The 109,812-nt window shown below is 45.8% G+C and overlaps 4 protein-coding genes and 1 non-coding gene across 8 annotated transcripts; 4 read left to right on the top strand and 1 right to left on the bottom strand.

The window, feature by feature from the left end:
• Positions 1-13,765: 13,765 nt before the first annotated feature.
• Positions 13,766-38,594, top strand: Mpp3 (MAGUK p55 scaffold protein 3). 4 transcript variants are annotated; one of them, XM_077801014.1, is made up of 18 exons: positions 13,766-13,790; positions 14,035-14,153; positions 14,390-14,467; positions 15,615-15,695; positions 15,902-16,039; positions 17,769-17,850; positions 19,263-19,348; positions 20,061-20,135; positions 23,357-23,553; positions 25,142-25,197; positions 26,544-26,564; positions 27,086-27,127; positions 28,193-28,357; positions 28,461-28,541; positions 30,969-31,062; positions 31,236-31,344; positions 32,997-33,119; positions 38,418-38,594. In XM_077801014.1, exons 1-18 carry the CDS (start codon positions 13,766-13,768, stop codon positions 38,592-38,594), a joined length of 1,749 nt encoding a protein of 582 aa, XP_077657140.1. The 4 variants fall into 4 exon arrangements, with proteins under 4 accessions (XP_077657140.1, XP_026268204.1, XP_026268203.1 ...); XM_026412419.2 differs by having other exon boundaries at positions 25,133-25,197; XM_026412418.2 differs by having other exon boundaries at positions 14,390-14,491; positions 25,133-25,197.
• Positions 38,595-50,561: 11,967 nt separating this feature from the next.
• On the bottom strand, positions 50,562-54,113 carry Cfap97d1 (CFAP97 domain containing 1). The gene is made up of 5 exons (XM_026412433.2): positions 53,990-54,113; positions 53,277-53,347; positions 52,903-53,021; positions 51,322-51,445; positions 50,562-50,618 (listed from the first exon to the last, which is right to left on the bottom strand). The coding sequence occupies exons 1-5, from the start codon at positions 54,111-54,113 to the stop codon at positions 50,562-50,564; spliced, it is 495 nt and encodes a 164-aa protein (XP_026268218.1).
• Positions 54,114-56,213: 2,100 nt separating this feature from the next.
• Positions 56,214-69,079, top strand: Dusp3 (dual specificity phosphatase 3). Its single transcript, XM_026412384.2, has 3 exons — positions 56,214-56,388; positions 59,094-59,320; positions 65,499-69,079. Exons 1-3 carry the CDS (start codon positions 56,264-56,266, stop codon positions 65,702-65,704), a joined length of 558 nt encoding a protein of 185 aa, XP_026268169.1. The 5' UTR covers positions 56,214-56,263; the 3' UTR covers positions 65,705-69,079.
• Trnaa-agc (transfer RNA alanine (anticodon AGC)) lies at positions 69,032-69,104 on the top strand. Its single transcript has one exon. It is a non-coding gene; the product is annotated as a tRNA-Ala (tRNA).
• Positions 69,105-76,496: 7,392 nt separating this feature from the next.
• On the top strand, positions 76,497-79,796 carry Sost (sclerostin). Its single transcript, XM_026412429.2, has 2 exons — positions 76,497-76,713; positions 79,375-79,796. Exons 1-2 carry the CDS (start codon positions 76,497-76,499, stop codon positions 79,794-79,796), a joined length of 639 nt encoding a protein of 212 aa, XP_026268214.2.
• Positions 79,797-109,812: the final 30,016 nt, after the last annotated feature.

Raw genomic sequence — 109,812 nt, 5'->3', positions numbered from 1 at the left:
GGACATCATGTCGTGAAAACCCTGTTAGAAGATCTCAGCTCAGAACTTGATTCCCTTTTACGTGTACAGATTTCAAAGAGTAATCAGGTTTTGAAGTTTAAAAAAATAACATGAATTAAAATAACATTTATTCTAGCGTCTCATAGTATATTTCTGCTCTTTATTTTGTCCTTATATAGAATAATTTCTTTTTAAAATTTTTTTTTAATATTTATTTTTCAGTTTGCGGCAGACACAACATCTTTGTTGGTATGTGGTGCTGAGGATCGAACCCGGGCCACACGCATGCCAGGCGAGCGCACTACCGCTTGAGCCACATCCCAGCCCCAGCCACATCCCCAGCCCCATATATAGAATACTTTCTAATCTACTTTTATTAAAGCCTAATTTATTCCTCACAAGCAGGGGCAAGCATCTGACACTTCATTATGTTTCCTAGTGTCACGGGGCCTGAACATTGACATTTTGAAATATGTGTTATTTGGTAATAAATTGTTTTCCTTTTATTTTTTTCTCCCTAGTACAATTTGGGCATATATTATGACTTTAAAAAAATTGTGTGAGAGGTATTTATTTATGATTGTCATTTCAAGAGGGGACAGGAAGTGTTACTAAATACTTACTTAAATAAAGAGGGAGTTGGGTCTGACCTGAGTTATCCTTGAAACTTCCCAGTATATTCAAACATCTTTCCCCTCCAATCTACCAGTCCCACACCTAGCCCAGGAGCTGGCTGGGGGGGTTCCATTTAAAAGAGCTCCTCCTGGCGGGGGGGGATGGATGGAGTGAGCATCGGGAGAAGGGTGTAAGTGGGGTGCTGTTGTAGGCACTGCACCTGGATCACACCCTGGGCTGATGGTAGCCAGAGGATGTACCCATGGTGGGTTTTGGGATCTGAGAGGAGAGGATGCTTATGTCCTGTGTCTCACCCTTGAGTGCTGGTAGGTGCTCTGCCATCACTGCTCATAGCAGCCTCTCTATGTCCTCACTGAGGGCTCTATGTACCCAAGAATGGCTCAGTGTGGCTGCAGGTGCAATGGCTGGGACGGGGAGACCAAACTCCTAGGTCTTCAATAGTCACCTCTAGGTTTGGACTTGCTAGGACTGAGTTGGTCTAAGATGGTATTTTGGTGCCCTTAGATTCATGTTTTCCGATCTCAGCACTAGTGACACTTTGGACAGATAATTCTTTGTGGTGGTGCAGTCCTATGCATTGTGGGATGTTGGATAGCCTCTTTGGCCTCTATTTACTAGATGTTAAGAGACCTCTTTCCCAATTTATTAAAAATTTCTCCAGACACTGTTGAAAGTCCCCATGGGAGGCAACATTGCTCTGCATTGAGAATCACTGCCCTGGGTGAGGAACAAATCTACAAAACAAATAAGTATGCTGTGAGGGGCTGGGATGTGGCTCAGGGGTAGAGTACTTGCCTGGCCCTGGGTTCAGTTTCGTATACTGAAAATTATTCAAAACACCATCAAACAAGTGTGCTTTTGTGTAAGTGGTATGTATAGTCCCAAGGTCTTAGGACAGTGGGCTTCTAATTCTGAACCCCAGAGTTAGGTAGACGCCACCCAGTCAGGTGGTGATGAGAACCTCTGCCCTGGACCCCACTAACATTCAAGGGGAGCCTTGGCGGGGCCATGCAGACACGCTGCAGGAGGCTGGCTCCCAGGGGACAGAGAAGGGAAAGGGCTTGGGAACACCTGCCTTGTTTTTCCTTCCCAGTTCGTCAATCAAATCAGTGAAGGATCACTGGCGAGAGACCAAGAGCATGACACTAGTAGGGCTCTGTCCTCGTGGGGGGGGGGGGAACATCAGTGTGGTGGTCACTTCATGGATCCTCAGCCTCCAGCACTCGTTGGAACATTGTTCACCTTTTGCATTTTGTTGAGGTACCATGGAGTTAGCCCAAGATGGTCGCATCTATACTGGACATGTACAGAATTTTTCTTATCATTATTCCCTAAACAATGTAGCACAACAACTATTTCATAGCACCTACCTAGTGTCAGGTATTAGAAGTAATCTAGATATGATTTAAAATATGCAGAAAAAGGAGAAAAAAATAAAGTGTGCAGGAGGATGTAGGTTATACACAAATACTATGCCATTTTGTATAAGGAACTTGAACAGGCACAGATTTGGGTATTCAAGGGGGATCCTAGAAACAATTCCCTGTGGATATTGGGAAATGACTATGTATATTTAAAACTCTGAGAAACACTGGAGGCTAGGTGCTATGTGGCATTTTGGATTGGATCCCAGAACGAAGAAAGAATATTAGTGGAGAGAAAGAATATTAGTGGAAAGACTACAGAAATACCAACAATGTCTGGTTAATAGTAATGCATCAATGTAACTTCTTAGTTTCCATAAATGTACATGGTTATGTAAGATGCTCACATTAGGGGAAGCCAAGTGAAGGTTATCTGGAAACTCTCTGTACTATCTTTGCAAACTTTCTGTAGATCTAAGATTATTATAAAATACAAAGTTCAAATAAATAAATAAAGTTTATTTTTTAAGAAAATAAAGCTGAAGGGAGCATGAGGGATAAGTAGACTGAGCTCTGCAAGAAGACAGAAACCCGGAAAGATGAGCTCAGCATGCCAGGTGCTTTTAGCCTCAGGAGCATTTACTGATTCAGATGATGCAGCAAAAGGGAGGAGCTAGGAGTCTAGAGTCTTCCAAGGATAAGGGGGAATCTGCTGTATTTTTATCACATTAAGCTAGGACCCCAAAGAGCTGTATTCTAGGAAAAGGGTGAATTGCAAATAAATAGGCCACTGTGGACTCTTATTCAACTTCCTGTCATAGAGGTGTCCTGGGAAAACTTCAAGCTTTGAACTTGAATTACAAGTGGTCCTAGTCTGGTAGCATCCTCCCCTCCTTAATTTCAGGTACCTGAAAGACACCAGTGGAAAATATTTTCAGAAGGAAATTAGCATCAGTTTAAGCCTCAAGTTCTGTTTGTAAATCATTTTTAAAAATACTACCGTGTATATAACCACAGATAACCAAATATATGAGGAGACCAAGTGCTAGAGCAAGAACATGAGAGAGAGTGGGTAATGATTCAGACCTGTGGGGACTCTAGATACTTAAAATAGCAGGAAGATGGGGTGGGGCTGTAGCTCAATGGTAGAATTCTTGCCCAGCATGTGCAAGGCCCTGAGTTCAATTCCCAGCCCCGGGGTGGGAGGGGAATCGGGATGAAGGAACCACAGCATGGCTGTTCTTACTGGGTTCAAAGCTTGAAAGCCTTGACAGGGGATTGGAAAGGCTAAAAGTGACAGCGGAACTGAAAAATAACTGGAAAAAAACCCCAATAATTAATAATCCAGTGGATGGATTTCAAACGGATTAGACACACCTGACAAGATAATGGGGCATAAAATGAGAATGTCCGTCATACATTTTATTGGAGACGCAGAATAAAAGAAGACAGAGGATGTGACACAAGCAATATGAAATAGTCATTTTGAGAGTGTTCCAAATCTGAAGAAGCCCACCTTGCACTCTTCTTCTTTTTCTTTATTTCTCTTTCTTTCTTTCTTTCTTTCTTTCTTTCTTTCTTTCTTTCTTTCTTTCTTTCTTTCTTTCTTTCTTTCTTTTTCTTTTTTCTTTTTTTTAACTGGAGATGGATCTCAGGGGCACTTACCACGGAGCCACATCTTCATCCCTTTTTGCATTTCATTTTGAGACAGGGTCTTGCTGAGTTGCTTAGGTCCTCACTAAGTTGTTGATGCTGACTTTGAACTTGCAATCCTCCTGTGTCAGCCTCCCAGGCTGCTGGGATTATAGGTATGCACCACCGTGTTCAATATATCTTGCACTCAATGAATTTATGTGTGAGTTTATAATATTCAAGGTGCTAAAACCTGTGCTCCAGCCCCTCTCGCCCTGGTCTAAGGGAGGTGGTAAGGATTAGGCATCTGATACAAGGCAACCATGGTACAGCAGAGTAGTGGGAGAAGGACTATATATAAGTCATGTTAGGACACTTAGTTATTCATGTAGGAAACATATGAGACTGGAGCCTTAGCTGGATTATTGAACTAAATGTAGAAGGCAAAATGATAAAAATTCTGCAATATAGTATAGAATATCTCCATCTTCATGGCCTTAGGGTAGGGAAAGAGTTTGTGTGTGTGTGTGTGTGTGTGTGTGTTACTGGGGATTGAGCCCAGCTGTACACTACCACTGAGCTCCGTTCCCAGTCCCTTTTATTTTTTATTTTGAGACAGGGTCTTGGTAAGTTGTTGAGGATCTCATGAATTTGCTGAGGCTGGCCTTGAACTTGTGATCCTCTTGACTTGCTGGGATTCCAGGCATTCACCACCATGCTCCAGCTCTTGATGCAGGTGCGGGACTGATGCCATCTCTTGTCTTGAAATGATTTTTGTGTTCCCTTTGGTGTCTGGACTAAATGCCAAACCAAGCCATGCACATCCATGACAGATTCTCTCTGTCACTTCTTCAAGGACTATTGGCATTTTATCTTTTGCAATGTATGCTTCCTAAACTCTTTTCCCTGTAAAGACTGACCTGGAGTCATCCATTCCTCTGGCATAGAGCTCAACTTCCTGTCGGCTCTGGTGCCATTTTAGATGGAGCACTCTGTCCAAGCCCTGGCTGGGTGATGTGACTCATGTCCTGGGCTCCCAGCCATCTAGGCCAACTCTGCTCTTCTCTCACTTGCCCAGCTGTGGAATTCTGTTCTCTCCCCTTTGCTACTGCTCCAAATTCTCATTCACCCAAATTTCTCTTTTCCTCTGCTTGTCCAAATGTCCCCTGAGCTAAAGAACAGGTATACATAAAATTTTAGCAAATCTTGCTGAATTTTCATCCAGAAAATTTGCACCACTAGCATTTCTTCCAATTTGTATAAATGTATTTATTTTCTCACAACCTTCACAGCATTGAATGCCTACAAAATTTAAATGCTTTTGTCTTAATAGGTGACTAAGGACCATTACTTTTTATTTTGGTTTAGAATTTTTATTTTATTTTTCAGTACTGGGGATTGAACCCAGAGCCTTGCATATGCTGGGCAAGTGCTCTACCACTGAGTTACGTCCCCAACCCTTTTTATTTTATTTTGAGACAGGGTCCTGCCATGTTTCTCAGGCTGGCCTCTAACTTGAGATCGTTCAATCTCAGTCTCCCAAGTAGGTGGGATTGCAGACTTGTGCCTCTGCTTCTAGGTCAGAATTATTTGATTATGAGTGAGATTGTGCATTTTTAAGGGGTGTATTTACTTGGCTGTATATTTTTATAGTAGACCATCAATTTTCTTTGACCATTTTTCTATTTTTTCATCTTATTGACTTGTATGAACTCTTTTAAATTAAGGAACTTATCATGTTGAATACAATATTATGTTGCAAAAATAAAAGCTTACATTTTATAATTTATATTGTAGTCACATACATTCTTTCTCTTTATTTGGGTTTGCTTAGAAAGGCTTCCCTCAAGAGCAGGGTTTGAGGATGGGGCAGTGGGAACAATGTCCGGTGGTGAAGGTGGCCAGAAGCCCCTGAAATGGTCCAACATGTAGGAAGGAGATGAATGAGGAAGAGAAGGCTCTCCAGCAGAGACCAAAAGAAGAGCAGAAGAAACTCCAGGAACTAAAAGCTAAGGCCATGGGAAATGGCTCCCTGGCTTCAGGTGGCCAAAAAATAAGCTGTGTGCCTGAGAAGAGATGACCCTGGATTCCATTCCTGTTAAAATTTCTGGATTCCCTGCTATAACATCTTTTGCCACCTATAGCCAGAATGAGAGTCTGTTGTAAATTTAGCATGAACTTTTGTTGGGGTGGGGGGGGGCAGAGAAACAAAAGAAAACAAAAAACAGCAGTTCACTATCTTTTTAGTTTTCATGTTGCCATTCCTCCCTCAGCTGTGAATTTAAAATAAACCCAGCCTAGTGGGATGTGGTGGTACACACCTGTAATGTTGGTGACTTGGGAGGCTGGGGCAGGAGGATCACACGTTCAAGGTCAGCCTTAGCAGTTTAGTGAAGTACTAAACAATTTGATTCAAAATAAAAAATAAAAAGGGCCGGGGATGTGGCTCAGTGGTTAAGTGACCCTGGGTTCAATCCCCAGTATCAAATAAAATAAAATAAACCCAGCCTAAATTCCACCAGAATCTGCTCTTTGGTTTTTGCCCTCCTCTGAGTTCTGTATCACATGGAATTAACCTAGCTCATTTGCAAGGCAAGAAAGAAAGAAGAAAAAGGAAGGCTTCCTTCACTGAAAGATCATAAAATAAATCCATCAGGAAGTATTTTAGTGTGAGGATAAAAGTGGGGATGTAGCTAGTTTGTTTCCTTTTTTTCTTTTGTCTTTCTCCCTGCTTTTGTCCATAAAGAGTCACTAGTAGTATACTTTCTCCATTTTTTTTTTTTTTTGTACCCAGGATTGAACCCAGGGTGCTTCACCACTGAGCCACATCCCCAGTCCTTTTTTTATATTTTATTTAGAGACAGGGTCTCACTGAGTTGCTTAGAGTCTCACTAAATTGCTGAGGCTGGCTTTGAACTCACCATCCTCCTTTCTCAGCCTCCCAAGCTGGTGGGAATATAGGCATGCGCCACCATGCCTGGTCTCAAACTTTTTTTCTTTCTTTTTTTTTTTTTAATTTTAGTAATTCCTTTCCTCCCATTAATTATGTTACCTTTCTAAAAAATTAAAAGAGCAGAGGGTGCTGCCTGTAATCCCATCTACTCAGGAGGCTAAGGCAGGAGGATCATAAATTTGAGTCAATCTTGGCAACTTAGATACTATCTCAAAATAAAAAAAAATAAATAAAGGGGGAATAGTTAAAGAGGCAGAGGGCCCCTGGGTTCGATCCCCAGGACCACAAAATAAGTAAATAAAAATAAAATAAAATACCATGTATATGAGTATTTCTGTACATTCACTTCTTTGTCTAGCTGTTGATTGACTCTTCAGTACAAAATATTTTGTTTTCATATCTGAAATGATTCATATTTGATAGGGCTAGTGCCACCTTCCATCTCACCTCCCCACAACTCTTGCCTTTCAGATTTTTTCTGCTGTTCACCAATGTTTGTTTTTTCCTGATGAGTTTTGGCATTTAATACATTCCCTCTGAAAATTATTTGTCTATTTTATTTGTAATTGCATTGCGCTTGGAGATTATTTTAGAATGAATTAACACATTTACAGAGTTGAACTGTCCTTTTCCCTATCTGTTTGAGATAGGTGTTGTCTTTCATGTTCTCTTGCTGGCATTTTAAGGATTTTTTTTCCTCCCATGTACCTCATGCGTGCTAGGCAAGTGCTCTACCACTGAGCCACAACCCCATCCCTGGTTTTTAATCTTTTGCTTTCTATTTTAGTTTGGATTTTTTTTCTTTCACCATAGTTTATTTACTTTTGTGCTGTCTCCTTCATTCTAGTATCTGTGTCAATTTTTTCTTTTTCTCATCTACTCTTATTGGCCAATAGCTCATCCTTTGTTGTTGGTAGATACCCTGATGTTTGAAGATTCATATATATTTAGTGTTTCCAGGGTAAATCTTTTTTTTTTTTCATTCACTTTTTTTTTAGCGTATCTGTGTTTTTAATTGTTAAAGTGAGGTCCTTCTAGAAAGTATATATATATATATATATATATATATATATATATATATATATATATATATCTTGCTTTTTTATTTGACAATCTCTGACTTTTAATTGGAGGGTTTTAACTATTTATTTATTTATTTAAGTACTAGGAATTGAACCCAGGGCCACATGCACAGAGCTTTTTATTTTTATTTTTTTATTGAAACGGTCTCCATAAATCACCCAGGCTGGCCTCCAGCTTTGGCTCCTCCTGCCTAGGCCTCTGCAGTAGCTGGGATTACAAATGTGCCCCAATGAACCAGGCTAGAACATTTATTTTAAGGGTTTTTTTTTTTTTTTTTTCTGAGAACTGAACCCAGGGGTACTTAGTCATTAAGCCATTTCCCAGCTCTTTTCATTTTTCATTTTTGAGACAGGGTCTTGCTAAATTGCTGAGACTGGCCTTGAACTTGCAATCCTTTGCCTCTGCCTCCTGAGTTGCTGAGATTACAGACATGTGCCACAGTGCCTGGCTAGACCTTTTATTTTTATATTTATTTAGTACCAAGGATTGAACCCAGGAGCACTTAACCACTGAGCCTCATCTCCAGCCTTTTCTATATTTTATTTCGAGACAAGAGTCTCGCTGAGCTGCATAGGACCTTGCTAAGTTGCTGAGGCTGGTTTTGAACTCTTAATCCTCCTGCCTCAGCCTCCTGAACTGCTGGAATTATGGATGTGGGCCACTGTGCCTGGCTAGACTACTTATTTATTTAATTAAATGGTTTTTTTTTTTTAGTTGTTGATGGACCTTTATTTTATTCATTTATATGCAGTGCTGAGGATCAAACCCAGTGCCTCACACATGCTAGACAAGCGCTCTACCACTGAGCCACAACTCCAGCCCTAGACCACTTACTTTTTTTGGTTTTAAATATTTATTTTTTAGTTATAAGTGGATACAATGTCTTTTTTTTTTTTTTTTACTTTATGTGGTGCTGAGGATGGAACCCAGTGCCCCATGCATGCTAGGCAAGCACTTTACCTCTGAGCCACAACCCCAGCCCTAGACCATTTATTTTTAATAACAACTTTATTGAGTATAATTTACATACTATAAAATCCATTCTTTAAAGGGTATAATTCAATTGTTTTTAGTATAGTCACATTTTTCAACTGTCACCAGAATCTAATTTTAGAACATTTTCATAATTTTGAAAAGAAACCTTGTAGCCTTTAGCAGTCTTTTCCCACCTCTACCCCCCTGCAGCATAGAACCTCTCAGATCCTTTCTGCTTCTATAGATTAGATTATTCTGAATTTTTTCATGTAAGTGGACTAATAGGGTATGTGGTCTGTGACTGGTGTCTTTCACTTAGCACAATGTTTTGAGGTCCCTTCATGCTGTGACATGTATCAGTACTTTATTTCTTTTCATTTCCAAATAATATTACATTGTTTGGATACGTCACATTTTATCCATTTATCCATTAATGAACATTTGTTTTCCCCCACTTTTTGGCTATTATGAATAATACAACTGTGAACATTTGTGTACAAGATTTTGCAGAGACAGATGGCTTAATTTCTCTTGGGTATGTACCCTAGAATGGAGTTGCTGTTTCAGATTGCAACTCTATGTTCAACTTCGTTTTTGAAAGATATTTTAGAAAATTATGTATGGATGATTTTCCAGCACCTATGGTTATAAGAATATAAAAATTTTACTTTTAATCCTATTGACAAATTGCCTTATATGGATTTACAGCTAAAATTTCCAAATAGAAAACAACTTAATTTCCAAACATTAAACAATTTTAGAATACACTATACTTAATCATCATGGATTATTCTTTCGATGTTCTAGCAAAACTGCTAGTTAGTATAGTTTTTAGGATCTTTATTTCAATATTCATAAGTGAGACTAGTTTGTAGGGTTTTTTTTCCTTTTTTTTTTTTTTTTGGACAACGTTCATTATCAATCCCTCTTACTCTATAAGAGAAAGAATTTTGAAGATTTCCTTTTATTTCTACATTCCAGAGAGTTTGAGATAAGTGCTCCTTAAATGTTTGGGAGATTTCTCTTGTAGAACTATCAGGGCCTGGTGCTTTTTTGAAGAGGCGATTCTTTGACAGCTCTACTCTTGAAATTGGTATGTTGATATTTCCGCTCTTCTGTGGCAATTTTGGTAATTTCTATGATGATGATGTTGATGATGATAAAAATACTAAAGTTGGTTCTGTAACAGTCAAATCAAAGCCTCTGACTGTAAAGATAGTATCAAGATCACAGGGTCCCATGAATCATACAATATAGATCAATTAGATGGCTCTTTTTTACATTTGCCTTCTTTGATTCCATCTAATGTATATTTGACATTCATTTATATTGTTGCCTAGTGGGGATAATCTTTGAATAATAGTTTGTTTCTTGTTACTGGGGAGTAAATAATTCGTTGTACATATGTACCACAATTTATTTACCCATTCACTTGTTGACGGACATCTGAATTGCATTAGTGGTCTTATAAAAGAGCTTGAGGAAAGAACCCTGGTCCTCTTGGGGCTTTCTACCATGGGAGGGTACAGAATTCATCCCTTTATGCCCTTCTATCTCTTTCATTATATGAGGACACCCATATAGCTCCATCTTAGAGAAACATGACCTCACCAGACACTGAACCTGCCAGCCCCTTGATGTTGGATTTTCAGTGTTTGGAACTGTAAGCAATAACTTTTTTTGGGTGCGGGGGGTGGGGGCCGTACTGGTGATTGAACTCAGGGGCACTCACCACTGAGCCACACCCCCCTCCTATTTTGTATTTTATTTAGAGACAGGGACTCACTGAATTGATTTGCCCTTTGCTGTTGCTGAGGCTGGCTTTGAACTCGCTAACCTTCTGCCTCAGCCTCCTAAGCCACTGGGATTACAGGTCTGTGCCACTGGCCTGGTTGTAAGCAATAACTTTCCATTATTTAAATAATACCCAGGGCAAGGTATTTTGTTTTGGCATTAGGAACTAAGACAGGTTTTAATTTGCATTTTCCTGATGACAGATGATTTTGGATGAGCATTTTCTCATATGATATTTGTATATCTTCTTTTGTGATATGTATATTCATATCTTTTGCCCATTTTTTGGTTGGGTTGTTTGTCTTTTTATTATTGAGTTGCAGGAATCTTTATTCAGAGTGCAAGTCCTTGTTTATATAAGATATGTGAGTGTGAGTGTGTGTGTGTGTGTATGAGAAAAATGAAACGTCTCTTCCTAGTCTGTGGCTTCCCTATTTTCTTGATATGTGTATTTTTTATGAACATAAGTTTTAAATTAAAAAAAATTAGTTGTAGATGGACACAATACCTTTATTTTATTTATTTATATGTGGTGCGGGGGATTGAACCCAGTGCCTCATGCATGTAGACATCGTTCCACCACGGAGCCACAAACTTGGCCCAAGTTTTACATTTTGATGAAGTCTATCTATCAATTGTTTTTAGGGTCCATGCTTTTTGTATCCTTTCTAATAAATCTGTGCTTATCCTAAGACTGAAAATATATTTTTTTCTAATAGTTTTATATCAATTTACTAAGGTCTCTGAACTGTCTCTTAAATTGAATTTTGAATGTGGTGTGAGGTAGGGATTTGATCCCTTCTCTGTCTCTCTCTCTCACACACACACAAATTCTGATACCATTTGTTGCGCCTTTGTCAAAAATCAATTAGATGGCTCTTGATACTTTTCCAAAATTGAATATCCCACGTAAAAATGTGCTTGCATTCTGTATAGTCTTTATCTTCTCAAAGTGGTATTCAGACCAACAGCATCGTTTGGGAGCTTGTCAGAAGAAATACAGGGTCGGGCTCTGCTCTGACCCCACATAAGCGCCCGGTGATTCACAGAAACATTTCATTTTGAGGAGCACTGGTGTAAGTATTTTTTTGAGGAACGACGGGAAATATCTTCATGACATTTGCTGCCTCTTCCAGACTCCCCATGCCCTGCAGGCTTCGAGGTCCTGTCGACTCATTTCCTCTCTGTGACATGCTCTACTTACTCCTAGATTGAATCTCTGGGTCCACCCCTCCCAATACGTGCGGCGTCGTTCTCTGTTCCTTGGGTTGAGGGAAGGGGACACACCCCCTAGCCCACTCCTCACTCTAATATCCTCGACCACCTGCTCATTCACCCAGCAGTTCCTGTTCTCTCCATACACATCCTTCCACCCCTGAGACTCAGTTTCCTCAGTTGTAGAGCCAAAATAATGATGGTCTCTATCTCTCAGATGCTAATGTGATGTGAACTGATCTGAAGAGCACCTGGGGCACCGAGTCAGCAGAGAAGTCGGGGGTCATCACTGCCATTTCAGAACTCACCCCAGGAGAAGCCCCTGGACTCTAGTCGCCTTTTCCACGCAGCCCCACCCCCTACACCCAGGCGGTATCCAACCCGCCTTCTTCCCAGCGCGGTTTCTCCCTCCCTTCTCCGCGCCCCCAGGGTAGCGAGCACCGATAAATCTTTCCCAGCACGTTGCATTGTTACAGCGAGTTGCCCTCGCGTCTGACCGGCCCCCCGCCCATGCTTGGGTGTTCTTCAAATCCAGCCTCTCTTGCCTTGATCGCCTTTGAAGCCCCAGCCCCTGGCACAGTGCCTGGCACTTGGAGGGCGCTCAATAAATGTTTGCAAAATCGGAATCTCTGTGGAGCAGGTGTCCACCCCTCCACTCGCAGGGAGCGGGGTGCGTGCTGGCGGTGCGGGCGGAAGGGAGGCTGGCTGCGTGCCCAGGCGGTGGCTCCTCGGGCTCGCGGAGGCGGAGGGGAGAGGGGAGGGGTCCGAGGCTGCGAGCGGCGCCTGGGCCGCGGGGCCGCGCTGCCACACGCCGGGGCCGTCCGCGCCCCGCCCCTCCCGGCCCCGCCACGCCTCCGCCGCTCTGCCGCCCCCGCCCTCGAGGCCAGCGAAGGGAGGGGCCCGCGAAGGCGGAGCCAGCGGCGGCCGAGGCTCGGGGCTCCCGCGCGGCTCTCGGTCACCGAGCCGAGATCCTGGCGCGACAAGGTAGGAGGCGGCGCGGGCAGCAGACAAGGGAGCGGGCGCGGCGGAGGGAGGGTGGGCACAGACCGTCCCTCGTGTGCCCCAGAGCCTAGCGGCCCACTGGGCCCCCAGCTGCGGGGCTCTGTCCCCGGCCCGCCGTCCCCAATCTGCCTTCTCCCGGCTCCCACACCCCGTGCGTCCTGTTCCATCTTCGCCGCTCCGCATCCTCCGAGCGACCCCCGGATTTCTCTCCGCTCCCTGTCCGTCCCACAGGTTCCTTTGGAAAGCGAGCTGGAGTCTGTGCTTAGCCCCCTGGGAGAGTAGGGGGGCCGCAGCGGGAAGCAGCCAGGGGGTGAGTCCGGAGTGGCGGGGAGGGGGCTGGAGGGCCTGGGTACCATTCTTCTGCCTCTTAGTGTCACTGGTGCTCAGCGCAGCGGGCTGGCTCCATGTTTGCAGAATGAATGAATCATGACTCTCCTTGTCCCCTTCTGAAAGGACTTTTTGAGGTCCACGTGCTGCAGAGTACCCTGGGGGGGCCTCCTGAGATAGAGCCCCCCCTTCCAGCGTAGTAGAAACCCGACTTTCATTTCTCCGCCTCCTCTCTGCGTTCCATTCTGGAGGCTCCCTCTGGGTTGGGGCTTGGGGGTGGGGAAGTTAAGAGGGGGGCGCTTGTAGGCCCAGCTCGGTACTTGTTGAAGAGGGTGTTGCTGCAGGGGACTTGAGAGAGGCCTCTGAGAAGGTAGCGGTGCAGAGGGAGCTGCTGCTGGGAAGAGCACCTGCTGTCAGGCCACCCCCAAAGCCAGCCTGGAAGAGCCAATCTGGGCCACAAGTTACTTTCGGAACCCCTCCGAGCTTCTATTTCTTGATCAGTAAAATGGGAACATTAGTATCCATTCCTGAGGGCTTTATGCAGATTCAGAAAAATGGATTTGCAATTACCCAGCAGAATGCTCAGCACTGGGAACATCCAACACATCTTAGTTTTCTTTCCTTCCTCTCTGAAAAAAAAGTGAGCAGAGTTTTTGATCCTTCTAACCCCAAATCGGTCATAACAGACCTAGATGATGTATAATCACTGGTAAGTGAATGTGCTACTCACCTGCAAACCCCCCTCCCCAATCTGCAGGGAGACCTGGACCTGCCAGGCACAGGCATGCCGGTGCTATCAGAGGACTCGGGTGAGTGCCCCCACCCGGCCTGGGCTGGCCACAGCCCTGGAGACAGGAGCCTTCCAGGCAGCCCGAACTGGAAAGAGACCAGGCTATGCTGGTGTGGCTTCTAGAAGCTGCCCTGCCTGCAAACCCAGGGAGGTCCTTAGGGCAGGGATGAAGTGCTGTCTGAGGGTCCAAAAACAGGGTCCTCAGGGGCAGGAAGTTCCCCCCCCCCATTTGTTATCCCTTCTTTTTCTTACTCCCTCCTCAGGTTTGCATGAAACCCTGGCACTCCTGACCTCTCAGCTCAGGCCTGACTCCAACCACAAGGAGGAGATGGGTTTCCTGAGGGACGTTTTCAGTGAGAAAAGCCTCAGTTACTTAATGAAGGTGAAGTTCTGTCTGGGCATGCCTTCCCTGAGGGAGGGTTTTCCTGGCTGCCTGCGGCCCTTGAGATCATTGGAGCTATGTCCTTGCTCCAGGAGCATCTTCACCAGCCCACTAAGCTACCCCTTCTTATATGCTACCCTGTTGGTGACCTAGACTGACCTAGTCCTTGGTGTCCTCACAGCCATGGGTGGGGAGTATGGTATCCAGGGTAAACTGGAAATCAGGTGTCTTTGCAGATTCATGAGAAGCTTCGCTATTATGAGAGGCAAAGTCCAACCCCAGTCCTGCACAGCGCAGTGGCCCTGGCAGAGGATGTAAGTCCCAAGTTTTTCCTTATGGTATCAGCTGCACTCCCCATCTTGTAGAGCTCTTTCCTCTTCCTTGGTCACCATTGCGTAGCCTAGGGACATGGGGGATCAGGAGCCCAAAGTTGAAGAGGCATCTCCCCACTTCCTCCTCTTCCTCTTCCATGGGCCTCCTGGCAGGTGGGGAGGAACTCATGAGCCTTGGACTGGGCCAGGAGACATGGTGACATGGTGACGCCTACTTACTGTGTGTCTGGAGCAAGCCTGTTTCTCAGCTGTTGGGTGACAGCATTGGAGCAGAGCAGCAGTTCCCCGCTGTTCTGAGAACTGGGGATATGAATATGTCAAATAAGCACCCTGTATTTGTGCTTCAGGAGGCCAACATGAAGTCCCAAGGTCAAGGGACTTGTAATGTGTCCCTACTAAACAGCTCAGGCTTCTTATGCTTCTCAATTTATTGCAGTCCTGGTCCTTGGGTTGCATGGGGAAAAACTGTCCTGGTTGATGACTAAGATCATCAGCTCTGAAATGACTCACCTGACCCCAGGAGCTGGCCCTGTGCAGCCTTCTGACTGTGTCAGGATCTATATCCCCCGTACCTGTCTCCTCTCTGGAGTGTGATTAATAGCATGTTAGATCACTCAGTGCTCAGGCTCAGCACTGCCTTTACCACTAGCTCTGTGACCTTAATTTAAATAAGTCAACCAACTTCTCTGAACCACATTTTCCTCATCCATAAAAGCATAGCAATGAAGGTACAGACAGTCAAGGCCAGGTTCAAATCCTGGGTGACATGTGAGGCTTGTGACCTTGGGCAAGATAATCTATCCAGGCCTCAAAGTCTCACCTGTTAAATGGCAAAAGTGTACCCACTGCATCTAGTTTGTTGCAAGGGTTAACTGGGGAGATGCACATAAAGCAATAGCATACAGTAGGGGCTTACTAAGTCAGCCCCTAGTAGGATTGCTTCTAGACCTGCTCAGGTTCTCCTGATCCCTGCGTGCCTCAGTCCTGGGCTGGTTGAAGGTCTGATGTGCTCCTGGGTGCTGCAGCTGTTTGGGGGTTGGGGGGGACTGGGTTTTCCCTGCGGGACTCCCCACAGCCTCAGGCAGGGGCACCCCAGCCTGCTGTGGTGTTCCCTCTCACTGTCTTACAGGTGATGGAGGAGCTGCAGGCTGCCTCTGTGCACAGCGATGAGCGGGAGCTGCTGCAGCTGCTGTCCACCCCCCACCTCAGGGTAGTCATGCCGCAGTCCCTGGCCACCCACGCATCTCCTGTCTCCTGGGATGGGGGCGGGAGGGAGCTCTGGGTCCTGAGGGGTCCTCAGCACTGGTGTCTGGGGTGAGAGGCTCTGTGGCCTGAGATCTGAGGCCCCCTCAGCCCCTTTCCCCTGACCCCTGTGAACTCTGGGGCCAGCCCTTCTTTTCTCTTGCTTCCCGACAGGCTGTGCTCATGGTCCATGACACAGTTGCCCAGAAGAATTTCGACCCTGTTCTTCCCCCTCTGCCTGATAATATTGATGAGGATTTTGATGAAGAATCAGTGAAGATTGTCCGTTTGGTGAAGAACAAGGAACCCCTGGTATGTGGTGTGCATCTCTCGTCCCTGCCCTTTCTCTGCACCTTATCCCCACCCAGAAAATTGTGAAGGGACCTTCCTGACATCCTCAGGGTTAGTGATGGCTGCTTCATCATGCAGGGTTACTGCCAGTGTCCAGGGCACCCCTTTTCTCTGAGTGGATACAGCTCCCCCCCAACAACTGTGGCCAGTCCACTTTGTGCAGTAAACAACCTACACATCTGTATGGCATGACCCTGATCATTATGCCCTGAACCAGAAGTTGTCAAACTCAGCCCAAGGGCCAAACCTAACTCATAGCTTATTTTTATACTTTTTAATTTTTCTTATCATGGTTGTGCTTATTCATACCAGTGGCAGAATTGAGTGGCTGCATCCAAGATTGTGTGGCCCCCAGAGCCTAAGATACTTATATTTGGTCCTTTACAGAAAAAGTTTGCAGTTCCCTGCTCTGAATTATGAGGTAGCCCAGGGCCCCATCCATTCCTCCAGCTGACAGTTATCTTGCTCCTGGTTCAGCACTGGTTCACCAGCAGAGGGACAGGGTTGTTTATCAGATGGAGGGAAGTGGAAGTCCACAGCATTGAGGACCTGCCCTACAGAATACCACAGCTTCCATGCTCAAGTTTCACTTTTCACCCACTGACCTGTGGCGAAACATATCTGCAACAGGCAAAGGTCTTTTCTTTGCCTCTATTTGCTCATCTGCACAATGGGGCCATCAGCATGGACTTGGTAAACATCCTGGGAGCCCTCCTATGCAGCCACTGTGCCGGGGGCTGGCAGTTCAGAGCTGAATAATTGATGGAGTGCTGGCAGGTCTAGGGACAAGAAGAGAGAGGTACTTACTTAATGGATGGCTTCTCTTGTCAGCAAGAATGATCTGCTGTAATTCAGATAGGTGACATGAATGAAATTGATACTAAGTGTACAAATGTGTCTATGGGTACAGCCGATAATAAGTGGTTAACATTTATTGAGCACTTACTATGCACTAAGTGTCTTGCATGCATTCCCTCCTGGAATTCTTGCAACAACCCTGTGAGTTAAATGCTCTCCCATATGACAGAGGCTCAGAGAGGATAAGGAACCTCCTTGCTAATGCCACATGCTTATTTTGGTCAGTGGCCAAGCTGTGTTCAAATCTAGTGTTCTCAACTCTCCACCTCACTCTTGCCCTGGCACAGTCCAGCTCACCTAGGCAGGAAATCAAGGCTCATTAGAGCCTTTCACATCCTAGATGTCATCTCTACTGAGCTTCATGGTCCAAGTCCTGGTCCTGAAGCTCTGGTGGAGGCCTGATTGGTTTCTCTTGGCAACAACAGAAGGAGGCCCAGGAACACTGTGATTTGTTTGAGGCAGGTTGAGAATTTGCTGGCACATGTTGTCCTCATTATAAAGTGTCTTTGCGAGTGGCAAGGGCCGCGATGTGATAGAGAAAGCTCTGGATTCAGTGTCAGAAAAAGCTTTCCATCTTTCTGTCTGTGTGACCTTGAGGATGCTTAACTTTTCTGAACCCCAGTCCTTCATCTAAAAATATCACAGGGTAATCGTGCTTTGTAAATTGGGAAGTGTGGTGCTATACTAATGGGAGATGTTGGTTTTATTGAATCCTAGCATTGGGAAGGTCCCAATGGCAGGTGGCAGGATAGAAGAGGCAGTGGGGCCCAGAGGGTTGAGGTTGAGGGTTGGGGCTCCCTCTTAGGAGCCTACCTGTCTGTCTCCAATGCAGGGTGCCACTATCCGGCGGGATGAGCACTCGGGGGCTGTCGTGGTGGCAAGGATCATGCGAGGGGGTGCAGCAGATCGGAGTGGTGAGTGCAGCAACATGCTGCCAGCCTGGCTGAGGTGGCGGCCATTGTCCCAGAGCCTGCCCCTTTGCTCCCCTGGCTCTCCCTACCTCAGGTCTTCTGTTTGGGGTGCGCTTTGCTTTGGGGAGTAGGGCTGAATTCCGTCTCCTTCCCAGGCCCAGTAGAAATTTTAATTGAAAACACAACCGGCCTGGGGTCCTCTGGGGCAATCAGGAAAAGTCTCATATGTTGGCTTAGTTAAGCCCACAGCATGGGCTTGCAGGGGGGTTCCTGAAAGGAGCCAGGCATGGCATTTCCTGCTACCTCCAGTTGCCTTGTCCAGCTGCTCTTACTCAGGGGAGAGTGTGCATGTCCACATTTGTTTGGGTGGAGAACAAATTGAGAATCACTGGTGTGTGGAAGAACTACTGAGCTAGGAGGTGAACCCTGGGGTAGGGGGATCATTGTGTTTAAACTCTGGGGGATCCTCACTGTGGAGAGTCCTGGACTAGTGCTTGCCATATGAACCCCCTGAGCATTGGGGTGACATGCAGACACTGAGTCAGGAGTGTGCACTTCTGACCCTTCCTAAGTGCTGCTGCTGGCCACTGCCCACTGGGAACAGCAAATAGGGTCTGAATATGCAGGGACACTTGTCATTAAAGAAGAGGCAAATAAATGGCTGTATCTAACATTCTGATGAGATCTTTGTTGTGTCCTTTAAGTTTCCTTGTTAAGATTTAAGAAGGCAGCTAGGCACGATGGCACATGCCTGTAATCCCAGTGGCTCAGGAGGCTGAGGCAGGAGGATGGAGAGTTCAAAGCCAGCCTCAGCAATTTAGTGAGACCCTAAGCAACTTAGCAAGACCCTGCCTCTAAATAAAACAAAAAAGGGTTGGAGATGTGGCTCAAGCGGTAGCGCGCTCGCCTGGCACGCGTGCGGCCCGGGTTCAATCCTCAGCACCACATACAAAGATGTTGTGTCCGCCGAAAACTAAAAAATAAATGTAAAAAAAAAGTAAAAAAAAAATAAAATTTAAGAAGGCAGTTCTTGGGGTGTGTCTATAGCTCAGGAAGTTGAAGAATTAATGATATCTTTAAAGAAGAAGAGGTGGCGGTAGAAGGAACACAGCTTTCAATACCAAAATAATAGTGTCTGCATACTGGCTCCATCGTTTCTTAGCAGGGTGGCCTTGGGTAAGCTGTTTTATCCTCCTGAGTCTTAGCTGCCCGCTTGTACATTGTGGATGTCACCCAGTGACCATGAGACTTTGATGCTGAGCGCCTAGCACTTAGCAGGATTCAGTGTGTCCCAACTCTGTGCACTGTCTGCAAACCTTGAGCCTGCCTTGCAGTACGTTCCTCAGTGCCCACAGCTCCAAACTCCTGGGCAGAGGCCCCTTCCTGTCCTGATGGTCAGTCCCTGTGTCTCCTAGGCCTGGTCCACGTTGGAGACGAGCTCCGAGAAGTGAATGGGATCGCAGTCCTACATAAGCGGCCTGACGAAATCAGCCAGATTCTGGTCTGTTTTGCTGCACTATGCTGCTGGGATATTGGGGGTGGTGGTGGCTTCAGAGACCTAGAACAGGTTGCTTCCCAGAGCCAGGGCAGATTCTAGCTCAGCCTCACTGTTTTCATGAGGAGGTAGCAGGCAATGTGGCCTTACAGTGTGCCCAGATGTTGAGGGGTGAGGTGGGGCTGGGAGACAGCCTGGCAGGCTGTGCCCTCATCTGACAGCATGCTTCCCTCTGGGTTTCTGGCTCTGGGGACAAGGTCTCTGTCTGGTGGGAGGGAAGGGGACCTCCCAGAAAGGTGGGAATGGCGGCAGAGACCTGTCTGGGGAGATGGAAGCAAAGAGGGAAGTACTAATTGGGGAACAGCCCTAAATCAGGCAGGAAAGAGGAAAATAAACCTAAAGTAGGTTATTAAAATGGCCCATGAGGAAAGCAAGATGGGGAGCTATTAGGGCCCAAGAGGCCACGAACGGGAAGATTGGGATTCAATGTATATCATGCCCTTGGGTTCTCATTTAAAATCTCCCTGTGTCCTGTGAAAATTTTTGAGTTTTGCCTTAGTTAATTTGGGGCACCAACCTAGAAGGGTGGGCTGCAGGGAAGAAGGTCATGAGTCTGACTTCCATTCTGTAAGTCAGTTCTTAGAACTGGGAAGGGAGACTGGAGCTCATGGGAGGTCAGACCTGCAAGGAAATCGGCCTCTGTTCCCTCTCCCTTCAGGCCCACTCCCAGGGATCCATTACCCTCAAAATCATCCCAGCCACCCAGGAAGAGGACCGCTTCAAGGAGAGCAAGGTAGGGGGAGGTGGGCTCCTGGAGCATGCTCTGCTAGGGGCAGGGTGGGTGTGCTGGACCCAGGCCAACGTTTTGACAGTCACTGGGAACAGATTGTGTGCCTAGTTGAGTAACCTGTGCCCAGCAGATGACTTTAATTCAGTTACAGGGTGATTCACTTGTTTGTACCCTGCCTCTTTTTCAACTGGATCTGTCGCAGGTTGGAAATAAAAGACAGGGTTACTTTAATTGAAATAGAAACTCAGGGCCATCAAGAGAAGGAGAAGGTACTAAATGTGCTGGATTCTGGACCAGTGAAGTAATTGCCATTTATTTGATTATTTGAGAGCCTACCTGTGGAGGTCACCTCCTCTTTGCAGGGCACTCTGCCAAATGCTGGGGAAAGGGACAATGAGTAGCTTTAAGGGTTCCTAGTGCAGAAAGGGAATCCGGGGAGTATATTTAATTGGCATGTGACAAGTGCTTTGGGAAGAGTCTGACAGAGTTAGAGGCACCTTGGAAAGGTCACAGTGTGGAGGTTCTGGGGGCGGGGCTGGAGGAGGGTGAAAATGACTAGGGCTTTGGAGGGAGGGTCAGGCAGAGGGGTCTGCTATACAGGAGCTCCATGATGTGGTGGCGGGGAGCATGTTTGGGGAATGATGGGGCTCAGGGGCAGGGTGGCAGTGGGTTTTGCTGGGAATGCAAGTTAAGCTTGTGTGAATGGCCTTGAATGCTTTGTGAATGGTTTTGGCATAATTCCTGCTTCATGTGAGCACCCTTAGAAGCTGACCCTGAGCCTGGAATCCCAGGTACTCCTGAGGCTGAGGCAGTAGGAGTGCAAGCTTGAGGCCAACCTCAGCAACTTAGCGAGACCCTGTCTCAAAAATAAAATAAAAAGGGGCGAGGGATGTGGCTCAGTGGTTAAGTGCCCTTGTGTTTAATCCCTGGTCTCTCTCTCTCTTTTCTCTCTCTCTCACATAAACACACACACACACACACACACACACACACACACACACACACACACACACGCTAACTCTGACAAGGATTTAAATGCAATTTTTTTTGTGTGTGTGTGGGTGGGAAGTGACCCCAGGAAACTCCAGTGAGGGGGTGGGGAAAGGAAGGCCACCAGTCTGACATGGGGTATGTTACTCAGCAAGTCACCACTGTGGGCAACCAGAGCTTAATCCGGCTGGGGAATTCAGGGATCCCCTGTAGAATACATGCTTCTGTCATCCAGCTCAAGTGCCCTGGGGAGCTAGGGGAACCGAGACTCCAGCTCCTGCCGGGCTGCACCTGGGGATTCATTCTTGCAGTGCCTGTCTCTGAATTAGAGAAAAACAGGCGTTCGTCGGTAGCCAGAGCAGGTTAAGTCCTTAGATACAGGGGCTGGGAGTTGGAAGTCAGCCCAGGGTGTACTGAAGTGGTCTAGCCCTGGAGTGGGGGAGCACAAGAGAGAACTCCGTAGATGGTGAGAAGTTCTTAAAGTGTTTTATTAGTTTTGTTTTAGGAAGGGAGCAATCCAGCCATGTTTGTGTTTTAGAATGCTCCCTGGCAGCCAGTGGAGGAGTGAGAGGGTGGAGGCTGGAGGCAGGGAGACCTGGTAGGAGGTCTTGTAAAAGCCCAGTTGAGAGAATATTAAGGTGGAACTGAAACCGGTCAGAGCACAGTGTCCCAAGCCTGTAGTCCCAGCTAAAAAAAAAAAAAGAAAGAAAGAAAGAAAAAAGACATGAGCTGAGGTGGCGGTAGAGGAGCGAGGAGGACATTGCTGTGATTTCATAATACATTTGGATCTGAACCTCCTGGCAGCCAGGGCAGAAAGAAGATAGTGAATTACATGTTTTCCATCAATGAATGGAAGAAAGCAGGCTGGTCCCACCTCTGCTTTGGGGACTAAGTACATGAAAAAAGGGACAAAACAGCTTCTGGCACAGGGGAGATGTCACTAAATGCTTTTGATGAATAAGGATTTAATAATGGACAAGGTCTTCAGTGGCAGTGTTTTTACAGCAAGTGAAGAAATAATCGTTACATGGCTGTTTCTTATTTGCACCCTTTGATTAAGTCCCAGGGTATAAATATCACTGACGGAAGGAGAGTCTTCCTGGGACAAGCAACTGTGGTCCCTGTTTGCAGCTTTCGAGGACTCTAGCTTGATATAGGAAGAGAACTTGGTTTTCCTGGAGGACAGAATGAATAGCCTGTCCCTTAACTTGTCCCTCCTGTATATTTCTTCTTGATCCAAGTGTTTGCGTTTGGGTATCCACTTAATTAAGGTTACATCTTTCTGGGTGCCTAGGGCCCATGGAACATCTGTGGCTGGAAGCGGGGTTCTGCCCCCACAAAATTTGGTCAGAAATTCTTATTGTTGTGTAACTGAATCTTTTCTGGTTGGCACATAAAGGAATGTAGTTTGGATCTGTCGGAGGAAGACCTTTGGCCGTTTTGGTTTGGTTTGGTTTGGTTTTTCTTTCCATTTGCTGTTGAAGTCATTGGGCTCTAATGGTCTAGAACTAGAAATACTTAAAATAAATCCATGTCCCTGGATTATAGAAGAGAACAAGTAAGTATGTGTTGTCCTCACACCATCTTCTCCAGAGAGGGGACTCCAGGGCAAGCAGGGATTTGGGGCTTCTCCAAGTGACAGATGAGGCAGGGTTGAGCTGTAAAAAATGCTTCAATTATCCACCAAGAAGGGGGTTGGTGGGGTTGGGGTGCAGCTCAGTGATAGAGAGCTTGCCCAGTGTGCTCAAGCCCTGGGTTCCATCCCAGCACTCCCAAGCACTTTTGTTGATATTTGTGTTTTTACCAGAACATCTAGATTACCTATTTAACAGATGGCTGCCGACTTCATTAGGAGCAGTTGGTGTAGTAAAAATAACCGTGGAGTTTCAAATTGGGCTTGCCTTTACTTTTTGTCCCCAGGATGAGTTGTTGCCTTATGTATACACTACGAGGTTATTATGAGGACAGTAGATCCGGTAACTGTGGAAATGTTTAGGTTGGAAAGAGAAATTCAGTCACGGGGCCCATTTGTTCATTTTCCAATTCTTGATGGATGTCCTGGCTGGAATGTCCAAAACGGTTGAAGAACAATGAGAAAAATGTGCACAGTGTGTTGCTGATTTGTTTTCTAGTGTCAAGGCCACTTGTTCCCCCCTCGGGAATGGTTGCCATCATTTGGCTGTCACTGGGGCATGGCCACCTCCATCCACCTCTGCGGGGCCCTTTCCCTGCAGGTGTTCATGCGGGCCCTCTTCCACTACGACCCTCGGGAGGACCGGGCCATCCCCTGCCAGGAGGCAGGCCTGCCCTTCCAACGCAGGCAGGTCCTGGAGGTGGTGAGCCAGGACGACCCTACGTGGTGGCAAGCCAAGAGAGTGGGGGACACCAACCTTCGAGCTGGCCTTATCCCCTCCAAGCAGTTCCAGGAGAGGTGGGTCTGGGGTGCTGTCATGGGGTGGTTCTCAAGTGGCCAATGGCCCAGTTACTTGACAAATCCCTAAGTTTCTGCCACCAACGGCCAGAGGGAGCCACTGAATGTTGTTCTTTACGTAAGTATCAATTGCGCTTGCGTCTCATCTTCTTGTTCCCCGATTAATCGTGTTGGCTGAGATTTAAGTGAATGCATGGATATTTACATTATTAAGCTAATGTATACAGTTGTCCCTCAGTGTCAATGGGGATTGGTTCCAGGTCTGTCTGTGGATGCCCAAATCAGCATATGCTCAAATCCTCATGTGAAATGGTGTAGTACTTGTGTATAACCTCTATAATCCTCCTGAATACTTTAAAGAATCTCTAGATGACTGATAATACTTAACACAGTGGAAATGCCATGTAAATCATTGTTGTATTGTATTATTTAAAGAATAATGACAAGAAAAAAGTCTGTAATGTTCAGTGCAGGCACACCATTTTCAAATATTTTCAGCCGCAGTTGGTTGAGCCCGCAGATGTGGAACCCGCGGGTGCAGTGATCCAGCCGTATTTTACAATACATACTTAGAGAAAGGTTAGAAATAAGATATGAACAGGCAGAAGAGGAGGACTAAGAAAAGAAAATGATCCCAAATCTCATCACCATATAAACAGTACAATTTATTTCCTTCCTGAGTGTCACATCCAGGATTTGGGGTCTTGCTTTTCTTTTCTTCCTTTATTTTTAATATTTATTTTTTAGTTGTAGTTGAAAATACCTTTATTTTACTTGTTTATTTTTATGTAGTACTGAGAATCGAACGTGCTAGGCAAGCGCTCTACCGCTGAGCCATAACTCCAGCCCTTTTCTTTTTTAACTTGATATTTTGACATTAGCATTTCCCATGTTATTACATATTTTTGTAGTGTGATTTTTTGATTTAGGAATTTCCTCAGGAGGTATTCATTATGCATTGGGCTGGCCCTGTGCCAGGTGTGGAGGCTGCTGGAAGGTATGGCTTCCGTCCTGGTAGAGCTTATGGTGTAGCTGGAAGGTCTCTGTGATGGTGCAGGAGGAGGACGTGTTACTCTGTAAGTTCCTACCAGGAGGTTGCACCCTCACCAGGCCCAGGGCAGACCCTGAGATCTGAATTCTAATAAAAATTCACGTGGTTCTGAGGTGTTAAGATGTGAGAACTGCCGCTGTGTTTCCTTGGGGGACTCCCAGACCCATCTATGTGTGGCTTCATGGGTCTTGGCAACATGGTCACTGACAGGGAAGGCTTTTGGGTTGCATTTAAATGTGGGCATCCAGACACCTCCAAGAGCCCTGGGCGTTTCCTCAACTCAGATATGGTCTTGGCCGCTGCTTTTCCACTGACAGCCATCTTGGTCAACCCTAGGGCTGAGCTCTGCTCTGGGAGTCTGGGAGTTGTTTTGTTTTTTTCCAGCTTTCTCAGGGATGGGGAGGCTGAGTAAGTGCCCACCTGTAGGACCCAGACCTGGGTTGTCCCAAGTTTTCCAGAAGACTCTCATCACCTGCTCTTATAAGTATGTCCCAGCTCATGGACCCCCATCCTCTTGTATCCCTGCAGACGACTAAGTTACCGGAGAGCCACGGGCACCCTGCCAAGTCCCCAGAGCCTCAAGAAGCCCCCCTGTGAGTAGATTGGTAGGGATGACACTTCAGGGAGGGACTGGGGTTAGGAGTTGGGCACTTTGTTCTGGGAAGAAGCTGGCACTGGGATGGAGGGGTCTTATCTGAGCACACAGGGGGATGGAGGGGTCTTATCTGAACAGACAGGACATCGGGTGTCCTGTATGAACTTGTAGACCTCCAGAAGAAGGTGAGGTGGGAGAGGCTTGAGGGAGTAAAATGAGGGTGGGATGGGGGCAGCCATTCCCCAGAAAGGAGCTTCTATATTCGGGATCTATATATGGTATTGAGGGGTATGTTAACAGCTCCTGAAATTGTGTGCCAACCTCTATTGTGTGTGTGTGTTTGGGAGTGGGTCTGTCAGCAGCTTTCATTAGCTTCCCAAGGGGTTCTCTGACTGATGTTTTCAAGAACTGCTGATTTTAGGAGGGAATGGAGGAGGCTCTGAGTGACCCGTGCCTCTGAGAGGGTAACCAGATTTGGCAAATACAAATCAAGCATGATCCGTTAAACTTGAATTTCAGGTAGACAATGAATTGGGTTTTTTTTGTGTAGTCTTTGGGGAATACTAAGAAATCATTTGTTATTTATTTGAAGCTCCAGTTTCCCTGGGTATCCTGTGTGTGATCTGACAGCTTTGTTCTGTGTAACACATTACCTTTTAGAAAATATGTCCACTTACCTTCTTGCCTTCTATGTACTTCTATTTTATTTATTTATTTATTTTTGTGGTGCTGAGGATGCACCTTGGGCCTGGTGCATGCTGGGCAAGTGCTCCAGGGCTGAGCCACACCTTTTAACCTTCACAACAGCCCTAGGTTAGGGCTTCATATAGAAGGAGGCTTTTCCAGAATCTGGCCTCTCTGCTGCAGGGGCTGTAATTGAGTGAGGGGCCCGAGCAGGTACCAGCTCTGCTCCACCCCACCCCATCCTCTGGCACCTGTGTTTATTTTTCTCAGGCAGGCCTCCAACCTCAGAAAAAGGAAAGTAGGTCCTAATCCCACTGCAGGACCCCTGAGGAAACCTCTTCATTGGTTACTGCCAGTGGCCACTTTTCTAGATTCACTGTCAGGCGGAAGGCTGCTGGGGAAGTTGGCCTGGAGGCTGCTTCCACCAGCCATGAGCTGTTTTCCCTGGGCTGTTAATGAGACACACACAAGAAGACTAATTAGAGCAGGTCTTGGGGTTTAATGACACACCACAGCTCAGATCACAGGTTTGTTGGAGGAAAGGAGCAGGAGACAGATGGAGGGCTCCTCAGGCTCCTAAGGCTGTGCTGCCTCTTAGCCGCAGGGCTTCATGGTCCCTTCCACTAATGCTGTCCCATCTGTCTTTTGTGCAAACCGCAGATGATCAGCCTTGTGACAAAGGTAGGCCTGGTATTTGTCCCCTGTGCACACGAGTGAGGCTCCTTTCCTGTGGAACATCTGGGGCTGGACGGGCTGATTTTCCTTTCCCCATCTGACTGTCTACAGCCAGATGTGTGGGGTGGGGATGGGATTCAAGGCCTCAGGGCCCTTTCCCTCCTACCAACCTGAAGGGGCCATCCTCCCCTGGACTGGGCTCTGTCGTGGGGTGCAGCTGGTAGGAGCCAAGAGAGGAGGGCAGGGCAGTGGGACTGTCCTTTTGCCTTATTCCCACTGGTCCCAACTCAGGACCAGGAAGAGATCTTCTGCCCAGAACTTCTGCTAGGGCTTAGGAAGGCTGTTGGGGCTTAAGCATGGAGAACGTGGTGAAGCAGAAGGAATTGTCCCAAATATGGTATTTTTCCTGAGTTCCTCTGGGATCACTCTGGAGGTTTCTGCCTGGCCATCCAAGAATTGGGTCCCTCTGGGCCTGAAGATGTGTCCAGCACGACTCACTAGCCTCCCTCCCTCTGTTTGGTTCATAGAGACCTGTGACTGTGAGGGGTACTTCAAGGGACACTATGTGGGTGAGTACCTGGGCTCTCCCTCAACACCCCCCTCCCAGCCCCTGCACAGCTGTAGCCTCAGGCTTCTGAGTGGGAAAGGCTCAGGCAGAGCACCTGGAGCCCAGGAGCTGGCCAAGAGCAGCCGGCCTGCTGTCAACCAGAAAAGGCGCTGAGCCTGTCCATCCCTGGGCTCCCCAATCCAGCTTTTACCCAGCCACTGGGCAAAGAGCCCTGGCTGGAAGGGCACACTGAGCATCATGTTAACATTAATTTTATCATCATTCTAACTGAAGTTTATTCAGTGTGATTGCCACCACCGTATATTCATGGCGTTTTTTTGTTTTGTTTTGTTTTGTTTTACTGGTCTCCAAAGTACCTTCACTTTTAAAAAATTTTCATCATTGTTTTGAAGGCCTTGGAGACAGGCAAATGTCTTTTAACTTTTATTTTGAAGTGATATCAAATTTACTGAGAAGTGGTAGAAATTGGAGGAAGAGCTCCCATGTCCTCACACGAGATTCCCAGCTGTGAGCTCACCCTGCCCTTGCTACCTATGCATTTGTCTCCTAAGTCATGGGAGAGTTAGATGCAGACATGCCTCTTTACCCCTAAGTACCACAGCAATATTTCCTGAGGACGAGGACATCCTCTTATCTAACTCAGGATGATGATCAATTTCTGGAAACTCAACATGCATACAATTCTACTCTATACTCTCATTACAATTTCACCAGTTGTCCCAAAAATATCCTTTAAAGCATTTTCCTGGATCCAGGATCCAATGTAGGACCACCCTTTGCACATTTGCATTGCCATTTCATGGATTAGGGAATCAAGACTCAGAGAGACGCAGAGATTTGCCGAAGGTCAGTTACATGCCAAGCAAAATAGTGACCTTGAACCCTACTCGGATGTTGGGGGCCATCCTTTCATTATATCACTTTGCTCTCTGAACAGCCTCTTTCTAAACAGGAGGGTGGGGAGGTCAGTGGGGTCAGCCCTTCTGCCTGGTCTGGCTAGGTGAAGAAGGTCTTTGCTGGGAGATCCTGGGACAGATGCCTCCATGTCTCTTTGATCCTCTCTAAGCTGGTCTCCGGAGGAGCTTTCGGCTAGGCTGCAGGGAGAGGCTGAGTGGCTCACAGGAAGGGAAGATGTGTGCCAGCGCTGAGTCCCCAGAGTTGCTGACCTACGAGGAGGTGGCCAGGTACCAACAGCAGCCCGGTGAGCGGCCCCGCCTGGTGGTTCTGATTGGTAGGTGACATCCTGGGTTTCTGGGAAGTGGGCTGGTTTCCTCGCCAGAGGCGTGAGGAGAAAGCTCAACTGGGACCCTGTCAGTCTTCCCTCTGTTTCCCAGGGTCTCTCGGAGCCCGACTCCATGAGCTGAAGCAAAAGGTGGTGGCTGAGAACCCACAGCGCTTTGGTGTTGCTGTTCCACGTAAGAAGGCTGGTGTGCGTGCTTGGGTGCCTGCACAGGATTATTTCATGGGGACTTGATTCCTCATGTTTATCTTATTTCTTTTAATACTTTGGGTGTGAGGGACCACCAGGCACCACTTGCCGTGGCATATAGGCTTGATGGGAAGAGACTTGTCTCTCAGTGGCGCGCTGAGATGCTGTCAGGTGGAAGCTTGGGGGGCCACCTGCTTGCTTCCCACGAGGGGAGGGAGGTGAGTCCAGAGCACACTGTAGACAGCGGTGGCCTCCACCTGACACCCAGGGGATCCCCACAGTCGGGGGTCTTCCAGCCTCCTCTTCCCTGTGACTCTGACTCCTATGGCCGCTGTCCTGCTTAGATAAGAGAGCAGGCCAGAGAAGCACAGAGAAGTATTGCTTAGCACTCCCTTGTAGCTGGATTCTAGCCTGTCAGGGTTGGGGGTTCACTCCTGTGTAATGCCACCCCTTCCAAGTCCTTGGGCTTCCTGCTGCTATAAGCAGCATGGATACAAAGACCCCTGGGCCACCATCCTGGTCCTGAATGTGATGAGGATAATGACGAGGAGGAGGACGAGCAGGAGGACAGAAGTGCCATGTTCTTCACCAAGAGATTTTGTGTGCAGAACCTTGGTTTGCCTTCCTGGTACCTCTGAGAAACCCATTCTGCAGAGGAGGACATTGAGGCTCCATGAGGTTAACTAACTTGCCCAGTGTCACCCAGTTGATAAGTGGAGCCAAGATTGGTCCAGGCAGCCTGCCCGCACCATGTGCTTAAGAGCGGCACAAAGGCTTTTTTCTTCGCTGCTGCCTGCTACATCCTGCCCTTGGCTGTGGCTCGCCTCTTGGGACACTTATGCAGTGTGGATGCCTGGTGGCTACCAAGAGGGGATGCTATGGCATCAGGAATAGAACTTTCCAGAATGCCTACCAGAGCCTTTCTTTGACTCTACTGCTCTCCATGGAGTGTCGGGGCCCACAGCTTACCCTAGAGGCTGTTGGAATTGTCTCAGTTCCAAACTGAAGTGGCAGGGATGTGGGGGAGCTGGTTGGGCTCTGGAGGCCATTCTGGCATCACAGCTGTGATGGGCCTAGGTGACTTCAGGGGCCTTCAAGATTGTCCTCGCTTGGTTTTAGGAACTAGAGGGTCAGGGATCGTTTGCCAGAGACAGTGACTTTTATGCTAGGTGTTAAAGAGTAAATAGGAATTTTCCAGGCAAAGAAGAGCTTACTGTGCAGAGGGGCCGTGTGCAAAGGGATATAGGTGTGACCTGGGGTAACCGCGCTGGGGACTGGGTTGTTAGTATGGATGACATGGCAGGAGGCGAAGCTGAGTCGGAGGCTGGGCAGTCATGAGGGTCTTATGTGCTGTTGAGGTGTTGAAAATCTAGTCTGTGGGTGAATAAAAGTTTTTAATCAAGGGAATGACCTGGAGAAATGACCCACTAGCTCTCCTAGTCCCCGGGTTGGACTAGGCTGCCACATGGAGAACACAGAGCATCCCATGTGTGCCCCAAGGCCAAAAATCCCTTGTCCTCTTAAGTTCCCATATTTTCTTTTAGAAAAAGCCGCGTGTTGCCTCATGGTTGCCCTTGCTTTGAAAGGACCTGATTGTCCCCATAAGTGTGCATCATTATGGAAATGGATGGGGGAGCCCTTGGGTTAAAAGTATTTCTTTGAGATCCAGCCCTGCTGAAACACAGCCAATCCATAATGGGCTGTCTGTCTTCATGCCTCCTTTTCTCTCAAAAAGAGAAATAAGTGAATAAAGAATTAAAAGCATAGAGCAGGGTCCAATGTATTTGTGGCACTCTTGCTCTCAGAAAAATAAAAATAATAATGACCTAAAAACTAGGGTCCTTAGCTGAGCGCAGTGGTGCCACAGCTGCAATCTCAGCAGCTCGGGAGGCTGAGGCAGGAGGATCAAGAGTTCAAAGCCAGCCTTAGCAATAGCGAGGTGCTGAGCAACTCAGTGAGATCCTGTTTCTAAATAAAACTCAAAAATAGAGCTGAGAATGTGACTCAGTGGTTGAGTATCCCTGAGTTCAATCCCTGGTACCCCCCTCCCCCCAAAAAAACTAGGGTCCTTAAAAGCCCCACATCAATGAAGGCAGTTCAGCAGACGGGCAAAGGGCGTGGCGTTTGCCATGAGATAAAGAGAGTGGCCCTGGCTCTACAGCCTATTGGCTGTGGGTCACTGAGCTGTGTTTAACTTCCCTGAACCTCAGTTTCCCCAGTTGTAAAATGAGAGGCTCCTTTTGCCTACACTGAAGACTTGTGTGGATAAGTCTGGAAAAGGCACAATACCTGATCCCCAGGACACTCGACGAATGCCCCCCGAGCGAGGGCACAGGTTGATGCTATTCTCATTCATCGTGATGTGCCATCTCTTTGCCCAGCTCTCCTTTTTTTTTTTTTTTTTTTTTTAAAGATACCACCAGACCCAGAAAGAGCCACGAGAAGGAAGGGGTGGAGTATCACTTTGTGTCTAAACAAGCATTTGAGGCCGACTTACATCACAGCAAGTATGTTGCTTGGTGGGCCAGTTAGCCCTCGGGCAGCTTGACCTCTAGGAGGGCTTCCAGAAGGGGCAGGGGAAGTGGGAGAGAAGCTGTGTTGGGAAGTCCACTTTTTTTTTTTTAACTACTTTGAGAAAGCTCAGGACCTAAAGTTCTTTTCCCCTGTGCTGGTGCTTTAGGTTCCTGGAGCATGGTGAATATAAGGAAAACCTCTATGGGACCAGCCTGGAGGCCATCCGGGCTGTCATGGCCAGAAACAAAGTTTGTTTGGTGGATGTGGAACCGGAAGTGAGTTCCTGGGCCGGCGGGGGCGTGTCTGGTGAATGGAATTTATAACCTGGAGGATTGTAGCTACAGAATGTTTGCCCTCTGTCTAAGGAATTCTTAGTCTGAAAGTATGAAATATCAGATGTTAAATGTCCTTGGGTCTCTCTTTGAGAATAGAATGAAAACGTTGAACCCCCAAACATGTATCTCTCTCTACAAATATTGCATTAATTGGGGGGAGCTCATAGACCCTTTGGTGGTCCACAGACCTAAGATTTTCTCCTGCTTGGAGAAAATCACATAAAAAAAAAAAAAAACTAGTGGCACCAGCCGGGCGCAGTGGCGCATGCCTGAAATCCCAGTAGCTCTGGAGGCCAAGGCAAGAGAATCAATCATGAGTTCAAAGCCAGAATTTGCAACTTAGCGAGAGGCATTAAGCAACTCGGGGAGATCCTTCTCTAAATAAAATATAAAAAAGGACTGGGGATGTGGTTCAGTGGTTAAGTGCCCCCGGGTTCAATCCTCAGTACCAAAAACCAAAAAACAAGAAAAACAGTCACACCCCCTGACCAGTTGCAGCATGACAGAGAATTAGATGTAAGTCCCCAGGCAAAGCTGGGGCTGAGCTCTGTGCCAGGCAGTCCTCCCCCAACCAGGACAAGTGAAATCAGTGGCATAGGGAACCCCTGGGGGAGACAATGGGTGAGGCAGTCTGGAGAGCAGTTTGAAAGGGAAAAAGAGGGAGGGAGAAGTGACCCTGTGCGAGCTTCAAAGCCATTTCCAGTTCTGCACACCCAGCAAGCTGCGGGCTCCACAGGGGCCTGGCCATCTTTTTAACCTTGTCTTTCAGAAAAACTTCCAAGCTTTGAACTCATATGAGGAATTTTTTTTTCCTTTATAGAAACAGATCTTTGATTTTATGATATAAACTGTAAGCTTTATTTTACAGAAGTTGACTTGAAACATTTCAAAAAGCACATTTTGCCTATAAGGGAAAAGCCTCACTCATTTGGACTTACTGGGAGTTGGTGATTAAAATTCAAAGTCTCAATTTCAAAAGTTTTTTTAAAAAAAGTGATTTTATTGATCTTTGCATGTGCAGATAGGGCATGTAGCAGTTTAATACCAGTGTTTTTTGAATAGAGGTTCTGAGAGTGTAAATACTCATTAACTGTATGTATGATTTGCATATGGAAAACCCTAAAGTCTGCAAGTTCTTTCCAAGTAATCCCTTAGGTCATGTTTTCATTTGCTTTGCAAATCTTTTCTTTGACTCTCAGAAGGAGGCATGTGTGATAGCACAGTTTGCACGAATGTAGACAAATTGATGATGTTAGACAAAATAAATGCACATTGAATCCTGCTCCCTGGACTGTCAGGAATGGGCAGGTGGAGAGAGCCTGGGAAGGTTAATTGGAGCTAGAGGGATCTGAGCTGAAAAAGTCAGTGACTCTGAACTGAGGCTTTGGACATTCTTCAGGGAATGACTGAGTTCAGTGTCAAGTAGAGGATGAATAAGTGTGCAGCTAGTCTGCCCGTGAAGTCCATTGTCACCAGGACCTTTGCTGTTGAGGTTATGCGAGGGGCGTACCCGAGAATTGAGCTTTCAGAAAGGATGTTTCACAATAGAATATTTCAAAGGTGTGTAATTTTCCTGAACTTTCTTTTTCCAGGCACTGAAACAGCTGAGAACCTCAGAGTTCAAACCCTATATTATATTTGTAAAGCCTGCAATTCAGGAAAAAAGGAAGACACCACCTATGTCCCCAGCTTGTGAGGACACAGCAGCCCCACTTGTAAGTTTCAAGCTAATCCTTTCCTTTATGAAGGCTTAAAGGGGACGATTCTGGGGAATGTTTCTAGCTGCAGAAGGGTTCTTTCAGTGGAAGAGGGACAAAGGACATACCTTCTGCACGAGATCACTTTTCCATTTTGCCTATTGTCAAGACTAAGACAAGATGGTCACTTGGCCAGAGAGCTTGAGGTGAGATAGCTAGAAGTGCCTCCCAATCCAGGCAGGGTGGCCTTGCCTAGGCTCACCACCCCCACTCGCCCACATACGCAACCCCCCCCCCCCAGTAAGGGATTGACATCTGTCAGAGATCTGATCTGAGTGTGACAAACCACACTCATCTGTTGAACTCTTCAGCCAAACCCAAGTATTTTTTAAGTTGAATCACCAACTAACAAGGTCATTATCATTCATTTCAAAGTAGTTTGAAACAGGACTGTGTCCCTGTAGTATGCTGTTTTTAAGTCCTTTAGGTATAGACCAAGGAGTGGGATAGCTGGGTCAGATGGTGGTGCCATTCCCAGTTTTCCAAGGAATCTCCATTCGGCTTTCCATATGGGCTGCACCAACTTGCAGACCCACCAGCAATAGAAACATTTGATAACTGTCATTTGACTGTAAATTGTCAAATGAAAACTCTGACCCCCTCCCCGCCAAAATACCAAACATTTCCTATCCTCAGGAAACTCTTAATCTACTTTCTGTTGCTATAGATTTACCTTTTCTAAATATTTCATACAGATGGCATCATATATGTGGCCTTTTTTTGGTTGTTGTTGTTCTAATTAGTTATACATGACAGCAGAATGCATTTCAACTCATTGTACACAAATGGAGCACAACTTTTCATTTCTCTGGCTGTACACGATGTAGAGTCACACCAGTCATGCAGTCACACATGTACATAGGGTAATAATATCCATCTCATTCCATCATCCCTTCCCACCCCCAAACCCCCTCCCTTCATTCCGCCATCTTTCCCATCCCCAAACCCCCTTCCTTCCCCTCACTCCCCTCTGCCCAATCCAAAGTTTTTTGGCCTTTTTTATCTGACTTCTTTTACTTAGTATATTTGTAAGTTCCATTCATATGTAAGTACCACATTCTTTTTTATTATTGAATAATATTCCATCATAAATAGTACTATATCTTGTTTCTTTGTTCATCAACTCATGGACATTGGATTGTTCTGTTTTCTGTTATCATGAATTATGTTGCTATGAACATTCATTTTATGTGAACATATGTTTTTATTTCTCTTGGGGATAGACATGAGAGTGGAATTGCTGGTAATTGCTGTTTAACATTTGAAGGAATTCCAGTCTTCCATAGCAGCCGTACCATTTTACCTTCCCACCAGCAGTATTCAAGGGTTCCACATTTCCCACATCCTCTCCAGTGTCTTTTTGATTACAGCCATCATAAGTGGGTATGAACTGGTATCACACTGTGGTTTTAATTGATATTTCTCCAGTGGCAAATGACATGGAGCATCTTTTCATGTGTGTACTGGCCATTTGTGTATCCTCTTGGGAGAAATGTCTTTACATATATTTTGCCCATTTAAAATTAGATTACTGGGGCTGGGGCTGGGGCTCAGCGGTAGTGCACTTACCTGGCATATGTGAGGTACTGGGTTCGATTCTCAGCACCACGTATAAATAAATAAAAATAAAGGTCTATCGACAACATATCTACCTATCTATCTATATGAAATCAAATTACTGATATTTTTGTTATTGTGTTGAAAGCATTCTATGTTCTGGGTATAAGTCCCTTATTGGATGTATGATTTGAAAACATTTTCTCACATTCTGTGGGTTGTCTTTTCACTTTCTTGATAGTGCCATTTCTGAAGCTCAACATTAATTTTTTTTTTTTTTTTTTGGTACTGGGGATTGAACCCAGAAGAGCTTTACCACTGACCCAGCTACATCCAGAGCCTCCTCCAGTTGTTGAGGCTGGCCTTGAACTTGCAATTCTCCCATCTCAGCCTTCCTAATTGCTGAGATTACAGGCATGTACCACTGCATTTGGCATTAAAATTTTTGAATTTAATGCTTTTTCTTTTGTCTTTTCAGTTTTTGGTGTCATATCTAAGAAACCATGGCCTAATCCAAGGTCATAAAGTTTTGCTCCTTTTTTAAAAAAAATAGTTAATAGTTTTAACATTTGAAACTATCATTCATTTTGATTTAATTTATGTAGATGACATGAGGTAGGGCGTCTAATTTTATTCTTTGTATGTGGATATAGTTTTCTCAGCACCATTTTTAAAAATTTGATTATCTTGGCACCCTGTTGATCAAAAAAGTAAGGATTTATTTCTGGACTCTCAATTCTATTTCACTGATCTAGCCTTATGGCAAGATCACATTGTCTTGATTACTGTAGCTTTGTAGTAAGTTCTGAAAACAACAAGTTTGAGTCTTTTGACTTTTTTTTATTTTTCAAGATCATTTTGGCTCTTCTGGGTCCCTTGTGTTTTCATATAAATTTTAGGATCAACTTACAAATTTATTTTTACTTTTTTTAATAATAAATATTTTAGAATTATTAGAATTTAATGACCATGGGGAAAAGCTTATTTAAAAGAGAATTAAAAAGGCATAAAGGGGAATAAGAATCATCTCCTTAAGATACAAAGGAAGGTCTGCCAAACCATAAGGTCTTCAGAAGTTCCTGCTTTTTAAAAAAATTTTTGGTACTGGGGATTGAACTCAGGGGCACTCAGCCACTGAGCCACTCCCCAGCCCTATGTTGTATTTTATTTAGAGACAGGGTCTCACTGAGTTACTGAGTTGCTCAGTGCCTCACCTTTGCCGAGGCTGGCTTTGAACTCGCAATCCTCCTGTCTCAGCCTTCTGAGCCACTGGCATTACAGGAATGCGCTACCATGCCTGGCAGTGCCTGTTTTTTAGGAGCCAGAGCGCCTTGACCCATGGATGGCATTGGAGGGGACTGCAGTCTTTTACTGGTGTCCTTCTGGCCTGACCAATTTTGCCATCTAGTCCATCTCCTTTAGTGCTCACCATCAAACTGCTCTAGGCGACTGGCTGATGTTTTTTGTTGTCTCTGGGTCATTTTAATTGTGAAATCCCACTTTGCTTCTCTCCAGCTGTGTCCCACTGTCCTGAAGCCATAGTCATTTTCAACATGAATAGACACCAAGGTCATAGTAAGACTGTTCAAATACAGCATGCCCAGCTCTGCTCCCAGAGACTGGTGTGGGGCTCAGTGTCCACATTTTTTTAACACACATACTTTCAGATGATTTTAATGTATGTAGGCAAACACCAGACCACGTTTGAAAAAAAAGTCTTATATAAGGCCTGAGGGTTTTTGTTGTTGTTGTTGTTGTTGTTTTAACACTAAATATTTGTCCACTGTCTGGCCCTTGAGTTTCAACTAGGGGGGATCCATAGAAGAACCTATGGCCATATCCTTTGTCCATTTCTTTGCTATCCCACAAATTGATGGGGCTGCTACCTTCTGATCCATTATGTGGATCCAAAATGGGGACAAGGGATATGGCATGGGGTGGGGACTGAGACTCTTAGTGAAATCACAGAGATGAGTTCCACTTTTACTGGCCAGGAGAAAGGTGCAGGAGATTTATTATGGATGCAAAGGAAATATTATGCATTTCACTCTCTTAGACATTTACTTGAGTTCTTGAGATGCAAATATTTATTAAGAAGATTTGGGGACTTGTGGCAAAAATTTTCCTTCTGTAATTTCTCAAAAGTCTAAAAGCTTCCAGATGAACCATGTGGGCACCTGCAGGAAGGTAGACTCCGAAAGCAGCAGACGGGGCTGTGGGGCGTGTGTGGAGCTGGGTGGGGACAGTGGGACTAAAGATGTAGAGGCCAAATGGGGACACTGCAGAGTGCTTCTGAGTATGAGGGCAGCCCAGAAAGATAGACTGTAGAAAGATGAAGTACCTCCCAACTGAAGCCAGGTTTTCTTCTCCTGGGGGAAAGAAGAAGCTCTATTTCAACCTTCTCTTGGGTCTCTACTGTCTGTGGGAGCGCGCAGACACTGTTTCCTGGGCCTTTAGAACACATCTCCTGAGATGGTAGATGCTCTCATGAAAGTAAAAATTGGTGACAAGGGAGAAGAGGAGGGAATATTTTGAAAGTGTGTCTCTATAGGGATGGGGAGGATAGAATTCCCTCTTTCTGCATGGATGCATGAAAAGCCTGAGCCCCTGGAGGCAGAATGAGCAACAGAGGACTGCGAAGGGACATCAGGGGAGGGAGGTTGTAATTTTTCTTAGAGTAGATTGGCCACTCTCCTTTCTTCCATAAACCAGGCTGTTAGTCAGCTACATTCCTGAAATTCTACTTCGTAGTGATTCTTTTGAATGAAGAAGAGAAGACTTCTCAGGTCGGATAATATTAGGTTTTTGTCTACACCTTTGATGTTAGGTGTTAGGAAAGCAATCTGATTAAAGAAATCAGGTTGCCTAAGGAGATGGAGAGTGGTCAGAGTTGTCCCAGCCCTTTCTTAAACCATTCTACCTTGTCTACTCTGCTGTTTGGCCTTGGCATGAAGAGATGAAAAGAAGAATCAAGGCTGGGGGAGGTGGTGGCACACGCCAGTAATCCCAGCGATTTAGGAGGCTGAGGCAGGAGAATTGCAAGTTCAAAGCCAGCCTTAGCAACTTAGGGAGACCTTGTCTCTAAATAAAATATAAAAAGGGCTGGGGATGTGGTTCAGTGGTTAAGTGCCCTTGGGTTCAATCCCTGGTACAAAAAAAAAAAAAAAAAAAAAAATCAAGTTCTACATGGTTATTTTAAGAATCTTTAGAGTGATATTAGAGTTACACATTCTTTATCTTCTCCCCGCCCCCATCATTTCCTGAAGTGCTTTCTTTGTTTTTATACAGTGAAAATTATTTGTAATTCTTGCCATTATTTAACCTGTATATTTCTTTTCGACCCCATGATACTACTTCTTGGGAAACGCTGTTGGGGCAGCAATTATATATTGACATATATACAAAGATACAAACTCGACGTTCCCCCAAAGAAGTTTGTATTTTCAGCTTATAGATCCTCAGTGGGTGTTTTGGGAGAGAATGACTGAACAATGTCTGCTGTCCACTAACTTGCTTTGAAGTTTGATCTGTTGTCACTACACTCTGTTCTCATGTATGCAGTTGGTTAATAGCGGGACATCGTCATCCACTCATCCCTTAAAAATTAAAGGTGGGGACAACTGCTGAACACAAAGGCTATATATAGGTTTCTTGTGGGGGGAAAAAGCCAAGGTTCTCCGTACTGCCTTTTTCCCGCAGGATGAGGAGCAGCAAGAGATGGCCGCCTCTGCCGCCTTCATTGACCAGCATTACGGGCACCTGATGGACACTGTGTTGGTGAAGGAAGACCTGCAGGGTGCTTACAGCCAGCTCAAGGTGGTCTTAGAGAAGCTGAGCAAGGACACTCACTGGGTACCTGTTAGTTGGGTCAGGTAACTTTATCCCAGAACATCTAGGCTGGAGGGGACCTTGAAGACCATGTAGTCCAGCCTCCCTCACCTTACCATCCAGAAACCTCAAGTTCAGAGAGGGGCAGAATTTTCCACAAACTCCATCATCGAGAAAAGTAGAAATGGGAAGTCTTGTCTGTTGTTGGCTTTTGTCTGTCATTTTTTACTTGCACCCCTTTAGCTCATGAGTTAAAAAGGGGCATGTCACAAAACCACACTTCATTCATTAAAGTATCCCAGGCAAGTGGACCTTGATTCTTTGTACCAAAGTTAAGTCGCCACTGTCTTATAGTGGTGGTGGTGGTGGTGGTGAATTTATAGAGTACTGATTCGCAGCAATGTTTAAGCTTTATGAACAGTGAAACTGCATTTATCCAGCTGGTGTTGGAAGCTAAGATGTATCCAAGGGGATTTTTCATGCAGCTGAAGTTCCCCTGTCTTCCAGCTCCAAACTTGCCTGGTAATAGAAAAATTGAATTCTTTTCTGGAAGGCTGAGGCACACTTAATGGTCCACATGACTCACTGAACTATTCTATAAAGCAGTAGTGCCTTTAGGGACTCTTGAGGAATGTAAGGCTGCTTGTCCCCTTTCTGAATACCCTCATGCTCCTAAAACTGAGTCCTTGCTTTGTTACTTGGTCTATTGCATCAGTTCTCCCTCTTGTTATCGACAATGGCCTTGGTTAGTGTCCTCAGCTTCAGGTCATTGGGGCTCCTGTTCTAAATCATAGGGAACCGGATGACCCCCCGCCCCCATCAAAACTATGTCTAAGCCATGATAAATCAGTTCTGCCAAAATAAAAGTATATAGACTCAGAACATGGGCCTGATGGGTTGTCTCTGAGCAAAAGTGACTAATGTCACGCAGCTTTGTGATCCATTTTAGCTGCTCAGAGGAACAGCCGATGAATGTGTTTTTTTCTGTGTTGAGTGCAATGCTAAGACCTTTACATACACAACTTTCACAAATACATCAAGCCAGTGAGGCGGGATTCTTATCATTTCAGTTTATAATTAAGATAAAATGAGGCTTAGAAAGCTTAGCTGGCACGGTGGCGCATGCCTGTAATCCCAATGACTCGGGAGGCTGAGGCAGGAGGACTGAGAGTTCAAAGCAGCCTCAGCAACTTAGCCAGACCCTCTTTCTAAATAAAATACAAAAAGGGCTGGGAATGTGGGGATGTGGCTCAGTAGTTAAGCACACCTGGGTTCAGCCCTTGAACCAAAAAAAAAAAAAGAAAAAGAAAAAGAAAGAAAGTTTAAATAATGTACCCAAGCATACACATATACATTTAAAAAAAATGGCATAGCTGTTATATTTGAGCCTAAATATTCCTAATGCCAGAGATGGTTCTTTTTTTCTTTACTTTTGGTACCGGGCATTGAACCCAGAGTCGCTTAACCAGTGAGCCATATCCCTAACCCCCCTCTTTTATATATATATATATGTTTATTTTTTAGTTGTAAGTGGATATCTTCATTTTATTTTAATGTGGTGCTGAGGATCGAACCCAGTACCTCACATGTGCTAGGCGAGCGCTCTACCACTGAGCCACAGCCATAGCCCCCAACCCCTTTTTAAAAAAATTTTTTTTAGCTGAGTGCAGTGGCACACATCTGTAATCCCAGCAGCTCAGGAGGCTGAGATAGGAGGATCCCTAGTTCAAAGCCGACCTTAGCAATGGTGAGGTGCTAAGCAACTCAGTGAGACCCTGTCTCTATATAAAATACAAAATAGGACTGGGGATGTGGCTCCGTGGTCAAGTGCCACTGAATTCAATCCCTGGTACCCCCTCCTCAAAAAATTTTTTTAGTTATTAATGCACCTTATTTTATTCATTTATTTATATGCAGTGCTGAGAATAGAACCCAGTGCCTCACACATATGAGGCAAGCGCTCTACCCCTGAGCCACAACCCCAGCCCTCCCAGCTCTTTTTAATATTTTATTTAGAAACAGAGTCTCACTGAGTTGCTTAGGGCCTCACTAAGTTGCTGAGGCTGGCTTTTAACTTGGTGATCCTCCTGCCTCAGCCTCCCAAGCCATTGGGATTACAGGCGTGTGCCGCTGCACCCAGCAAGAGAGACATGGTTCTTAACCACTATGTAATACTGCCTCACTCTTTTGTGGCTCCATACTCAAAGCTACCCATTAAATAACTGATTTACAAGGGAAGTGTGTTCATAGCTGGAGTTAGCAATAGTATGTAACATATCTGTAGCTTCTAAGACTGCAAAGAGGTTGCTTACACATGTCTACATTTTCAGGCTCTCTTTTTACCCAATTCTGAGATGAAATGTACTCATGAAGAGATAAAGGAGACCAGGTCACAGGTGAAGCACCAGAGAGAGGGTCTGCTGCCCATTTAGAAATTTCTATTTTACCTTCTTGTACAAGGACTCTGTGTAACTCTCTAGCTCACTACCTTGGCAGGCCCAACTACCAGGATCATATTCTTCAGAACTTTCTAACAAAAGGTTGGAGACCTCCTTTTGCTTACAGAGTATTGGATTCTTATCAAGGGAAATTGGTCTTGAGTTATTCCACAGAGAACCAGGCCAGGAAAAGTCGCTGCCCCATGAAGGGTAGGTGGTAAGTGCAAAGTTGTTAGGCAGGAGACTGATATCTGATGTCTACTTCCAGATTGGCATGGTGGCTCATGGCTATAATCCCATCAATTTTGGAAGCTGAGGTAGGAGGATTGCAAGTTCAAGTTCAAGGTCAGCCTCAGCAATTTAGCAAGAGCCAGTCTCAAAATTAAAAAAGAAAAAGTAGAGGTGGGGGGAGCTGGGGATGTGGCTCAGTGGCACAGCATCCCCAGGTTCAACCCCTAGTACCCTTGTCCCCGCCCCTCCCCCCAAAAAGTCTACTCCCAGGCAAAAATACTTAGGTAAAAATAACTTTTGAATACCTGTAGGGAGGGCACCATAGTGGAGACCCTATGAAGTCTCACCTGGGTGATTTGTCTTCCAGGGTTGGCATACAATGATTGGGCACCAGATAATGATGTTTTCTGCATTTCATACTACTCAACAGACATTATTTGCTTCTTACTCCATCTTTTTACCCAATTCTGAGATGAAATGTACTCAATCTCTTTACATGTATTATAAGCAAGGTGTTAAAATGAGCTTGCCTTATTTCCTGTCAAGGTAACCTTCCTACCCCCAAGACAAGCTGGTCTACAGCTGTTTGTCTGCACCAGATCTGTGGGAGTAGAAAGAATAGGGCCTCCAGGACAGAGGTCATTTAGAAGGCACGTTTTTTGCAGTCTGTAAAAAGCAGAAAAGTGTTTTTTTTTTTAATGCACCTATTTAAAATATATACTGGTGTGATATATGTAAATGCAATTCCAAATTCTATTCCAACTAGCAGTATGTAAGTTCTGAGCCCTGAGGGGAAATGTTTGCAGAAGTTCATTGCTGATTCAAACCTCATTGAAACCCCTCAAGATGTACCTTTTGTTTTCTTGGGCCTTTAAACACAGGTAAGTCCTCTTCCTGTTTCTAGAGCCAGAGGGATTGTGAACTCTGGAGGAATTTTCTAGGTCAGGGATGTTAAATGAGTGGCATATGGGTTGCCACTCGTTCCTGCACCTGTAGCAGGCGTTACTCATTGATCACAGCACTCTCCTGTCAAATCTAGGCACTGCCTTTGGATCTTTCAGGATAGTGTTCAGTATCAATTGAGCAGAGTTAGCAAGTGAGTTAATGTTGCTGCCAACCTTGATCCAGTGATGAGTAGCCTTTCCTCCACCCACTCCACTCCCTGCAGGAAGTGGGTTTAAGAAAGTTACAACCATCTGTCATTCACACATGGTGCTCAGATGGGAGCACATTTGCCAATGGTGCTTTTGCCACTGTATGTTCAAATACACACATGCTTTAAAGCATATGGACAATCGCGTTGCATCTACTTATTTGGTGTCACTTCATCTATACCACCAATCACAGTATCATACATCCAGACAATGATAGATCTTGCTGATTTATTTAATAATTTAAGATTTCAACATATGCATAAAGCTCATTTTAAAATCAGTTAGGCTGGGTGTGGTGGTGCACGCCTATAAATCCCAGAGATTAGGGAGGCTGAGGAAGGAGGATCACAAATTCGAGGCCAGCCTCAGCAACTTAAAGAGGCCCTAAGCAACTTAGTAAGACCCTGTCTCAAAATAAAAAATAAGGGCTGGGGTTGTGACTCAGTGGCAGTGCGCTTGCCTCGCACATGTGAGGCACTAGGTTCGATCCTCAGCACTATATAAAAATAAACAAACAAAATAAAGACATTGCATCCATATATAACTAAAAATATTTATAAAAAATAAAAAGCACCGAGGATGTGGCTCAGTGGTTAAGCACCCCTGGGTTCAATCCCTGGTACCAAAAAAAAAAAAAAAAATGCAATTGGAACTGTGCAAAGGGAAACTATGGAGGCTTGAAAGAAGTACCACACATTTATTAAATTCTGAAAACAAGAACAATCAATCTTTCTTTTTCCCCCCTTGTGCTGGACATTGAACCCAGGGCCTCACACATGCCAGGCAAGTGCTCTGCTACTGACTATATCCCCATCAATCTGGAGTCCTGCATTTGGTGTAATTATCTTTTTAGGATGAAGGGGAATAAAGATGTTATTGGAAGAAGGTAAACACAATTTGTGGAGACCTTCCTTAAAGGTAATTCTCCAAACAAGGTAACAGAGGAAGGCGGGGACCCTCAGAAAGGAAAAAACGACAAAACAGAAGAAAATAGAACACTATCATTCACCTCATGAGTTTCTTTATTTTATGGTTGAAGCAAAAGTGATATCATCTTCTGATATAGTACTCATACTTTATCCACAAGATACTGTAGTACTCAGAATCTTGTGGAGAAATTCAGATAATTATATTTTAAAAATGAGGAGGGGACTGGGGCCGTGGCTCAGTGGTGGAGCACTTGCCTAGCATGCATAAGGCACTGGGTTCGATCCCGAGCACCACATAAAATAAAACTAAATAAACAAAATAAAGATATTGGGTCCATCTACAACTAAAAATTTTTTTTTAAAAAAAGTGAGGAGGTATTTTGGTTTAGATGTGTCCTCTGGAAGCTCATGTGTGAGAGAATGCAAACATGTTCAGAAGCACAATGATTAGATTATGAGGGCTTTAACCTAATTAGTGGATTAATCCATTGATATGGATTAACTGGGTGGTAATTGCAGGCAGGTAGGGTATAGCTGGAGGAAGTATGTCACTGGGGGTTTATATGATGTCTCTGGTGAGCCAGGCTCTCTTGCTGATTCCTGGTTGCTGTGTCCTGAGCTGCTTTCCTCTGCTGTGCCCTTGAACCATGAGGTTCTGCCTTCCCTCAGCCCCAAAGCTATGTAGTCTGCCAACCATGGACTGAACCTCTGAAACCTGAGACAAAAATAAACTTTTCCTCTGCTAAGTTGTCCTAGTCAGGTATGTTGGTGATAGTGATGCAAAAGCTGATTAAAGCAGAGGACAAAAGGATCAATTAAAAGGCAATGGGCCAGTGTGGTGGCACATGTCTGTAATTCTGGCTGCTCAGGAGGCTGAGGTAGGAGGAATGCAAGGTTGAGGCCAGTTTAGGCAACTTAGCAAGACCCTGTCTCAGAATAAAAATAAAAATGGATAGAGATGTGTCTCAGTGGAAATGCTTGCTGAGCATGCACACAGTGCCCTGGGTTCAATCCCCAACACCACACCCACACAAACACAAAACATTAGCAGAATAGATGAGAAAACGATTCAATGACATGCTGTCTACAAATGTATGCTTCTTCAAATGTGATACATAGATAGGCTGAAAGTGAAAATATAATCATCTATCATGCAAACATAAATGTTAAAAAGCAATAGTGCCTATATTAATATCAGAGAGTCAAATTCAAAGGAAAAAAAAAGAAATTACTAGAGACAAAGAAGGACATTATATAATGATAAGAGAATCAATCCACCAAGAAGATACAGCAATCCTAAATGTGTCTACGCCAATACCAGGGCTTCAGAATAGACGAAGCAAAAACTGACAGAACTGAAAGGGAAATTAACCAAATCCACAATTATTGCTGGGGATTTTGACACCACACTCTTGCAATAATTGATAGAACTACTAGATAGAAAATCATCAAGATCTAGAACTGAACTGTAGCGCCTAACAATGTTTATGGAACACTCTACCAATAATGACACAAAACATGTTCTCTCTCACTTTTTTTTCAACTTTTTTTAAAAAATATTTTTTAATTGTTGATAGACTTTTATTTATTTATTTATATGTGGTGCTGAGAATTGAACCCAGTGCCTCACACATGCTAGGCAAGTGCTTTACCACTGAGCTACATCCCCAGCCTTTTAAAATGTTTTGTTTTGTTTTTTTTTTTTTTGGTAGATGGACAGAATACTTTTATTTTATTACTTATTTATTTTCATGTGATGCGGATGATCAAACCCAGTGCCTCATATGTGCTAGGTAAGCACTCTACCACTGAGCTATACAGCCCCAGCTCTCTTAAATGCCCATAAAATATGCACCTAGATAGATCATATCCTGGGTAAGGAGACAACCATCACAAACTTAAAAGAATTGAAATTATAGAGTTGTTCTCTGGATATACTGGAATCAAACTACAAATCAATAAGACGACAACAGGAAAACCTCTAAATGAAACTGTACCCAAAGGAACTCCAACTGAGCAGTTCATGGCAACTTCCTGGAGCACAGACTCTCAAATGTTGAAAATGAACAGGTGTCAAGCAAAGAGGAAGAACTGTGGATCTCCCAGCCAGAGGAGACAGTATAACAATTAATGGGAAGAGAAAAATCACAAGTCTCTATTAGCTAAGAAAAGGCCAGGAGTAAAGAGTTAACAAGGTTACAGAAATCTGACATTGTGTGGAAGTCTAGCATCCGATCCTCCTAATTTGGGGCAAACTTCCTGTCTTGTTCCTGGTGAGAGGCAGAGCCCATATCTCAAAGTGGAAAAAACAACAAACAAACAACAACAACAAAAAAATAAATCATGTATCACCTTCTCAGACTCCCTTGCAGTTAAGGAATGGGCAGAGGACCTATTTACACTAATCAGATATACCTTCTCTGAAATGGAATTGGGGCTAGTGTCAGAACATCAGGGACAATGATGAATTTTTAAAGGTAGCAGTGGCAGTTCAACAAGTTCTAGTTCAAGGGGCAGCCATGCAAGCTGTATCATCTGCAGAACAGGTCTCCTCTCATGTGGTCTGTTATTTACAGGGATGAACTCAGGGTGCTTAACCACTGAACAACATTCCCAGACCTTTTTATTTTTTATTTTGAGACAGGGTCTTGCTAAATTACTGAGGAGGATTGAACTTACAATCCTCCTGCCTCAGCCTCCAGAGAAGCTGGGATTACAGGCATGCACCACTGTGCCAGGCTGAATTTATATTTTTTTATTTTTTACTTATATCAGAAAGTTGAGTTTTGTTTATTGAAATTAAGATTTCTTACTGGTAGAGGCTTCAAAGACAGGGACAGGATCATAGAATGCCTTTTATGTCATAATTAAGGTGATGGTTCATTATGAAAGAATGGCAAGTCACTGGAGGTAGTAAGCTAGAAAGTGATATGGATATATTTTTCATTAATAATGCCAGTCATAAATCACAAGCGCCTGGCCAGGCATGGTGGTGCACACCTGTAATCCCAACTTCTGAGGAGAACAAGGCAGGAGGATTGCAAATTTGAGACAAGCCTCAGCAGCTTAGCAAGACTCTGTCTCAAAATAAAGTAAAAAGGGCTGGGGATGTAGCTCAGTGGTAGAGAGCCTCTGGATTCAACCCCAGTACCTGAAAAACAAATGAAAAAAATTTTAATAAATCACAAGTGCTTGAAATATGGAAGGTAGCACATATAGAGATTGAGAATTAGGACTTGTCAATTTGAACTATGCTGGAGGGGGAGGGGAGATGTGATTAAAGAGAATGGTAAAGGATGACCCCCAGAGTGTCTAGAAGAATGGTTGTTCCTCAAACTGAGATTAATTGGTGCCACAGTCCGGCTGGGTACACCAGTTATTTTGCTGCAGCCAGACTTCGGCAAATTGGAACCAGTTAATAATTTATATTACCTTGATTTTTTTTTCTTTAACCTTTGTATTGTGAAATAATAGTAGATTTACATTCACGCCTACAATCCCAGCAGCTTGGGAGGCTAGGGCAGGAAGATCACAAGTTCAAAGTCAGCCTTGGCAAAAGCAAGGTGCTAAACAACTCAGTGAGACCCTGCTTCTAAATAAAATACAAAATAGGGCTGGGGATATGGTTCAGTGGCTGAGTGCCCCTGAGTTCAATCCCCATTATCCCCCCCAAAAAAGAATAATATGGAGATATTCTGTGAATCCCTTACCCAGTTCCTCCCAGAGGTAGCATAGTGCAAAACTATAGTATGATATTGACAGGATATTGACATTGATACAGTCAAGATACAGATCACTTTCATCATTGATAAGTTGGACATCATCAAAATATAAATATTTCGCTGTGTGAAAGACTTTGTAAAGAGTCCCCGAAAGAGAAATTACAGACTGGGAGAAAATATGTGCAAACCATACATCTAGCAAAGGATTTGTATCTAGAATATGTAAATAACTCTCAGAATTCAATATTCAAAAAAATGAGCAAAAGACATGGATAATCACAGACATTTCCCCAAAGAGGATATACAGATGGCAAACAAGCACAGAAAAGATGTTCAACTTCATTAACCATTAAAGAAATGCAAATTAAAATCACATGAGATGTCACTACACGCATACCAGAATGGCTAACATTAAAAAAAAAAGATAATATCAAATGTTGCTAAGGATGTAGAGAAACTGGATCACTCATCCACTGGTGGTGGGAATGTAAGATGGTCTGGAACACAATTTTGTAGGCTCCTTTTAAAACTAAAAGCAGACTAACTATATGATCTAGCAATTGCACTCTTGGATACTTGTTCCAGAGAAATCAAAATTTATTTTCATGCAGAAATGTGTGCACAAGTCTCTATAGTAGCTTTATTCACAATATTTTTAAAAACCTGGAAATTACCCAAAGGTCATTCAGTGGGTATATGGTTACAAATGTGACATCCATACCATGGAATACTACTCAGCAATAAAAAAAATAAGCAATCAATGCATACAATGTGGATGAACCTCTAGGAATTTATGTTAACAAACCAAAGTAATCTTAAAAGGAAGGGCACAGCCAGGAAAGGTGGTTACACACCTATAATGCCAGCAACTCAGGAGGCCGTGGTAGGAGGATTACAAGTTCAAGGCCAGCTTGGGCAATTTAGCAAGACTGTCTCAAACTAAAATAAAAAAGGCTGGTGGCATAGCTCAGTGGTAGAGACCCTCTGGGTCTAATCCCCAGTACCAAAAATAAACAAAAACAAAAACAAACTAACAAACAAAAACAAAAAACCAGGAAAACATACACTGCACAATCTCACTTATGTAACACTCAAGAAATAACATATTTATAAAGATGGAAAACGGATCAGTGATTGCCAGGAGTTGGGAAGGGGAGGCAGGTGGTTGTGGCTAAAAAGGGTGGCATACAAGTGTCTTTTGATAATGACACCTTGACTAGTTACACAAAGCTACGTGACAAAACTGTTGAGGGCTCTAGACACATATACACAAATGAGTGCATTGTGTAACTGGTGAAATCTGCATGTGCTCTAGGAATTGTACCAATGTCACTTTCCTGGTTTTGATATATTGTTTTTTGTTTTGGTGTTGGGGATGGAACCCAGGACCTCATACATGCTACCAAGTGCCCTACCACTGAACCACGCCCCAGCCCTGTACTATAGTTCTGCAAATGCTAAAAATTGGGGGAGCCTGGGTGAAGGTGAATGTTTGTAAGCAACTACCTGTGAGTCTCTTATTTCAAAGTAGAAAGTTTTAAAAATTGGGCTTATAAGCCAGGCACAGAAAGACTCCACTTCCACTCATGTGGAAGCTAAAAAGGTTGATCTAAGACAGTAGACGGCAATCTCCAGGGGCTTGGAGGAGGTAAACAGAGAAAGTTTGGTTAGCAGGTATGAAACCACAGGATTAAATTGTAATTTTCTTTAGCAGAGTAAGGAGACAGTAGTCAATAATTTGTGTATTTCAAAATAGCTAGAGAGAGGACTTTTGAGTATTTCCAATACAAATAAATGGTAAATATTGGTGTGATAGGGGCTGGGGTTATGGCTCAGGGGTGGAGTGCTTTGCCTTGCATGTGTGAGGCACTGGGTTTGATCCTCAGCTCCACATATAAAGGTATTGTCCATAAAATTAAAAAAATATATATATTGGTGGGGTAAATATATTAATAACCCTGATTTGATCATCCCGCGTTCTATACACCTGTCAAAACATCACACTGTACCTCATGAATTTGTGCCATTATGGTGTTAATTTTTTAAAAGAATTTTAAAAATCATGCTCAAAATCAGTACGATCAGCAGTCACAGAAGCGATGTGCCATTGTCTCCCCACACGTTTTGAGACAGTTTCAAAGCTGCAGCTGCTTATCAATGGCCAGAGTGCACGGAAGCCACAATGAAGCCTTCTTTCCCCAGCATGTGTATTCACAGAGAACCAATGGTATTTGTTCCTTGTGTTGTCGATGACTGTCAATGCCATCACGTGCTCTTGTTTTCCATTTTCACAGTGACGGGTTTGTGGCCGGATCACCTCACCCCACCTTTTCTTCCCCCCAGGATGACAATGATACTGTGTGTTGGGGGGGTGTCACGCTGAATGACTGGCCTTTTCCTTCCCGTGATTGGTAGAAGCTCTGTCGATCACTTTTAGAGTGACCTGGTCACCTTTGTAGTGGCCTAAGTTGCTGCCCCGATCCTCTAAGTAGCAGAATGTGTCTTCACGTGTAGGCATGGCCTCCGGCGGCCCCAGGGGTCGAATTACCTTACCTGTCCTTGTAACCCTGCCCCTCTTGGCCTGTTTTGGATGGAACATTCTAAAGAATGAGGGTCCTCCCAATAAAAGTTCACTTCCAACCGTGCTTGCTCTGGCGCCAGCCTCTCATGACTTTCCTTGCTCTCCCATTTGGGGAGCTTGAGGCCGAGAGCAAGGAGCCATCCTGGAGTTTGATTGAAGGGTAAAATGTGTGTCTGTGTTTTACTTGGTGTCCCAGGAAATTGACTCGAGCCACCTTTATTTAGCTCCCCGCACTGGTGTGGGGGGGGCAAGTGTATATTTAAAAGTCCTCTCAGATCTCTCCCCATCTCCCTCCCCACCCTCCTTAAAGCTTCTTTTCATAACCCCCCAATTTTAAAAATGGCCATTGCATATTCCCCTGTCTGCCCTATTTTATTTCCAAGATTTATGTAGCATCTTAAGATTGAGCCTTCAGCCACCCTGGAGTGTCTCGAGTATAAGCAGCCAACAAATCTTAGGATCTTCTCCATGGTAAGTAACTTTGCCTTGGGGTGGGGGGAGAAAGAAAAAGAGAGTCATCAATTATACAGCCTGTTCTTTGGAAAGCCTGAGTGTCCATTTCTTCTTTCTCCCTTAAAGAGGGGACCACTTAGTCATTAACTAATAATGTCAAATCATACCAAATGCCAAAATGACAGTACTTCTGAAGAGTCACAGAGACCTGTAAGGGTAACTTTGGCACGACTTTAAAGCCACGAGGCCTCCTGTTAATGTTTTATTGGAACAAATCACTTCCTCTCAGGTTCCCATAAAGTTCTCAAAGCTGATGATAGAAGATAATGTCATTTCCTTCTTGTATGGAGAGAAGTCAAAGATCTTTAAATTCCCTGAATCAATGCCAAACAATGGTATATGAGAAGAGCAAAATTCATCCCCTCGGCTGGGCCTCTTGTTTACCATTCATGGGTTCTTAGGGCTTTGGTAGCAACTGTAGCAATGTTCTATAGTAATGAGACATACCTACTCATCTTGGGAGAGAAGATATCTTGTTGTATTTTTGATATAACGCCTTGAATTCTAGAAGGCAAAAGTCAGAAAGGTTTATGTCAATGCCGGGGTGATGATGTTACAGCTCAAGTTCTAAATTCCAAGAGTGGCTTAGAAAAGGTTTACAGACCAAATCTAGGAAGTGGAGGTTTTTTAAAAATACTGCAGATGGCTCCCCCCATCCTTTTTTTGAGGAGTTATTCTTAAATAAGGCAAATCAGCCACATGCAGAATGGGATCATGTACCCTTTCTTCACTTTACACACTGAGCTTTTTTTCTTTTTCTTTCTTTTTTTTATACTATGGATTGAACTCAGGGGCACTCAGTCACTGAGCCATGTCCTCTATTTTGTATTTTCTTTAAGAGACAGAGTCTCACTGAGAGTTGCTTAGCACCTCATTGTTGCTGAGGCTGGCTTTGAACTCACAATCCCCCTGCCTTAGCCTCCTGAGCCTCTGAGATTACAGGCATGCACAACCGCTTTCTTAATGAATTAAAATACCAGGAAGATGCTACCAAATATTTTCTGAAACTGACACATAATAGCTTTGTTATCATGATGTCTTTAGCTGTTTGATGGTTTATGCCTCTTTGTTGCCTTAGATGATTTTCCTTTTGGCAATCAAAGTTCATTTCACATAATCTAGCCATTTAGAGGGTCCTTCTGAGTCATTCCCTAGGCTGACCACAGACAAACCCCATGTGCACCTAGGAATATAACAAGCCACGTGCCTGCCAGTCTATCTCAGATGCCCAGCGGTCATAGTGGGGTTTGCGATCACCAAGCCTCTTCAGAATGCCCTGGTTTTCCACAGTAATTCTCACCAGTTCGCGGTTCCTTGTTTCTCTGTTTAAGCTGAAAAACACAAAACCCAAAGATGAGTGAAGGAGAAAATGCTTCTTGAGGATGGGAGACGGGGAGGAGGTGAAGTTGCCATTCCGTTTAGTTCCAGGCTGCCCAAGTGCAGGGAGGAAAGAGTCCTGCAGTGCCCTGAGGCCCCAAAAGCAAACCTGTCCTCCATCCCATTGCCCACTAGAAGATTCTCCTTTATTGGTCTGGGATGGTATTTGGGCACTAGGCAATTTTACAAAGCTCCCCCAGTATTGTAATGTGAAACCAGGATTGAGAACCTCGAGTTTAAATGATGAGGAAAGGCTCCCAATGGATAAGTCACAAATGGCTGGCTACAATTTTTAGTCCATCTCACAACCCTCAGGTTTCAATTTTGTTTGAGATATACCAGGATAGAGGAAAGGCATCTTCGTGCACACACACCTCCACCAAATTCCTTCCTTTGCATACACTTCTTTTGTAGCTCTGACCGCTTCAGATTGGTATTATTTACGTAGATGTCTCCCTTTCTCAGACTTTGAGTTCTTTGAGGTTAGAAAATATATCTAATTTCCTCTATTCCTGGTGCCTAGCACATTAATACTCAGGAAATATTTGTGGAACCAATTTGAATAATACTGTGTCATTGTCTCAGCTATAGTGCTATGGTCTGAATGTTTGTGTGGCCCCCAGATTTGCATATTGAAATCCTAACCCCCCAAAGGGATAGTATTAGGAGGTGAGACTTTGGGGAGATGATTAAGTCACCCTAATGGGATTCGTGTCCTTATGGGAGAAGTCTGAGAGAGATCCTTTTGCCCCTCCCACTTTGTGAAGTTACTGTGGAAAGAAGGGTTCTGTGCAGCAGGAAGCAGCCCTTCCCAGACACCTAATTTGCTGGTGTCTTGATCTTTGGACTTCCCAGTCTCCAGAACTGTCAGAAATAAACTTCTATTGTTTATAAGCTATCAGTGTATGGTACTGCAGCCCAAAAGACTAAGACATGTGGCTATCAATTTACAAAAGTGTGAAGTGCCTTCTTGTGATGAACTCTGAGTAACTCTGAAAAGCCTCTTAGATTATATTAGTTCTTTGATGCTAGAGAAAGTTCTCCATTCTCAAAGTTTCCATTCTCAACATGGTCTCTTTGGTTACTCTTCAAGATAATTTCTTTTAACTATTCCTCTTGCTCATGAGAACCCAGGGGGAAGGTCCAATTTGACTTCCTAAAAATGGAATACAAGCCAGGTGTGGTGGTGCACGCCTGTAATCCCAGTGGCTTGGGAGGCTGAGACAGAAGAATCGGGAGTTCAAAGCCAGCTTCAGCAATGGCAAATCACTGAGCAACTCAGTGAGACCCTGTCTCTAAATAAAATACAACATAGGCTGGGGATGTGGCTCAGTGGTTGAGTGCCCCTGAGTTCAATCCCCAGTACCAAAAAAAAAAAAAAAAAAAGTGAAATACAGAAGAAGAACACTACCTTTTGGAATAGTATTCATTCCAGCAGTCCACCTGGGCAGGGCCCCGATGGGCATTGGCAATTTTCTGACACAGTTGCTTATTTTCATACTCGATTTTGTCGATTCTCTTTTGTTCACCCTGTTAAGAAACCCCACCCCACCATGGTGACATCACTGCTGTACTTGTTCTCACACATGAAGGCTGAGCATAACTCTCCTTTGGGACTGTGGGTCACTGTGGAGAAGAGCAAAGCCTAGGAAAATGGAGCTGTGGATATGGGGAGGTAGAGTAAAGCTTTGAGATAGGTGGGTATCTAGGAGGTTCTGGGAAAGTGACTCTCTTTAGGGTAAAGATTTTAAAAAGTCAATATATTATGCCTGCAGATGACAATACCTGTAGTCTGCTCAATTTTAAAATGTGATGTGTGTGCGCCATTGGAGGTTTGGTATCAACCGCAGGCTTTACTAGAAAAGAGGGATAAAAGAACAATGTTACTGCACAGGAATCTTAGTGATGGCCTCAGAAAATCTACTAGAATAAACTCTGACTAATGAACTTGATTTATGACTATATTCTGGCCAAGGTCTCCTCCCCCGCCCTTTTCCTGGTACTGGGGATTGAACCTCTAGGCACTTTACCACTGAGCCACACCCCTAGCCCCCCCCCCTTTTAATTCTGAGGCAGTGCCTCAACTTGGCCAAGTTGCGTCGGGCCTCTCAAGTTTTCTGAGACTGGCCTCAAACTTGCGATTCTCCTGTGTCAGCCTCCTGAGTCACTGGAATTACGGGTGTGAGCCACTGCTCCCGGCTCTGAAGAGTTTTGAGTAGAAGTGAAAGAATGGTGAGGACATTTTACAGAGATAAACAGCCTTTGTCTATGGGCATTGAAGTCCTATCCTCTTTCTAACTTATTTTGGCTTTAAAGAGTTTAAAATAAGTGTTTCCACCACATGAAGTTCCTGGTGGAAGATAAATTTTGTTACTGATATTAATGTCCTCTTAAATAAACTCAGCAGAGAAGACCATATCACCCCAAATATTGATAGTTCTATGGTGGACCCTTGGAGAACCGCTTATGGCAGCATCCAACCGAAACTATCCACATACCTATTTGTATTCTATTCCTGTGAAGTATGTAGTGGCCAAGGTCCAGTTTTTTCCTGAAAGTTGTGCTTTGCCTATGATTAGAGACGATAACAGGGTAGGCCAGATAATCCAGGGAATTGTTCATCTTCTCTTTCTAGTCTAACTTCAGAAATGAGGCAACTAGGTCTTCTGTGAGGTACTTAGCTGTCCCCACGACAGGTGTCATAGTTATCCAATTATGACATCAGGGTCAGGTCTTGGGAAAGGAATAGAAGCAAGAGAACATGCTGGCCATCTCTAGGCATCTACTTTTGAAAACTTTGTTTTTATAATTAAATTTTTTTAATGTTGACATAAAATTTGAACATATTTGTGGGATGCAGAATGATAATTTGGTACATTTATTTGGTGTGTAATGATCAAATCAGGGTAATAAGCATTTCTATCTCCTAAAATGTAATTCTGTGTGTTTGGCTTCTATTTTTCATGCTAACCTAGGTCTAAGTCAAGATCAAGGGCAGGGGACTCCGAAGTTCCCCCATCTGACTTATATGTAGATGGTAACAATGCTGGAGGGAAAAGAGGGTTGGGATGGCACAGGCATGGGCTGGGGATAAATTCCATCCTTGGTTACATACCTTGGGCTATAAGCCAAGTAGTTTCTACTACAGTTTCCCTGAAAGCACAAGACCACAAGCTTTTTGGGGAGATGACAGATGGCCTTAATGATAATCTGATACAATTTTATCACTTTCCAGATGAAGAAATTGAAGTCCAGAGCAACAGCAAAGCTGCTCAAGAACCAAGTTAGTGGCAGAGCTGGGCTCAGGATGTGAGTCCCTAAATTCCAGTGACTGGGGCTGAGGTTGTAGCTCAGTGATAGAGCACTTGCCTAGCATGTATGAGGCACTGGGTTGGATCCTCAGCACCACATAAAAATAAATAAAATAAAGGAATTGTGTCCATCTACAACTAAACAATATTTTTTAAAAAAATTCTAGTGACAGTATTTGCCCCTTTGGAAAGTAGAATCTCATTTTTTTCATGAATGGGGGAGGGCTGCTTTCTTCCAGGACAGTATGCTTTTGAACTTAGTGGGAACTCAGCAAAAACTGAGCTACTACAGCTGCTTCAGGAAGGGCTGCAAAGGCATCTGAGTGATGTTGACACTAGCATGGACTAGCACCCAGTGGGTGCGTAACACATTCATTGTTGGAGGAAGGACTAACACTTATTGAGTGCTCACTATTAGTGCTGGGTGATTTCCTGTCACATTTAATCTTTCCAACAACACTAGAAGTTAGGAATTTAGTATCCCTTATTGGAAATGCATGGGACCAGAAGTGTTTGGATTTTGTGATATTTTATGTGATGAGGTACCCAAGTCTAAACATGACTATGTATATACACCTTATATCCATAGCCTGAAGGTAATCTGTACAGTATTTTTAGTGCATCGGCATTTTGACTGTGGTGGGTCACAAGCGGTCAAGTGTGGAGTTTTCCACTTGTGGCCAAAGTTACAGATTTTGAAACAGTTCAGATTTCCACATTAGGAGTGCTCAATCTGTGTTTTTTAAATTTTTATTAACACCGCTTCCTCCTTTTCTTTAGCAAACAGGGTCTCAATTTCAAGCCTGGATGCATAGAGTCCAAGCGCGATGTGGACTCTCAATGACCACTGAAAACAGATGTACCACAGAGTAGGGCTTCTTAGGCTTTGGCCTCGGTCTGGATCCCCTGGGGTCCTCCATGTATTGGATTGGCAGGTGACATGTCTGGGCTTGGAGCAGATATTCAGCAGACAAGCCCGGGACGGGGGTGAGGGGTGGGGGTGAGGGAAGATGCCAGAACTTCTGAACTGCAGCAAAGTAAGATTTCACAGTAGACTCCGGGTGTCCCTGTCATCCTGAAAAAGCGACACCTGGGTGTACCCCCGTCCATGGGAATATTTCCAGGGCCTTGAATTTGGTTCAGTGAAGGAAGTTTTTGAACTTTTCAGTTTACAAAGATACCGAAACTGCCTAGCCGAGGGTGAGAGAGGACCTTAGCCACTCCGGAATGGCGGCATTTCCGCCCAGGGACGCCCTGCGGAGCGTGGGCCCGGCGCCGGGCTGCGCGTGTCCTTCGCAAGCGGAGCGCGTTGGTCCCGTGCGCGCTGCACGGCGCTCGGCAGCTTCCCGCGCGCGGTGGTCCCGCCCCCGGGGCGGCTCCCGGCTCGCCAGCCCCGCCCCCTGACCCGGCCGCTCTCCCCTCGCTCACTCCTGCCCGGGCGCGCAGGGCCCGGCCGCCGCCATGTCGGGCCCGTTCGAGCTCTCGGTACAGGATCTCAACGACTTGCTTTCGGACGGCAGCGGCTGCTACAGCCTCCCGAGCCAGCCGTGCAACGAGGTCACCCCGAGGATCTACGTGGGCAACGCGTGAGTCCCTCTTGCCAGAGCGGCAGGGCGCCCCTTCCCGAGCACCTGGCCCACCCGAAGCTGGGGTGGGGACATTGTGGGGAGCCCGGGCGCTGTCACCCCTCCGGGAGCGGGCGTGGGGGCTGGGGACCGGGCTGGAGTCGGTGCCCACCCCCGCGCATGGAGCTGAGGCGCTAGTTCCTGGCCGGCCGGGTCGCGGGGTGCGCTGAGACCGAGGGGTGCAAGCCCGGCGCTCAGCTGCCACCCGCTCGGGGTTCGGCTTTGGGCGGGGTCGGGCTACCATGTTCACTTAACAGGTGGACCTCGGTAGCCCTGTCGGTCTCCTGCCCGCGCGTGTCATGTGACAGCAGCCTGGTTCTGCAGTGAGGTCACCGCGGAATGTCTGCCTCCGCTTCCATGGCAACGGGCTGACGTCAGGATCTGGGCGTGGTACCGTTCCCGGCCCTGCAGGCCAAGTTGGGGGAATTGAAATACCCCAAAAGAGACAGAGAGAGAGTTGGGCCAGGGATTTCCTGGCTCCTTTTCTTATCTTCCAGATAGAATTTGATTTAGATGGGATAAATCAAAATCGTAAGCCCAATAAAGGATCCGAACCTTCTCATCACCAGGAAATGCATTTATTATTTATTACTATGTGTTCTTCTTATCAAATTGATTTTCTATTTTCTATTTTCATACTACTAATAAGAATTCCTCAGCAGCAGGATAGAACCAGGGTTAGCAATTCTGAAAGGTGCTGAAATGCCACCAGGTCTACAGCCTGGGAGGGCTTGGATTGAGGGACTGTGAGGACAGGGCCAGTGTCTTATTCATATGTATGTGGCTGGTCCTGCACTAGCACCTGCTGCTTAATCTTAAAATTACTGCCACTGAAATGGGGGTTATTATGGACCTAGAAGGGGTTCATGAGGCAAGGTCCTAACCTCATGGGGACAGGTCTCATCTGTTCCATCACTTATTTATCACATTGAGCACTTGCTAGGTGTCAGACACTGTGCAATGTTCCTTCATAGTCATGATGATAAAATGATAATGGTTAATGTGTACACTGTTGAATTAACACTAGAGAAGGGAGATGAATGGGAATGACTCTTCTTTGTTCTTTCTGTCAGCCATTGCTTTATAAAACTGTTCAGTGTCCTGAGCAGGAACAGCTAAAAAGAATCTCATAGTGTCAGCCAGTGGCCCAATAATTGCAGTATTCTGAGGAAACCCTGCCCATTCACCAACTACCCAAGCAGCAAGCAGGCTGTCAGAGCAGTTTGGCACATGGAGCTGTTGCTACTTCCCAAGTGGAAACCAAGGTTGTAAATATCTGGTAGTAGCCAGAGTGGCAAATGTGGTAGCCACTGTAAAAAAACGTATCCCTTGTCCTCTATTCAAATATTAGGGTATTGGTGGGGGGGGGTGTGCTCAGTGAGGTCAACTAACCATCTAGTGCTGAGAAAACTCAAGTCCACTCCACCCACAGAGCTCCTTAGTAAAATTAGGGTTCCATCCATGTCCTTGATGGGCAGGGACAGAACCTTTGTGAGCCATATTCTCCATGTCTTCAGGTGTTGGAGTTGCATGTGAAGCAGAGGGAGGTAGGATTGAGAGCAGGGCTGGATGTTGGGAGAAGGGAGATCTCCTCCCAGCTCCGGATCAGCAGCCTGTGTGCACATGCATATCCCTGTGTCCTGTCCTGTCCTTCTAGAGTTTAACCTCTGTCAGGTGAGGGCATTTCCCTCCTTTTCTCCCCACAAGGCTGCTGTGGGGAGATCATGTAGGAAACACCACTATGATGTAATAACTGCTGTTTGAATTGGGGTGTTGTTGTGAGATGAAATAAAGGGACCCTTTGACCATTCAGATCAGGTATTTTGTAATCTCCATAGTTCTGTTGAGACTCCTTATTCTCCAAGTGCTAACTCACCCAAGACAGCTTCAGAAACAAGGTTAGAGGAGTGTGGCAAGAAGGATTGCTTAGTGAGACAGGGAAGGGGCTGCTTGGCATATGATGATTTCATTCTTTTTCACTCATTTACCACATATTTACCCAGCACATACTATATGCCAGGCACCAGAGCAAGTGCTGGAGAGACTGACCTGAAGCAGACATAGTTCCCTTCTCAAGGAGCTCACAGTCTCCAAACAAGTACAACCACATGTTGCAATAGTAACCCTTGCTGTGGAGTCAGGCTCCATCAACAGAATGGCTCATTTAACACTCATAACTATGCTAAGCAATTGGCACCATTATCATTCCCATTGTACTGAGGGAAATGGAGGCAGAGAGAGGTGAAGTGGCTTGCTCAAAGTTGTCTGGTAGGCTGGATCCAGACCCAGGGAGTCTAGCTTCAGAGCTGTTTTTATTCATTTGCCTATGTCACCATAGAGGGAGCATGTTGCCATACGGAGTGGAAGGGAGCAAATAGTGCAGAGGGTGGTGAAAGATGAGAGGGTGCATGTCTACAGAGAAGGCTGGAAAGGGTAGCAGAGGGATAGCTTGGGCATGAAGCCACCAGTCTATTTGGGGAAGCTGCTGGTAATTGGATATGGCCAGAGTGAGGAGCAAGGTCAGAAGATGAGGTTGTAGAAGCCAGCTGGGTCCAACACACAGAGGGTTCCTTACTTTGCCAAGAGGCTCAGATGCTTCCCCCCCTTTCTCCCCTGAGGCTGCCAGTTGGTCAGTTAATCATAATCTGCTCCTGTCTCCTCTCCAGGTCTGTGGCTCAAGATATCCCCAAGCTGCAGAAACTGGGCATCACTCATGTCCTGAATGCTGCTGAAGGCAGGTCCTTCATGCATGTCAACACCAATGCCAACTTCTACAAGGACTCTGGCATCATCTACCTGGGCATCAAGGCCAATGACACACAGGAGTTCAACCTAAGTGCTTATTTTGAAAGGGCTGCAGACTTCATTGACCAGGGTTTGGCTCAAAAGAATGGTAAGGGACCTCCTGCTTAGGAACAAATGGAAGGCAGCTTTGACATGGACTGTTTTTCTAGAAAGACCCATAGCAGATTTCCTCTGGGAAAACCTTTCCTGTTCCTTGTGGTGAATGAATGAGAACTTCAGGTTTCTCTCTGCTTACCTGCTGCCTGTCAGGTGGCTCCCACACTGTACAAGATATTCAGCTCTTTAACACAGTGGCAATGTCAGGTCCTTGCATTGGAAGCTTTTGGCTGAGGTTGGTTTCTAGCCACTTACCCCTCCACCCAATTCAAATAGCTCTAATAATGAGGAAAATCTAACCTTGTTCCTGATAAGAAGTCTTCAGGCAAAGGAGCACCAGGGCTAATCGATGACACAGCTCAGTGGTGGTGTCTGGACCAGGTTCTTTCTTCTGCTACCTTCACTGTTAGGTACACCCCTCTGGTCCCAAGATGGGATCTGGCTACCTCACCCCAACTAGACAGAGTGCAGCAGATGAGCAGTCATTTCTTCCTCTCATTTCTGTCCTTTTAAGAGCAAACAGAACATTCCTCCGAGTTCCTCCAGTGGGAATCTTCTCCCATCTCATTGGCTAGGTATTTATATGGCCAGGGGATGTGGGGCAGCCATGACTGGCTTAGGTTATGGGTCAGCCAGTCTTTAAATTCTTCCTGCAGCCCTCAGACATAGGTGGGACTGAAGGGGAACTACAGAGGGGCTGGTGGCCAGGCAAGGCATGCCAAGGAGAAATTCTGGGAGGCCACAGGATGGACGTCAGTTGAGTGTTCTGGGCATCTTCCCCATATGCTTTTAGCTCTTTCTCTCAGCTCTGCCTATTACCTCTTCCTCACTCTTTGGGGAGGGGGTGACCCCAGGAGGCACTACAGCCTTGTTTCTAATACTTCTTGGGCCTAGCAGCCTCCCTATCCAAATGATTCCCAGTGCACAGTTTCCTAGACCACTGGCTAGCACACATTCAGGGCTCAAGAGAGTTTTGTTGACTAGGGAAACTGCAGACTCTACTGTCAGGCCTTCTTCATGGTCACTGTCACTTCCTACCCTAGTCTGCCCTCTTTCCTCCTGCTCTGCTGAGTTTTTCACCCAGTTAAGGCCCAGTTAATCACTAATTAGTCATCCATTTAGGGGACTCGGAGTTCTTTGACTTTGTTTCCTCTTTCCAGTCAACCAGGAAACATGCCCTGGCTTCTTTTGATCTCCTGCTCTAGTCCATGTGGGCTGGATCTTCAGTCTGGAAAGCTCTCCCTGCCTCCCTGCTCCTCTGTCCTCTAGCAAGCTTTCTTTCATGTTGTAGGGCTGAGCATAGCATCCTCTCTTCTGTGAACCTGCCCTCAAGCTGGGTCCTCTGTGTCCCTTGTTCATCTCCCCAGCATCTGATGTAGCATCAGGTACATTGTGTAGTTGGTATACTGCAAATGATTACTGAACAAGTGACAATGAATTCCGTGGGCTCAAGTGCCATGTGTAAATGGTTTCAAGACTGGGTGAGTGAGTCAGCAGAAATATACTCAAGGGACCAAGGACCAATCACTAAGAGAGCCAGATGGGATGGCTGTGGGGGTGCTCAGAGGAGAGCGCTGTACTTCCAGCTAGGAAGATCAAGAGAGGCTGTGTGGAGGGGCTGGCATGTGGGCTGGGCTTGGATGCATGGTAGACTGTGTGCCCTGGGCATAGAGCATGTTCCAGTTGGCAAGGTGTCTGTTCTGCAGAGGGTCCTGTTCCCAGGCAGAGCAGGGGAAGCTCCACTGTTTTGTTTTGTTTGTACCAGGGATTGAACTCAGGGGCACTTAACCACCGAGCCACATCCCCAGCCCTTCTTTGTATTTTATTTAGAGACAGGGTTGTTTAGGGCCTTACTAAGTTGCTGAAGCTAGCTTTTAATTAGCAATCTTCCTGCCTCAGCCTCCCAAACTGCTGGGATTACAGGCGTGTGCCTTGGTGCCTGGTGGAAGCTCCACTTTGAATGCTGTAGGTATAATGGCCAGGGAGTGAATGGGCAGGAAAGTGGAGGCTTCCCACCTCTTGATTTGGGAGGCTCTGGGAAAATAGAATGGTGTTCTGGGATAGGGAGAGGAGGGCAGAAGAGCTGCTGTTTGACTCTGGGCCAGCAGATTTCCCTCCAAATAATACCAATGTACTGGATGCCACAGGGGACTTCTCGTATTGGTTAATATTTATTGTGTACTCCAGAAAACCAGCCGGTAGACTGTGTGTGAGTATACACACACACACACACACACACACACATATATACACCCAGTTAAGGTGTGTATATGTATACACACACACACACACACACACACACACACACACATATATACACCCAGTTAAGGTGTGTATATGTATATATATATATACACACACACACATATATATATATATGATTTATCATATTTATTTATTATATAGTAGGCCCCCTTATCCTCAAGGGATATGATCCAAGACCCCCCCCAGTGGATGCCTAAAACTGCAGACAGACATACTAAACTCTGCACATGCTGTGTATTTTCCTGGGTGCCCTGTAGCTTGCCACATAGTACCAGAGTTCATCTGCCTTTCCATGTTTTATCTTCTGGTGCCTTTTTTGCATCACTACTTTTGCTGTTTGAGGTCATTAATTTTTTAAATTAAAAAGAAGTAAAATAAAGGTTACTTGAGCCAGGATCAGTGAACATGTCTGTAATCCCAGTGGCTCGGGAGGCTGAGGCAGGAGGATTGTGAGTTAAAAGCCAGCCTGAGCAAAAGCCAGGCACCATACAACTCAGTGAGACCCTGTTTTTAAATAAAACACAAAATAGGGCTAGGGATATGGCTGAGTGGTTGAGTGCCCCCGACCTGGCACTCACACACACAAAAAACTGTTACTTGAACACAAGCCCTGCAATGCCATGAGAGCCAACCTCCCACTACTAAGTGACTCACCATCAGGTTGGATATGTTGTGGATATGCTGGAGGAAGGGGTGATTCACGTGCTGGGCAGGAGGGTGTGGGATGGCATGAGACTTCATCCCGTTACTCAGAACTGCACAGAATGTAAAACTTAATGACTTGTTTATTTCTGGAATTTTCCATTTCATATTTCTGACCATGGTGGACCATAGGTAGCTGAAACTGCAGAGCAAAACCACAGATAAGGGAGGAATACTGTATTATTTTATATATATACATTCAGATATGTATGATTTATTAGACTGTCTCAATTTATCAGAATTGTCTCAAGTGATTGTCAGGTCAGGCAAGTCTGAAGTCTAGATGACAGGGCCATCAGAATGGAAACTTAGGCAGGATTTCTGTGTTAAAGTCTTGAGACAGAATTACTTCTCTAGGAAACCTGATTTTATCCTTAGGGTCTTTAACTCATTTGGTGAGTCCCACCTACATGGTAAGGGTAATCTCCTTTAAAGCCCTTTGATGTGGATATTAATTACAACCAAACAAAACCTTCATAGCAACATATAATCTTGTGTTGTACCAAGCAATTGGCCACTTCAGATTAGCCAAACTGATCTGTTTAACCAGCAAGTTAAAATTTAATTAAACCCAGGTTCAGATGGCTTCAGAGAGTTGGGGTTTAAACCCCTGTGCTGACAATGGAAATCTGGGACTGGTGACAGGAGGGCCAGTAGGAGTTTTCTAGGCAGCCAAGATGGAGAGAGAACAATACATGCAAAGGCATTGAGGTGAGAAAATGGCAACAGAGCAGTTGGCTTTAAAAGCCACCCTTTGTAGACTAGACCCTACCCTCAGGATAGTGACAGGTCATTTTGTATTTTAAAAAGATCCTTCCAGCTGCTGGGTGGAGTGTGGATTGGCAGCGGTGAGGCATGATGGAGAGAGCTGCTTTTAGAGGTGTTAAGGGGCACAGGTGAGAGATGACGAGGACTGGGCATGATGGCCCACATCTATAGTCCCAGCTGCAGCTGCTCAGAAGGCTGAGGCAGGAGGATCACTTGAGCCCAGGAGCCTGAAAAAAAATGTATATATATATATATATATATATATGAATGACAGGAACCTGAACTGAGCACTGTATGTGGGCAGCGGGGCAGAAGTAGAGAAGGGCCTCCTACAGTGTACTGAGACTTTGCTGACAGTGACCTCTGGCCTCTTCTCTTTGTTCTTCCTTCATTTCTTCACCTGTATTTTACTTATTAGTGACCTCGAACAACAAAAGTAGTGATGCAAAAAAGGCCCCAGAAGGCAGGCCAAAGGCAGACTGGAGTGCTGGGAGAAGGGGAGCAGGGGTGATATCAGAGGAGGGTTGGAGAGCCAGGAGAGGGCAGAATGTGTATATGTGTGTGTTGGTTTTGTTTGCATTCATACTTGACATCTGTCCTTTTTAAATTGTTTTGTTGAAATACATTTAGCTTTCTGTAAGCTACAACGATAAATGAGACAACTGAATGAGTTTTGACACATGTGCACACCTGTGACAGTAAACAGCCATCACCTCCACAAATTTTGCATGTCCTTTAGTGCCTCTCCTGCCCTTTTGCCCTGTATTCCCAAGTACCTGCTGATTTGTTCTCTGTCACTAGAGATCAATGTGCATTTTGTAGGACTTCATATCATCAGAATCAGACAGTGTGCATTTTTTATTTCAAGCTTCATCCATGTTGTGTCACACATCCCTGGTCGATCACTCCTTTCTACTTATTGCTGAGTAGTATTCCATTGACTGGATACATTACAGCTGCTTATCCATTCATCGGTTGGTGGATGTTTGAGTTCTCCTCGTGTTTCACCTTTGATTAAAAGTACAAAATATACACAGAGAAGGTCCATGTCACAAGTGTGTAGTTCTGTGAATGGCACACACCCATATATCAGCCCCCAGATTAAGAAAAAACAGAAGGCTGGGGATATAGCTGAGTTGGTAGAGTGCTTGCCTCGCATGTGTAAGATCCTGGATTCAATCCCCAGCACCACACAAACAACAACAACAACCAAAAAAGCAGCTAGCCTCTGCAACTTGGGGGAGACCCTGTTTCAAAATATTCAAGAAAAGGTTGGGGTCTGGGGTTGTGGCTCTGAGGTCGAGTGCTTGCCTAGCATGTGCAAGGCACTGGGTTTGATTCTCAGTACCTCATATAAATAAGTAAGTAAAATAAAGGTCCATCAACAACTAAAAAAATATGTTAAAAAAGAAAAGAAAGGGTTGGGGATGTAGTTCTCAGTAAAGTGCTCTGGGGTTCAATTCCAAATACTACAAAAAAAAAAAAATGGAAGTAAGAAAACATAACCAGTCCCTTACATCCCTGGGAAGCCAGCTTACATCCCTCCTGATCCTCTGCCCCTTCCTCACTCCCTCACTCCAGTCTCGACAGCACACATCAGTCATGCCAGCTCTGCACTCTGTGGAACCATATTTATTTGTGTGCTTCTTACATATTGTTTCTGGTCAGTGGTAGATTGTTCATTTGTATTATTTACCCATTCTACTGTGAAGGGCCTGCATACTGGAGTTTCCAGGCTGGGGCTTTTATGAACACGCTGACTGCAAATTCTGGTCCAAGGGCTGGGGTTGTGGCTCAGTGGTAGAGCTCTTGCCCAGCATGTGTGAGGCACTGGGTTCAATTCTCAGCACCACATATAAATAAATTAAATAAAGGTCGGTCAAATTCTGGCCTATGTCTTTTAATGAACATGTGTGCACAGTCCTATTGGGTGGGGGTCCTCAGTGGCACTGCTGAGCCTTAGGGTGGGTGTTCAGCTTGAGGAGCTTCTGCCCCAGCTTCCAGAGTGTCTGTACTCTTTACACCCTACCCTCCCTGGCTATCCAGAAGAGTCCTTGTTGTTCCACATCTTCACTGGCTGACTTTTTATTTTCTGTCTTTATCATTTTAGCCATTTTGGTGGCGCCCAGTGGCATTGCATAGTACTTTTTTTTTTTTTTTTGAGATTGGACCCAGGGCATCCAGATCCAGCATCCTGGGCAAGCACTCTACTACTAGTAGAGCCACATCCCCCGCCCTTTTTAAATTTTTTATTTTGAGATAGGGCCTCAGTTGCTAAGACTAGCCTCAACTTGTGGTCCTCTTACCTCAGCCTCCTGAGTACCTGGGATTATAGGCATGCACCACCATGCTCTGCTACATAATGCTTTTTTTTTTTTTTAAGAGTCATGTGGTCAGATGTCCCCAACTCACTGAATCTCCCCTGTTTCTTACAGGCCGGGTGCTTGTCCACTGCCGTGAGGGTTACAGCCGCTCCCCAACACTAGTCATTGCGTACCTCATGATGCGTCAGAAGATGGACGTCAAGTCTGCCTTGAGCATCGTGAGGCAGAACCGTGAGATCGGCCCCAACGATGGTTTCCTGGCCCAACTTTGCCAGCTTAATGACAGACTAGTCAAGGAGGGGAAGTTGAAACTCTAGGGCACCCCCACAGCCTCTTCTCTAGAGGTCTGATGGGAAGGCCCTGCTTGAGGGTGTCCCAAGTCGCCATGTTTAGGAAACAGTTGTACCCTTCCCCCAGAGTCACAAGGCACTTGCCTACATGTCTGTCCCAACATGGCCCTGGGCCACTTCCCCCTATCCCCAGGGGGCCTATAAAGAAGCTTGCCAAGGAGGGCATTCTTGCTTCCTGATTGTCCTGTTCCTGTAATTTATGTCCTCTTCTTCAGGTGGGCACTTGGGAGGGGAAGGCCTGTGGCATGCATGCTTCTCCATGACCCAGGGCAGGAGGTCTCTGGGAATTGAGGCCTGAGCCACTCACAGGGGCTCCTCATGACCTCCTTCCCACAGCCTAGATTCTCTCTTAAGTGGAGACCTCAGCACCTTGAGCCCAGTAAAGGCACTATGCAAGTGTGGCCCCTCTGTCCCCACCACGTCTGTCACCTGGTTTCGTCACAGCCTTCCACACCCTGCTCATGCACAGAGGCGCATCATGGGGTCTGAAGCTGGGCTGGGGGTATCGTCAGTTAGTGGATGGAAGTTCCTGTGAAGAGGCTGCTTTTTAATTATTTCCTTAGGATTCAAGATATGCCACACAAGGAGCCTGCTTGGGTGGGCAAGTGCGTTCTCTTAGAGGACTCCCCTAAATGCATAGAATTTTTTTAAATGTGCCTCTTTGGAAGGCCAGAGTTCTGAATGCACTGCTTTGGAATATTTCCTTGGACTACTCTGTGACTTCGCTTGTTAGGAGAGCTATGCCTCGGGGCACGGTTTTATTTTTCTTTTTTAGAAAACAGGGTGTTGAGATCCAGCCTATTTAAAAACCCCACCATTTGGAGAATTACAAGGGTTTTGTCTTGAATTATAGTGTTGGCGAGCCCAAGCCACTCGTGCTAACTGCTTTTTTGTCCCAGTTGCTATTCCAAGAACCGGAGGAGGAAGTGAGCCAATTACAGCGTGTGTGCGGGGTGAGCGCGTGGGGGCGTGCCTCTCAGACCCGCAGCCAGAGGACAACAGGGAAAGAAGAGTCCCAGGCGCACACCGTGGCCACTTATAGGTGGCTCAGACCTCCCTGGTGCCCTTGCAGGAGTCCTGGAGTGATGCAGCAGAGAGAGAATGAGCCATGGCGGAGCATCCACCTGGGTCCTTCGCTGGTGGCAGAGCAAACATGAAAAGGACTTCTTAAGGACTTTTTTCAGATGATGTCAGAGTGCACACTAGCACAGTGTGTGCACATTTGCCAGAAGATGGGAGTGTGTGTTGAACAGTCTTGCTCTGGGACTTTACATTCTTGTTATTATGGAAAGTCATGCAATGTTGTGTCTTCATGGTCACTCAGGGCAGAGAGGTGGTCCTCAGCCCAGCTCCCAGCACCTACTCAGAGGTATCTCATCCAAATTTCTGGAATTAAACTCTGGTTTTGAGTGTCAGATATATTTAGGGTGTTGTTCTAGTGGGTGTACCCAGCTCCCCGAAGTCTATTATAAATTTATGTGGGATCACTTGCAAGGATTTGCACAGGAGTCTTGCTTAAAGTGAAAGAAGTGTCAGGGACTTTTGTTGAATATTTGAAATTCAGTTTTAAATTTAAATTCTAGCAGTGTTCATGTCAAGGCGGGGAATGTGCCTTTTTCAGTGACTAGGAGCTTCCAGCAGAGATGAGAAGCAGGTGGCCTAAAAGCCTCACTCCCAGGAGTGCAGATCTCTGATCACAGCAGGAGCAGTGCTGCACAGCCAGGACTGTCCCCATCCTCTTTTTTCTATAAACACAATAGCCCTGAACAACTGGGATCTGTTGTCCTTACCAGATATTGGGTTGTCGAGAGAGACCCACCTAAATGGAGTGGTCATCCCCTGAGCTGTGGACCTCACTTGATCTAACTTGATCCTCATGGGAACCCTATAAAGTTGACAGAGCTCAATCTAATCATACATTGTTACCATTTTTTTTTAAAGGAACCTGGGTTTAAAATGATTAAGGGCATAACCCCTAGTGTCCTTAAGGTAGGCAAGACTTTAGGTTTGCTGTTCCAGGAAGGTGGATTTGTTCTTTCCTGTGATACAGCTCAAGAAGGGAACTCCCCAGGAGTGTCCAGGTTCACAGCTCACACCCTTGACCCAGCCCTGGAGAAGGAAGTGGAAAGTGTAGGTCCCTAATGGGGTTAGAATGTGCATTTATTCTTCCAGGTGATTGTAGCAGCCCTAGGCTTTCTGGGTTCTGCTTCTGGAAGAGGCTCAGGAATAGGCTGTGATTACCCCAAAAGACAGTCAATTACTTAGGCAAAAGCTGCAGGTTGGCCTGGCTAAACAACTAGCACCCCTTGCGGGCGGGCCTCTCTGGAGGTATGAGGTGGGGAAGGCTATTGGGAGAATTATTGTCTTTCCTTTGGGGTTACTTTGCTGAGAACTTGGGATTATTTTTCATTGTCTCTAGGCCTAGAAACCCCATATTTACTTTAGAGATTTAGCTCCTAGTTCTTTAAGTAAAATACAAGTCTATTGTGTAAGAGCCATCACATGCCCAGCCGTGGGTGGGAGCTGTTCTTGGAGAGCTTTTACCCCTGGGAAGTGATGGAATGGAACTCAGGGTGTCCCTCCCCCTCCCCCGACCTGATCCCTTTCTTTGACTAACAGAGCCCCATCCAGGCAAGATTAGAGCGCCAAATTGAAGCAGTCTACCTTTCCAATGGCTGATCCGTTTCCCTGCCACTCTGAGGTAACTCAGAGTTACCTTGAGAGAATATACTACCACCTATAAAATGAGGGGACTTCTCTAGAAGACCATGTGGTCTCTTTTGGCTCCCACATTGTAGGGGCCTCCAAGCAAGAATTGCCATTTGAAATTTAGCACCTCCAGGAAATTAGAGGGAATGCATAATACTACTATGGCCAGCAGGTGGCGCTGTGTTCTACCCATTGTGATGCATGGTTCTGAAAGGGAATGTTGGTGCCTTTTATGTCACAAGTTCATAGTAAGATGTTAACAATGTTAAGATGCTAATGTTTTAACCAAAATAAGCACTGATCTTAAATGTTAAGAGATGAGCATTTCCCATGGGAAATTTTATTTGTCATAAAACTAATGTCAGAAATCACTAAAGAGCCAACAAAGATGGTCCTTCTGTGTCAAGATTCTGTCCTGACTGGAAATAGAAGCCATCTTAGAGTGAGAGCGAAGACTGGTTGGAAGCTTAACTTTTGTTCCATTTACCTCCTGCCAGCTTTTAGGATCATTTGATTATAAAGGAGTGGTCTCCTGGAAGGGGAAGGGGAGGTATCAAACTGGTTTTTAAAAAAAAAAGTCAGGCTGGGGGTGTAGCTCAGTGGTAGAGCGCTTGCCTAGCATGCGTGAGGCCGTGGGTTCAACCCCCACCATCTCTCGCTCACACACACAAAAAAAACGCAAGTTTAATGTCCGTTGTATCACCAATCAGTGTTAAAACACTAAAATTGTAACCAAAATAAATGTCTTACCTTACAAAGAAACAGACTTTGTTGTCTTCCTTATCTCAGTTTTACTTATATACCTTGTCTTTATTTGCTTTTTCTGTCTTTAGAAACTATTGTAAAGGGGCTGGGGCTGGGGCTCAGTACTCTTGTCTGTCATGTGTGAGGCACTAGGTTCGATTTTCAGCACTGCATATAAATAAATAAAGATCTATCAACAACTAAAAAATATTAAAAAAAACTAATGTAAAAATTATCCCTCCTTAGTTAGAAGTTCAATGATGATTATATTTATGCAGTAGATATTTGTTGGACATCTTTCTAGTAACAGTTCCTGAACTGTGGCCTTGCGAAGTGATGCCATTCATAAGGAGTTCAAATGCACAGAAGTTCCATTTCCAAAGCATATGCTGAAATGGGTTAACCTAAATGAACAAGTGGTGTTCAGTTCCTTAAAAGTGGATGTGAAACACATTTGATTAATGTATATTTTTATTATATTTCTAAATGATTAAAATACCTACTTTTAAAACCATGAGACATCTCTCTGGAAATCTGGGGTTCAGAAAATCTAGTTTGAAAGCCCAAGATCTAGATTTAGCTCCAGGTTAGCATTCCTAGACCACAGAGTACTTGGGCCACCACCCTGAGGAGAAAGGCAGGAAGAAGAGGACAGACAAGCCTCCTACCTGAGCTGGCCTCAGGTCAGCCCAACCAGCAGGATGTACCAGGAAGGTGTGTGTGGCGGGGGTGGGGGGTGTGGTGGGGGGACAGACAGTCTCCAAAGGCAGCAGGGATGGTGGCAGTATGTGTGGCAATGGAGGAGTGACTGGTCCCCACCTCAGAGGGCCTGGTCTTCCAAGTAAAGTGAAGCTAAAGTTTTATCTTATTAGGGTTTGGGCAGCCATTGGTCTTTTCTAAGGAGAATGAGTGACAAGCTTTGGGGGGCTACTGTGCCCCAGAAGCTGCTGAATAAGCAGGGAATTTTCAGCTGTGCTGAGACCTTGAACTTTACAAAAAACTACTTCTTTTTTTTTTTATTTTTTGGGTGCTGGGATTGAACTCAGGGGCACTCAACTACTGAGCCACATCCCCAGCCCTATTTTGTATTTTATTTAGAGACAGGGTCTCACTGAGTTGATTAGTGCCTCGCTGTTGCTGAGGCTGGCTTTGAACTCATGATCCTCTTGCCTTAGCCTCCTGAGCTGCTGGGATTTCAGGTGTAGGCCACCACACCTGGCACAGAGAACCAATTCTAAATGCAAATAATGAAGTAATTTAGACATCCATCAGTGCAAGCAACTGCCTAGAAACTGATGCCTTCCCAAACCAGATATTCCCTTTGGATCACTGACCTGAGGGAGCACAGTTAGTTTTTAAATGTAGCCAATAAGGAGAATCCTTCATTTCCATTCATTAGAGATGGGCCTCATGAATCAAGTAGGGAATGAAACCAGATGACCTTCAAAATTCTATGATTCTGAGGAGTTGAGGTAGCATAATTTACTTTCCAAGTTTGGCCTGGCCTTCAAAGTCCGATCCAAATGTCATGACCTCCCCAGAGGGAGAGGTGGTTTTCTCCTCTGAGGAAACAATGCTTTGTCTTTAAAAACAACAACAACAAAAATCTGGCGAAGATATGCAACAACAAGAACTCTCATCCATTGCTGGTGTGAATGCAAAAGGGTACAGTTGCTTTGGAAGACAGTTTGGCAGTTTCTTACAAAACTAAACATCCACTTACCATATGATCCTTGGTATTTTTCCAAATGACTTGAAAATTGATGTCCACATAAAAACCTGCACACAAATATTTACAGCAGCTTTATTCATAATTGCCAAAGCTTGGAAGCAACTCAAATGTCCTTTAGTAGGCAACTAGGTAAAGGTGTGCATATCCAGACAATGGAGCACTCCTTAGCACTAAAAAGAAATGAGCTACCATGGTGTGAAAGTACAGGGAGGAAATGTAGATGTGTGTTACTAAGTGAAAGAAGCCAACCTGAAAAGACTACCCTGCTGTGTGAGTCCAATTTTATGGCATTCTCGAAAAGGCAAAACCGATGGAAACAGTTTAAAGAATCAGTGGTTGCCAGGAGCTGGAGAGATGGGGGAGATGAAAAGAGGTGGAGCACAGAGAATTTGGGGGACAGTGAAAATGTTTTGTATGATACTACAACGGTGGTACTGTCACTATATATTTATGTGAACCCACAGAATGTGCTGTATCAAGAGTGAATCCTGAGCCCAGTGCGGTGGCACATGCCTGTGATCCCAGCCATTTGGGAGGCTGAGGCAGGAGGATCGAGAGTTCAAAGACAGCCTCAGGAAAAGTGAAGTACTAAGCAACTCAGCGAGACCCTGTCTCTAAATAAAATACAAAATAGGGCTGGGGATGCTGCTCAGTGATTGAGTGCCTCTGAGTTCAAGCCCCAGTACCCGCCCCTCCCCCCAAAAAAGAGTGAACCCTGAGCCAGGAGCCATGACACCTGCCTGTAATCTCCCAGTGGCTTGGGAGGCTGAGGATCCCTAGTTCAAAGCCAACCTCAGCAACCCTAAGCAACTCAGCAAGACTCTGTCTCTAAGTAAAATATAAAAGGGGCTGGGGATGTGGCTCAATGGTTAAGTGCCCTTGGGTTCAATCCCCCCCTCCAAAAAAATGAACCCTGAGCTAGGGATATAGCTCAGTGGTATGGCACTTGCCTACTGTGTAAAGGCCCTGGGTTCTATCTCTAGCACTGAAAAATAAAAAAAAAAAAAAGTGAATCCTAACATAAACTATGGACTTCAGTTGATAATGATGTGTCAATATAGGCTCCTCAGTCATAGCAAACATACCACTCCGGTGAAGAATGTTCATAATGGGGGGTGTGGGGAGAGTGGGCATAGGAGAATTCTCTCTACCTTCTGCTTAATTTTGATGTGAACCTAAAATTGCTCTTTAAAGAAATTAAGTGGGTGCTGGGTGTGATGGTGATCACCTATAATTCCAGTGGTTCAGGAGGCTGAGATAGGATCACAAGTTTGAGGCCAGCCTCAGCAACTTAGTGAGACATTGTTTAACATGAAAAATATAAAGGACTGGGTATGTGGCTCAGTGGTAAAGTACCCCTGGGTTCAATCCTCAGTAGAGGGGGGAAAAATAAGTGGTTTATTTTTAATAAGTGTTTTTTGCAGTGCTGGGAATCAAACCCAGGACCTCACACCTCACACATGCTAGGCAAACACCCAGTCCACGTCTTTTTTTTTTTTTTTTAAGCATCAGAACCTTTTCTTAGTGACACCAATCACTTTCTACCTGGTATTGGAGTTATTTGGAGGAAGAACTTTCTTCCCTGGTAGGGGGAGCTTCTGGAGGGGACCACATGTCCCCTTTGCCTCATTGAATGCTTGACAAGTAACATATGGATAGGCTGAAAAAATGATCATTTCTAGAAATTAAGGTATGACTATTAAATTTTTTTTAAAAAGCCAAAACTCAAACCCAGCTTTGTCAGCCCTTTGGAGAAACATGCTGTTATGGACTGCTTTGTCTTCCCCCAAATTCATGTTAGACTCAACCCCAAGTACTTCAGGGTTCCTTACTTGGAAACAGGACTGTTGCAGATGTAATTAGTTAAAATGAAGTCATTAGGATGGGCCTTAATCTGTTATGACTGGTGTCCTTATAAAAAGGGAGCATTTGGAAACAGAGAAGTTCATGTAAAGATGAAGGCAGATATTTTAAATATCTATGAACACAATACCTTTATTTTAATTTGTTTTGATTTTTATGTGGTGCTGAGGATTGAACCCAGTGCCTCGCACATGCTAGGTGAGTGCTCTACCGCTGAGCCACAACCTCAGCCCCAGGGTGATTCTTCTACAAGTCAAGGAACACCAAAAACAGTCAGCAACCCACCAGAAGGAAGATCAGGGGCATCTAGCAGATTCTCCTTCACAGCCCTCAGGATTACCAGTCCAGCCCTTGGCCTTGGACTTCTAGCTTCTAGAACTAAGAGACAATAAACTTGTGTTGTTAAAGCCACCCAGGTATGGTACTTAGTTATAGTGGCCCTGCAAACTACCACACATGCCCACTTATATTTCCCTTGTGGAACTGGAGACCTGGCTGGGCTTCCTGGAGAATAGTCCTGTGATAAGTAGCAAGAGCTACCAAGGGAACAAGTTATTGATATATGGAGCTTGGATAACTCTCCAGTGAATTATGTTGATTGAAAGAAGCCAATCTCCAAAGGTCACAGCACTACTTGACTCCATTTGCATAATATTTTTGAAATGAGAAAATTATGGAAATGGAGATTAGGTTAGTGGTTGCCAGGGGTTAGGATCAGAGACCCAAGTGAGGGAGAAAAGTGGGTGTGGGTTATAAAAGGGCAACAGGAAGGACCCTCGTGGTTACAGAGCTGCTGTCTTTCACTGTGGTGGTGGACAGTTGAATCTACATGTGATAAACTTGTATAGAACTATATGCACACAGGCCCACAAGCCCAGGTACACATATGAATGAGTACAGGAAAACTGGGGTGATCTGAATAAGATTGGCAGATTTTGTCAATGTCAATATCCTGGTTGTAAGCTGGGCACCATGGTGCATGCCTGTAACAATCCCAGCAGCTCGGGAGGCTGAGGGAGGAGGATCATGGGTTCAAAGAAAGGCCCTAAGCTATTCAGTGAGACCCTGTCGCTAAATAAAAAATACAAAAAGAGCTGGGGATGTGGCTCAGTGGTTAAGTGACCTTGAATTCAATCCCTGGTGCCTCCCCCCTCCCCCACAAAAAGAATCCTGGTTGTGATAGTGTACTATAGTTTTGCAAGATGTTACCAATGGGGGAAAGTGGGAAAAAGTTACATGGAATCTCTCTGAATAATTTTTTACCAGTACGTGTGAATTTACAATGATCTCAAAATAAAACAATTAAAAAATTACTTCATACAAGAATGTTCACAGAAGTCTCGCTGAGAACAGAAGTTTGGAAATAACCTAAACTCACCACAACAGAGACCCACTGAAACCATGGGGACTGAACTCCAGGGGGTATTGTCTAACTCTGAACAATGACAAGTCTGGGGACCCAGTAGATACTAAGAGCCACCAATGGCTCAACATTCAATGAAAAAACGGATGACAGATGTTGCAGCGGGTTCTCCCTGAGCCACCCTGTGAAAAGCTATGACTGTCCATTGGCAGAGAATAATTCAGAGGGTCAGAGGGATGGGGACCATTTAGAAGTCAAATGGATTCTCTCTCTCTCTCTCTCTCTCTCTCTCTCTCTCTCTCTCTCTCTCTCTCTCTCTTCCAAAATAAACCAATGAAGTGAAATAAAATCCTGAGTTTGGTCATCCTCCAGTTGCTGGCTTTTCCTTTCATCTCCAGCAGGTGGCAGAAGCGTTCCAAGAATGGTGTACTCTCTGCCAGGGTCTGTGGAAGGTCCAATGGTTCTCACCAGCAGGTGGGGGCTCTGAGCATCAACCCGTGAACTCAAGGACCCCCGGGCATCAGAACTGGCCTCTCTGAAATTCAGGGCAAGAAGGCAGTTGTCTGGCCATGACAGGGTTAAGAGTCCACATTCCAGAACAGGGGAAAAGGAGGTGGGGGGCCTGGGGTCCACAGACAAAGGGAGGGGGCAGAGAGGGCCAGCTTCTCACAACATCCAGGCTCTGTTGGGAGAGATAGATCACCCCCAACAATGGCCACAGCTGTTTTTGTCTGCCCTGAGGAAACTGACTTAGGAAGCAGGTATCAGTGAGGGCCCTTCCTGCAGGGGCTTCTGTCTGGCTTGTAAAACTGTCAGAGCAGCTGCATTCATGTGTTGGGTGATGGATGATGAAAAGAAGGAGGACAGTCAGCAGGCCGCAGATGGACACAGTGACTTACAAGTTGAGGCAGGTGGTAAAGGCCTTGCGGAGGCCCTGCAGGTGGGGCACGCTGATTCATTGCCCAGTTAACATACCAAGGCGATCGGGCCAAGCCTTCTTCCCAGCCTCCCTCCAGGGCTAGGGCAGCCTCCAACTACGTTCCCCAATGAAAGCTTCCGCTGGCCCTCCTTTCTTTTCTTGCACCTCAGGTGTGAACCTTCCTGCCCACACCTCTACCCCTCCCTGTGTCCCTCTTTCTACTCCAGGGTTTCTTTGTGCCTAGATGGCCCTGGGATGCCTTCCTGGAACATACCCATGGTATATACCACTAAAGTCTTCCATATTGAACACAAAGCTGGTTTTGAAAAATGTAAGGGGTTGGGAGACAAGGAAAAAAAAAATGTCAGCACTAAAAATGCTGGCTTTGGCTTTTGCTAAGAAAAGGGATTCTGTGTTGTCCACTCCCACCCAGGGCCTGGCCAGGGAAATAACTGCTTGGCACATCAGCCTGTGAGCTGCTGTGAGCCACTGTGAGAGCCCCAGCAGAGAAGTGCCTGTGGTAGGTGTGCCGGGTCCCTGAGGAGCAGGAAGTGAGAGTTCCACTTTTTATTCCATGACCAGAGCCCTTGTGACCTGCTCCTCCTCAACTTGTCATCAGAATCCCACCATCTTGTCCAAGTGGGCACCCTTGCTATGATCCTCCAAATTTCTCTCTTGACTTGCAGAGAAAGCTCTCGTGGTCAGGATAATCAGTGCCCAACCTCATGGAGGTGAAATCAATAAGATTTCTTTAAAAGGCAGCCTTCTTGGGGATTGGGTGCTTGCCTAGAATGCGCGAAGCTGTGCTTCTGATCGCCAGCAAAATACACATACACACACACACACACACACACACACACACACACGCACTCACAAAGTATCCTTTGGCTCTGACTGGGTCAGCGGGAGCCAGACACCCCTAGGTCTGTTTGTCGGTGGGGTGACAAATGAACTTGGCCTGAGAAATGGAATGAGCTGGGCTCAGCCCTGTGGAGAACTCAGAGTTGCACATTTTCTTTGTTAAGCTGGTCCGCAGTTTGTTTTGAGAATGCCCGAGGGGCCCACAGAGGGAGCCGATTAAAAAGCGAGAGCTCATTTTGATATCTGAAAACCACAGCCCCTGCACGTGGGAGGTGCCTGGAGAGGAGGCTTGGGCCCTGCCTCACACGCCCCCCTCTCCCTGGGTCACCTGGGAGTGCCAGCAGCAATTTGGAAGTTTGCTGAGCTTGAGAAGTCTTTGGGGAGGGCTTGCTCTGAACACACCCCTTTCCCTCCCCCAGGGTTGAGGGAAACATGGGACCAGCCCTGTCCCAGCCTGTCCTCATTGGCTGGCATGAGGCAGAGGGGGCTTTAAAAAGGCGACTGTGTCTAGGCTGGGGACTGGAGCCTGTGCTACTGGAAGGCTGGGTGCCCTCCTCCGGCTGGCACCATGCAGCTCTCTCTAGCCCTGTGTCTCGTATGCCTGCTGGTGCACGCAGCCTTCCATGTGGTGGAGGGCCAGGGGTGGCAGGCCTTCAAGAATGACGCCACGGAAATCATCCCTGAGCTCGGAGAGTACCCTGAGCCCCCGCCAGAACTGGAGAACAAGACCATGAACCGGGCGGAGAACGGAGGGAGGCCTCCCCACCACCCCTTTGAGGCCAAAGGTATGGGGTAGAGGAGAGAAATGGTAGCCTAAGGGTCTTGGGGATGGATCTGGGGAGACTTTGGAATCTTCTCTTTGGAGGCTTTGGCGACTGAGGTAGAAGTCAGCCATAGGTGCTGGGAGGCTTGCCTGGAGACAGGGGAAGGGTTGCCATTCCCCACCCCCACCCCAGCCTCAGTGTACCGGCAGGGCTGGTCATGAGACCCAAGGGCAGGGAGGGAGGAGACTGGGATGGAGAGGTTAGGACAGTTTTAGGGGTTCCAAAAATGGCTCAAATAATCCCCTCCTGAGAATTCAGGAGTCAGGTCCAGCTGCTGGCACCAAGGAGGGGTAGTGGCACCTGCTGGATGCCAGACACTGGCTGCACACATCAGTCTCGTGGAAGTCCCAGGAGGTGAACTCCCAGCTTGAGGGCAAAGAAACCGAAGCTCCAGAAATTGAGTCACAGCCTAGCAGAACTGAGATTCGAATCCAGTTTGATGCAATCCCAAGACAGTCCTGGTAGGGGAGAGTGGGGATGTGGGTGGGGACTGAGACCCCTCTTCTTGCGAAGCAGTGGGAAAGGGAAGCTATAGAGGCCCCCTTCAGTGCCACTTGCCCAGAGGTCTGGCACTTGAAGGAATGGGAGTTGTAGGTGCAGTTTTAGCATCTGACATGGGTGGCAGCTGAGTCCAGGTCCTGGAGGAGAGGCATTATCCCCTGTGCAGCAGTGGACATAGGTGGCACCATCTGTCCCAGGCCTTTGACCCAGACACAGTTTTGTCTTATTCCTGGGGAGGGAGCCTGACCCTATGAGAAGGCAATGGGCCCGGAGGAGGCTGAATTGGGGTTCCTGGTCAGGTCTGCAAGAGAAGCGGGGTGGGATGGGGCTGCACAGCTGGCTCTGCACCTGGCAGGGATGGTTGGGGTAGGGGCTGGAATGACGCTTCAGAGGGCCTCACTGCTCTCTGGCTGCTTTCCATGTGCCAGAGGGGCCCACTGCCCAGGCTGCTGCTGCCTGCCACCCTTCTCTGCCTCACAGCCTGCAGGGCTTGTGGGTAAAGGGACCCTATGGGAGCCAACCAGGGTTTGTATCTTCTAAAATGAGAGAGGGGGGACAAAACACCCTCCTCCTCAACTCCCCACTCTACAGTCAGCTGAGCTTAAATGATTGCTTACAGGGATGTGGGGACCCTGAATACAAGAAGCCCACTTCCCTGGGATCCCATGAAAGGTCACAGCCCCTGAGGAAGCCAAGCACTCAAAACAAAGTCTTGCTTTGCAGAGGAAATGCCTGAACTTTGGGCACTATTCTTGGAAAGCCCCAAAACACCTCTTTCCTGGGCAAATAGGTCACCCCCACACAACACCCCTGAAGGGGTGAAGATACCAAACCAGGCCAGAACCAAGAAAGCCAGCCACAGGAGGTGGCAAAGTCCCACATATCCCCTGCTGGGCTTGATCTCCTGGGTCTGGGACAGGACCCTCTCTAGTCTGGGTCACAGGATTCTTTTTTTTTTTTTTTTAATCTTTTTGTGTCAAAATAGAACTGACCCTATGAAACCTTTGGGGGTGGACAGGTGCTCACATGAGGACCAGCTGTTCAAAAAGCTCCCACCCATCTAAACCCACAGTGGTCAAGGTGTACACAGAGGTCCAGCCAGGTCCCAGCAGGTTTCCTCCCACCCAGGGTGTCTGTCAAGTGACCCAGAACAAGAGATGTGCCCAGGAGAGAGCCAGGTATACAGAAGGTGCTTAATCAATGTTTGTGGCAGCTGAACTATAGGCTTTGGGTCAGAGCTCTCTCCTTCTCTGGTAGGGAAGTAATTTGTAAAAATCAGCTCTCTGGACCCTCTCCCCCAGCTCAGTCTCCCATGGATGCCTGAACAAATCGCTTCCACCCAAGAAGGAGCCAAAAGGTGCTGAGCCCCTAAAGAGGGGAGTCAGGAGGCCCACTCTGTCTTTTGGGCAAGTTCTTGTCTCTCCCTGGATCTCAGTGTCCTCATTGGTAATGAGGGGGTTGGACATACTGCCTTTGGTTCCTTTCAAGTCTAATGAATTCTTATCCTGACCACCTGCCCTTCTCTCCCTCTCCTCCCTAGCAGCTGTCCTGATTTATTGCCTTCAATTAACCTCTACTCCTTTCTCCATCTCCTGTTCAACCCTCCCAAGTGGCTGGAAAAGGAATTTAGGAGAAGACAGAACCATGCAGAAGGTGTGGCTAGTACTTACCCTGTTCAGGTCAGGGACCCTGCCACACAGGTGTGGCTTAAATAAAATCAGAAGAGAGCCTTTAGGAGAATAATAATAATACACAATGAGAGTCAACACGTCCAACTCTCCCCATGGGCTGCACGAATGGTATTTTGTGCATTCTACATGTAGTGGATTGATACACTGAATCCCAGGACAACCCCTTTTACAGACTGAAAGAGGAGAGGTTAAGTAAGTTGCCCAACACCACTGGTGTAGTTAAGTGATGGTGCCTTGGTCGGAGTCCAGCAGTCACTTGCTCCAAGGAAAGCCCCAGATCTTCCCACCAGCTCCAGGAGTATCTGGGGCCTTCCTATCATAGGTGCACAGGTGCAAAATCCTCTGGAGGGGGCAGGAGAGGCAGGTTGGGAAAGCGGAGGCCGGGTGGAGAGAGCCGGACCGCGGCCCTGACGCGCGCTTCTCTCTGCAGACGTGTCCGAGTACAGCTGCCGGGAGCTGCACTTCACCCGCTACGTGACTGACGGACCGTGCCGCAGCGCCAAGCCGGTCACCGAGCTGGTGTGCTCGGGCCAGTGTGGCCCCGCGCGCCTGCTGCCCAATGCCATCGGCCGCGGCAAGTGGTGGCGCCCGAGCGGGCCCGACTTTCGCTGCATCCCCGACCGCTACCGCGCCCAGCGGGTGCAGCTGGTGTGTCCCGGCGGCGCGGCACCGCGCTCGCGCAAAGTGCGCCTGGTGGCCTCTTGCAAGTGCAAGCGCCTCACCCGCTTCCACAACCAGTCGGAGCTCAAGGACTTCGGGCCCGAGACCGCGCGCCCGCAGAAGGGTCGGAAGCCCAGGCCTCGCGCCCGGGGCGCCAAAGCCAACCAGGCGGAGCTGGAGAACGCCTACTAGAGCCCGCCCGCCGCCCCTGCCGGCGCCGCGACCAGGCACACCCTGTTCATGCCCCCCGAGCGTGGTTCGATTGTTTGTATTTCATTTTCAAATGCCTGTAACCTAGGGCAGGGAGCCGAAACCTCCTAGGCAGTGCGGAACCCCGGGTGCCCGCAAAGTCCCCCTCGCCCGCCCCTCCAGCGGGTCCCCCAAGGCAGGGGAGGGAGCCGAGAGTCAGACACTGAGCCATGCAGCCCTGCCCACCGGGGCCGCCTACCTTTGCTGGTCCCGATTCCGAGGAGGCAGGAATGGAAGCTTTTTTTTTTTTTAACCGCCCTGGGGCTTTAGGGGAGCAGTGGGGAGTGTGGAAAGGTCGGGGACTGGTTCAGAGAGTTCGATAAAATCCCCCCCTCCACCTCTCTACCCACCAGAAAGCCTGTGTGTGCCGAGAACACAGGACTAGATATGGTTTCTAGTCCTGGATCTGCCATTAACTTGCAGTGTGACCTTGGACTACAGGATTCTCTTTGGGGAGTTCAGTAATCTCTTTGTAAAATGGGGGTGAGGTTGGGATTAGTATCTCCAGGACTCTGTACTGTAACATGATCCCAAGTGCCCTTTGAATGGGCAGGCGAAAGAGGAGGGGGGGGGTAGGAGGGAGATTGGATTCATTCAGTACCGATGCAACTTCCCAAATTGAGAGTTGTGTTGCTCTGGTCTGACAGCCCACATAGAAAACAATCAGGAAAAGAGAGTGTCTATTTATGGTTGACAAATTTCTGCAAGAAGCTGTGCTGCTTGCACAGCTTGGCCTCCCCAGATATTTGACTACCTCTGCCTGGTCCATGTCAAAGAAATAAGAGGTAGAGAAGAAGAGGGTCCCAGAGATGGTGAGAGAGACAGAGAGCCCACCCCCTTCCCAAAGAGCAGCGTCCCCCACTTGCCCCATTGTCACAATTTAAAGTCACCTTCTACAGAGAAGTTCAAGGTTAGAGGACCAGAAGAGAGCAGCCACCACCCATTGAAGACCAGCATGTCCCTTCCAGGCATCTCCTGCTGCCCACCACTCACAGACATATTTCTGTCTAGAAAATCCCTTCTTACCGCTCCCACCTGTGATGGTGTATCTTACATTAAAGGAATATTATTGGGGGGCGGGTAACCAGTGCTGTACATACGCTGGGAAATTACAAAGCATAAGAGCTGCCACCCACAAATCTTTTTTTTTTTGAAAATCACTTCCAGATCCCTCTTACTTTCTGTATAGTTTTTAATTGTTAAAAGGAAAAAAAAAAAAGAAAATCTTAAACAGAAGCACATGCCATGTGAAAGCCTGTCGGGCTGGTTGTTTTGCAATCCTTCCACGTGGGATTTGTCTTTAAGAATGAAAGTAGTAGTTTTTAAAAGAGTTAAGTTACATATTTATTTTCTCGTTTAAGTTATTTATGCAAAAGTTTGTCTTGTAGAGTGACAACGTTAATATTGCTTTATAAAATACCAGTCTGTTCTTTCAGAGTCCAGAGGCATTGTTAATAAAGACAATGAATCCTTACCCAGAGGATGTGGTCTCATTTTGTCAACCACATACAATGTCATTTGTGTCAGGTAACACCCTTCTCATGGTCACAAGGCCCAAACCTTGTGAGGCACCTTTGACTGTTCTTTGGTGGCTCTTGTGGCAAATGTCCTTCCTTTGAAAAGTCATGTTTGTTTCTTCCTTTCCAAACCTACACCTCATCCCTCATTGGGTCATTGTCATAACCTCAGCATGGTCTCTCCCTTTAGCACCCTGCCCTCCACACTGTCTTCCAAAAATGCTGTTCTCACTCCCGTGCCCAATCCTTCAACAGCTCCTCTACCCAGGATTAAGTGTGGGCTCTCAGTTTGATGTGTCGGGTCTTCCTCGGCTTGATTCCCATCCCCTACTCTGCCAAGTGTCCCTCCAGATTCCAAATGGCCACACTGATCCCAGCCTCCTTAGTTCACAGTCCCTACTTACTACCCTAAGAATTCCTTCTCTTTAGGGTTCATATTACATGCGACCTCTTCTCTGAACCTTCCAGAGATATTCCAGCCTCTGATGAGCCCTCTCTCCTCTGATGTCCCAGCCCCTTTGTCCACGCCACTACTTTGGTTCATATTCTAGGCCTTCCATTGGACATTCTTGCCCTGGCTATCCTGGACAAGTGCTTCTTAGTGCTGAGATAAACACAAAGGCAGGTACACCCCAGGGCCAATTCACAAGGAGCTCAGTAGAGCTTTCTTTTCCAAATGTGGATTTTCTGCTTCCAGTAAGATCTTCAAAAGCAGAGATAATGTCTGACATCTCCTTCAAAGGCTTGTCCTCCTGTGGTACTTTCCAGTGCTGCACACTTCCTGGGACTCAGTAAATGCTCTATGATTGCAATAAGGAGGGATGGTCAACTGCAAAGTTTTCAGTCAAGTTCAGCCTGTCTTGGGGAACCCCACCACCCAAAGTAAGCTCTAGTCCTTCTTCATGGCTTTTCAGTTTAACTCCCAACAACTCCATATAAATTATTTATCAGCATCAGCAATGGAGACATTGTCTGGCCTCAAGAGGCAGTGTGGTACAGTGGGAAGGGACACAGCTTCTGCAGCCAGGTTTGTGTTTGAGGGGACTGAGGCACCAAGGGGCTAATTGTTTCCCTGCAGCAGGCCTGGGCTCATTTCATGGCTCCCACACTCACTCAAGGTGCTCAGAGTCTGGTGGGTTGTGGGTGAATAGTCAGGTCACATCACAGGCTTAGTACCAAGTGCCCACAGGAAACTAGGAAGGGGAGCAAGTGGGAGCTGGAGTGGAGTCAGATACTGTCTGTCATGACTGGAGAAGGGGCAATGAATGACAAGGAGAAAGAGGCTGGTCCCTGTAATGGTAGCATGGACTTCTTTGGGAAAGCCAAGGAGCTGGGTGGGTACTGAAGGGTCTTTGGGTGATGTCCTGTTCTCTGCGTGCCTGGCAGAATTGCTTAGGAGACTAAGCTCTGATTTTTTTTTAACCATTCTCTTACCCTATTTCCAATTTCCCTATAACCATCTGGGGTGCCTGATGGGGTGTTGCCTGCTAAAGAGGTCAGAATTGGCAGTCAGCAGCTGTAGGTAGGAGAAGAGGCATCCATGGGGGGCCACATGAAGTCCACAGCCCAGTGCTGGAAGAGAGGTGGGTGTTAGATGGCACTATGGTTTGGAATGGTTAAGTATGTCCCAACCACCCTGAGGCTTCATGTGCTGTAATTTAATCCCCATTGTGAGGTGTTAAAGTGTAGAAACTGCCGGGAGTAATGGGGCATACCTGTAGTCTTAGTGGCTCAGGGGGTTGAGGCAAGAGGATTGCAAGTTCAAAGCCAGCCTCAGCAACTTAGCGAGGCCCTAAGTAACTCAGAGAAACCCTGTTTTTAAATAAAATATTTTAAAAGGCTTGGGATATGGCTCAGTGGTTAAGCATCCCTGGGTTCAATCCCTGGTACAAAAAAAAAAAAAAGGTATAAACTTAATCCAACTCTAGTGTTTAACAGTAGGGTTTTGGGGAAGTGACTGGGGTTAGATAAAGTTCCTAGGATGGATCCCCCATGATTGAATTCTGGTGACTACATAAGAAGAGGAAAAGAGACCAAAAGAGACATACATGCACACTTAATCTCACATCATGTGATGTAACTCCTCAATACAGCCAGGGAGAAAGCCACCATCAGATCCGCCCCCCACCTTGGGCCTCCAGAATCATGAACCAAAACAGACCTCTTTTCATTGGAATGTTTCAAGTCTGAATGATGTTATTAGTAACAGAAAACAGACAAAGATGGATAACAAATAAATGTATACCATAAGATCTGGGAATGCAAGCTCTATAAATAAAAATACAGCTAGCCAGTGAGCAGATAGAGCCCTGCAGTGGCCAGGCTGAGGAAGTGGCATTTGAACTGAGAGCTAAATGCAGTGAGGCATTGATGGACCCTGTCAAGCCCAATGTGCAAAGAGAGAGAGAGAGAGAGAACAGCAAGTACAAAAGCCCTGAAGGCATATACAGGGAGGGGAAGGGACACCGCTAATTGCCTTGGGTGTCTTTCTGACGGTCTCCATGCCAAGATTGCTAACCGGTGATCTGGAAGCCAGAGTAGTAATTATAATTATAGAGGGGAGATGTGTGCGTGTGTGTCTCTCTGTGTGTGTGTGTGTGTGTGTGTGTGCACTTGTGTAAGACTCTCTGTATGTTCTCCTGATCCTGGCCCTGTAGATTAAAGGCCCCAGAGAGGCCCAATGTGCATATTATTAATGACATTGCTATGGAGACCTTTTCCTTAAAGCTTTTGTTTGCACAAGGAAGGCTGTCAGCGTTGGGCAGATAGATGTATTACAACAAGAAAACCGATGCCCTTGAATTCCTTCTAGGACACCCTATACCCTGAGATTCATAGGCAGTTGTAGGAAACCCTGTCACTCCCATTTCGGATGCCTACCAAATCCAGGCTGGGATAGAAACTGGGGGTTTGCTGGGCTGGGAAGGTGCATGAACGTATCGCTTGTTCCTTCCTGCTACAGCTCTACCCCAGACATCAAAATATATCTAGATGGGCCTGGGATGTAGCTCAGTGGCAAAGCATCTGCCTTGCATTTGCAAAGCCCTGAGTTTGACCCCCAGTTCCAAACAAACAAACAAGCAAACAAAATATATCTAGATGGATTGAGCCAAGCCCTAGGGCCAGGGGTGGGAAAGGATAGGTGGTATGTGTGTGTGGGGGGGAGATCCACAGGCTAAGAAAGTATCTAGAAATGAACTTCTTTGTAGAAAGATTCTTGTTTCTCTGGGTAAGAACACTCTCAGCAGTGAGCGAGCTCAAGTCACAGCACCCACTGCAAACCCCCTTTGAGACAACTTGGTATCAGTCTGCTCTTGAATTTGCACCTAGGCTCACTCCCATGGTGGGCAGCGGTGTGCATGTGCACGTGCAGGTGGTTATCAGATGTCCAAGAATGGTATTGACGTCCAAAGCACTGAACCATGAAGGTCTAGAAATCACATTGGGTCAGAAAGGAAGCCACTTCTGAACAAGACAGAGCCCCATATCTCCAGGGACACCACACAAGAGGCCAAGACCTTGCCTCAGCTCTGTCCAGAAGCCAAAAGAAGCTCAAGTAGGCAGGGTTTTCTCTATGCATGCACCTTTGGGGTCCCCTGAGATCTTTCTCCAGCCCTCCTCCATCCATCGGGGGAGCTATGAGGGAGTGTACAGGCTGGCTTAGAATCTCTGCTGCCAACCCCCTCCTTTGGTAGACCTTTCTTTGCCTTTTTTTTTTTTTTTTTTTTTTTTTTATGTTCCTGGAGATAAAACCCAGGGCCTCCTACAGGCTAGGCAAGTGCTCTACCATGGGGCTACATCCCCAGCCTCTGTTTCTTTCTTTCTTTTTTTTTTTTAATGTATTTTTAGTTGTTGATGGATCTTAATTTTATTCATTTATTTATTTATATGTGGTACTGAGAATTGAACCCAGTGCTTCACACATGTGAGGCAAGCACTCAACAACTGAGCCACAACCCAAGCCCTCTTCTTTTTTTAATATAAAACCAATAGAACATCGCAGATAAAGTTCTCTTTGTCTTTCTTGTGTCCCCCTCCCTCTCTGTGTCTTTCCTTCTCTCTCTAGAGGCAACAAGCCATGTTTTTATGCTTTTGTAAAACAAATGTATCATTTATAAACAAATACACACGTGTGTTTTGAAATTCTATATACATTTTGTCATACTGTACATTTTCTGAAACTCACCTTTTTTTTTACTCAAAATTGTGCTTTTAATATCTAATCATAATGGAACTGGACTCAGTAGCACATGCTTGTAATCCCAGAGATTCAGGAGGCTGAGGCAGAAGGATCACAAGTTCCAAGCCAGCCTCAACAACTTAGGGAGGCTCTAAGTAGCTTAGTGAGACCCTGTCTCAAAAAGGGTTAGGAATTTAGGTCAGTAGTAAATTGTTCCTGTGTTAAATCCCTAGTGCAAAATTTAGATAGATAGGTAGATAGACATATTAGAATATTTTAAACTATTAAGCAGTATTATATTTTATGATTATACCCCTATTTGTTTCTCCTTTTTCTACTGATGCTTTTCACCGTCACAAGCAATGCTGTAAGTAAGATGCCTACATTTGTTCCATCATATAATACAGGACAGGGTTTCTTCAAGATACAGAGGAGTGAGTGTTTGCTATGGTTTCAATGTCCCCATCAAAACTCATGTTGAATCCAGTTTCCATCGTGAGGTATTAAAAGACGGGACCTTTAAGAGGTGATTAGATTAATTCATTCACAGATTAGTATATTATTGTGGGAGTGGCTTTGTTATGCAAGCAAGCTGACTCTGGCATGTTTGCATTGTCTTGCCATGTGATACCCTCCACCATGTCTAATCCAGCAGGAAGCCCCTCACCAGAAGCCTAGTTAGATGCCAACACCATGCTTTTGGACTTCCAGAGCTATGTGCCAAAATATAGCTCTGTAATTATAAACTACCAAGCTTCAGGTATTTTGTTATAGCAACAGAAAATGTTGTCTAGGACAGTGTTCTAATATAAAAATCATGTTACTTCCTTGCTCAAATTCCTCTCTGCTTCCTCTAAACTCATCAGTTTAGATGAATAAGTTCTGCTTTCTGCCTACCTGTCCACCTACACATTCGACTACTGATCTCCTTAGAACTTTATTCTCTGCAATATTGTATTTCTTTTTTTTTTTTTTTTGCAGGGGGCGGGGTACCAGGGATTGAACTCAGGGGCACTCAACCACTGAGCCACATCCCTAGCCCTATTTTATATTTTATTAGAGACAGGGTCTCACTGATTTGCTAAGTGCCTCGCTAAATTGCTGAGACTGGCTTTGAACTCACAATCCTCCTGTCTCTGCCTCCCGAGTCGCTGAGATTATAGGCGTGAGCCACCATGCCCGCCTTACAATGTTTTATTTCTTTTAATTTCCAAATAACTCCGCTGGTTTTAAACCTCTGTGCTTTTGCACAATCTCATTAGTCTTCCTGGGACCCCTTCACGCCCCCATCTCTAGCTAGGGAAGTCCTTTCCACTTTCAAGTCCTACCTCATTCCATGCCTTCTTACAGGACGGACAGACAGACCACCATGCCCTGTACTGAGTGCACTGGACTGTCACACGGGCTGAAACTCCTCTCTGGACTGTGAACAGAACCCCATCTCTGCACATTGTTGCCTCAGTGCTTCTGCGCAGAGTTTGGCAAGAGTCAGGGCTCCATAAACGTTTGTTGAATTAGTGAGTGTTAGGCTGGTAGGGTGTGATTTGAGCCAAAAGAATGAAAAAGCCCAGCTCCCTTCCAGTTCAGGAACCAGCTGAAGAGCCCTGGACAACTTTTCTTTCTTTCTTTTTTTTTTAAAATGCTCAGAGTCTTTTTTTTTTTTAAATTTAATATTTATTTTTTTAGTTCTCGGCGGACACAACATCTTTGTTGGTATGTGGTGCTGAGGATCGAACCCGGGCCGCACGCATGCCAGGCGAGCGCGCTACCGCTTGAGCCACATCCCCAGCCCCCCTGGACAACTTTTCAAAAGCACTTCTCTTATTTAAGACCCTCTGTACCTTTGCAACATCCTCAGTGGGGGAACTGGGCCCCTCCCAAGAAAGAAGTCCATGGGCCAGATGCAATGGTGCACGCCTATAATCCCAGCAGCTCAAGAGGCTGAGGCAGGAGGATTGCAAGTTCAAAGCCAGTCTCAGCAACTCAGTGAGACCCTGTCTCTAAATAAAATATGAAAAAATGGCTCAGTGGTTGAGCCGCCCTGGGTTCAATCCCTGGTACAAAAAAAAAAAAAAAAAAAAAAAAAATTCAAGGTTGTTTACCTAGGACATTATCAAGTGCCCAAATGACAGATATCTCTATCACTTGGCCCACAATTTGGTGTTGTGGTGTCAGGTTATTTCTATGTCTGAAGAAAACAGCTCCCTGTGACTAAAGAAATAAATGATATCATTTTTCATTCATGCAACCAGATTCCTCGGTACAAAGACTCCCTGGGGAGCAACGCCCGGACAGAGCGGCTCCTCGGGGCTATTTACATCTGTCCGTTTCTCTAATCTCTAACCTCCCTTCCTCTGTCTGCTTCCTTCCCGCTGCTGGAGCCTGCTACTTACAGGGAGGGTGGCGGAGCCAGAGCCATGAGTGATGGGGGAGGGTGTTGGCCCAGTGACATTTTTTTTTCTTTCCTTTTTTCTTAGAAACCAGCCTCAATTTAACATAATGACTCTCCTCACTCGCCCGTGATCGCTATTTGTAGGGACTTATTTTTCCCTAGTCAATTTGGCTAAGACAAGTTGAATCTAAAAGGGACTGTTTTCTAAAAATGCTACGGGACACTTTGCAAGAACTGGCCCAAGGAACATCTTCTAGGTCACAGGCTCTTTGACAGTCTGGATGCCCCCTCTTCTTAAAGGAGACCTGGAGAGGAAACAGACTCCCCAGGCTTTTATGATGGCATCAGGATGGCTCTTTAAATTGTCATTGAAACCTGGGGTGACAAAGGCCCTCAGGAATCCTTTGGTTCAGTCTTTGCCTGAAGATTCCGCTTCTTGCTCTGGCAGCCCCCACCCCTCCTGGTTCCCACCCTCCACCCTCCCTGTCCTCTGTTAGTTCCTCGAAAGCACCAGGCTCCCAGATGATGACAGCGCTGGTCCCCTCTGCCTGGAGCATCCTTCCTGCATTCTCTGCCATCTGATCCCAGTTCCGATGTCACCCCCTCCCAAGATGCCTTCTCTGACCACCCAGGCTAAAACAGGACCCTGTGTTCTCTCTCCCAGCTTTGTCACAATTTGTCATGTTGGAATGCGTCATACCATGTTATATTTGTGTCATGCCATGTCTGCGTCGGCTGCTCAGTCATAAGCTCTGTGAGTCAAGCTTGTCCAGAGCTGGCTTGTTCCTGAGGTCTGAGACCACAGAGCCACCTGGCACGTACCAGGTGCTCAGTAAACATTGGAGAAATGAATGAACCAGCAAGTGGCAGAGGGGAGACTGGTCGCTTGTCTGTTGCCACTGAGGGTGTCATTTAAATTCCTGGATCACAAACACTTTGGTTCCTTAGTTCCCTGCAGCTCTATCCCTTGAAAGGGGGTGAGGGTTGCTTTCCCCCTCATCCTAGGCCTGGAAAACTGTTTTAAACTCTCCTGTTGCTCTTGGCCTCTTTCTGCACAAGGTACTTTCCCTCCCTCGTTCCCTCAATATTTCCATTTTATCCAACTGTCACCCCTTCATTAGAAACTTTGTCTTTCTAACACAATTCACACAATCCCTCTCTTGCCGTCGGGGGGGGGGGGGGGGGGGGGGAGGAGGCACACATTCCAAGTCAGTGTGGGACCCATTCATGCTGCTCTACTTCTGCTTGGCTGACCAGCTGGGCCCCTCCACCTCCTCAGGAGCCCCAACCGGGCCCCTAGAATTCCCAAGACTCCTCTGTGGACCCCCACCTGCATACATCCACCCCCCCTTCCCCCCGCCACCACCACCCTGTGCCTCATTTCTGTCTTCTATCTATCTGCCTAATGTCTATGAATCCATTCATGTCTCTCTGGAACTTGCCTCTGGTTCTGCCACCATCTCCATAGTCCTGGCCTCTCATGTCCTGGCCAGTCCTCTCATGTCCCCAGGAGCTACTGCTAGAGAGGTGGCTCTCAGGAAGGGAGTACTCTCCCCTGTACTGAAGCCATTACACCACTCTGAGGTTAACGTACCTCAGAGTCACCTGGGGAGCTGGTTAAAAAGTCAGATTCCCAGTCCTCACCCCAGTAAGATTCTAATTCTGTAACTCTGGATTGGGGACCAGGAAGTTGCATTTTTAGCACAAAAAATACAAGGAGTGATTCTGATGCAGCAGTCCACTGTATTGGTTGGCTTTTTGGGGGTAGGGGTGTGCCTGGGATTGAACTCGGGGACACTGGACCACTGAGCAACATCCCAACCCTGTTTTGTATTTTATTTAGAGACAGGATCTCACTCACTGAGTTGCTTAGTGCCTCATCGTTTCTGAGGCTGGCTTTGAACCCCTGATCCTCCTGTCTCAGCCTCCGGAGCCATTGGGATTACAGGCATGCACCACTGTACCCAGCTCATTGGTTGACTTTTGACTGGGCCCAACCTTTTGTTTCAAAGTTTGCCTGACTTTTTCTTTTTTCTTTTCTTTTTTTTTTTTTTTTGGTAAGGGAGGGTACCGGGATTGCACTGAGGGGCACTTAACCACTAAGCCACATCCCCAACCCTATTTTGTATTTTTATTTAGAGACAGGGTCTCACAGAGTTGCTTAGTGCCTCACTTTTGCTGAGGCTGGCTTTGAACTCCAGAGCTGCTGGGATTACAGGTATGCACCACAGGGCCGGGCTGTGTATGTGTGTGTGTGTGTGTGTGTGTGTGTGTGTGTGTGTGTGTGTGTTTTGCTGGGGATTGAACTCAGGGCCTTATGCATGTGAGGCAAGTGCTCTACCAACTGAGCTATAACCCTAGCCCTTGTCTGCCTCTTGTATTCAGGAAAATTCTTCCTCATCTAGCAGAAATGTAAAGGATTTTAACATGATTTAGTAACAATGTTTTCTTATCAAAATATTTAGAAGCCACTGTAGGTCATATTCTGCTTTTGTGAGAAGCCCCAAAGCCCAGGCTATGGGATTTAAATCCCCACAGTTCCTGAGGGTAGACCCAGGGAGAAGGCCGAGTTCAAGTGTGGAATCCTGCCAAGGACCTGGCCTGGACCAAGATGCCCAAAGAAGCCCTAAGAAAATCTCCTTGTCTTCCTGGGAGTGCTGAGCAGCGCTGAGCAGCGCTGAGGAGGCACCATCTGGGAACTGCCCAGTGGAGGTGGGTGGGCCCAGACCCACAGGAGGGACTGGGGCCTCACCATGCAGTCCCTCACCGAGGACCTCCCATGTGGGTCTCCTGAGGAGCTGCAGTGGGAAGCCGACTCTCCCCTAGCTGGCCAGTGAGGAGATGGTGTCCTGGAAGCACCTTGGGCCTGATTGGCTGGGGAGGTGGGGATGTTGGGGTGGGGACAGCCAGCCTCAAGGCGGCTTTAGGATGCTGGCGAAGGAGCTGGAACTAGGACAGGAGCCACATCACGCTGGCTCCCACCAAGCTAGACCTTGCCAGCCTTAACATCTGCCCCCAATCCCTGCCTGGTCCCCCAAGGCATGGGGTTTTAGATCCACGGCTCAGGACACCAGGAGAGGCACAGAAGCCTCCCTGTCGTTCTAGTTTTTCTTGGCCAGGTGGTGGGAATTTGGCAAGGCCTGGGCTTCTCCCAGGGGTGGCGGTTGCTGGATGGGATGCTCAGTTATCTCCTGACTTGGGCCTGTTTTGGGAACAAGGACCATGCCTGTGCTGGCCACACCCTAGCAGATGGTACTTTATTTAATAGCTAGTGCTATTGTTTTATTTTAAAATACAGAGCAAATAAACCCACCCACAACCTCACCCTTCCCCATTAACACAAGCACTGCTTCCATTTAAGTGTAATTCCTTCCAGTCTTGTTTCCTCGTGTGCATGCGTGTGTGTGTGTGTGTGTGTGTGTCCCTGTGCACACGCGCCTGTGTGTGTAGTAGGTCCACAGAGTTTTGTATTCTATATAACAACATGAGCACTTCCCATATTTTTGTAGCATCTTCATGACCCTCTTTCCTAATGGTTGCCTAGGAGTCCGGCTGTGGTGTCTCTAAGGATCGCCTGCTGTCTGCAGACCCACCCATCACCACGCTAACTTATACCCTGGTACCGGGAGCCTGCTCCATGAACCCAGCCCTGTTCAAGTCCCAAATCCCGACCCTCTCAATCTAGTTCCTTGCTCCCTCACTTCTCCCTGCTCTAGACTTTTTGCTCTGCCTCCCAATGTGTGACACCCTTGTCACTTCCCCAGATCTGGCAACTTAGATAATGCCTACTCCAAGACTGGAAAAACCTGCATTATCATCCATTTTGTGCAATTCCTAGTCTATTATAAAATGAAGCTATCCCTAAAGATCACCAGCTATTTTAATGTTTACATTGAACAAATTAATATTCTTATCAGTCAATAATGTGGCACAACATCCTTAAGAAACTCACAAGAAAAAGAGAAATTCCTAAGATTCACTGGGTGGTATCAGTGGCCCAGAGGTGGGTCACAGAGTCAAGGCCAAGTGACAGACTCTTTCTTTTGGACTCCTCAGAGTAGGCAAATACATTTGAAAATATAGCAGCACTCTAAATTTGAGACCCACTGAGGTGAGACCTGAGACAGTGGCCCTCTCAACCGCCCTCTATCCTCGCACACAACTCAGAACAGGAATCCAGAGGACTTCCCTAGGACAGAGGCCTACCCTATCAGGCTGAGGATATCACCCGTCCTCCGATCTGAGAGGCCTTGTTGCTTGGAGTGCCATGCCACGATCCTACCCCAGCTGCTGGGATCCTGCTCCGGGGTCAAGCCCCTAGGCTGGTACAAAAGGGCTTCTGGAACATCTGATGGTTTCTAATATTTTTGCTATTAAAAATGTAGTAGGGGGGCTGGGGTTGTGGCTCAAGTGGTAGCGCACTTGCCTAGCATGCGGGAGGCACTGGATTCGATTCTCAGCACCACATAAAAATAAAATAAAGATATTTTGTCCACCTAAAACTAAAAAAATAAATAAATATTTTTTTTAAAAAAATGTAGTAGGTAGGATTCTCTGACCCAGTCCGTCCCTTTCTACTCTCTCTGCTCCTCCCTACTGGAGAGGGAACTTTGAACATCATAAACCACTAAAGTGACACATGGAGAAACTGCTCTAACCAGAGGCTGATTACCTCAAGGGTCCTCCACTTAGAGAATAGGAGGATGCAGGGCAGGTGGTTATGTCCACCTTGAGCACAAAAGTCACAAGAGCAATTCAGATTTGCTGGCTTCTGACCAAAGGGGATGAGGTTGGTTTTCTGAGAGAAGGTGGTCAAACAAGGAAGGAGGCCAGGGAAAGGGAAACAGAGATTTCTGGACATCTGGAAGCTGTTTTCTAGAAGGCAACCCAATGAAAATGGCAGGAATCTTCTGCATCCTGGTTGAGTGTAGAAGGTTCTTGCTGGTGGTGAACTGAGTTTGTATCATTTCAGGACATTGAGAGGCATAAAACAGCCGTGAACACCTTTGCTTAAAAAGAATTTTCTGCATTTAGGATTATTTATTTTCCTGGAAGGAAGACATTTCTGAGGCTCTTAACAGATATTGCTCGATTCCTTTCCAGAAGATAGGTACCACTTTACAATCTGTGACCCAAATAGGCCAAGAGAGGATCCAATTTCTGGCACATATTAATAAGCAATAAATAAATGTCTGACAGCAGGCAGAATGGGACCTCCTCCAGGCTATGAAGACAGCAGTACTTTTGCTGGAGGGAGATCACTCAGATCTTTAACCCTGGGGGCCACTTTAAGTACATTTGCAAGGAATTTAGGTCATTAGTAGATGTTGCGGAACTGAATCGATAAATGGATCTGGCAAAGGCTGCCTGCAGATTTGAGATCTGGAGCAGATGGGGTGGGAGCCTCTGCGATCCTGCAAGGCCGAGACATTGGAGTGTGATCCTCATGGCAGGAATTAACTCAGGGCTGCCATCAGAAGGCTCTGCAGCCCTGATCTCTACCATCAGTGGCTCCTTCCAGATTCAAATTGCTGAGGGCCTGATGGCTGTAGCTGAGGTTGGGGTGGGAGGTGTTAGAACCCATAGCCCCATTGGAACTGCATGGGACACTAGAGAGATCATTTGCTCAAAGGAAAACTGGGCTGTGGGCAAAAGGAGCCACTTGACATTTGCTAAGCTGCAAAATCTTTGGCACTGGGATGGGTTAGCAAAGAAGAGCCACAGGCCAAATCTGACCCACTGCTTTTTTTTTTTTTTTAGCTCATGAGCTCAGGGTGGTTATACAGATGAATAATTGCCGTTGATTTAATCATAAGGATTACAAACTTTGAATCCCAATTAAATGATACATTCTCCAAAAATTTCCATTCTTCTCTTTAGTAAACCTGCAATACCAAATATTGTGCCCACTTATTATTAATTATTATTATTATTTGGCACCAGGGATTGAACCCAGAAGGACTTAACCACTGAACTACATCCCCAGCCCTTTTTAATATTTTATTTAGAGACAGGGTCTCTCTGAGTTGCTTATGGCTTCGCTAAGTTGCTAAGGCTGGCTTTGAACTCGAAATCCTCCTGCCTGAGTCTTCTGAGCCTCTGGGATGACAGGTGTGTGCCACAGCACCGGCAATTATGATTATATTTAAAGTTCTGTCAATAAAAAAGTTTTGTGGAAATTTATTTAGGCTTTGGTACCAAGTACCTATTTAACGTCATCAATTCTGCCTCTTGGCCTTCAGACTTCAAATATATACCACCTGATTCTACAGGAAAAAATTTTCTGCCCCATAATTGAGGGCAGTGCTTCTCAAATTTTGGTGACTATAGAATCAACTATAGAGTTGTTAAAACTTGGGCCCTAGTTCCAGAGATTCTAGTTCAGTGGGTTAAACATAGAATTGCCATATGACCTGTCATTTCCACTCATATTCCAAGGGATTTGAAGAAATAATTCCACACGAAAGCTTGTATAACAACACTCACAGCAGCATATATGTATAAGAGTCAAATAATGTGCTGTCATTGGTGACTGTGTGTGCACATATGGTATATCCACACAATAGAATATTATTCAGCCATAAGATGAAATAAAATATTGCTAGATCCCCAACATGGGTGAGCCTTGAAAACATGAGTCTAAGCGAAAGCATCCTGTCACCAAAGGACATATATGATAAAATTTTAGTTTTATAAAATATCCAGAAGAGGCAGAAGGTAGACTAGGTGTTGCCAGGAAAGTAGGGGCACAGAGAATGACTGGGAATGAGTGTGGCTTTCTTTGTAGGCCACAAAAATGTTCTTGAATTAGCAGAGATAGTTGCACAATCTTATGAATAAACTAAAACCACTAAATTGTATATTTTTAAACAGTGAATTTTATAATACGTGACTTATATCTCAGCAAGAAAATAAGAAAAATACCCAACCCGTGGCATCTGACATAATCTGGAACTAGTTCTTAGAACATGATTTTACCCTAATGTACAATGTAGAGGCGAATATCACTATTATTAGAATAACATTATTAGTGACTAGACCAGCATGAAAGAGAGCATTGGGCTTCTGTGGGAGTGTTTGAAAATGTCCCTAAGGTTTTACATCTTACCTTTCAGGTCAATTCTTGTAAATGTTCTTGTAATAGTGTTCTATTTAATTAAGAAAAAAAAAACGCTCAAAATTTACATCAATGTGTATCAGAAGTGTTTAAGATATTCGCAAATCCATCAGATTCTTGGTCAGTTTAAACTGTTAAAAAATGGATTAAACCTGTGATCTCAGTGGCTCAGGAGGCTGAGGCCAGAGGATTGGGAGTTCAAAGCCAGCCTCAGTAAAAATGAGGCACTAAGCAACTCAGTGAGACCCTATCTCTAAATAATAATATAAAATAGGGATGTGACTCAGTGGTCAAGTGCCCCTGAGTTCAATCCCTGGTACAAAAAAAAAAAAAGTGGATTAAGGGTGTAAGACAGCTGAGAAACTCTCCTTGAGACCCAGAGACAAAGTAGACAGGGACCAGGCTTGGCAACAGTCCAATTCTGGGCACAGGCATCAGATTCCACTGGGGATGGGCCCAGGACCTGCAGCAGCAACCCCTAAAAGGTGTTGGCTCTTGGCTTGCTTCATCATGATCTCCCCACAATCAGGGAACTCTGTGGGTGCCTCCCACTTCCCCTTGCTCTCTGCTTAGAACTCATGGTGCCTCGCAGTGCCCAGTGGAGCTTAGGTGGTAGCCTTGACCGTGTTGAGGAGCCCTGAGAAAGTGAGTTTTGTTTCCTTCAGGGGAAGATGGATATGACAGAGTGAGAATCATCAAATACAGGAAGTGTATTCAAAAGGTACCCAGTGGCGAAAAAGCACGGAAAGCGACCATTGCATTGTAGCCTTTGAACCTGTAATTTCACTTCTAAGAGTTGCTCTAAAATAATCCTGTCTTGGATAAGTAAGTGTCCCCCAAAGGCCATGTGTTAAAGTTTTCACTAGCCCATGATGCTGTTGGGAAGGATGGAACTTTTAAAAGGTAGAGCCTAATAGGAGGAATTCAAGTCACTGGAGGCGTGACCTTGACGGGGATGTTGGAACCCCAGCCCCTTCCTCTCTTTCTACTCCCAGCCATGAAATGAGTATCTTTCTCTGCCATGTGTTCCCCACCACTAGGTAATACCTCGCCACAGGCCCAAAGGCAACAGAGCCAAGCAACTACGGGCACAGGAATATCTGAAACTGTGACCTAAAATAAACCCTTTATCCTTATGAAGTTGATTATCTCAGGGGTTTTGTTTTGTTTTTGTTTTTGTTTTTGTTTTTGTTTTTGATACCAGGGATTGAACCCTGGAGTGCTTAACCACTGAGCCACATCCACAAACCCACACCCGCTCTTTTTTGAGACCGGGTCTTGCTGAGTTGCTTAGGGCATCACTGAGTTGCTGGAGCTGGCCTCACTTGCAATCCTCCTGCCTCAGCTTCCCAAATTGCTGGGATTACATACATGCACCACCATGCCTCCAGAATTGTTTTCTTTACACTTTCATATTTTTAAAGCTTTGCTGAAGATCATTATTTTGTGAAAATATTAAATAAAAAAAGAAGAGTGCTGCTTCTTTGAGTGGAATTAAATCTTTTCACTGTCATCTCTCTTAAATATTTTTTCTCTAAAGTGCTTGCCTAACATGCATGAAGCCCTGGGTTTGATCCTTAGTACACACAGCAACACCAAAAAAAAAAAAAAAAGAAAGAAAGAAAGAAAGAATCAATAAAGAAGGGAGAAAAAAAAGAAAAGAAATTTTCTCATCGAAGTCAAAGAAAAAAAATAGAAACGTGGCTATTAATTATTAAGACCAAACTGTGTCAGTAAGTTAAGTACAACACCATGGGGCTCTTGAATCAATGACAGGCTATTTTGACTGGCTGACTTATCAAAAAATGAATGAAACTAGAAACAATCCAATACCTCATGGGAAGAATTTATAGCACTTTTTGTGTTTGTGATCAGAATGACTGCGGATGTGGTGAAGTCAGAATGTGTATCAGCAGCCACAAAATAGATTTGGGTTTTTGTCTTGCAAAATTTATCTGAACCTCGTGGCTCTATTCACACAGCCCAGAGATTAAGTCATCACCTCGGGAAAGGCTTCAGGGAGGCTAAATTAGAGAGAGAACATGCAATGTAGTGTCCAACTGGCAGGGGATGCTGAAGAAATGATGAAATACAATTCCCTCATGGTTAGTTGGTGCTGGAAAGAATCAAAGCTGGAAAGCACAGAAGGGTTAGAGAAAAGGGGTCCTGAATGACAACTGGTTCTTCAAATACCTAAGGAGAAGGCGGAACCAGTCTGTTGCCATACTTCTTATGCTTTAATGAGAAGGCTTATTCTGGATATGCATCTGTATTAGGCTATTTTTTATTGCCTTATCAAAATACCTGAGGCTAGGTGCTTTATAAAGTAAAGAGGTTGTTTAGCTCACAATTTTGGAGGTCTAAGAGCACATCACCAGCTTCTGTTCAGTTCTAGTGGGGGCCTCTGGTTAGATCACAATATGGTGGATGGCATTGTGATTGGAGTATGTGCAAGAGGGAAAGATCACATGGTGAGCCATAAAGCCAGAGGGAATCGGAGCCAATCCTACCTTTTTATAACAACCAGTTATTGTGGAAACCAACTGGATTTCCATGAGAATTACCTTTATCCTTGCAGAGGGCAGAGCCCCAATGACCTAACCACCTTCAACTAGGCCCTACCACCTCAGTAGCCCCACACTGAGGACCAAATTTCCAGTACAAAGATCTTTTGGGGTCACACTCAACTGTATTCAAAACATAGCATCACCTGGTCCTTTTTTATGGGCCTCAGTGTCTGAAAAAAAGTGGTTCGGGAAGAACCAACCAATGTTTTGCTTCCCAGGAGTAGTGCTTTCTGCAGCTCCTTGACCGGGGCTACCCTGAGATGCCTTCAAACCCACCAATACATGTGAGTTGCTTTATAGATGCTCTTTATTTTTTGAAAGGAAGCATTTTTGGTGACCAGCATTACATACACCTGACAAGACCTCAAAATCGAGGGGGCCTGGGGCTCTGACTGGCCTCAGTATCTGCCTGGTTATTATTCCAGAATCCCAGATACTAATTCTGTTGTTATTCTGCTCATAAACTTTCCATGGCTCCTAGCCACCAACCAAATAAGATCCAAATCTGGAATCAGGCACTTCTGGATCTAACACTGCAATTCTACACTGCATTGTGTGTGTGTGTGTGTGTGTGTGTGTGTGTGTGTGTGTGTGTGGTGCTAGGGCCTTGTGCATGTGAAGCAAGCACTCTACCAACTGAGCTGTATCCCCAGCCCTACATTGTACCTTTTTTCAATGTCTACTACCGGAGTTAGTGCAGAATCCAGAGGTTAAGGATTGACCTCATTGCAGACACCAGCACAAGTTTGGGAATCCCCAGGCCACTTGCATGTCTGATCAATTGGCTACAAATTTGGGGATTCACACAACCCTCTCACGTTTGATAATTTGCTAGGAACTGTCACTAGCTCGGCAGGTCCTTTACCTCATGCAGGATAGAAATCAAACACAGCTACCAAAGAGAGGGTTGGTAAGAATTGCACTGATTGACATAGCAAGGTGGCTGCCCCATGGGCAAGTAACAAAGAGATCAGGGGGTGAACAACATATATACCTTTCGGGGCTAGAAAGGAACATATTCATAAGCTATGTTGCAATCTCTTATTGCACCTGCTCCGATTTACACAGTCCAAAGTGAGACTAAAATTGTGTTAGGTCTGCCTGCTGGGGGTACCTTTAGCATGTAAGTGCATTTAAATAAGGGTCTCTGTCACTTTCAGGCAAGCACATGTGGTCCAGTCTACCTGCACTGGTTCCATGCTCTCCTGCTGTTTGTCTCAAATAATGGATGCAGTTAGGAACGATCCTACTGTTCATCTGAAGCATTGGGCATGCAGACCTGTTAACAGTCACTGATTTAAACTTTAACCCTATATTCCTGCCTCAGGATGACTCACAGAACAGTAAGTGCTTTACTTACTGTTACAGTTCATTATTATAAGGGTATAAATCAGGACCAGCCAAGGGAAGGGATCCATATTCCAGGTCTGGAAGGACAGACCTTCCATGTCTTGTCCCCATAGGATCAGGATGTATTACCCTCCTAGAACATTGATGGATATTCAACTGAGCTTTGCTATCCATGGTTTTTATTGGGGTTTCATCACAAAGGTGTACTTGATAGAACCATTGTTCATGTGACTGAACTCTATCTTCAACCTCCTGCCTTCCCTGAAAGTCCGGCCGACTTTCACATGATTGGTTTTTCTGATGGCTGAAACTATTTAGGGGACCATCCATGAGTGAGCTGGTTGGCATTAACTCAGGTGTGGTTCTAGGGGCTCACTGGAAATAACAAAGACATATCACTTGGGAAATCCCAAGGTAAGCTGGAATTTTGAAAAGCTCCCTCCCAGAAACCTAGGATAAGGACCAGGGAAAGTCGTTTTGTACAAGAGCTGGTCTACCTTTAAAACTTTGTGCTCCAAGCCCCTCTCCACAGGCTCTTGGCTCAGGTCAGACAGACTTTATCAATAAAGTCAGACAGGGGCCAAATTAGGCCCCTGAGTCATAGTTTGCCAATACCTTTTTAAAACGTGCCCAATTCTGTGTGTGTGTGTGTGTGTGTGTGTGTGTGTATGTGTGTATGAGAGAGAGAGAGAGAGAGAGAGAGAGAGAGAGACTGTCTAACTAGTTCAAAGACATCCAATAACTTGGGACAGCTTTCTAGCAACTTTATCAATCATTGTTTCCTCTAAGTATCCACCTATACTAGGACCTTTTGTGAAGTTTTTAAAACACACTGGACTCTTCTGCACGTTAAAGTTTGAGAGCCCCAGTATAGAACTCCAGGACAGAGGTTGATCATTTACAACCAGAACAAAGAAGGAAGACCCCCCCCCCATGCTGCCCCATTCTGCAACCTTGGTGGCTAATGATAGCACTTGCCACAGGGCCAGGAGTTGAAGTCCTCCCTGAAGAATGTTCAGCAAGGCTGAGGCCTTCCTTGAGGACCCACCATTGAGTCGCATGGAAGGCCTTGTCCCAAGAGCAAGTTTTGAGGATAGGAAGCAAGTGGGAGGGAGATATTGACCATCCAGCAACTGTATTTATCCTTTTGGAGGTCCCTGACCCCTCTGAGAACCTGATTAAAGTTGGGTCTTTTCTTACACATGGGGAGTGGTCATGGACAACTGGGTCCCATGACCATCAAGAAAAAAGGATAAGCCAGGACACGGTGTACCACATCTGTAATCCCAGCTACTTGGAAGGCTGAGGCAGGAGGATTGCAAGTTCAACGCCAGCCTCAGAAACTTAACCAGATTCTGTCTCAAAATAATAATAATAAGAAAAAAATAGACGGGGCTGGGGATGTGGCTCAAGCGGTAGCGCGCTCACCTGGCATGCGTGCGGCCCGGGTTCGATCCTCAGCACCACATACCAACAAAGATGTTGTGTCCGCCGAGAACTAAAAAATAAATATTTAAAAAAAAAAAAAAAAAAAAAAAAAAAAAAAAGAAAAAAATAGAAAAGACTGGGGATGTAACTCAGTGGTAAAGCACCCCAGGATTCAACCTCCCAAAAAGAGAGAGAAAAGGAAGAAGCTGGTGCCCCAGCCAGACCGTGGTGCACCAAGTGCCTCCCATTGGCCTCAATATGAGCAAAGGATGATAAGAGTCAGAAAAAGGCTCAACTATGAAAGCTGCAGGTCATGAGAAGTAAGGTTGGCTTGAGCTCAGCCTCCGCCCTGGGATCCCTCGCTCTCCTAGAACCTGCAGCGGCCTCTCAGGCCTGCTGTTTAATGAATGGGGAGATTCTTTTTCCCTCCCTTTGAGATATTCCAGGCTTTTCCAGAGCCCACCCGGAACTTAAATAAGCACCCAACAGGGATGGCGAGACTCCATAACTAAAATAAACTTAAATAATATCCCAGAAAATTTTAAATTGTGTATTTAGGAATTGGAATGCATGAGGCAGGGTTTTCTCTTCCTCTATTATAGCTTTCACGAAAGGGAAACAAATAATAAAGCTCCCCAGGCTAAAGTTAGAGTCGACATATAGTTTACACCAGAAAATATTCAGTTAGGTATCAATTTGGAATGTATGTACTTCCAGTGTAGGATCCTCGCCGTGACCACAAGCTCCTTAAAGCCAAAGCCCAGAGCAGGAAGGCTCCTGTGTGGTCCAAATCCTCAGGAAGGGAGGGAAGTTGAATGTATCGAATGTTTACCATCAACCTGGCCCGCAGCTCCCGCCCTCTTACAACCAACCTCCTCACCGCCAAACAGTGAAATGGGTTTTATTAGCTTCATTTTATGGTTGGGGAAACTGAGGTTTGGAATGGACAAATAATTTGCCCAAGATCTTGAGGGAATAAAAGCATTAGCTGAAAGCCAATTTAGTTAGTGATTTATTTGCCTAATGGCCTCTTTGCATCTTTCAACATCCTCATTTTCCTGAGTCTTTGGAGTACTCTAATGGCTTTATGAAAAGCACAGCTAAGGAAATATATATATATATATATGCATATATATTATATATGTATACACACACTTTTTTTGTATCAGGGATTGAACCCAGAGGTGCTTAACCACTGAGCTCCATCTCCAACCCTTCTTATATTTTTATTTTGAGACAAGGTCTTGGTAAGTTGCTTAGGGTCTTGCTAAATTGCTGAGGCTGGCTTTGAACTTGTAATCCTCCTGCCTCCACCTTCCAAGACACTGTGATTACAGGTGTGCACCACCATGCCCGGCTGGGATATATTTTTAAAAGTTGTCTGCTAATTGCTCATCAAGGCACCCGAGTCCCACTGCTAGTGAGTAGAGCTGGGATTCCCACCCAGTCTAGTCAGATTGCCTCGCCCACGACCTTGTGCTGTCCTCCTTCAAGGAGAGGAGGAAGCTAAGATTGACCTTGGAATTTGACAAGGCTGAAGGTGGGGACCAGAGGCAGAGGCTGAGCATCCACACATGAAGACCTTCCCACGTGCCTTCCCAAGAGGAGGGGCGGCCTGAGCCAGGCCAGGAGGCAAGGGTGTGGCCCGCACCCTCTCTGACTAGACTTCTCTTTTGCCCATTGAGGCACTTGAGTAAATGCTCGAGGCAGAGGTCCCCAAATATTGGGGCAGGGATCCTTTGCATCAGATCCCAGGTGTTGCTCACAGTACAAAGATGCTCAGGCTGCTTTCCAGGCCAAATGGACCCAAGTCTTCCAGGGCAGGAGCCCCATAGTAGTATTAGAACCTATTCGCTGGTTCTTCTAGACCTTACCATCCCAGGGTGGGGGTGGGGTCTAGATGTCCTACCTCACCTCCCTATACCCCTCCCTGGCTCTTGGGACTCTAATCGAGGTGTGGGTTAAGGGAACAAGCTGCTGTCTCTGTGGGGTGCCCTACCTCACATCTAGTCCTGTCCCCATTTTACAGGTCGTGAACATGGCTGCCTAGGACTCCCAGATGATGAGATCCCATCATCCCTTCCCAATAGAGGACCATCTCCTGCTGGGAAGATGGCGCAGCCCTGCTAGATCAACAAGCCACCCTGGCTTCCCAGGAGTTAATGCTGTCCTTCGAATGCTACAAGCCTGAGGTGCTACCTGCGCCCCCCACACCCCGTGCTCCTGCCGGCCCACTGTCCTCCAGCTTCGCCAGCCGCCTGTGCCCACGCTTCCCCAGCTGCACTTGAGAGCCCTGCTCAGGCTTCTTTACAGTCTTGTGTCTCTGCTAGGTGACCTCAGGGAGTTCACTTAATCTCTCTGAGCCTCATTGTCCCCTCCAAAAATAGAAATGAGGATGCTCACCCTAGAAGGAAATGATGAGGATTAAATAGATCTCCACCCACCCATTCCCAGAACAGCCCAAGCTTTTCATTAAAGTATGTGCATGCATAATTGTTTAATGTTCATCTCTTGCCGGATCTCGGGAAATCCTAGGACCAGCTCTGTGTACATAGCCCGGAGTCTAATGAGCGGGCTGGCACTGAATGGGTACTCAAGGGTCCCTTAGGAATCAATGAGATGTGGATGGGCAGGGACAGGAAAAGAGTCTGTTGTCTATGAGTCTTAATCGCCTCCTTTACTTCCCTAAAATAATTCCAGGCAACCTCTGAAGAATGTACTGTATTTTCTTACCCATCATGTAACAACATTATTCATGCAATTTCCTTAAAATGAGGATCACTGCCACACACTCACTGGCCTTCTTGGTGGCCTTCTGGTAGGGACAGGTGTGGCTTCCTTGGTAGGTCAGAAGAAGCATAAATATCAGAACCTTGAGGGTTAGGCTCCCAGCAGAACAAGATGGCCACACTGTCTCAGCCCGCTGTGGCTGCAGAACAAACCGCCCCAAAGTTGAAAGAATAAGACAAGAGCCATTTTACTAGGCTGGCAGATTTAAAGGGTAAAGAATTTGACCAGGGCCCACAGGGTGGCTTGTCTGTGCTCTACAAAGCCCAGGGCTTCATTTGGGATGTTTCAAACAGCTGGAAATGGCTAGAAAGGCCAGGGTCTGAGGTCATCTGGTGGCTTCTTCTCTCATGTCTGGTGCCTGCACTGGGATCGCTCAGTGGGGACTGTCAACCAGAGTGTGTCCACATGGCTTCTCCATGTCCTGAGCTTCCTTACTGCTCAGGAGACTTGAACTTGCATGAAGGCTCAGGACTCCAAGGTTAGCTTCTGCATCCCAGCTAAAAAGGCAGAAGAAGCTGATTGACCTATAATGGCCTAGACTTGGAAGTCACATCGTGTCACTTCTCTGTAGTCAATTGATGGAAGCATTCAGGAGCTTACAGATACTGAAGGAATGAGGACAAGAACCCATGTCTCAATTGGGAAAGTATCAAAGAATTTGTGATTGTGTTTTAAAACTATCATCGTCGCCCAACTTAAAAAATAATGTGGGAGAAAAAAGGAAAAAAAAAAGATTAATGTCACAAGAATTGATTACAGTTGCACGTGCTGGAACCTGGGACAGCATCTGGTGCAGGAGGAGGGTTCCGAGTGATGAACCAAGTCCCAGGCTCCTGGCTGGTGCTGCCACTCACTCATGGTGTGTGCCTTAAGGAAGTCCCTGCCAACCTTCTCAACCTGGGGAGAAGATGAGAAAATTCAGAATAGCTTGAATTCAAATAGGAATGGCTGAGTTTGGCTGAAATTTTAAATCAAATTAAATTTGCTGCTCCCAGACAGAATGAGGGTCTCAAAGAGAGACACAGGAAAATGAAGTTGTGATTTTTAGAAACCCGACCTTGTAGCTAATTCATTTCTTCTTTCTGTCCAGCCAGTGGCTGGCTGAGATCTCAGGCCTTTTCAGCTATGACATCCACTGAGGCTCTGATCCCCGAGCCACTGCAGGTACAGCTCCAGGAACTGCAAAGTACATGAAGGACACATCCTAGCAGGACTCCGCCTGACCCAGCCCTGAAATGGGATTTGTCCCTGAGACCTTCAGGCAATCAATAGTCTTAAGTAACCACTGTGAGCCAGGCATAGTGGCACATGCCTGTAATCCCAGGGGCTCAGGAGGCTGAGGCAAGAGGATCACGAGTTCAAAGCCAGCCTCAGCAAAAGCGAGGTGCTAAGCAACTCAGTGTGACCCTGTCTCTAAATAAAATACAAAATAGGGCTGGGGATGTGGCTCAGTGGTTGAGTGCCCCTGAGTTCAAGCCCCAGTACCAAAAAAGAAAAGAAACCACTATATGCATGCTCTGGGTTGGGCATTGGGCTGGGACTGGGGACAGTCAATCAAATAGACACTGGCCTCATCTTCAACCTGTATACAATTTTGTGGTAATAAACAGAAGCCATATATCCTTAATTGGGATTTGCTCCCTATTGCTTTTATTATCAATTGGCATCAACTGGGGCTAATCAGTTGACAAACATTTATTGAACACTCACTTAGGTGCCTGGCTCTGTCTCAGGTGTCTGAGATCCATCAGTAAACAGACAATACAAACATAAAAAAATGGGTCTTGAAAGTCTGTTTTTATCTCTGCCCATCTCATTCCCAGGGAAATAGGTGTTAGCGCTTCAAGCTGATGGACCAAAGGATAAATTTTAATTTCAAGGCATTTCCCACCAGTACCCTCCCCCTGAACTCCCATCCCCCTTTGATCCCCAGTCAAGGTCAACTTCAAAAAATCCCTAGGTAATGAGCTTGCAGGCCCCAGACAGTCCTTCAGTGGTTTGTGGGAATGTCCCAAGAGGAACATTTTTTTGTTGAAAGAATGCTGGGAGTTTAATTATTGTGTGGCCCATGGAGATGATTTTCATTCATCAGAGTGGAGCCCAGACAGATCCTAGGAAGACCTGTTGTGCAAGGCTTCGAGGCCGAGTTCTGCTCTGCTCTGCTCTGTGCGGGCAGGACGAGCCTGGGGCCCTGTGCCCGGGGCCGGGACAGCAGGAATGCTTTCAATGCCTCCTCGGCATGTGGCCTTGGTTTTACCACTGTCCGCTGTGGGCAGTTTAATTAATAAATGTCCACTGCTTGTCATTTGTCATTAGCAAAACAGGAGGGGTGGGAGGTGGGGGCAGCCCAGAGGGCAGGGACGGCTGTCTCCAAGCGAGGTGCGTGGATAAATTAAACCTCTCCCCATCAACGCCAAGGGCCAGCTCCTGTCCGGCAGCCCCATGTTGTTCGGAGGCCAATCTCATCTTCCTGACAGAGCCACTCAGCAGCCATTCAGCTTCCACCAGTGATTATGTTTTCCCTGTCACATTTCAGTGAAGGACTGTGTCGGTGTGGTGTGAGTGAGGAGGAGACAATGAGCCATCAAGGTTACAAACTGGAACTCTTCAATGGATCCAATCTGAGGTTGGATGGGGATTGATGATGATGATGATGATGATGATGATGATTTTGCCTCAACAGTGGCTGACATATTGGATATTTTTATGTAAAATCTGGGTTTCTGGATTCCCTTGAAAAAGGAAAATGTAACAAAGCCAATGTATCTTTTTCAGCATGGCAACAAGTAACTGATGACCAATGTAAGTAGGAAGGGAAGCCATGTGAGGATATGTGTGTTGTGCACTGCACAGAGGCACCTGGCAGATGGAGTAAATACAGACCAAGTCCAAACCAGGCTGTCTTCTCAGCAGAGGCCTAGTAGGCAGGGTGGGGGCCTCCCACTTCACCACTGCTGCCTCCACTTCAATCCCCTTGCCTCACTGCAGTCTTCCTTGATCATTTATGTTATCTCCCTGAGCTTAGTAAGCACATGACATTTTAACTCCTAGTATATTCAGGACACTGCTTGTCTCTGCTATGTGAGGAACTCCTCTTCATAATTCAAGGCTCAGCTCAACTCACAAGAGCTCCCTGCTGGTTCCCCTCTGTCTTTCCTTAAGCCCACCCCCACCCCGCCCCCAACAAAACACGCACTCACACACAACACGGCACCCACTGTGCTTGACTCTGTTCATGGATTGTGTTTCTCATGGGCTTTGAGACCCCTGAAGACAAACCCCACTCGTTTCTGCTCCCTTTCTGACAGGCACATGGCAGGGCCATCAGTGAGGGCTGAATGGACTATTTTATGGCAAGTCTATAGCAGGCGAAGGAGGCTCCCAAGAAGCTGCCTGAATTCCCAAGCCAGAAAGGTCAGGAAGAGGAAAGAGTTTTTAACTTTGGGGTTTGAAAGGACCCAGGATCCCCAGGTTTCCTTTCTGGAAAGCTGTATGGGGCGAGTGAAATTTTAAACCACATTGATTTGGGGGTTTCTTCTGGTCACACAGTTGAGTGCTTCTGATTTGTCACATTTTGCTTTTTCTGATGTGACAAACTAGCCAGAGCCTCCCCAGCCCCTGCCAATACCATGTTCAAGAAACAGACATGGCATAGCTAACAGAGCCTGCAGGGGAGAGGCACATGCTTCCCTCTGCGGAGCAATGTGAGGGGCCTATAGTTGGAAACACACCCCTTCTCCTGCCAAGCTCCAGCCGGAAATTTCTGTTACTAAGAACAAAAGGTAACTGGGCCAAGCATGGTGGTGCACGCCCGTAATCCCAGCAGCTCTGGAGGCTGAGACAGGAGGATCGTGAGTTCAGAGCCAGCCTCAGCAATAGCAAGGCGCTAAGCAACTCAGCAAGACCCTGTCTGTAAATAAAATACAATATAGAGCTGGGGATGTGGCTCCGTGTTTGAGTGTCCCTGAGTTCAACCCCCAGTAACTGGGAGCGATGCTACACACCTGGAATTTCAGTAACTTCAGAGGCTGAGGCAAGAGGACCTCAAGGTCAGCCTCAGCAATTTAGTGAGGCCCTCAGTAATTTAAGGAAACCCTTGACTCAAAATAAATGAATAAATGAATAAATAAATAAATAAATAAATAAATAAAGGCTGGGGATATAGTTCAGCAGTAGAGTAGCCCTGCTTTCAATCCCCAGTACAGAAAGAAAGAGAGGGAGGGAAAAAGGGAAGGAGGAAGGAAAGAAAGAAGCAAGGGAAGGGTAAACCTTTCTGATAATCAGAGAGGGCTAGACTTGTATCTGTCCTGGGAAGGAGATTCACTCTGGTCCTATTTCCCATTGAGATTAAATAATTGGTAGAGAATTCTTCCCTAAATGCCTAAATGCTGGTTTAGTAACAGGGATTTTAAAAATAAACAACACTTCTAAGAGAGCCCAGGAAAGAGGTGCCCAAAGGGAAAGCTGGAGTTTCAGAAACCAAAGTCAGCTCAGAATTTGACCTGGAGCCTGGGGCTGAGGAGGTCATATGAGCCTAAGGGAACCTCAGGTCCTATCTATCCAAAGCTGACACTGAGACTTCTGGGTAATGACTGTAAACAGAAGGAGTAACCAGACCCCTGGGGGCATCAGAAATAGCAAAATTGGGTGTGTAGATGCACAGTCTGTGACATGGCGTGTGGACTGTGATAGAAGAGGGAAGGCAAGGAGGGTCCACCCAGCTTGCACTTGCTGTGGACTTAATATGGCAGGGAGTCGTGCCAGGTCCCAGGTACAGACTCTCATCAAAAAGGCAAATCTCCAGCTACCCATCCGTAACACGTAATGTGCAGTGCAGCTGAAGTTCATACCCTGAAGGTGACCTCAAAAATGCTTGCAAGTTGGGGTACAGCCCCCATCTAAGCAAGACTACCACAAGCAGGGCAGAGCTCCACCAACTTCCCAGGGTGGCCTTCTTAGGCCCCCTAATTTTAAATTGCACTCCTGATCCTCTTGCCCTGATGGTTTTTCTCAGCCCCACTTACCTCCTTCTCACAGATGTTTTACAGTGGTCCTCCTTCTCCATGGAGACACCTAGTGTGTGCCCAAAACTGAGGACAGTATTCATCCCTACAAATACTGTTTTTTCCTACATATACACACCTATGGTAGAGTTGAATTTATAGATTAGACACAGTAAGATGTTAATAGCAATAACCAATAAAATAGAATAATTATAATAATACTTGGCAATGGAAGTTATTTAAAACTTATGAATTATTTATTTCTAGAATTTTCCATTTAATTGCAGTTAACTATGGGTAACCAAAACCACAGAAAGCAAAATGGAGTTTGTGGGGATGCTAATGTATTTATCTACATTTATTGTCTATTTCTCTCAGTACAATGTTTCTCCATAAGATCAAGGATTTTTAAGGGCATTTAATTAAGAAATCATTTACATATAATAAACTGTATTTAACATTTAAAGTGCACAGTTCTGAGTCTTGTCAGATGTGTATGCCTGTAAAACTACCACCACTACTAAGGTACCAAGAACATTGTCCAGCCCTACCCAAAACTAAGTCATTCCCGCTCCCATTTCCTGTCTCTACCCCTACCCTGAGCAACCTCTGATCTGCCTCTTGTCACGATAGTTTAGTTTAACAGAAGGGGTTTTTATCCCATTTTGTTGATTTTTGTGTCTCCAACACATAAGATGGTGCTTGGCATATAGTAGCCACTCAATACATCCTTGCTGAGTGACTTCCTTAATAAATGAGGAATTAGAGATGATTAAGAGCTGTCTTCTGTCATCAAGCAGTTCACCCTTAAATGGAAGAGACCTGTGTAAACAATAGTTACAACTTGCCATTATTCTCCAACTTCCACAAGGCCTCTGGAAGTGGTGAGGTGAGAACACACACATTTAAATAGGAGAAAGTTCGAGGTCTCTGCTGTCAGATGGATTTGAGTTCAAGAAACAGCTCTACTTCTCAAGCCTTTTAGATCCCAATTCCTCTGAGCCCCTTTTCCTTTTATAAACCCTATGTAAGAGTAGCACCCACCATCCACCGTGCCGAAAGGATGAAGTGGGATAAAGTTTGTCAAGGGCATAGCACAGTGCCTGTGCACAGGGTGTACTCAACAAACTTTTGCTATTAACATTATTAACCATGCAAAGAACATGGCTGAGGACCCGCTCTATAATAGGAATACAGTAAAACCCTTGATTTTGTGAGGGTAAAGCCTGGAAAGAGTAGCAGAGGTTGCCGAAGTCAGGACTAGCTAGTTGATGCTGCAGTAACAAGTGATTCCAAGGTCTCAGAGGCCTCAAGTGCTGAAGTTGTTCATTTCTCTCTCATTTCTTATGCATTCTGTGTTGGTTCCCACACAGCTCCACTCCATTCATTTCTGGTCAGGTGGCAGTGTGGTTTCTGGCTAGGGCACTGCCAACTTGGTAGCAGAGGAAAGAGAGCATGGTGAACCGTGCCTGACTGTGGAAGTGTGGTGCCCCAGTGACTCACACATCCTACTTCACTGGCCTGTGCAAGTTACACGGCCAAATCTGAGAGAGGCCAATGGATCAGAGGAGTAGAATTTTTCCCAAAAGGGAAGAGGGGAATATTTGTGAACAAT

The sequence above is a fragment of the Urocitellus parryii genome, chromosome 7 (genome assembly GCF_045843805.1).
Source record: "Urocitellus parryii isolate mUroPar1 chromosome 7, mUroPar1.hap1, whole genome shotgun sequence".
Taxonomy (NCBI): Eukaryota; Metazoa; Chordata; class Mammalia; order Rodentia; family Sciuridae; genus Urocitellus; species Urocitellus parryii.
Note: the sequence above shows the minus strand (reverse complement) of the source record. Positions and strands in the feature narration are given on the sequence as shown.

Excerpts from the sequence above, each read along its gene's own strand:
- Cfap97d1 (XM_026412433.2), bottom strand. The coding sequence starts at position 54,113 with ATGAACAATTCCCTGGATTATCTGGCCTACCCTGTTATCGTCTCTAAT. Across the intron at positions 53,348-53,989 it reads CAGGAATAGAATACAAATAG|TAAAGCCTGCGGTTGATACC; the intron begins GTATGTGGATAG and ends CCTCTTTTCTAG. Across the intron at positions 51,446-52,902 it reads AATGAATACTATTCCAAAAG|CTTAAACAGAGAAACAAGGA; the intron begins GTAGTGTTCTTC and ends TGTGTTTTTCAG.
- Dusp3 (XM_026412384.2), top strand. The coding sequence starts at position 56,264 with ATGTCGGGCCCGTTCGAGCTCTCGGTACAGGATCTCAACGACTTGCTT. Across the intron at positions 56,389-59,093 it reads AGGATCTACGTGGGCAACGC|GTCTGTGGCTCAAGATATCC; the intron begins GTGAGTCCCTCT and ends TCTCCTCTCCAG. Across the intron at positions 59,321-65,498 it reads GGGTTTGGCTCAAAAGAATG|GCCGGGTGCTTGTCCACTGC; the intron begins GTAAGGGACCTC and ends TGTTTCTTACAG.
- Sost (XM_026412429.2), top strand. The coding sequence starts at position 76,497 with ATGCAGCTCTCTCTAGCCCTGTGTCTCGTATGCCTGCTGGTGCACGCA. Across the intron at positions 76,714-79,374 it reads CCACCCCTTTGAGGCCAAAG|ACGTGTCCGAGTACAGCTGC; the intron begins GTATGGGGTAGA and ends TTCTCTCTGCAG.
- Mpp3 (XM_026412418.2), top strand. The coding sequence starts at position 13,766 with ATGCCGGTGCTATCAGAGGACTCGG. Across the intron at positions 28,358-28,460 it reads CCGCCTGGTGGTTCTGATTG|GGTCTCTCGGAGCCCGACTC; the intron begins GTAGGTGACATC and ends TCTGTTTCCCAG. Across the intron at positions 33,120-38,417 it reads AGGACACAGCAGCCCCACTT|GATGAGGAGCAGCAAGAGAT; the intron begins GTAAGTTTCAAG and ends TTTTTCCCGCAG.